The sequence below is a fragment of the Erpetoichthys calabaricus genome, chromosome 4 (assembly GCF_900747795.2).
Source record: "Erpetoichthys calabaricus chromosome 4, fErpCal1.3, whole genome shotgun sequence".
Lineage (NCBI taxonomy): Eukaryota > Metazoa > Chordata > Cladistia > Polypteriformes > Polypteridae > Erpetoichthys > Erpetoichthys calabaricus.
The window spans coordinates 39,294,647-39,438,825 of NC_041397.2; the positions used below are offsets into that span (position 1 = coordinate 39,294,647).

Sequence of the window (144,179 nt, forward strand, 5' to 3'; positions counted from 1 at the left end):
TGCCTGTCTCAATATGGCTGCCGTGTTGTGATTCTTAGAGTGGTCTTCTTCTCAGACCATGGTGTGTGAGATGCTCCTTCATGGTGATGGTATAAGAGAAATAGGGAGGGGTAAAGCAATCAAATTTATACATTCTTTGTCTAAAACTTTACACCAACAGGGTGTCGTGCTACAGAATGGCCTCTGATTCAAACCAATCCCAAACAGCCATACTTCAGACCAATGGGGTACACAATACCTTTCACACCTGCCCCCAAAACCATTTGCTGAGCTGATGATGCCAGCTAGGTAGTCTGGCTTTCCTGTGGTGGTTGATTGGGAGAGTCCTGCAGAGAATCACTTGCCACACTAGTTTTAGGCAATTCCCCCGACCCGGTCATAAAATTACAAAGCCTCAGTCCTAAACAAGGATGGTTAGCCAAATATCAAACACCACTGTTCCTATCAATGATATGACACTAATATTGCATTGCTTTGTCTAAGTTACAAATAAAGACATACAAAATATGTATCAACTTATATACAAAATTTCACACCACAATAGAAAAAAATTTTCTGTTTGGTTGAAGTAACAAGTTGACACTTGTTTTGTATATTACATGCAATGTTACATATTCCATCCAGTTCAAGAAAATAGTTACTGGTTGTTCCAAACATTACAGGAAAATCTCATTGAGACTCATTCTGCTACATTGAACATACAATGCAGGTAAGAAAGTTGTAATTGTGTACATGCCAGTAAACAATTGTGTAAAAGCAACTGGGCAAACATGTTAATGCACGTTTGGTGCTTCGTAATCTGGACAACTTGATGATTACATAATTCATAAGAGAAGTCATGGAGCAACTCATGAAGAAGAAACGAGGTTAGATACGGTAATGCTAAAAATTAAAACAAATGTACCAGATAGTTCTGTCATGAAAACATGCCCTCTAATTACTGTAAAGAGTAATTTTGTTAGTCTTCACTGCCTCCATTGCCCAGAATATGGATGAATAAAGGCACACTTAGCTGGTGCAGAGACTAACAGTAAGTCATGTATGTCTTTTGCATACTTTGATAATATAATAGGTAGCATTATGGATTATATTTTTACCATGTGTGCTGTGCCTTATTTCTGCTTTTTTTAGTCTTTTCTTGCCCCTTTTAAAAGATAGCCTGGCCACAGACAGACACGATGACACCAAATGTCCACAACACACGTAGTGTCCACAAGACACATAATGTGAATTTCCCATTGGGATTAATAAAGTATCTATCTATCTATCTATCTATCTAGTTTATTTACAGTTTCTATTTACACAGTCCAGTTCCACAAACTCACACAACTACTCCACTACTCTCTCGTGTGCTCCATCTTCTCCCTCCCGACTCCAGCTCTCCAAATGGAGTGAGGCGGCCCCTTTTATCCCACTTGGTGTGGTGGAAGTGCTGTCCTCCAGGGCTCAGAAACCATCCAGGCGCCCCCTGGTGGTGGACCCCCATAGAGTTGAGCTTCCCAGCTCCGTATCCGTGGCTCCTGATAGAATCCAGGGGGATGCCCTCTTGCACCCAGGGGAAATATTGCCCCTCTCCCGGTCCTTCTCTGCTCCAGGCGTCCCGGTGGGGCAAAGTCCCTGGTCATCTGCCACACTCTCCAGCCATCTACTATGCTGATACTGTGCTGGACCCTGGCAAGAAAAGGTGCATGGAACTGCCACTCTTGAATCACATTTATGGCATTCTTACAAAATCTTTAAAGCACAGTTTCAGACAACCCATTAGTCTTTTTCTGGTGACAAGTTCTCTGTAAATAATGATTTTTATGATTTCCAAAATACACCCTAGCCATCAGAAGCAGCATTTCTTGAACAACATGTTCATGCTTGGGATACTGGCCTGTGAGAGGACCTCAATTTTGAAAATCCCGTTTGTCATTTAAAATCCAGGGGATAAGAGAGTACAGCATTGTAAACTGTCATCTTGACCTGTGTTGTAAACCTGTCTTTTTCCCACATGCACAAGAAGAGCTAATAAAGGAGGCAGATTGCATTTCTTACACAGTTGTTTGACTCTGTGCATATGGAGAGATTGTGACTTTTTGATCCATGATAGGTGACCTGGTTAATGACATCCAACTTATAGTCAGTGGTAATAGCTGGAGGCACATCAAAAGCCACTTCAAAATCTCTGCAGGCCTGACACAAACAGTCCAGCCGTATCTGCAGATCCTCTGTATTACGAGTTGCACAAACTCTGGTCTTAGCTCTCAGTAAGACTCAATTGCCCTTCGTCTGATCTTTCACACAGGCAGATGCTGTATCCTCAATTGATGACCCTAATGTCCGATTCAGTAGCAGGGAGAAAAAGATTCCAAAAGGGGTGGGTGCAAGTAAGATGACTTTTCTGTAGTCTGTAACCTGATCGATTGACAACATATACACAAGATGAATGTTGTCAAGATGTGTAAGGTGTCACAATAGAGCTATACTAATTTGTAAAGATGAATTTTTCATATGATTTTTACATTTGGTTGGTTTTTGCAATGAGACGTTTGTTGCCTTAACTTCACTGAAATGGCAAGCAGTTTCAGAATAGATTAAAAAACGCAGCAATGTTTTTAATTTCTCACAAACTCCATCCTTTAATTCTGTAGCCATTAATGTGCAAGGCATAAACTATATGGCATAATCCATGATGAAACATAACATGCAAGCTTCAAAAAGCATTATTAACAAAGCTTTATAACAAGGCCATTTAGAGCAGCAGTTTGCTAAGAAACCAAAGACACGCTAATTGCTCTGAGTTAAATTGTACCCGTCTTATAATTAGGCTGAGAATAGTTAATGAGAACTGTGGAAAGCAGCCTCAGTCACGTTGGAGCTTATTAGTTCTATTGTTGTTATTGCTATTAATGGTAATCTGGGACTAACAGAAATGCTGGTAATACTGAGGAGTGATGACTTGAGGTGAACAAGCTGTATACTGTAGAATAAAAACTGATTTATTGTGAACTTTGTCCAATTACATTTTTGGTCTTAAATAGAAATTGCGGCATACTGAAATACAGTATCTTCTCCATGATTTTTGTTGATCAAATATTAGTATTTATGTACAGTAATATATTTACATTATATATTTTGATAAATGTAATATATTATTTCAGTTGGCACAATAGCACCATGAAAATATTGCTTATTAACAGGAAATTAGATCATCGATGTTATCAGAACAGAAAAAAAAAATTAATTTTGTAATTATTGAAACTTGTTTGTTATGCTAGCACAGTACATGAGAGTATTGTCAAGGCTTGTATTGACACTGGTATGCCTTATGTATGGAGTTTGCATGTTTCTCATTTTCTTCATGACTACAAAGGCATGCTTTCCAGTTGACTTATTATTCCAGAGCACCTTAGAAGCACATGTGTGTTATGTGACTAACATTTCACTAAAGCCTGTAATGTCCCATAAGTGCTGGGAAAGACACCAGGTTTTTCCAGTCTCGGAGAGAAAAAGCAGGTCAGAAGATACTATAAATCAATTATTCCATACTGTGGACATTTTCAGATCTACTCATTTAATTTAAGAAAAAAATACATTAATCCTTAGCAAATCTAAATTTATTAAATGAAGACTGAATACCCATTGCTTTATTATAACATACACTTTCGGCAGAGGAACTCAGATGTCTAATGAGTTTATATGGTGGATGCAGCATTCATAAGCATTCTAGCAAACAGCATAATTGTCGGGATTTGTCCCTAAAGGAGACACCCACTAAAGCTACAAACACTTACAATACTATTCATTACCTCCAAGAGGCAACAGACTTTCTTCTGAATCTTACTAAACCTTCAATTAAAAATAAGAGACATCAAAACAATTAGTAAATATCAAACTAGTAAACAAGTGAGTAAAAACACGATTGATTAATAAACCAAAGTTTAAAGAATAAAAACATAATTAGCAAAAGAGACTGTTTTGAGATATTAAAGTGTCTGAAGACTTTTGTGAGAAGAATGAAAGAGCAGTAAATGTTGAACAAAAGCAAAATATGTGGTCAGGAACTGGCAGAGCAAAACAACTTGGTAACAAGTAAAAAAGGGACAGGACAAAACTGAAAGGCTCAGAGTGCCAGTAAGTCACTTAACATTAGTTTCTACTTGAGAAATAAGTTAACTCTGCCGAAAATTCTGGGATGTACATTTAAACAGAAAGAGATAACAGGAGATCCGACCTCCTCTGTATTTACAGTATTGCAGCAGGGGACTTCAGCAATGCAAAAGAGGTGGTCATGTGACACTACATGGAATGTCACATAAACAATAGAAATAAGGTGGAAATCAAGTAAATCTTTGCCAACACAAATCAAAACAAAAAATAAACAACAGAGACAAATCTGAGTAAAAAACCATGAATAACTCAAAATATATGTATAAAAAACATACGCAGTATGTAATATTCCTCACCAAGCACTTTGAGCTGTAACAGAAACCACTGTGTCCTTGTATCTGGTCTCTCTGGTAAATTCAATAGTAAACCACAAACCTGTTTCCATTTTAAAAATCTTATTTACTGCATTTCTTACAGAAAGTGTCCAGCCGTCTGCAGAGTTGAAACAGGGAGACAGCAAGCAGATTTTTTCAGGGATCCCATACAAGCCATTAAAATCAAAGACCTTATAAACCCCATTGCAGAACACATCACATCACTCTGAGCATAGCCAAATGGAGCTCCCTGTTTGTGTTCTTTCACAGGGCTTTAAAGACTCTTTTCAAAGAAATCCAGACTAAGCTGAGATCATTCTCACCCTGGGATTGCATATTATTTCTCCAGGTCTTATTGACCAAGTGACAGCTTAATCTTTCTCTTCATCTTCTCATGGCAGCTTTTTCTCACCTTTTCTCCTTTCATCTGAACACCTGATGAAGACTATACAGCTGAAACAGTGTGTCTTTAACCTTCTTTCCTTTTTTTATTGATTTTATTAAAAGCAAGTAACATTCCATATAATCAAATCAAACTTAACACTAAATTCAATTCAACCCCCACCCAAGAAAGAGAGAGGAAGGCCAAAAGAGTAGAAAGAAGGGAAGAGAATCCATCCATCCATCCATTAACCAACCCGTTATATCCTAACGACAGGGTCATGGGGGTCTGCTGGAGCCAATCCCAGCCAGCACAGGGTGCAAGGCAGGAAACAAACCCTGGGCAGGGCGCCGGCCCACCGCAGGGCACACACACACACACAGGATCACCAATGCACCTAACCTGCATGTCTTTGGACTGTGGGAGGAAACCCACGCAGACACGGGGAGAACATGGGAAGTGAACCCGAGTCTCATAACTGCGACGCAGCAGCACTACCCACTACGCCACCGTGCCGCCCCCGGGAAGAGAATCTTTTTCCCCAAATGTAAGTGCTTATTCTAAAATGTTATTAATTAGATCCTGCCAGGATCTAAGTGAGAATTTTTTTTTTTTCCAGTTTCAAATAGTATATAACATCAGTTATGGGCTAGGATTCTTCCAGTTGATCAAGATACGTCTATGTGCAATAGTGAAGTAAAGACAATTGCAGTTTGTTTGTACTTCACCACTTTAAGTCCATCTGGGAGTCCACCAAACACAGTTGATAACAGATTAGGAGTGATTGTGACATCAAGGCTGTCTGATAGACATTAAAAGATTTTTGTCCAGAATGATGTTAATTTGGTACACGCCAAAAACATGTGACCCTTTGAATCTGGAGCTCAATTGCAAGGTTTGTAGGTTGGATCTTGCCCTGAAAACATTTTGGATGATTGTAAATGGGATAGATGTGCTCGATAAAAGTATTTTAAGTTGAATAATAGCAAGCTTTGCACATATGGAGCTCATGTGAATTCTGTGTGTGGCTGCCTTCCACTCCTTTTCTGAAATGTTGAGCAAGAGGTCCTTTTCCCACTGTACTCTGGGATCTTTGAAAGGAAGTGACTTTACAATGTTTTTATATATTATAGAAATGCCGTCTGAATCTTCAAGAGTGATCATTATTTCTTCTGGAATAGAAATAGGTGGGAGGTGAGGAAAATTGGGCAGATTTAATTTAGCAAAGTTTCTAATTTGGGGATAGTGGAAAAATTGTGTTGATGGAAAGCAAAATTTTGAGTGTAATTGTTCGTAGGATGCAAAAATATTATTATATACAAATCTGTAAATGATTTAACCCTGTACGTTTTCCAAACATGAAAAACTGTACAAGTTTAAGAGGGTGGAAAAGGTAGTTATTGTGTAGAGGTGTCACAGATAAAAGCTTCTCTATCTTGAAGTGCTTCCTACATTGGCTCCATATTCTGAGTGAATGAAGGACAGTTGGGTTGTTAGTATATTGACAATAACTTGTATTGACTGGTGTACAAAGCAAGGAATATAAAGAAGTACTGCGGGATTTTATTTCTATCGCGGACCAAATTTGTGTGTATTCATCTATTTGGGTCAATGTCCAGATTTTTATAACTTGTATATTTGCTGCCCAGCAATAAACCTGAAAGCTGGGAAGAGCCACACAACCATCTGCTTTAGGTCATTGTAGGGTCGCCTTATTGGATGTGTGGATATTTTGAATTACAAATAAATTAGGTTATGATTAAATCTAGTTAAAAATTATATGTTAATGTGATTTGTTAATGTACTGTATATGGGGATGCTTTGAAATTGAAAAAAGCCCAGGAAGGATATTCATCTTGACAGTGTTAGTTCTCCCTGCTAAAGTGAGATGTGGAGTAGACCATCTATGCACATCTTGTTTAAGTTTTTCCATGCATACAGCATAATCTTAATAAAAATGAGCTTCATATGTTCATGTGATGTTTACCACTAGGTATTCAAACTGATCTGCAATGATAAAAGGGAAGGTTTCCAATCTAATGTGTGCTAGATAATTCAATAGAAAAAGGACACTTTTATTCAAATTAATTTTGAGTCCAGGTATCTTTTGAAATTCTTATAGTGCTGCTAGGACTGTACCATAGTACCATATTATCTGCATATAGCGATATTTTCTGTTCTAATCCTTCTCTGATAATCCCCTTTATCTCAAATGCATTTTAAAAGTGAACAGCCAGTGGGTTCAATGGCAATTGCAAATAGTGGTGACCAATGGCATCCTTGTCTAGTACCATGTTCTAGTTTGAAGTAGTCTGAATAAACGTTAATACAAACTGAAGCTTCTGGACTGATACATAGCAATTTGATCCATGCACATATGTTCGGGCCAAACCCAAATTTGTGCAATGTAGTGAATAGGTAGTCCCATTCAATCATAGTGAATGCTTTTTCTGCAACCAAAGATAATAAGATCTCCAGGGTGTCAGACTTTGAGTTAAAATATTACATTAAACAGGAGTCAAAGATTGGAAACTAAGTGTCTGCCTTCAATAAATCCAGTTTGGTCTTGTGATATTACTGGAAGCACTTTCTCAATCCTTCTAGCTAGAACCTTGGAGAGTATCTTATTATTCAGAAGTGAGGTTGGTCTGTATGATCCACATTGTAGTTAGTCCTTATTTTTCTTTGAGGTTGGATTTTATTGTCTCTGTCTTCTATAAATGTTGTTAATAAAAAGGGAGCTAACTTAGTTGATTTTTTTATTTTATAAAATTCGTCAGGGAAGCCATCAGGGGCTGCTGCTTCCCACTCTAAAGTGAGTTCCTAGCATCTAGTAATTCTGAGAGTGGCAGGTTTATCCAGTTCCTCTGCACTGAGTGTATCTAGCTGTGGTATTTGTAATGCATCAAAAACTCATTAGATTGTGCCTTGTCTTCTTTAAACTGAGTAGAAAATAAGGACTTGTAGTCTCTAAATGTGTGCGTTATATTTTTATAGTCAATGCTTTTATGTTGATAATTACTGGTATTGCATTGCAAACTTCCTACTTGTGGATTTGTTGAGCTATAATATTATAAACCTTCTCTCTGTGTTCATAGTAAAGATAGTAAAGATGTCACAATTTAAAAATGAGTTCAGTTTCTTTTGATGTCATGAGTTTGAGTTCTGACTTTTCCTATAAAGTGCCTCTTTTGGAGACCTGGCGTGCTCTTGATCATTCTGATAATTTCACTGATTAACTTTGATGTCTTCTTGGTTTCTGATTTATTTTTGTGGGAGAGATATGAAATAATCTGCCCTCTAAAAATGTCTTCAGAGTTCCCCAGAGTATTCTTGCAGAGACCTCTCAGGATGCATTTGTTTCTAAAAAAATATAAATTTGTGTGGATATAAATTCTATACCGTTCTTGTCAGCTAATAACTGGGGGTTGAGACACAAGTTGTGAGATGATGCCTTCTTTACTTTTTGGTGTTAAAATAACATTTAACTTTATTTTTCCTCCATAAATGTACACAGACACAGCCCCACTCTAACTCCTAAAGACATATTACAGAGAAAAGCCAAAAAAAACATTACAGAAACTAATTAGAAAATTTGACTAATTAGACTAATTAGATTATTACAGAGACTAATTACAAAAGAGAACAAAATGAAATAATTACTAGATTGTTTAGAGATGACAAACGAAAACCCTTTTTGTCAAAAACTTCCTATAAGTAAACCATTATACTAGTCATTATCACACATGTGTGCATTGGGGTCACATTCAAGGTTCTGATGAGGTAAGTTGTTCCACCGTGAGGTAAGAGGGGACATAGTCAGTAATAACCTTTTCGTTTCACCTGCAGCTCCTGACAAGAATGAAGCATGAATGAGCCAGTGTCTGCTTCACAAGTCCCACCTCTTCTGGGAGAGGCTCCATGTAAACAGTGTTTATAACAGAAAGGGTCACCATTTGACCAGGAACACAGAGGGAGAAACACTGCCACCAGTTTAGCATAGAATCCAGAAGGGGATTCTATCCTAGATGGTATGGCAGCAATTCTATGAAGAAGAATGGAAAAATAACAGTAAAGCTAGTATACACTTAGCTTCTTTAAATATCAGCTGACACAATAAAACAATTTTATGGCAAAAGGATGCAGTTGCGGGGTTCCTGCAGTTGGCTCTTGCCACTTCAAGAGTGCAGGAGTCAAGTTCCTAGGTACAGACAAGAGCGATGTCTTCTATCTGTCTGTAAGTGACCTCTCATTTTGCACTGCAATGCCAGAACTTTTATACTTTTCTCATGGTCTTTGACTCCAAAATAAGAACATGCACTTGCCAAACACAGGATTCATTCTTTCAAAAACAGTGAAACTCTAAATAAAGTAGAACTCGAGCATATATTGACAATCACCAAGCAGGAAGCACATTAGCACCTTTCGACAGGCTCCTTAAGCTGCTGCATTTGTTTTCACTTATCTCTGTTTTTGCCTTTTCCCTGTCAGTTTGCCTCAGCTGTGTTTATTCATAGTCCCAGTCACCCATCTTAAGTAAAACAATGTAAGGTGGAATAAAACTTACAGATCACAATGGCACACTTTAAATCTTTGGCTACAAGTGTCCCCTGCTTAATTTACTTTATCAGAAATGGCGATTGCTGATTGTTTATGTTGGCTGATGTATTTTCTGTTATTTCAATGACTAAAAGGGCTTACACCATTAGTTTCCTAACCCTTGAACCCATGCCTGACTGTTAATTTAAATAACACCTTTAAAAAGTCATAAAACTAAACAATAATTCACCAAGAGGGTGAATGAAAAGGTTAAGAATTTTAGGCAACACAGCTATAGAGGAGGACTGCTGCAGAGCAAAGAAACACCCAATGCCTCATCCTAGACTCTAAGGTCCCAGAGCTCTTTAATTGTATATTTTAACTGCCATACTCACAGCTCACTAAAGGAATCAGCAGGGTTGGAGACCCATAGGCTCTATCCTTAATTGAAAAATAAAAGACGCTCTGGAGGGAACATGAAAAGGAGGTCCATTTCTATAAAAATAAAGAGAAAATGAAGAGAAGTTGAAATACGAAAGGAAACATGCAAAAAAAAAAAGTAAGTCTTTTCCCTGTCTCCACAGAAGTATGGTGTTGTACTGTGTTAACCATTATGGATGCAATGAGAAGTCAAAAAAATGACACCTTTTTTTGGCTAACTGCACAGATTACAATATGCAAGCTTTCGACAGAGCATATTTTAATCTGTTCAGTTAGCCAATAAAAGGTGTCATTTTGCTTGACTTCTCACTGTCTCCACGGAAAAAAAAATGCAAAAATGGCTTTGATCTGAAGTTAAGATGTTTTCCAGTGACATGCCATCATCTTAAATAGGCAATACACAATGATGTTACATGTCACAGGACTTCAGTGCCACATGACTGGCTTTAGACATAATGTCTGGAAACAATATGGCAGTAGTATTGTTATAAGAATTGTTATAAACATTGTGATACAATAAACAGAATGTTAAATAGAAATGCCATAATAATGCTAAAAATATTTAAATAAACACAAAATCTAATATAAATAGTCAGAAAATGACTAAATACCACAACATGTACTCTCAGGAGCATTACAATGAAAAATAAAAAAGCAATAGAGAAAAATTCAGGAGCAGTACAGCTTGACCACGACAATAATGATTTTTAAAGATGTTACAGTATTGGACAGGAAGCCAGTGTATACAAGCCATTTGAGGGATAATAGGGAGAAATCATTGTATTTGACTCCAGACTCAGGTTGTAGAATTCTAAAACTGCTGCACCCTGCACCCTGTGTGTGCAGTTGTAATCTGCAGTTTAAAAGAAAGACATAATAGCACTAGTTGGTGTCCACAGAAATACAAAACATGTTGCACAACTGTTTGGTAATGAATTCTGAGGAAAGATTGTTAGAGATTGAATCTTTCCTCTGTTCTGTAACCATGATTAAATGGTGACAAGGCACTTACTGGAGCAAGCAGAGTAGATACAGTAGTAACTGCTGCATTACAATATGCTATTCAACAAAAAAGATCACAAGTCTTATGGAAGCTGGTTGCATGCAAAACACATTTTGATTGTTTGTTTGGAAATAGTTTTTACCATAGAGGACTGTAGATAACAAGATACAAAGTACTGCAATGCAAGAGGCACAATGCAGAAGGCTACATCTTGGAGCTATAAAGAATTAATTTGCTTGTTGTCTATTGTTAGATTTCAAAATTGATCCTTTAATTGAAAACCTAAGACTGCACCTCTTAAATAAACTTACCTCACTTTCAAGAATTGAGGTGGTACTATCATGGTTTAGGGCTACTTTTCTTGCTGTAAATTTAAACAACCTTTCAGTTATCAAAGGGACTATAAATTCAAAGTCATTGAGAAGCATTCTGGAGTAGCTTGTCAGGATCTCTGTGACCTTGGATGTGCTCTCCGGTATAAAAATGGCTACAAATCTATTAAAGGATGAGTTTAAAGCAGGGGTCTCATACTCAGTTCCTGGAGGAATTACAGTGGCTGAAGGTTTTTCATTCAAGCAGTAGTCAGTAACTGCTGCTAATGGAACAATATTTGCTGTCTTGATTTTATTTGACAAAATCTAAATTGCTTATTATTTTCCTTAAACAACTCCAGCTAAAAAATACATTATGAATTGCTCCAGGTCAAAATACATTTGGATAATTTCCTCAGAAAAAGACAATAAAGAATGTTAGAAATGTCTGCCAAGCACTAATGTATGGGTTTAAAACTTTCTGATGTGCCAAATGGCTTTGGTTTTTTGCTGCAAAACAATTTTATAATTAGAAGTTCAGCTAATAATGCATGCTATGTTACTTAATTAAATGGCCTGGCAATATAAAGTATGCTCCATGAGCAGCAGTAATTCAACAGTAATTAAGAAAGTGATTGGAATGGAAACTGTCAACCACTGCAGCCTTCCATTAACTGAATTTGAGACCTCTGGTTTAAAGGAAGGAATTTTCTCTTTTGGAATAGAAGTGCATATTTTGATTCCATAAAAATCCTGCTGCAGACTGAAAAATGTGCATGATAATCTTGAGCATCTGAAGCAATTCTCAAACATAAGCAAAGCCTCACAAAAGTGGATGTGAGTGACTAATCTGCTGAGGGACTACTGGCAATTGAATTGAAAAGTTTTAGCACTTTTGTAATTTTACAGTTTTCAGTTTTGGTTAAATAAAAATATTTTATTCAATAAATACAGATCTTTAAATTTTTGATTTAAAAAAATCTTTAAATCTCTAAATTTTGTAGTTCAGATTAATATCATTTTTGTGTAATTGTTGAAGAATGAAAATTGAAGGTTCATATACTTCTGACAAGTGTTGATTCAAATAAAAATGCCTCCAATTGGCAGCTGTCTCCTCATAACAACAACTTGTTGTGCCTAATATTCATGCACTTATTATGGAACTCATTGAGCACATAACAGCTCACTTAATTTCGTATGATGAATGTTTACAGGAAAAATATTTGTAATACCTACGTGTGCTGGGTTCAACATGGTATCTAATGGAGATTTGGAAAAAATAACAGGTTACATTTTCATGATGGAAGTACATTACTTTATGTGAGTTTTTGATGATGAATGATGGAGCTTTGCAGGTGCAACACTGAAGATTTCATCATTCGATTCACACCAGAAGATTACATATCATTGCATTGAATTGTCTGAGGCTTAGGGTCTGATTCTGAAGTAGCAAAATAATAACTTACTTGAAAACTGCACTCCCTTTTCTTCTATACACACGATCACATTTTCTATAATTTAGTTTCAGCACTCTGTACTTTACATCATCTTCTCCTTTTCCTAATTTCCCCCTGGGGACAAATAAAATTCAATCTATTGTGGCCACCAGGGGGTGCTCCAGCTCCCCAAACACCCAACACAATGGCACAGACGCAAGTGTAAAAAGCACAAAGAGAGGTTTTATTGTGGGAACTCTTCATAGGCAAGTGTTTCCCACCACAGTCACAAGTACAGTTAAGCACAAGCACTACACAGCTACTCTTTGCCTTCTTCTTCTTCTTCTCTCTCTCTGTCTTGGTCACTGCCTCCTGCATACAAGCTTTATCCTCCTTCCTACCGACTCTGGCTCCCAGAACAGTGGCAGGCAACTCCTATTATGTCCCATCCAGAAGCACTTTGAGTGTCCTGAAGTTGTGGTTCAGAAGCACTACCAGGTGAGGTGAGAGCCCAACAATGTAGGTATCACCAGTCCCTGCAGCACCCCCTGGTGGCACCCATGAAACCCAACAGGGCTGAGCCAAAAAACTCCAAGTCCCATGATGTCCTATGAGAAACTGTAGCACTGCTGCAAACCAAGGAGGCTGCTAACTAGAAGTCCGGGTGGCATGCACAGTGCATGTTGTCTCCTCCTGTCCTTCCATCTTGAGGGTGTCCCGGCTGGGTAAGAATGCTGGCCCTTACCTTACATCTATCTGTCTAAATATAGATGTGGACACATCTGTTAGTACCCATTGTGGTATAGTGGGTCCACAGCTCATGTCAAAAGGGCCAGTTTTTAAAATAAATAATCACCGCACTCGCAAACCCAAATCCTCACACCCATCCACCAAAAAAGAAGAACCCACAATTGTATCTGAATTAACTTGAAACTGACCAAAGTCATTGGCACCCATCATTGTTGCATATTCAACAAAAATCAGACTTTGCTTTAGAGTTTTCACTCCACAAAATATTTTAAATAATAAGAAAAATTAAATTGACATGGACAAAAATGATGGGACCCTTAACCTGTGTCAGGTTTGAAGGGGGGCTTTTCCGGAATGCATGCTTCAGTTCTTTCCATAGATGTTCGATAGGATTCAAAACAGGGCTCAAAGAAGACCACTTCAGAATATTCGAATTGTTTTGTTCTTAGCCATTCTTGGGTATTTTTAGCTGTGTGTTTTGGGTCATTTTCCTGTTGGAGGATCCATCACCTGCAACTAAAAGAGAGCTTTCTGATACTGGGCAGTTAGTTTCACTTCAGAATTTCTTGGTAGGATTGAGATCTCATTGTTCCCTACACAGATTCAAGGCACCCCATATCAGGCGCAGCAAATTAGCCCTAAAACATAACCAAGCCTCCTTCATATTTCACAGTAAGTATAGTGTTCTTTTCTTTGATAGTTTCATTTTTGTGTCTGTGGACACAGCTGATTTGACTTGCTAAAAAGCTCTATTTTTGTTTCATCTGTCTAAAGGACACTCTCCCAGAAGCTTTGTGGCTTGTTAATATGTATTATGGGAAATTCCATTCTGGCTTTTTTATGTCTTCCTTTCAACAATGGAATCCTCTTAGGTCTTCATCCACTGATCCCACTACCACTTAAAAAGTGACGGATGATGCAATCAGACACTAGTGGACCTTGACCTTGGAGTTGAGCTTGTATCTCTTTGGCAGTCGTCCTTGGCTTTTTGTCTAACTATTCTCACTATCCTTCTGGGGTCAATGTTCGTCTTGTGGCTGCCTCCAGGGGGGTTGGCTACAATCCCACAGATCTTAAAACTTCTTAATAATATTTGCAACTGTTGTCACATGAACATCAAGCTCTTGAAAATGGTTCTATGGCCTTTGCCTTTAACATGCTAGTCTATAATATTCTTTTTGATCTCTTTGGACAACTCTCTTTTGCATTCTCTGGTCCATATCCAGTGTAGGACTCACAATCATACCAAACAGCAGAGTGATGACTTTTCTCCATTTGAATAGGCTGAATGATTGATTGCACAATTTAAGACATTTGTGATGCTAATTCAAGAAAACTGCTACTTTGAAAAATCACTCAAATCCAATTATTCGTGATCTTTTATTAGAACAATCTACATGAAAACAGACATATTCAGCCCAATAAAGCTTGCCAGGGCCCCTAGAGGTGTCAAAACATGTGTTCATGCCATTTTAGAATAGCTTTGTACAATAAGCAACCCTATCAATTCTGGTACCCAGAATTCTCCTTCCTGCCGCATCAGTTCCTGTTTTGGCCACCCTGACTCCACCTCTTCCTCTCCACCATATTTATAGAGTATATTCACCCTGTTACATCAGTTCAGTTGTGAACTCCATTCTGTAAAGACATTTTTTTTTTTCTCCCAAAACTTTCAGTATACGGGGTGGCCATCCACAAACCTTTTTTCTTGTCTGATGCCTTATTTTTTACCAGACTATCTCTTATACTTCATTTTAAAAATAAAAAAATATTTTCTTATAATCAAAACATTGGAGGCCTTAAATCAATGTGTTCATCATGAAAACATAGGAATATATTTATTCATAATCTTTTCATTTTTCATTACATTTGAACGTTTCAAAAAACGTAACTGCCTAATGTTTGAAAATTCTAATCATGGAATTTCTTACTAAATGTTACTTTTTGTAATATTGATAGATTAAAAAAAGATGTGCACCATATATAAGTATATACTATCTATCTATCTATCTATCTATCTATCTATCTATCTATCTATACAGCAGTTCGATTTATACAGTAATTGCTACAGGAAGGCACCTGTGAATCTAATCTCTGACCATTGGGGGGTAGTATTGGACACAAAAACAAAAAAAAACAGGCGCTTAAGAAGCATATCAATGAATTAGTGTCGATTTTATAATTCATGGAATGTTGCATTAAGGTTTAAACATGTGTCACTGAGTGTTTATGCATCTGTATTGTGTGCCCTTTAAGTATCTGAAACATCTCAAATGTCTTTCAGTGCCTGTTGATATCTGAGAAAGTGTCATGATTACATAATGTTTTTAAATATTATTAACATCATTTAAGGACAATTTTGTTTTTTCTTTACTCCATTAAGGGGTTAGAATATGAGGATTCCATTTATGCTATCAGAATTTTTCTAAGAACAAGATTCAAAGTTGTTAACTTATTTTTACCTGTATCGAGACACTGTTTAAAGAATTACGATTTTCATCAATTATGATTTTCAACAAACCAGTCTAAGGAAGGTACAACAACAACAACAACATTTATTTATATAGCACATTTTCATACAAAAAGTAGCTCAAAGTGCTTTACATAATGAAGAGAAGAAAAATAAAAGACAAAATACGAAATTAAAATAAGACAACATTAGTTAACATAGAAAGGAGTAAGGTCCGATGGCCAGGGTGGACAGAAAAAACAAAAAAAAAACTCCAGAAGGCTGGAGAAAAAAATAAAATCTGTAGGGGTTCCAGGCCATGAGACCGCCCAGTCCCCTCTGGGCATTCTACCTAACATAAATGAAATAGTCCTCTTTGGGTTTGGGTTTTTCACGGAGTCACTTGATGCTGATGGTCATACAGACTTCTGGCTTATAATCCATCCATCTTTGTTGGAACATCATGGTACTTTGGGTAGATGGTGGTGGCGCACGTCACCACCAACAGGACACCGGAAAAGGAAACAGAAGAGAGAGTAGGGGTTAGTACAGATTTTGAATGAATAGTTATTATAATGAATTGGATATACAGAGTATCAGGATTAAATTACAGTGAAGTTATGAGAAGGCCATGTTAAAGTAATGTGTTTTCAGTAGTTTTTTTAAAGTGCTCCACTGTATTAGCCTGTCGAATTCCCACTGGCAGGCTATTCCAGATTTTAGGTGCATAACAGCAGAAGGCCGCCTCACCACTTCTTTTAAGTTTTGCTCTTGGAATTCTAAGGAGACACTCAGTTGAGGATCTGAGGTTACGATTTGGAATATAAGGTGTCAGACAGTCCGATATATAAGCCGGGGCGAGATTATTTAAAGCTTTATAAACCATAAGCAGAATTTTAAAGTCAATTCTGAATGACACAGGTAACCAGTGTAGTGACATCAAAACTGGAGAAATGTGTTCGGATTTTCTTTTCCTGGTAAGGATTCTAGCAGCTGCATTCTGCACTAATTGCAAACGATTGATGTCTTTTTTGGGTAGTCCTGAGAGGAGTGCGTTACAGTAATCTAGCCGACTGAAAACAAACGCATGAACTAATTTCTCTGCATCTTTCGATGATATAAACATTTTTGCTATGTTTCTTAGGTGAAAAAATGCTGTCCTAGTGATCTGATTAATATGCGATTTAAAATTCAGATTACAATCAACGGTTACCCCTAAGCTTTTTACCTCCGATTTGACTTTTAATCCTAATGCATCCAGTTTATTTCTAATAGCCTCATTGTATCCATTATTGCCAATCACTAAGATTTCGGTTTTTTCTTTATTTAATTTGAGAAAGTTACTATTCATCCATTCTGAGATACAGGTTAGACATTGTGTTAGCGAATCAAGAGATTTGGGGTCATCAGGTGCTATTGATAAATACAGCAGTGTGTCATCAGCATATCTGTGGTAGCTCACGTTGTGCTCTGAGATAATCTGACCTAATGGAAGCATGTAGATTGAGAAGAGCAGCGGACCCAGGATAGAGCCTTGTGGAACACCATATAGTATATCGTGTGTCTTTGAGTTATAATTACCACAACTAACAAAGAATTTTCTCCCTGCCAGGTAGGATTCAAACCAATTTAAGACACTGCCAGAGAGGCCCACCCATTGACTAAGGCAATCCTTAAGAATATTATGATCAAAGGTGTCAAATGCGGCACTCAGATCTAAGAGGATGAGAACAGATAAATGGCCTCTGTCTGCATTTACCCACAAGTCATTTACTACTTTAACGAGTGCAGTTTCTGTGCTGTGATTTGTTCTAAAACCTGACTGAAATTTATCAAGAATAGCATGTATATTGAGGTGCTCATTTAACTGTATAAATGACTGCCTTCTCTAGAATTTTACTTAAGAAAGGCAGGTTAGAGATGGGTCTATAATTTTCAAGAGCAGAGGGATCGAGATTATTTTTCTTAAGTAGGGGTTTAACTACCGCAGTCTTAAGACAGTCTGGGAAGACCCCCCGTAACTAATGACGAATTTACTATGTCAAGAACATTATCAATAAGCATGCCCGATACTTCTTTGAAAAAATTAGTTGGTATTGGGTCAAGGGCACAGGTGGAGGGTTTCATTTGAGAAATTATTTTATGTAAATCAGGTAAATCTATCCTAGTGAAAGACTTTAATTTGTTTATTATGGAGTACTGGGGTTTAGGAGGATCCTTAGTGTTGGGGAGATATACTATGTTATTTCTAATATCATTAATTTTTTGATTGAAAAATACAGCGATAGCCTCACAGGTTTTACTGGAAGTACTTAGGAGGCATTCCTTTGAGTTACCTGGGTTTAACAGATGATCAATTGTTGAAAATAAGACTCTGGGATTACTAGCATTGTTATTTATAATCTTAGAGAAATAGCAGCGCCTCTCAAGATGGACTGTGTTATTGTATTCTGTTATTTTAATTTTTAATATTTCATAGTCAATAGTTAGTTTAGTTTTCCTCCATTTACGCTCCGCTCTACGGCATGTTCTCTTTAAATCAGACACTCTTTGGGTCTTCCATGGTATAACAATGCTAGAAGATTTTTTAACTGTCTTTTCAGGTGCAACTAAGTCAACAGCAGCCCTCACTTTAGTATTAAATCTTTCCACCTTACTATTTACATTCTCCTCGCTATTATAGTTGGCACTATAAACGGACTGATTGGTTAGAATGTTTGTAAGTTTTAAAGCTGCTGATGAGTCAAAGAAGCGTTTTTTAACAATATGCTTCTCATGAGTGTTTTCTATCATTATTTCTATATTAAAAAGTAGAAGAAAATGGTCTGATAGACCCGTATCAATGACCTGCTTTATATCAACTTTTAGTCCTTTAGTAATTACTAAGTCTAACGTATGACCTGCTTTATGTGTAGGCTGATTAACGAGCTGTCTCAAATCAAAAGAGTCCAGGAGGTTCATAAATTCTTTTACTTTTTGGTCACATTGATTATCTATATGAAAATTAAAGTCGCCGACTATTAAGAGTGTGTCCATCCATCCATCCATTTTCCAACCCGCTGAATCCGAACACAGGGTCACGGGGGTCTGCTGGAGCCAATCCCAGCCAACACAGGGCAGGAAACAATCCTGGGCAGGGTGCCAACCCACCGCAGGACACACACAAACACACCCACACACACACTAGGGCCAATTTAGAATCGCCAATCCGCCTAACCTGCATGTCTTTGGACTGTGGGAGGAAACCGGAGCGCCCGGAGGAAACCCACGCAGACACGGGGAGAACATGCAAACTCCACGCAGGGAGGACCCGGGAATCGAACCCAGGTCCCCAGATCTCCCAACTGCGAGGCAGCAGCGCTACCCACTGCGCCACCGTGCCGCCTAAGAGTGTGTCATAGTTCGTAATTAAGATTGACATCAAGTCAGAGAATTCCTCAAAGAAAGACGCGTTGAATTTTGGAGGTCTATACACGGATAATACTAGAACATTAGAATCTCCCTGAATAATAATGGCGAGATACTCAAAAGATTTGAATTTACCAAAACTGATATTTTTACATTTTAACCTGCTTGAGTAAATGTTTGCTAGTCCTCCACCTCTCTTTCCTTGGCGATCAGCACGAGTAAAACTGTAATCCGGAGGCGCAGATTCGATTAAAACAGCTGCGCCATCTGAGCTAAGCCACGTTTCACTTAGTGCAATAAAATCTATTTTTTTTTATCACTAATAAGATCGTTGATAAAAAACGTCTTGTTAGTTAAAGCTCTAATATTTAATAGTGCCATATTCAATGTTTCGGAGGAGCAGAGATGAATACTATATAGGTAGCATTTTATTTCATCTTAGCATCAAAATTAAGTCATGTATACTCTTCAGTAAAATAACTGAAAGTCAATAGGGAAAAATATTACTTTGTTTTTACTCAGAATGCCTACAGAGGGTAGAGAAAGGGTTTACTTTGGCAATATCCAAAGAATTGGCTAGGCTTGAAATGAAAGTACAAAGTAGAACAAAACATTCTTCATCGGTTTGTGGGTCCTGAAGTCCTTTTACAAGTAAAGAGAGCACTGCAGGCAATCATCATGATGGGTTTTGAAACCTTGAGCAGTTGATTCTGCAGCTTTCCTAAGGAAAAGAACAGCATCAGAGCTTGCGTTGGGCCAACATCCACAATATTCAATCTCATCATGCATTATGGCTGTTTAAAGCTGCTTCTGGCAAATGATGATCATAAGTGATCATCAAACACTTGTTTCTAATACTGGATTTATTCCTTTCTTGGTATATATAAATAAGATGTTAATTTGCAGTGAACTCCTGATACATCACATTGATAATCATTTGATAGCCCAAGAAAGTCCTTTCTGAAAGGAGAGAATCTCACTTAATCTGCAAAATGCAGAACTAAATGCAGGCTGTCAAACAGAACCTTGGTTTTGGTGAGATGAGATAAGGAATCTAAATTTTAGACTAATTACCTAATAATAAGAACATAAAACGTTTGACAAATGAGAGGATACTATGCAGTCCACCAGGCTTGTTTGTTTAGCCAATACCTAAGCTGTCCCAATATCCAGATACTTCTAAAAGGTTTTCGTGGTTATTGCTTCAACTCCATGTCTCAGTAGTTTGTTCCAGAGTCCCACAACCCTTTGAGTAAAGAAGTGCTTCCTGGTTTCAATCCTAAGTGCACTTCCACTTCATTTTCACTGGTGTTTTTGAGTTCATCATTTGCTGTTAAGTTGAAAGAGGATCCACTTTATTGATACTTTTGGGGATTTTGAAGACCTGGATTAGGTCTAATGTTTAGTGTAAAGGTTAGCTATAATGATATACAGATACCTATTATTTGCTTTAGAAAAAAGGCCCAAAACACACCAAAATATTTTAAACTTTAATATTTAGCATTGGCATCCAGTCACACACTTATTTTCTGGGGTCTGCTCCCACCCTTTTCTCGCAATCCTTTTTGCCTCTAATTTTGCCCCCATTACCAATCATGCTGCAGTCTTTTGATGCAAAAAAAAAAAAAAAAAAATGGGCACCATCCTCAGACAATGTGTGGACATTGTGTTTTTGTGCATTAGAAGCAACAATAAGGAGTTTTATGTGTCTAGTGTTTTGTTTAGAACTGAAGAGAACATTGTTTTTGACCTTTGGTCATGTATTTTTTAACACCTTTCTCTGTTCTTTATGACACCCTTTGTTTTGATCTCTGTCTGTTTTTAATTTGCCTCTACTGTAAATTTTATTAAAATGTATCACTTTAATTTTTATTTTTGGCTTAAAGCTCCTGTTTCTTCATTGCATCTTGCAGTATTTATCATGACAACTCTTCTAAATCTACCCATCAACATGTTTCATGTATCTTTCAATACTCACCCTACAGAAGCCCTGCGCTGAGAGGACAACACACCTAGGAAGCACAGTTGGCCTGCACGAACATGACTCTAAGTTAGACAACACCACTCAGACACAGCACAGACCTCTCCTTGTGTCTTTCACCCAATTAATATAGTTAAGTAATCTTAGGATATGCTGTCTCATCATATGGTCACCCACCATATACGTGTACCGTGTCTTTTCTGAGCAGGTGGCAACTCAATCATGATCTTTTCTCCTATCAATGCAAAACTCTTCAGATTTAAAGAAATATGGTGTCACACATGTGTGACTAGGAGGCAGCTGAAGGGCTTAAAGAATAATGGTAACATATCTGCCCAGGGGGCGGCAGGGTGCACTAACTCTCTTTCTAAGTCCCCTGCAGACCTTTCCTGGGAAATCCCACCAGGGACCACTGCCTCAACTCGGGACACATCACTTCCGGTCCCATCCCTGAGGCCAACATCACTTTCCCAAGACCTCCTATAAAGCCTCACTCCCTTCCTTCCTCTGGAATTCAGTTCTGTTATGGACTCAGTCTTGTAAACTTCTCTGGTCTTACAATTCTTTACTTTTGCAGCCAGGAACATATTATACAGGTGGCTGCCCCAAACCTTTCCCATGTCTGAAGTCTCGTCTTGTTACAGTGGCGTAGTCAGCAGGAAGGTGTCCGCAGAAGAAACCGGGACCGAATCCAAAGTTAACCCAGGTGAGAAAGTACCAGGTCTTGTTACAATGGGAAATATGAGCATCCAAATCCGAATCTTCTCATGAATTCCTTTTAAAAAGAGTACTACAGTTCCCTATAGGTAATTCAGAGATAACCAAATTTAGTTGGCTACATCATAGTGGCCCTTTTACATTTGTTTTTTCACTAATTTTCCATTCACTCTCACTGTCAAAGTGCTTTTGTTGTCTTTTTTGATCACATTCTCCTCTCACTTTCAAATAGGCCTCTAATATCCATTCTAAAAAGGAATGAAAGTAGAGGATCTCCCTGTTATGTTATTATTTCTATACATCATTTTGAAGCTTCCCCATACTACACCCACTTACCTGATATTCTGTCATGAAGAATTACACCTTACAATTCCAGTAGCTCTTCCATTTAATAATAATGTGTTCAATGTACATGTAACTTTACAACATTAACTTAGGTCATTACAAATTCACCAACATAATCAATGGACACTTTGTATTCTAGTAGCCTCTGTTGACCAGTTTGGTTTGCTGCAATAAATGAACAAATGAAAAACACTTCATCAGCAATCCATAAAATCAAGTCGGGGTGCTGCAGTTGTCCATTTTATTGCTTTAATTTCTCTTGTTTTATATTTTGAAGTCCACTTTGGGTCTTATTGTTTCCCTTTCGTGTAAAAATGTATTTTATTTGTAGCCAGTTGTAAACAATAATTACTTTTTAATCATTATTTCACTTTGCAAATGAAAAATGTAGCTATTCAAGAACAAGTTCAGTGATTATATATAATAATCCTTAAACCCTAATTTCTTGGGATTTTTACCTTGCTTCTGTCATTCAGATACTATGCCATTTCATACCTTGAGAGTTCTTCACAGGCAAAATACCATATACATACAAGCAGAGCCCAAGTAAGTTAAACATTTGGTGAAAATATTCCAGATATTCAGTTTAATCAGTAATAAGTCACCTTAGTCCAAATACAGAAGTAGTACAGGAAGATGTTTTAATTTATTAAGGTGTTATATGCATAGCACCCACAGTCCTTTGAGTTTTATTAACTCCTTACAGTTTACCGAGTCAAATTCAACTGCATACAATTGAAATTTTTGGTCACATTCAAATTTGTTTTTGCAAATGAGGTCCAGCATATCATTACTTTGGCACACTTCTAGTTATATTCCTTAATACCAAAGTCTTCTGTCTACCTGGCCCCATCACGACTTGAACTGGGGGCTCTCTCCATGGCCCTCTCTTTTAAGCCTTTCTAGAGTCTTGGTTTAAATATGTTTGGCCAAAGCTTTGCATGAGCTCTGCTCATGACTGCCTTTCTCAGTTTTGGCATTCAAAGCCACTTGAGATAGATAACCTCTATCCTCTGCTCTCAAAGAATGGCCTTCCTGGTCTCTCCCATTTTCAGTCGTGCGTAATTGATTGTAATTGCAGTTCAATTACTTAAACAAGAATCCTGTGATTTAAAATTGAGAGTAATTTGTGTAAGCAATATGGCTGGTAGCCATCTTACAGTGTCAAAGTGCTGAGGCTCCTGGTTGTTAATATTTTGTGACTGATCTGTTCTGATTAACATTTAGTATTTTGGTTTAATTCTTTGATTAAGTATAAACTTTATTTCGGTCTGTGCTTTCCTTAAGTTAAGGGAATTGTTATAATTTTGATTCCAGTCTTGATGGGCTGGTTTTATGTCCCCCCTTTTCATGTTTCTTCAAAGTAGAAGTCTCAAACTTAGATCCTGAGAGGCTTCAATGACAGTAGGCTTTTGCTCCAGCCACTTCTCACTTTGTAACAAATTGCTGCTACTAATGGAGCACACTTCTTTTGCCTTCATTACAATTATTTTTTTAAGATTCATAACCTTTAATTGTTTCTTCTTTAACCACTGTGACCTTAAGGGGGCGCCACAGAACCACCAAACCCTCTCAAAAAAATACTACATAAGTCCTGGGTTCAACTAATAATACATTTTGATGAATACTTTCATGCAGATTATTCTTCTAAGCACTCCCACAAACATAATTGGCTCTTCTTTCTCTTCCTTCCACTCCTCCAGGCATTGTCCTACAGGTCCTATGATATTCTCCAGGTGTCCCAAATGGGAGCCAACCAGAGTATCTCTGCCACCTTTCATATTGGGGGAATAAATCATTACAGCCCATCCACTTCACCCCAACTGTCCCAACTGGGATAGGACTCATTAACCATAATAGATCGTGTAATGGAAGAAGCAAGTAGTAAGTCAGCACTCTCCAACCCAGTCAGGAAACAGGTCCTTCTGAGTTGCCATTCACACCAGCAGCCAAAAAAACAATGAACTGCAAAATAAACCAACAGCTGCCTATGATTTTAGCCTTAAGGGATGTTTGTGCAACAAGTAATTATTAAAGTACAGTCCAGTTTTCACATGAGGGCTCCCCTGATTCCATCTGAAGGATGAGAATGGATTAACCAAAAAGCTGTCAATCCTTACCAGCCCAGGATTAGGAAGGTGAAAATGAAGGAAGGAGTAAGGGTGATGCTCACCTCGAGGTGGCAAATACTGTATGTCCCTCAAGCCATAGTGGTGGTTTTGAGAAAGTGTAGATTAGGAAGGAAATTGTTATGAGAAGGTCTACTGGGATGGAGATTGTTATGAGGAAGTCTACGAGGCAAGGTTATTGATATGATAAAGTCTGGATGATCAGGTGATTGTTATGAGAAAAGGTATGGAGTGAAGTCATTATCATGAGAAGCCATGTGAAACAGATGATAAGAAACGGTGTGAAGCAGGATTGGTTTGAGATAAGAATTGTAATAAATATGAGGCTCACCCTGAGCACAGGGCATACTTACCTCATGAACTGAGACAGCTATATGTGCTCTGCAATGGCTTTCTATGCTGTGCAATAAAGTCTATTCTGACTGCCTATCTGGAGACTCACTTTTTTTTTTTTAAGATGTTTTCTCCACATCATTTCATTTTTATTTGGCTGTCAGTTATGGAAAAGAGAAGCAATTAAGTTTTGTGAATCTTAAAAAGCAAGTCAATTCAAATTAGGGAAAAAAAAAGAAATTCCATTAGCAGTAGTATTTGGTTACCAATTAGTCTAGAGACGAGCAAATAGGCCAATTCCAGGACTACAGAGGATGAGTTATAAGGAAAGATGAAAAGAGCTGAGCCTTTTCAGTTTAAGCAAAAGAAGATTAAGAGCATAATTAAAGGGTTTTAGATTATGAAGGGAATTAGTACAGTGGATTAAGACTGTTACTTTAAAATGAGTTCATCAAGAACACAGGAACAATTGGAAACGTGTTAAGGGTGAATTTCACAAAAAAATTGTTTTTTCTTGGCACAGAGAACCACAGACACGAACAATAAGCTACCAAGTATTGTGGTAGACAGTAAGACTTTAGGGACCTTCAAACTAGACTTGATGTTATTTTAGAAGAATTAAGCGGATAGGCATTGTAATCTTAATTATTTGGCTGTTCCCCTTCTACTGAAATCTGAGGAAATAAATTGTTCTGCAAGTAAACATGGTTTGCTTAACTGTTGCTTCACAAAAACAAAAAAAAAACTTGCATATCGAAGTTCCAAGTGGTGGGATATGGTTATTATTTATAATGAAGAGTTACAAGTTCCACTTGTAAGGCTGAGCAGTGTCGTAAAATCATACATCCACCTTTATAGACAGTCTTAGGCAAGCCAAATGTGACTGCACCCATTGCCCATAACAGATGTACTTTGTTCATTTAAAATCTACACACTGTAAATCAATTATACCCAGTTAATCCACTCTAGGGTCAAAATGATAGCATCTTTCCCTGCAACACCAGGCATAAAGAAGTAGCTATAGATAGATAGATAGATAGATAGATAGATAGATAGATAGATAGATAGATAGATAGATAGATAGATAGATAGATAGATAGATAGATAGATAGATAGATAGATAGATAGATAGATAGATAGATAGATAGATAGATAGATAGATAGATAGATAGATAGATAGATAGAATGATCTTTATTGTCATTGTCACTTTTACAAAGTGACATGTACAGGATGCCAAACCATTGAGGAAATTATAAAACTGAGCTTCACTTTGTTACTGACTCTCTTTTCATAATAGGTGTTGTTTTGAATATAAAGTGTGCAAAAGAGTAGATAAGAGATAAGAAAAAAAGATTTGGGTACCAGCTGGTGAAGCCTGCTAAAAAAATAGGTTACAATAAGAAAAAAAATTAGGAGGAGTCTTTGAAAACACAAGTTGATAAGCTGAATGGTTCCATGATGGCTTCAGTTGACTTTACGAGGCAGAGCTAAGAGGTAGAACCCAGCTGTGACCTCAAGGATCCTCAACATTTGGAGCTTCAGGTCTGTAGATGGAAAGGAACGGGATGTGAATAACAGTGCCCACTCTTGACCTGGTGTGGTATTATTAATGACCAATATGTCCTTTGAATGCATCACAGTCTAATGCATTAGAAAATTGGAACAATTTTGACATCATAAGACCATTTAGCTCAACAAATCTCATCAGTTCTATTCAACTAACTTCTCCAAAATAATATCAAGATGAGTTTTCAAGGTCCCCAGTCTACTACCACACTAGCTGGTAATGTATTCCAAATGTTGATGGTTTGCTTTTTTGAAAGCAAGGATTCTAAAGTTTAAAAGTATTCACTTTCCAATCATTCAATTACTGTAAGTCAGTCTATGGTATGGACCAGCAGCCCATCATTATAGTCATACTTATATCGCATTGATGTTCTAAAATGTATTATTTGCACAATGTGTGTAAAAGAAAACATCGTTTTTGAGTGAAAGGGTTAAAATAACTGAAAAAAATTACAAAGATTAGCCATCACAGATGAACACCATCGTTTTTATTCTGTTTGGGGTAGACATGTTGTAGTCATGTACTGTATATGTGGCAATCTTAAAATGATAACTATAAACAAAATGCAACAAAAATTGTTTTGACCAAATCATACAAAACAATTAAGGAAAACTGACAACTTTCTATTTGACTTGATTTTTATCCCTCACCAAAAGGTCCATAATATACCACAAGATCCAATACACACCACAGCAAGCAGTGTGTAAAGATCTCCTCACTCTTAATAATACAGACTACAACATGACTGTAGAGTACTATAAAAGGTAGCCTACTTTATAGCAACATACTTGCAACTGTGAAACTTTTGCATAAGCTATGTCCTCACTACTATGTTTTTATTTAAATACTGCATTTTTAGGTGAAAATGATTTCTATCCATACTTGTATTTCCACATTGTTTTCAAAATTATCCACACTTAAATGCATATGACGGGGCGGCACGGTGGCGCAGTGGGTAGCGCTGCTGCCTCGCAGTTGGGAGATCTGGGGACCCGGGTTCACTTCCCGGGTCCTCCCTGCGTGGAGTTTGCATGTTCTCCCCGTGTCTGCGTGGGTTTCCTCCAGGCGCTCCGGTTTCTTCCCACAGTCCAAAGACATGCAGGTTAGGTGGATTGGCGATTCTCAATTGGCCCTAGTGTGTGCTTGGTGTGTGGGTGTGTTTGTGTGTGTCCTGCGGTGGGTTGGCACCCTGCCCGGGATTGGTTCCCTGCCTTGTGCCCTGTGTTGGCTGGGATTGGCTCCGGCAGACCCCCGTGACCCTGTGTTCGGATTCAGCGGGTTGGAAAATGGATGGATGGATAAATGCATATGACGTAGAGATTTGCCTACAATTGACATGTGCGCAATGGTGGAAAAAATTATTGAAGTGAGAGCAAAACCACCGGCCATGGGATTTATTGTAAAACTGTAGTGGCAGTCAATCATTTGCCTTTTGAACATGAATGGCGCTTTCAGAGTGTCCTGCCACTTTTCCACCCGGCACCTCTTCCTCCTCTCCGAATTCACTGACAGGTTTTATTAGCATGACATGCTGACCGTTACAGAATAGTAAATCTATGCATGGTTTTTATCTATTAAATGTATTATCACACAATGCTTCAAAGCAATAATTGCTTATGTCTGTATTCCTCTTCATGTGCTCCTCTGTTTGTAGGATTTTCCCAGTTAAAATCTGGGTAGTTAAAGCCACCTATGACTATAATATCCTTCTCTAAAGTCATTTTTTTTGGTAAAAATGCAAATTGACACTTATCTACTCTGTTTCCATAACACACTCCTAACATCAGACCTCAATCCCTGATGCTTTCTAGTCAAATCCAAATATCCTCACTAAGATATGGCTCATCACTCGCTTGAAGTAGACACCTACTCAGATTCTTTCTGTGATGGTAAATGACAGCTGCCACACCCCTTCAATTTTGTGTATTTTTCCTAAATAATGTGGGCTGTGAAACATCTAAGGTTAAAGTAAGCAATTTTAACGTTTTGCTAATATTATTTTGGCTTATTGCCGCCTTCTTCTTTCGGCTGCTTTCCGTTAGGGGTTGCCACAGCGGATCATCTTCTTCCATGTCTTTCTGTCCTTTGCATCTTGTTCTGTTACACCCATCACCTGCATGTCCTCTCTCACCTCATCCATAAACCTTCGCTTAGGCCTTCCTCTTTTCCTCCTACCTGGCAGCTCTATCCTTAGCATCCTTTTCCCAATATTCCCAGCATCTCTCCTCTGCACATGTCCAAACCAACACACTCTCGCCTCTCTGATTTTGTCTCCCAACCATCCAACTTGAGCTGACCCTCTAATGTACTCATTTCTAATCCTATCCATCCTCGTCACACCCAGTGCAAATCTTAGCATCTTTAACTCTGCTACCTCCAACTCTGTCTCCTGCTTTCTGGTCAGTGCCACCGTCTCCAACCATATAACATAGCTGGTCTTACTACCGTCCTGTAGACCTTCCCTTTCACTCTTGCTGATACTCCTGACACTCTTCTCCAACCATTCCACCCTGCCCTCACTCTCTTTTTCACCTCTCTTCCACAATCCCCATTACTCTGTACTATTGATCCCAAGTATTTAAACTCATCCACCTTCGCCAACTCTACTCCCTGCATCCTCACCATTCCACTAACCTCCCTCTCATTTACACACATGTATTCTGTCTTGTTCCTACTGACCTTCATTCCTCTCCTCTCTAGAGCATATCTCCACCTCTCCAGGGTCTCCTCAACCTGCTCCCTACTATCGCTACAGATCACAATGTCATCAACAAACATCATAGTCCACAGGGACTCCTGTCTAATCTCGTCTGTCAACCTGTCCATCACCATTGCAAATAAGAAAGGGCTCAGAGCCCGATTCCTGATGTAATCCCCACCTCCACCTTGAATGCATCCGTCACTTCTACATTGCCCGTAGACCAGCAAATTCAAGCTTACTTTGTATATTTGTATTTATGCCACTGTGCAGTCCTTTATGTCCAGTTTTAACCCTGTCCTGTTCTAAACTCCCTAACCTATCATTCCCTAAAATATCAAGTGTTTCATACCCTATCCTTTTTTTTAGACTTTGTATTCCTGCATTTTAATAATATCAAAGGCAGAATATTTTGCATTAACTGTATCAACATAAGCTGATTATGCAATGCATGATTCATTCTCTTTAACCAGTCCAAAAACATCCTCACATTATGCCAGGATATTTTTTTTCAGCCTAATTAATGGGCACACTCTATGGATTCTCAGTAGTTTAAAGGTTAATAAGGCTTTAATGTACACTCTAACCTTTAAACAACTGGCATTTTATCTCTCTTATCTTGCATGTCATTAGCTACAAGATTCTTTTCATATCAGATCATATTAATATAACCATGACATGGATAAATACGACATGAAAGAAAACTAAAATGCTGTCCTGTAAAGTGTAATTACCTTAAAATAAATTTACATTTTGCAGAAAGGGTTTGTTAGTTGAGCTTTCACATACATCTCTGAACCCACTGTTCCAGGAGGCTAGTGGCTGTCGTTGTAGCAGAACTTTTATTACAAGACCACCAACACAATCTATTGAATATGGAATACAATGTATAATTTATGAAATAGTTAAGTTTTATTTGGTTTGGTAAATATCTGATTAAAGACAATCATTTCCAACTGTTCAATCACTGAAATCTAAATTACCCCCTTGTGAGTTTGTGTTAGTGAGCCTTGCAGTGGATTGGCTTTGGCTCTCCAGGGTTGTGTTCTTGCTTTAGGCCCAAATGGACCATGGCCCCCTGAGATCTGCTGAATGATGAGTGGTCACAGTGTAAGCCACTAGGGGGCGTACTGCCATCCTAACCCCCGACACAGACAGACAGGACACAGCTTCAAGTCACCACTCGCATTTATTTACAATCAAAAGCGCACACCCCATCAACACCATACCAACATACAGTCCATTCCTTTCCTTGCCAGCAGTCCATCCGCCTCCACTCTTCCTTAGGCTTAGTCCACTACTTCCTCCCAACTCTGGCCCTCAATGGAGTGAGGCGGCTCCTGTTCCAGGTGGCTCATCACTATTACCTGGAAATCACTCCCAGGTGCGCTGGAAGTCATCTACAGGGCTCTGCAGCTGCCCCTGGTGGCCCCCACAGAACCCAGCTGGGCTTCACCAAACTCCAGTTCCTGACATGCTCTGTGGGAATCCGTGCTGCCACAGCCACCCAGGAAGGCTGACCTCTAGTATCCCAGGGGAGGTATTGCCTAATCAATGCCCTCTCCCCTGGTCCTTCCACTCTGCTGGCGTCCCGGGCAGGTAGTGGCCATGGCCACCCATCACAACAGTTAATGAAAGTTATCAGTAGTTTATTGTACGCAAACAAATCAATCTTCATGCACATCCAAACCCTGCTTAATACCTCCCCTCTTACTTTATTTTTTAAAACTACTACATATGCACATAACATCTTTATTCAGTAATTACAGTGGGTGTCAAGGTACAGCAACAACATAACAGTCACTGTTCTACAAGACCCTCATTTTAATTAATGAACTGGAGAATTTAACTGAACTACATTTGTTTCAGTTGTATGTTATTCTATTGTTTTGAATGTGTAGGAGTTCCGATCGTATGTTTTTATACCCAGAGGTGGAAATACTTTTTTTGAATTTTTTTCATCTTAGTAATATTGCAAAAGTCCAATTTGTTCTCTCTTTCAGTGACCATGAAATATTAAAACATGCATTTGTTTTTTTGTCTGGTCTTCCTAGTTGTGCTACTAAAAGTCTTCAACTTGTTCAGAATGCTACTGCTAGAATCTTGACAAAAACAAGAAAAATTGAACATATAACACCCACTGTAGCTTCTCTTTACTGGTTAGCAGTACAAGTTAGAGCTAATTTCAAAATTCTTCTTTAAACATAAAAGGCCTGGCATGGACTTGCACCCCATGATTTAGCTGAGCTATTTACACCATACACTCTGGTACGTCCTCTTCTCTCTCTTTTAATGCTGGCCTTTTGGTCATTCCCCCAATTAAGAAAAAATCAGTTGGTCACAAAGCACATGTCTATCATGCACCTTATCTTCATGCTACTATAATACATAAGAGAAGGCCATTTCGTTCAATTGACATTTTTAAATTAAGACTAAAAACCTACATTTACTCTATTCGTTATAATCTGCCTTATAACGGAGTTAGATTTATTATTTTTGAAATATTTTCTTAAATGCTATTTTTTTTTATTACTTCTTGATATTCATTAACATAAGTTTTAGTGTTGTTTTAGATAAATCAATATATTTACCTGTGTTTTATTTAATTTTTACTCTTGTCTATTGTATTATAGGTTTTCTTTTTACTTGTACAGTGTTTTGGGACCATGCTGAATATTGATTATGCCCTTTAAATAAAGCTGATGCGGTTAATGGAAATCCATTTAGTATGAGTTTCAGCTCTTTCCTTTAAGTTACAGTTTGCTAATTAAATAGTGATACTAATACCGTGGCAATGTTCAGAAATAAACACTTCAGTTTTTGTGAAATGAGACATGGTAAAAAGAATTTGACACGAGTAATAAGCAGCCAGAGAGAGTTAGATAGATAAATAGATAGATAGATACTTTGAGCCATCACAGTAACAGATGAAAACATTATTCACACCCATGCGCACGTACACTCACCCAACTACCACCACCCGTATGTCCACACTACTACATTTAACATTTAAAAGTGGCACTTAAAAAAAGGGATCTCTGTCCAAAATAGTGTTTTAACATCATTTACTAAAGGATTTCAGTCCATATTAAAACAACCAAGAATGTATCACAATTTAGATGCAAAATCACAATTTAGATGCATACAGATAACACAACAAGTGCCAAGTCTTCTGTGCACATTATGTTGGAATTTGGGAATGAGATGTTGTAGTGAGTAGGGTCCATTAAAGATTTTCTACACAATAAGCATGAACAAATCATCAGGCACATAGGGTGTGTGTTTTCAAAAAATCTGCCTTTTCCCCCCATTGTATTATTGTGGAATGGTGTCTTAATGTAGCTGGTTTATAGCGCCCTATATGTAGATTCTAATTTGCACATTGACAGTTGCTTTAAGCAAAGATTCTTACAAACTCGGCCTAAGCAGACCAAACAGTAAAGCTACACCTGTGCCAATCACCAAAGCAGGTGCCCGCTCACCGTGCTGCTTTCAATTCAGCTGCTAATCCCTCTTTGAAAATGGCAATCACCCTCACCAGGTTCTCCCATCAATTCACCTTGAATATATTATTACAAAGATTCCTGGGTTTGTGATTTTGATTTGCCTGCGCTACAATTACTGTTCACTATATTGCTTATTAGTGTTAGGTATCTGCTTTATAGCACCCCACGTGTACAGCTGCTTCAAGCAAAGAGACTTACTAGCTCTGCACAGGCAGACCAAACGGTGGTCTTCAGACTTGAGCTAAACCTGTGCCAATCACCAAAGCAGGTGCCCGCTCACCGTGCTGCTTTGTATTGACGTCTCTCCTCAGCTGCTAACCCCTGTAGGAATATGGCAATCTCCCACACCAGGTGCTCTTAAACAATATATGTTGACCCAATCAAACAGTATAAAATTAATATTATTAAGCAACAGTAATAAAAAACAAATTAAAACTGATGGTACCAAATGTAGGGAATCTATTTGAAAAAGTCTTATTAAAGATGCTCATGAAGAAAATAATAGTGATGGAAGATGAATCTCTTAAAGTCTGGGTGCAGTGTTGCTCCAGATTGGTGTTCATTCCACAGAGGTCCTCGTCAATTTCTTTGGGCTCTTCTCCTTCTCAGCTCTCTAGATTTTCTCATTCCTACTCCTCCTACTCTGTCTGCCTTCCTTCCTTCCTTCCTTTCAGCATACACCCCAAACGTAAAGGCCTTTCAAATTAACAAGAATAATCACTGTTTGCCTTTCACAGGCTGTTCGTCCATTCCTATCCTAAGTACCCCAGGTCTAAAAAATGAACAATCTGTTTAAGATTCTAAAGGAATGATCTAAAAGACACAAGGTTCAAGTTAGTAAAGATACAGAATTTAAAATCAATCTATAGCAAGTGTTTGGAGAAATGCAGAGAGAGTGTTTAAAATAAGATTAAAGAGTCCAGAGTTTAAAAAAGTTTCAGGAGACTCTATTAAAATAAACATCAAAAGGTGCGGATTTTCTAACTGCTGGCTTTTTCCTCAGGTGTCCTTATTGCTGGCATGTTAATAAGTGTTAGCTCACAAAGTTCACATTTTCACAGTCCTTTTTCTTAATTTACATATTGATTAAAGGACAGTTTAGTATTGTGAGTTTTGAACATTAATTTCTTCACACACCTTATTTTCATACCCCATGCACCCATAAACATTTCTACACTGAAGCTGCGTTTTCAAAGGTTTGTGGCTTTGGAGAGCATTTTTAGAAGTCTCTGTTTTCAGGAGTGGAAAACAGCAGGGTAGGGTGGACGACAAATGAATGACTAATGTTTGCGCTTTTAAAAAGAAACATAGTAGTGTGAGCAAGGTCTAAGGCAATTCGGAGTCTCCAGTTGTTTAATTTTTGCTAATGTGTTATGATTTTAGGAGAAAATTTGATTACACAAACACAGTGACGATATTCAAAACTTCATACAGAAATTTCTCCAACAATAAACCAAATCAGGTTCAAAATACTATGAGTATTGTATTGCAAAACCACACGTTAGCAGTGGGCTGTTACATTCTGAAACTTGTCTAATTAAATTTCTATGTCATATCAATAAAACTTAAAATTTCAACATTTCTAACAAAACTGCAAGACATGTCCAGGTCTGAAGTCCATTTCTTGTGCTTGTGATTCCTGCTGTTGATGTGATATCTTGCTTGGTTGCCCTTCTTGCTTTCATGTTTCTTCTCTTATATTGTGCTCTGAAACATCTGACAAGTGTGGATTGAGGTTGGGTGACTGCAAACACTCTAAGAACAATTAGATTTTTATTTAAATAACTAAGCTCACAAATATTAGGTAAAATGACCGAAACTACATAAAGTGTTTATAAAGAATGTAAGTAATATATTCTATTACATACTTTATTATACATCTTTAAATTCATATATATTTTTCAAAACAAACTATCAAACTATCATCAACAAATTATTTATATTTAACAGCTTGAAAAATAATGCATGTGTTCTGCCACAAGGTGAAACTGGCAGGATTTTTCAAATAAGTGACCAGAAGATGAAGCATGACTCAAAATGGGAATCAAATTTAAAACTGGGCAGTCAAAACTATCAGACATTAAGTCTAAAATCACAATCTTAAACCAATGTAAAAATTCCAAGCTCTACATTTCTGGATCTAGAAATCATAAACAAATAAACCACTTCTTAAGCTCTTTGAGTTCCTCTCTATAAACTGAAACACCAGGAAGTGAACCGTGCTGACTTATAAACTTTCACACCAGTGAGTCACGGGTCATGACCCCCAAAACAACACCCCCTAACAACGGATCACTGCATCACGGCAATGAAGCCTCAAAATGGCTGCCTCTGAGAAGAAAACAAAATGGTGTCTGGAAAGAACGTTATTTCAAAAGAAAAAATAAATGCAATATTGAAATTCCTTGAGTATGAAAACTCTATAATTGATGTATAACATTTATTGTAAACCTCAAAAGACACTAAATTTTCTAAAACTTCTGATCATAACAGAATATCTTAATATGGTAATATGTACTAAATGTTATAAGTCTTTTAACATGATGTAACTCTATGCAAAAAAAAAATCAACATTTCAAAAGTCATATTATTGGTATTGATTTATGATTGCTTATATCATAATTAATAAAACATGCATAGATTGTTAATAGTTGTTTATAATCGATATCTAAAGTTTTAACTATATTGTATATTTAACATCTGTTTAAAGCAGTCTTCAACAACATTAACACCACTGACAGGTGAACTGAATAACACTAAATATCTCCTTGCAAGGGGCGGCACGGTGGCGCAGTGGGTAGCGCTGCTGCCTTGCAGTTGGGACACCTGGGGACCTGGGTTCGATTCCCAGGTCCTCCCTGCATGGAGTTTGCATGTTCTCCCCGTGTCTGCGTGGGTTTCCTCCGGGCGCTCCGGTTTCCTCCCACAGTCCAAAGACATGCAGGTTAGGTGGATTGGCGTTTCTAAATTGTCCCTAGTGTGTGCTTGGTGTGTGGGTGTGTTTGTGTGTGACCTGCGGTGGGTTGGCACCCTGCCCGGGATTGGTTCCTGCCTTGTGCCCTGTGTTGGCTGGGATTGGCTCCAGCAGACCCCCGTGACCCTGTGTTCGGATTCAGCGGGTTGGAAAATGGATGGATGGATGGATCTCCTTGCAATGGCACCTTTCAGGGTGGGATATGTTAGGCAACAAGTGACCAGTCAATTATTAAAGGTGATGCATTGGAAGCTGAAAAAATAAGAATGTGTAAGAATCTGAGCTACTTTGATGATGAGGGCCCACTTGTGATGGCTAGATGGCTGGGTCAGGGCATCTCTAAAATGGAGGGTCTTGTAGGGGTTCCTGGTATGCAGTGGTTAGTACCAAAAGGGGTTCAAAGAGGTACAAAAAGTGAACCGGCAACCGGATCATGGGCATCCAAAGCTCATTGATGTGCATGGGGAGTGAAGGCTAGCTTGTCTGGCCTGTCCCCACAGAAGACCTACTGTAGCACATTTTACTAAAAAACGTAATGCTGGCCATGACAGAAAGGTGTCTGAACACACAGCTGGCTGTGTAGCCGCAGATCGGTCAGAGTGCCTATGCTGACCCCTGTCCACCACCAAAAGCACCTACAATGGTCACATGAGCATTAGAACTGGACTATGAAAGAAATAATAATGAAAAAAGGTGGCCTGGTCTGATGAATTACATTTTCTTTTAGAACATGTAGATGGCCAGGTGCATGTGTGTCAGAGACAAACGCAGGATGCATTATGGAAAGAAGAAAAGCTGGCAGAGACATTGTGAGGCACTAGGCAACATACTACTGGAACACCTTGTGTCGTAGCATTCATGTGGATATTACTTTGACAAATATCACCTGCCTAAAGATTGTTGCAGACCACATACAACCTTTATGGCAACAGCGTTTCCCGATGACAGTGACCTCTTTCAGCAGGATAATGCACCTTGCCACACTGTCAGGAATGATTCAAGGGACATGACAGACAGTTCAATGTGTTGATTTGGCCTCCAAATTTCCCAGGTCTACATCTGATCAAGCATCTGTGGGATGTTCTGGAGAAACAAGTCAGATCCATAGAGGTCCATTAAAACCTCACCTCGCAACTTACAGGACTTAAAGAATCTGCTGCTAATGTCTTGATGCCAAATACGACAACACACCTTCAGAGGTCTAGTGAAGTCCATACCTTGATCGGTCAGAGCCATTTTTTGCCGTCTGAATGGGACCAAGAGAATATTAAGCAGGTGGTTTTAATGTTGTGGCTGATCGACGTATTTAAAAATATATTACATCTTAACATGTTTATGTTATTATTTCATTAAAACCAAAGGTGTGATTCATTGGCCCAGACTATGAGAAGTACTGGATTTAAACAAATGGTCAATTGATTCCTCAGAAGTTCCTTTCTTTCATGGTTCAGAAGCCTAATTCTCCCTTAAACTCCCTGAAAGTTTTGCTTGCCCAAAGCGAAGTCTCACATTGCATGGCACTGTCATCTGCAGACTTTCAGCATCAAGGACTTACTGATTTTCTGTTCTAGATTATATAATATAATCAAATAAAAGCTAATGTAAATTTGCAAATCAACCTACTTCATTGCATAACTCCACTTTGCTCAATGATTTTCTGTTATCCCCATTTGACAGCTTCCAGTTGCTCAATAGTCCAGCAGTTCAATGTCAAGACTGTAAGGCTACCAGAAATGGAGGTTTCATGTGAAAAATATCATCAAAAAGTTTTGAACTTCATTGCATGACATAATTAAACAAATACCAATGTCTGTTACGATCCGTTCATTTTTAACAGTCACAAATTAGTTTTATAAGTGTTATGAAGACCAGAAGAAGCCTTTGTTAAGGTCTAGTTATATACGAGTAAATGACTAAGAGATGTATTTTTGCAGTACCTAAACTAAAGTGTTACCAACAAATCTTTCTATTTTGGGTAATAATTTAGTTATACTGTTTCTCTAGAAGCTTCACATAATATTCCATGTAAGATTCTCCACATAAGGGCTCACTATCATCAGCCCTAACAAACAAGTGGGAGTCATTGCTACACACATAAAAACACAACAAGTCTTCTGGTTAAATGTCACTTACTAAGCAAACTATGTTTTATTTACTGCAGGTGTTCTAATCATTGAAAAGCAATCTCAATGGCCTGGATAAACCTTTTGGGCAAGAAAGTGGCCATTTTACCCGCACTTGGTGCCCTCTTATTATTTCAATCACTCTAGATAAAAGACAAAGTATAAAAAATATAAAAGCAATGTGGTATTTACTAACATATAACAATACCAAATAGAAGAAAATATAATAGAAAATAAAATAGATAGCAAAGTCTAGCTATAAACAGTCTTAGAAAAGTTTACTGAAAATCAGAAATGTCAAGGGGTGGATGTTGTCCTGGGCAGCTTTTGATTTAGTAATTGGTATTATTCATAGGTTACTTTTCTGACATCTAGATGAAATGGTCACATGTGTCTCAATTTTTGACGTCACTTCCTCTGTTGTGGTTCTCTCCTCTTCTTTTCTTTGGTCCCTTGGACGAGCCATTTTTATGTTAAAATGTACATGTGGGGTTTCAGGACATGTGACATTGCACACATTTGATTGGCTATGTAGTTCTGATGACGAATGACTTTGATCAGAGTGTTTGATCTTTGACATACCTCTTTACTACTCCCTTTCTCAAGCTGTAAACTAATTCTATAATACCCATTCCTACGGTGTCCATCCATTCCTACCTAATAGATTCATCAAGCAGGTTCCCTGGCTCTGTGGTATGTCCTTGCCTTCTTTTTAAACTGGTACAACACTTGAAGAATATACAAGAAAGGCTTGCAGTGCCTGTAATTAAAGTCACTGTAAATTCAGTTCATCCTGGTTTGAGTAAAGTACAGTAATTAAAACTTAATACAAACAGTCTGCAAATTGAAGATTTTCCACTCCAGATGTATGTCAAGGTACTGTTACAATATATGTACTGTATATAAATTCATGTACTTTAATAGTACACCAGTTTGGCAAAACAATGCAAAGGTCAGAAGAGTTCAGAGACACAGCATTAACAGAATAAGTGCCAGGTATGGCCAGAATGTTATTAGGAGGATGCCTTGTAGTGATATCATGGCTTGGCAGCTGCCAGAGGGTTGTCCAACTCTTAAGAAAGGAAACTGTATGGAGAGTCCTGGAAGTAACTTTAATAACATAAAAGATACAAAATAGGCAGCAGGCTGTGAGAGTTCCCACAAACCACTAAGTGGCAGTTGAAGGAACCTATAGGTAACCAATGGGTTCTTGATGAAGATTACAAAAGGCAGGCAGCACCTGTGCCTTCAAACATTGTGCCTTTGTAAGTCAGGGATGCAGGGAGACTTATTGCTAGAAGGAGATACTCAGGGCGGTGAGATAAAGGATCACTGGGGCTTTCTGCTCCCCCAACTGGTTTGTTAAATTGCGCATTAAGTAGCCCCAGGCTAGAGTATAAGATTGCCTCAGCCACGTTATCTCTCAAATAAGTTTGGGCAAGTGCTCAAAGTCAAAGCAAGGGAGTGAAGCCAGAGCTTGAGGTAAGAGTGAGAGTTTGGGAGTTATGAAGTCTTTATGGGTTTTGCTCAGTAAGGAATCATTGTTTTTGATAAAGGGCTTTGTTTTTGTTTCTGGCAATGGTTGCATACAGTGATATTCTTTATCAAAGGACACAAGCATCACCTATCCACTTTCAAAGTAACCATAGATAGGGTATCAGTATATCAGAGGGCACTCACCCCGACCAGGATAATTTAAAGTGACTTGTTAAACTAAAATGGTGTCTTTGGAATAAAAATGGAGTATATGGAGAAAGACCAGTGCAGACATGGGACTATTACTACATAGGAAGAACATTCAAAAATTGTACAGGCAGTGTTTGGCCGTAACTTAAACCTGCTGTAGCTGAGAGGCATCAGCGCTAGCTGCTGTGTACATATATTTTGATGCACATGTTGCATGATTTTTTTTTTACTCTTTTGCAGTGTGTTTTTGCTTTTTTTTAATAACTACTAGCCACGGGTACCTGTTGAAGACAGGTTATAGAATAATTTTAAAAATATTTGCTCTCTCTTGCCCTGCATGTGCGTGAGTGTGAACACTTCTTCACCTCCGCTCCCTCTCTTGAGCACATTTCCATAAAGCCTGCTTCTCAGACTCTGTCAGTAGTTTCAAGGTACCTTTCTCACTTCCTCTCTGGTTTTATACTTGCCGTCTTTAAAGATGACTCTCTCAGCATGCCTCATATGCCTTTACTCCTCTTCGTGTGCCTCACACTCACACTTCCTCTTTCATCACATCACCAAAGCCAAATGACCAATCAGATTGCTCATGGGGGCTGGACACCCAGAACTTAGTGTTTTATTATATAGCAGATGATTTTGAGGTTCTTTAAACAAATATTAGATTTTTAAATATATAACGTGCTCTGAGCTCATCAATGGAATAAGCACAAAATAAAGTAAATTGCATTTAATTTAAATTAATGTTTACTATCCAGTTAAATTCATTTTCATTATTGTTTTTAAAAGACATTGAGTAAAAATTCTATTCCGATATTGATAGTCATATATTTCTGCAAAAATAAGTTGTCTACCAAGGGGATAGGGGGGGATTTTGTGATCTGTCGAGACTGCAAGGATCTAAGATAAAGGTAAAATGTTGATAAACAAGGCTTGAAAGCATTTGACCTTATCAAATCCTGGTTGGCAGTGTGGCATACGAAGAGCATGGATTATTACCTGGGTGAGAGGCCCAAGAGAAACATTATTGGCCAGCTGGGCAGAAAGATCATATCATGCCCAGCCGGTATAAAATAATGGAGGGACCAAAGGAAGCCGGAGCTTGGGAGTTGGTCCATCCCCAATACGCTAGGTGGCAGTGGTCCTCGTGTAAGAGCCCAGTTTGGACACCTGCAGGGGTGATAGGGAAATGGAGTCCGGAGGTGCAGCCCTGTAGGGGCTCTAAGTAATGAAGAAGAAGAGGCATAAATAAATAGGGAATTTAAACATCAGAAGTTTTTTGGGGTTAGCTATTCCACATATCCAAAAGAAGGCAAATAGAGCTGGCAAGGCTTTTAATTGTTTATTGATGTGTGGCTCATTCCCACAGATCTATACTACAAACCTCAGAGCATATCATTAAAACAGGGGAAGGTAATTGAGTAATACAAACAAGCGGGCAGTATGTGTGCTTTCAAATTGAATGTGGATATTTACAGCCAGAACAGATAATGACTTCACAGATTTACAATGCACTTACTCAGCACTATTTCTTGCACAGGTTCCCAGATTAATGTGTTCAGTAGGCCTATAGGTGCTTGCTCCTTGATCATTACAAACATGGCAATAAATCAGATCAGTGTGCTGTAGCTACAAGGGCACAAAATGAAAAGCCAGCAATGCCATACATTAATGTTTTATCCTAAAGTTGTACTGAGGGAACTTCATTTAGAATAAATGTTATATTAAATATACTTTATGATTTTTTTAAATAGGATTAATAAAATATATATGTACATCTATTTTGAACAGTACATAAAGAGTAGCTGTAGCTGTAAAATTCACTAAATTAATCTAAATATTATAAGGTTAAAGGTAGGAACCAAACCTGGACAAGGCACTAGTCAATCACAAGGGCACTCCTACAAAGAGAGATACGATCAACTTAACACAAACATCTTTGACAGGTACAGTACATGTCAAGTTAATTGTAACTAAGAGGAAAACTAAAGTAATATAAAATAATGTCCTCACACCCATTTAATCTGATTCAAGGTACATGTCAGGGATCAGTATTTCATTCCAAAGGTAATAATGAGACACAATGAATGGGAGTTTTAATCCACCAGGGAATTAATTTTATAGCTCCAAAGACAATAGCAGATTCTCAAGGGTGCTAACTTATGGTGATGAGGAAATTAAATGAAACTAAAATAGGTCTGGTTGACATATATGTACCAAACTCAGGCGATAAAGAATCTACCTTACTAAAAAAGGATAAGTGTGTCTGTGTCTGTCTCTGTGTCTGTCCGGTTGCTATGTCTTTGTCATTTCAAAAGATCAAACATTTTTAGGAATAAAATGCATTGCATTTGTCATACCATAAGAATTCTGTACTCAACTTGCATATAACAGAGATGTGTGCATTGCATGATGCACTGCAAATGTTAATGTTGGGGTCTACATTGATTACTTAAATTTCAGACTTTTTTAGATGGGGAGCACAAATAGTTTATGATAAATGTTTTAGAAGAAATTCCTAATATGAACTTGCATAAACATGTAATAGCGGTGGATTTTAACAGTCTACTAGACTCATCTTTATATCAGTCAACACTGATTTGGTAGTGCTTTATTCAAAACTACCGCAATAATTTTAAACTTCATAAAGGGTCATAGCAAATTGGACCCATGGAAATTTCTTTACCCTTATTCAAGACAATAGTCCTTCTTTTCTACAGTACATCATAGTTATTCATGAAATGACTATTTCTTTCTTGGCAACAACCTTTTGCTCTTAGTTTTTGAAAATACAATGCAATCATTATCTGTAATCATGGTCCCCATATTTTGGAGATTTAATTACTAGTTTCCATTACTGAATAATGATGTCAAGGTATTGGCCACAATTGGCCATAATTCTAGCAAAATGAACTGAGAATAATATCACAGGATCAAACTGGATTCATTAAGGCAGGCAACTATTGTCAAATGCTCACCATTTGTTGGATGTACTGTACACTCCCTCAACAACCAGGCACCCTGAAGTTTTAGTGCCCCTATTTGTAGACAAAGCTTTTGATAGAGTATGGATGAGGATATCACTTTACTGTTTTATGCAAATTTGGGTTTGGGCCACATATGGATAATGGATGGATGGATGGATTAAATTAGTTTGCTCAAGCCCAGAAGCCTTTCTGAAAGTAAACATTATAAACTCAGAATACTTTGAACTAGGACATTGAACTTGACAAGACGGTACAATATGTCCAAAGCTATTTGTAATCGCTATTGAATCACTGCCTAGTCATCTTCAGCAAAACTCAGAAGTAAAGGGTATTATAAGGAAAAGTATGTTACAAAAAATACAATTATTTTAGGGTAATGTCTAAATCAATAATGTTAACAGTGAGAATTTAATATAAAGTTTTGTAAAAAAAAAAAAAAAAAAAGCTTATATAAAACACCACAATAAATAGATAAATCCAAATAAATGAAAAAGTAAATAAAGTGCAAATAAACATAAGGTAAAAAATAAAAAGAAATTGCACATATAATATTTAAAAATAAATACACAAAAAATAAAAATGTATTTTACACATTAAAAAGTGGCTTATAAACATATTTCTGTAACTTTCAAAATCATGCAGGCATTATGTCCTCCAGGTCCAAACACCTTCAAACACTGTACTGCACTGAAGTTAGAGCTCAGACTGAATGGTAGATCTCATATAAGATTTAATCAGCTTTAAGGATTTAAAGATGAAAAACTTCTCTTTCCAGAGGCAACAATGACATCTTGACATCTTAGACCCCTTCTCACTGTTATCCATTCACTCTGTGGCTGAATTGGTGCTGCTGAATTTGGCCTCTTACTGACTGCAGTGGGACCTGGAATAACAGAAGACAGAATCAGAAAGGGCCAAATTGTCCAAACAAACTGTGTCACTCCAATTTTTGTTTCGAGACATGTGAATCATGATTTACAAAAGTCACTCTGATTACATGTAACATTACTAAAAAAAACTAATGTTCATAACAAACACTCTCGTAGCATAGACTCGGGCCCCATCCTTAGGAGTGTTTTGACTGTGTCATTGTAGTATGTTGAAGCTATGCTTCAATTAAAGTCCTAGCAGATCTGACGTTCCACGGAGTACCTATATAAGTGAATGCCTGGGGGGAAGCCTATCAGTTCAGGGGCCCTCCCAGTTTGGGGGCCCCAGACAATTTCCTACATTGCCTATCTGGGCCACACAGAATAAAATCCAATAAAGATTGTTCTCTGAACATTTAGAATTGTAAAATTTATGTTAATCTATGATTTTCATGATGAAATGCATTGAAGCATTTATTTTGTTAGATTTTATAGATAACTTGTTAAATTAATTTAAATAAATTACACTATTAATAATTACAAATCCATAAGTTGATGACATTTCTGTGGTCTTTAAAAGTCTTGAAGAATCAGTGTTGTAAGGTTGCAGCTATCTTTACTTTTACAGAGATGTTTAATGCAGTTGTTTATGCGGAGAAGCGAGAAGAAAGAAAAAGGAAGGATAAGAACTGAGTTTGAATAGAAAGTATGGCTGCAATAAAGAAAGCCCACCCAGAATAATATCCTATGTTTGTGTCTTCGACTGCCACCTCACAAACTCAGCACTTCCACATTATTAAAAATAAACCAATAGGCTGTAGCTGATACCCATTCATGCATCAGACTCTTGGAGCCTTGATTCACCTGTCATAATGTTTCGGTTTTGAATGTACAGCTGATTTTACAGCCACAATGGACTTTTTACAGATATAGAGGCAAAGTAGCCTGGGAGTACCAAGAAAGCCTTCTTCTGAGACAATTCAACAATGTGAAAAGGGAAGAATTAGAGTGTTTCTTGTTAGATGGCTACTAGGTGTTAGGGAGTATCCCCTCCATGCTTGCCTGTTGATATTCCTAAATAACCATCAGGCCGAGGCCGAAGAAAAATGCAGTACAGTACAGCATGGCTGTGAACCCACAACCTGGTAGAATGCAAGTTTAGAGGCTTAGCTACTGGGTATAGAAAATGCGCTGCCACTGTCTTTATAAAATACAAATTTGTTTTTTTTTTGTTTTTTTTGCATTCCATTATACTCATGCAATTCCATATATTTTTCAGAAATAAACACACCATGCATTGTCCAAGGCAGTGTGGGAATTTTTAATAAATAATGGAATTTATTTATTTCATTTAAGGATACTCGAATAATTTATACATTTCCACCAAGCTATCTGAGTGGCTACTATGTGTCCAAAAAAGAGTAAAAATAGGTTGTGTTGTGGAGGCTTATTATTTTCTTTGTTTGATTTGTATTCATCCATCCATCTGAGGAAGCTTGAGCCTACCTCAGCAAACATCAGGAGTAGGCAGGAAGAGGACAAAGAGCCAGTCCATTGTAGGTTACACACACTCACACACACAGAGAAGAGGGCCAATTGAACAACACTAATTCAACTAACCTGCATGTTTTTGGAATGTGGAAGGAAACCAAGCACCCAAAGGAAGCTCTTGTTGGGAGAACATGCAAACACCTCGCAGGGAACACCCCAGTCTCCTTGTATCACCTCACTCAGTGAGTGCATTTAGATGGGCTTTAATAGCCTAGTTATTCATAGAAACATGGTTTCTATAATGCCATGTAAACCCTAAACTAGGTTATTGGTCTCAGAGAAACCTGGGTTTTGCCTAAGATTTCTGCAGTTATTTGGCCATGTACAGTAAGCCCTTAACTGAATTACATTTAAGGATTTAGTAGTCTGCACAGGTCTTTTGCACTCTGTTCACCTATGCATGTGTTAGCTATTCCTTCTTCTAGGAACACTTTAATCAAAGCACGCACATAAATTAACTTTAATTAAAACATGCACATGAATAGTAATCAGTTCTCATGATTTATAAGTTTTTTTCTACCCATGTCCTCTCTGGGGCTCTGTATTATTCCGCAGCTACAGGTGGAAGCCTCCACAAAGATATATTTCCTTAATGTTCCCTAATGTTTCCTAATGTTCATATCAATGGTGGCTCAGGTTGAGAATGTAGAAAGGGGTTGGATGTTATTTACTTCAGAGCATGAAGGACTAAAGGTATTTATGAAACACAACAAAACTATCACAGGCTTCATACTTGTTTTCAGATTCAAGGGGCCAGTGATGACATTTAACTCTTTTATGTGCAGTTTAATGATGTCTAATCGTTTAGCCAAAGAGGAACTCCAGTAGCATGCTTGCACATGTAAACAGAGATTGTAAAGAAATTAGGTTTCTGCCTTAAACAGGTTACTCAGGAATGATTGAATCATTCAAATAAAGAGTGCCAATAATTGTGTAGTAACAATTTTTTCAGTTTTCATGCCAATTCTAGCCATTTTCTTTTGTACTTTTCATTCTTTGATCCTGTGCTGCTCTGTATTACACAAATAAGTGCTTATAGACCAAAGCTGTTTCACTGCCCACTAATTTTTTAAATCTCCATGTTTTACACAGTGAAATAATTGTGACAGTTTCAAAAATGTTTTTCTTATTAATGTATTCAGACTTTTATAATGTGAGGTGGATATATACTGTACGTACATGAAAATGATCATCGCATATACACACATATGTTGAGATTGTCATAGTATCTGGTGAGCAATTGTAAATAAAGTGAAACCTGAAAGACATGAGGGAGGCCATTTCACCCTGATGCTCATCTGTCAATCTGTCACAATTATTAATGACATTTGTCATGACTTATTGGGAGATTTTGTATTAGTGTATTGATACCATTTTGATTTTTGCCCAGATTTAGAGGTCCATTTTGTACATGTGAAGGAGGTTCTGTCACAACTCCAAGGACACAAATTTGCCAAAATAAAGAGATTTGAATTTCATCTGTCATCTGTATTATTTTTTGACCATCATATTAGTCACTCAGGTTTACTAACAGAACATGAGAAAAGTATCTTAGAATATAAATTTGAAACCATCTGTTTGTATGAAGCATGTTCAAAAGTTAGTGGGGTTTTCTAATCAATACAGAGGATTTATTAAGAATTTTACTTTTTTGATTGCTGCTATTATAAATCTTACAAAAAAAATGGAAGAAAGATTTGTGTGTTGGTGGAGGATTCTCAGAATAACTGTATTATACATAAAGAAACATGTACCTTTGCCCTAATCCTTCGCCACCTAAATATTTTTCTACCCTTTCAAGAGAACAAAGATACTTCCAGTGTAGGAGCTAAAGCCATGTTGTCTCAGCCTACTGTGCCTGTTTTTTCAGAAACGTCCTCATCTAAGCAGAATTATGATGTGGGCAACTGGGAGATGGTGCCCATCAAGCTTGCTTTAGAGAGACAACATTTCTGCTTGAAGGGTGCTACACAACTTTTTGTTATTTACACTGATCATAAAAATGTAAAATATATGAAATCAGCAAACAAATGAAATGCTTTTCAAACTCATTGGGCTCTTTGTTTAAATTGTTTGTTTTTCCCTTACCTATCATCCTGGCAAATGTAATTTAAAAGCTTATGCTTTACATAGAATGTTAGAGTATAATAATGCCACTTCTGAACCAGAAAATATAATCCCACTGGACAAATTCATATGGGCAGGTTTGAACTTCATGATTACCTTAAAAACTTCCTGATCTCCCCCCCAACCCCCTCCTTCTACAACCCCCAAAGGGAGATTAATGCTTTCTACCTGACGAGAGAAGAATAGCCTTGAACTTAGTCATTCTTTAAGTTTTCTGGGTCATCCTGTCAACTCTAAGTCTCTACGTCTCTAGAATTCTTCAAGTGAAACAATTGGTTGCTAAATATGTATAGGGATGTAAAGGATTTTGTTAAAGCTTGCAAGGTGTTTAATTAGTCTAAGTTTCAGTCTGGAATTCAGTTGGGTTTATTTTGGCCTATCCTCCCAAAATCCCTCCAGCACCTGGAAAGACGTTACAATTGATTTAATTAGAGCTTACCTTTTTTACTTACTATTCTGAAAGTAATGGATTGAAATTTTTCATTCCAACTGATATATATTACTTCTTATATTCATACTACGATGTCACCAAACTATTAGTTGCAGAAAACTAAGGGATGACATACAGTACAAAGTGATGCAGCTTTAGGTGGAAGAGATGCATTCATAAACATAGGCATAAAAGTTCAGCAAAATTATTTTTATATAAGTTCATTTGTCCAGAGAGCTTCCATTTTTCACATTTACATTGGCCGCAAATACTGTAAACAACACACACAAACTAATAAGGATGTTCAAGAAGCATTTCTATTCTAATCTTCTTGGCAATGTTTATCACATTGTTCTAAAAGTGAGCATTAGCTTTGGACTTTCTTGCCTTTTATTGAATTTATTAAAAGCATGTAACATTCCATGCAATCAAGTCAGGCTTAACAAAACTAAATTCATCTGCAAATAGTGATGTTTTCTGTTCAAGTCCTTCTCTGAAAATCCCCTTTATCTCTGATGCATTTTAAAATTGAACAGCCAGTGGCGATTGTAAACAGAAGTGGTGACAAGGGGTGTCCTTGTCTAGTACCATGTTCTAGTTTGAAGTAGTCTACAATAATGTTGTTAATACAAGCTGAAGCTTCTGGACTGGTGTACAGTAATTTGATCAATGCACATATGTTCTGGCCAAACCCAAATTTATGGAAAGTGGTGAACAGGTAATCCCATTCAGCCATGTCAAATGGTTTTTCTGCATCTAAAGATAATAAGAGCTCCGGAGTGTTAGACTTTATGAGTAAAAATGTTATATTAAATAGACATCAAAGATTGGAAGCCAAATGTCTACCTTTATTAAATCTGGTTTGGTCTTGTGAAATTACCAAAGGGAGCACTTTCTCAATCCTTCGTAGCTAGGACTTTGGAGAGTATCTTAACATCATTATTGAGAAGTGAGATTGGTCTATATGATGCACATTGTAATAAGTCCTTATTTTTCTTAGGAAAAATGATAATGCTTGGCGAAAACTTTGAGGTAGAATTATTGTTTCTGGCTTCTATAAATGATGCTAATGTAAGGGAAGCCAACTTAATTGAAACATTTTTTTATAAAATTCAGCAGGGTGGCATTCAGGACTTGGTGCTTTCCCACTCTGAAGTGAGTTTGTAGCGTCTAGTAATTCTGATAGTGTCAAAAGTTTATCCGATTCTTCTGCACTGAGAGTATCTAGGTGTGGTATCCATAATGTATCTAAAAAAAGACATTAGATTGTGTCTTGTATTCTTTAAACTGAGTAGAATATAAGGACTTATACTATTCTCTAAATGTGTGCATTATATTGTTATGGCCAATGATTCTATCTCTGTCTGTATTGGTGATTACTGATATTGCATTGCAAACTTTCTTCTTGTGGATTGGTTGAGCTAATATCTTAATAGCCTTTTCTCTGTGTATACAGTAATGATGTAACAATTTAAAAATGAGTTGTTCTGTTTCTTTTGTGGTCAAAAGTTTGAGTTCTGATTGCAAAGCCTGTCTTTTCCTAAAACGCCCTTCATTTGGAGACTTAGGGCCTCATGTAAGCTACGCACATTTTCACACCAGGTCAAACCATAGCGTACGCAAGTTTTTGGCTCGGTTTTGAAAACTGACGGCACCCAGCAACAAAGCAGTGCTACTGTTCCTGTGTGGTTTCCCTTTATTTATTCGATTCACATCCATGAAGTGGCTTTATCAAATACACTGAAATTAATCGCATATTGTTTTTTAGTTTAAGACATCTGATTGTAATCAACCTGTAACAATATAATGATGCACAGAATGGCCAAACTATTCCAAATACCATAGCTGCTTTAGCATTGTTACTCTCCGTGCACCAGTATTTTAACCCATTGTATCTGAGTGGGGAATCACAGCTATACAGCAGCTGATTGGAAAGCTCTACAGCAGATTGTGTCAAGTACAGAGAGAATGGGGTACGGCATCTAGCACACACTGCCTCAGTCATGTGCACGGTCAATTTGAACTTCTCCTATTTGGCAAATGCTTCAGAGCCTTTTCTGTACGAACCTCGCAGTTCAGAAACAGTTTCATCCCAAGAGCTCTAAACGCACTCAATCAGTCCATCAAGTGCTCCTGGTAGAATTGTTTATACTTTTAAGTACAATTTATTGTTGTTTTTGTTGTTATTTTACCATTTTATAGGAAAATAAGTTTATAGAGGATTTGCATATTGAATCTCATTGTACCATACAATAATAATAAAGGAATTCAGTTCAATTCAACAGAAGAGAGCATGTATTTACAGATGATGACGACTGGCATGATTTAAAAGTTGATTTAGATTTCCAGGCGCTATCTTCTTGGAGCTCTTGATATCATTTTTCAGATGAAATTCAGTAAAGTATGTATATTACATTATACAGATACATTTTTAACTTAATTTTAATAATGTATACTGTTATTAATTAAGCGTCTGAACACAGTGGACAGTGCTAGTGATGAACTGGCGCCCCGTTCAGGGATTGTTCCTGCCTCACACTGTATGCTTTCTTGGACTGGCGCAACCCTGGATGGAGAGATAGATGGAATAATTAAACATGTACAGCGAAGATATTAATGTTCCTTAGAAGTTTTGAAGAATCTGTGTTCTGACTTTTATTAAAGAGCGATTATGTGGCGATTAGTTACTTGGAGAAAGAAAAAGAAGGACAGGAATTGGGGGTTAGTATACTTGAAAGAGACAGTACTGCTGCAATAAAGTATTTCATTAAGGGTCACGCATGGTGCAGCAAGAATCTTGCAGGAGGCAGGAACAATCTCTGAACAGAATGCCAGCTCATCAATACCCCTGCGCCACTGTGGCCCTATGTTTAATACATGCTTTAATTCATTTCATCATGAAAATGATAACAAGCATACATCTTAGTATTTAAATTGTTCAGAGAGCTGTAATATCACGAATGTAATGTATTCTGTGTCCTGTCAGCGTAAGAGAAAGCCCGTTAAATAACAAGCAAGTAGTGATTCACACACATAGCCAATGCCCTCTTCTACATGGTGGTGTGCTGGGGAGGCAGCATTAAGAAGAAGGACACCTCACGCCTGGACGAACTGGTGAGGAATGCAGGCTCTAATGTAGGCATGGAGCTGGACATTTTGACATTTTTGGCCGAGCAACTGGCGCTCAGCAGGCTCCTATCAATTATGGAGAATCCACTGCATCCACTAAACAGTGTCATCTCCAGACAGAGGAGCAGCTTCAGCGACTCCTGCTCCACTGACAGACTGAGGAGATCGTTCCTCCCCCAAACTATGCGACTCTTCAATTCCACCCGGGGGGGTAAACATTAATATTATTCAAAGTTATTGTCTGTTTTTACCTGCATTGTTATCACTCGTTAATCTAATATTGTATTTTGTATCAGTATGCTGCTGCTGGAGTATGTGAATTTCCCCTTGGGATTAATAAAGTATTTATCTATCTATCTATCTATCTATCTATCTATCTATCTATCTATCTACATAGAGTACATAGAAGAACACATAGAATACAAAGCATTTAATCTGCTACTTTAGTTATGATTGGATTTGAGAAACTAGTAAATCAAATGATTTTAAAATGAAGTTTATGACGTTTTTCTTTAATGACAAAATAAACTACATGATTAAAGTGGAAATTTTGAGATTAAAGTTGACATTCCAAGCTTTTTTTTCCACTGTGTCCGTATTTTTTTTTCTTTTCTCTGTACCCTAATAAGCTTCCATTTGACACTCAGACAGTAGGCTACGACACGCCTTTTCACAGCAGCTTTGATATCTTTGATAACTTTGATATTTATTTCAGGCACTATGCAACTTTCTGACCTTGAACTTTCAATCAGCTTCCTTTTGTTGGTTATAGAACTGCTTAAACCAACAAATAGAACATTTTTCATTACTTCCACTTGGCATTTGCTGAAATTCTTTTTTCCCTGTGCTTTTGTGATTGTCTTTTGTACAATGCTGTACTTAAGGGAATATTTATATTGATTTGTATATGCAAAGAGGCGTAATTCTGGGAGGAGTCTGGGAGGGGCGGCAGGTGTGTGCACGAGTGTTATTTTTCACGCTGACCGGTATTTATGTAGTGGAAGAATATGGAAGTTGGCTTACGCACAGTTTTGTGCATCTGAATTTTTTTGTGCATACGCACATTTCGACTTTTGTCCGTACACCATGTTTTAGTGTGATATTCTATGCACGCCGTTATGCATGAGGCCCCTGGTGTGTTCTTGATCTCTTCTGGTAATTTCACTGATTAACTCTGAGGCCTTCTTGGTTTCCAATTTATTTTTGTGGGAGATATAAGAGATATCATGTCCTCTTAAAAATGCCTTCAGAGTTTCCTAGAGTATTCCTGCAGAAGCCTCTGAGGATGTATTTGTCTTTAAAAAATCAACTTGCTTGGATATAAATTTGGCATGGTTCTTGTTAGCTAATAAAAGGGGGTTAAGATGCTGGCTGCGAGATGAGTACGTGGGGCATATGTGATGTGAGCTCAATTATCAGAGGGTCATGGTCGGAGATAACAATTGTGTCATCTTTGCAAGATTTGATCATGGGCAAGAAATTGTTATCTGAAGGAATATGCTCTTAAGTATGGATTTAGAAATCTCCATAGGTCTGATAAGTTAGTATCAATTAAAAACTGTATGATTATTTTTACAGTGTTACTGTAGATGTTGTCGCCAATGTAGCTGAAAATCTATCCAGGTCTGGATTTAAAATACAGCTAAAGTCTCCAGCCATTATAATTTTGTGAGTGTTCGTTAGGAATGGATGCAAATATGTTTTGGATAAAGTCTCTATCATCCACATTGGGTGCGTAGATATTTATAAAAATCACTTTACAATTAAATAAATTACCCATAACCATCACATATCGCCCTTTAGGATCTCATACATCATCTGATACTGCAAATGAAATTGTTCTATGAATTAAGATTCCCATACCTCTAGATGTCTTTGTATAGCTGGAGTGGAATATTTGGCTAGTCCAGTCTCTATGCAACCGAAACTGATCCTTGCTGAATACGTGAGTCTCCTGTAAAAATACTATCTTGGTGTTTAGACCTGTTAGGTGAGAGAACACTTTCTTTCTGTTTAATTCATGATTGAGGCCTTTGACATTCCAAGTTCACGGTTTGATCTTAGAGACATTACTGCTGAACTTTTGTTGTAATTTTATAATCTTAAATTAAGGCTGTACATTGTTACATATGATAGCTTTAACCTTAATTTCCAATATTGCCAGGAGTTATGGCTATGAAGCCTATTGTTGTGTTGGCACTTATAATTGAAGGGATGAAAAGGATAGATCAGAAATAGCTTGCTGTCTTTCTCTCTTCCCTCAGACCCCCTGCCCCTATTGTGCCTTCCCAAGTGAAGCTAGACCACACTTCACAAAGACCCAGTCTTCTGACACGCCTAGAGACAGAGCATGTCCAGAACAAAACAAGCTCCCAAGCAGAGGTGTAGAAGGAATAGAGATATCAATTAGCAATACAGTCCAAATACTATAAACCTAGAATATAATCTTGAACAGGTTCGAAAGAATAAACCCAGGGTATGATGTTCAACAGTACTCATGGAGATGCAGATAATGTATGATAGTACAATCCATCCAAGCTAATACAATAAACCAAGGGTGTGATGTTAAACAGTTCTTTTTGGAGAAAAAAAAGTATACATGTATATAATGTACACACACACACACACATATATATTATTTGAGAAAATAATGAATTTCACTGGGTTTGGGCTTTCACGGTTTTCAGGAAGACCTTCAATTCTGATATTATTTCTTATATATCCAACTTCCAGCATAGCTAGTCTGTCTCCAAGCACTTTGAATTTAGATTTAGTAGCCGTTCCTTTTTCGTCAGCAGCAGAAGCCAATTGTTCAACTGTTTCAATACAAGTCTTAAACATTTGCTTAACATCTTCAAGCTGATCATCCAGTGCTCTAAATTTATTTTCTAACTTACTCATATTTTCCTGTATTTTTTCCTCATTTTTTATAGCTTACCTTTAAAAGTTGCCTCAAAGCGATTACTTAAACATATCTACAAGTGTTTAATATCCTGAAACAGCTTCTCATTTGTCATGTTTATGTCCTTTATATCTTTCCTTATATCCTTTGTGATCTTCTTTATGCTGCTCTGTATCTCATGTATGTCCTCTACGAATGTGGTAGTTATTGCGGTAATCATTGCGGCGATCATTACCTGGCTTGGACTGTTCATTTTGGTCTTCTCCGAGCTGGCTCGCAGTGGATAGTTGACAGCACGGAAAGTAAGGCCATTTTCAGTTTCAATGAACCCTCTCTAATCAACGAGGTCTCCTGGGCCAACTCACTTTCACTTTCGCTCCCACTTTCACTCTTAGCTGGAGGTGATGCTGCAGTGTCAGGTCCCGGGAGATCTATTCTTTCGCCTATCTGTTCCAGGTCAGTCTCTGCCAGGCCTTATCTTGAACTTGAACTTGAGGCCTGTTTAGACTTGAATGAAGCTTTCTGAGCCTTTATCTGCCAGTCCTGCTTATAAATACGTGCATATGCTGTAACTGAACCCCCTCTGATTGAATAAATACAGGATATGTCAGGATGATGAAAAAAGGAAAAATAACACTACTGCTAACAAAGTTCCATCTCAGATGTCTATCTCCCAAAACGGGCAAGACTAAAATTGTGCACTTAAATTTTAACATTCAGTATTTAATTTAATCACGTAACATTACATTGGGAGAAGGATGCTAAGGATAGAGCTACCAGGGAAGAGGAAAAGAGGAAGCCCTAAGAGAAGGTTTATGGATGTGGTGAGAGAGGACATGCAGGTGATGGGTGTAACAGAGCAAGATGTAGAGGAGAGAAAGATATGGAAGAATATAATCTGCTGTGGCAACCCCTAACAGGAGCAGCTGAAAAAAGAAGTATGTAACAAGTATGTTTTAAAAGATTAAATGTAGATGATGATGAAGTTGTTTGTATTGAAGAGGATGAATAGGAATAATGTAGAATCTTCAAACCTGCTTAATCTAATTAAGAATTGCCAGGGTCCAGAGCCTAATCCCACAGCACCATCGTTTGCAAGTTTTTTTTTAGTCATTATTTTGATATCACTTTAATCTTTTCATCCTTAAAAGGTAAACTAAAGTATTTCCAAAACTGTTAAGACTTACATCTAAAAATGACATCATGAATTATAATCTGCCATTATGATATATTCATCCCAATTTACACTCGTGCAACTTCTGTGTTGCTGAGGGGAGAGAGACACAAAAAAATCAAAGAGTATGAGGAGGTACTCATGTCCCACTCTCTTCACACAAAGTGGGTTCTAGGTGGGTTGCTTTCTTTTCTGAGTGTACTGAACAATATCTCAAAAGAGCAGCAACTAGCTTTGGGAATTCATAATTTCATGCACTACTGTTATTGACCATTAAAGATAGGATGACCTACAAAGAAACAACCACTTTCTTATGTTGCTAAAGAACACTTAAAAACAAGTTTTCACAAAAACATTTTTCAGGTTGCTACAGTTGAAAACAATTTACTAACCCCTGAAAAATATAAGCTGTGTGCTGATTCTCACCTGTTCATTTCCATAATTCTCCCTCTCTAATTACACACAAAGACTCAAAACGTAGAAACCATTCTGGATGTTGCATCATTGTTGTACCGAAAATAAAAGGGTTCTGTAGACATAAAATTGTTTGTTTTTCTGTTCTTAATTCAAAATCTCTGAGAAAGGAAAAATTTCAGCAAAATCTTTAACTATAGTTAGAACTTTACTCAAACTCATATTTTCTACTAGAGGTGCCTGTACAGTACACCCCCAAAATTCGTGGGGGTTACATTCCTAGAGGACCCGTGAATTGTGAAAAACTGCAAATTTTGGATGTGGTTAAAAAAAATGCCTATTTTCATAGTTTAAACCCTAAATATTCCCCCCAAAACACTTTAAATTAATTTCAAACTCCACTTAATACATTACCTAAAAATAAATGTAAAGGTAAACCTGTATACTGTACTGCTATGTCTCCCGCAGTGCTAGAATGTAAAATACAGATGTTACCGCTATATGTACTGTAATTCATGCACGCGTGTTTTCATTGTCAGAAGCCTTAGACGGTGCAGCTCGTTTCGGCGGCATCTTGGGGCTTTAACCCTTAAACTGCCACATACTTGAGGGTTAATGCATCCCTGGATGCCAAATACTTTTTTTGCTGCACTTTAAGTAAACGTCACAATTAACAAAGAAAAGGTGAAATTTTAATGGAACACTTTTTTTCATGCAAAGAGCATGACAATTACTGCAACACTGATCATATTACACACTGCTAATGAACTGTAAAAACTATTTAAAAAACTACTGGAACAATATGTACAAAGTGAATCTGACGCCATGTATGTAAATCACTGAGCCAACTGCGCTTTAAGTGGCTGCACGCAAGCACACAGAGGTAAGCGCTGACGCTGGCAGGCTAGTTTTAGTCCGGCTTGCAGCAGGGTGTCAAGCTTCGGTCACAGAAACACAGGAGATTGTAGAGACAGGAACTTTATTTAAACACTTCAAATAAACATGTCTCTTTCAGGAGAGCTCAGTATGCAGTTAGTTATTGATTAAACAATAGACAAACATCATGTCTGGGGAAGGAGGGAGAGAGAGAAACAAAGCAATCAGCCAAACAGGACAGGAACAAGAACACTCAGCTGGAGATGCATCACAGTCAATCATCAGAGAGGAGAACTGAATAACTCTATAGCGGTCTGGTGCCGCTAAGATTCACACTGTTGACAAGACGGTGATTTATGTATTTTTATGGTGGAGATTCCACCCAGCCTTGACCGGACCAGCGCGCACTCACAAACAAAGACAAAAACAAAGCAAACCAGTAATCAAACAGCAAATAAAGAATGTAATGAAAACAAATGAAATAAAAAAACAACGATACCACCCCTGTTCCCTTTACGGCGATTACACATTAAATACAACAAAGCACAAACAAAACACACACAGTAAATCATGAAAAAGTTCATGAAAAACAGCAACGGATGAAATGTAATGATGAAAATAGATAGTCCAGAGATCCGCACGTTGAATGGGAATGTAAAGATAGTCCTACCGCTAGTTCCTAAAATGGTGAAGATGGGTGGACAGGTTCAGGATCGCTCCTTTCTTTGCAGGATGGCCATGAATCCACTTACACTCCTCATGTACACAGGCAGACGGCAGACAGTCCGGACGCACGAAATGATCCAGGACAAAATGAATAAGTACAGGTAACCCAACAGAAGGCAGACAGACAGGAACTTGAAACACAAATTACAAAACCTTTTTTTTGCTTTTGGTCACTGGCCCCCTTTTTAAAAGCCACGCTGACACCCTCTGACCTCAACAGCCCCAGCACCCTCAGCAGAAGACCAATCAGAGCCACTGCAGGGACTGCTGGGAGTTGCAGTTTCAAATTCTATTGGCTACTTTCACCATCCGAAGCCACGGTTCTCTCTACAGTACAGTATTGCCACGAAAAAGCCATAAAAATTGTGGAGGATATTTGCGGTTTCCACTAACAATTATTAGTTAGGTTCTAAGGAAAAATCTGCAAATGAATGAGGCCGTGAACTCTGAACCGCAACTTCGCGGGGGTCTACTGTATTACGTATTTTATAAACATAAACTCTTTAAAAATAAACTCAACTCCTTACATCAAATCACTGTAAAATGTTTAACTCTAAATGCCATCTTTTGGAAGGCATACGTATTGTTTAAGTACAAAGCAGACCCTGTGTCTAATTACTGAACACTGGCTACGAGATACAGACACCCTCAACTTACCTGGTTCAATTTACACATAATGCTAAGTTATGAGAATAAGAAGATCCTGCTATGATTGGTATTATTTTTTTATTTTTGTGCACATTTGAAACCTATTTTTTTTCCTTTATATGCTAATAAAGGTTTCAGAGGTCACAACATTTAATTCTGTGGTTACTGTCATTCTAGAAGACAATACTGTAATGTTTATTATTATTTTGAGCCCTTTTTTAGTTGTAATTTTGAATTCTGTTTTGCTGCCATTTTGTGATGGGTTTGCTAAGCAATTGACCCAAAAGCACTTGAGGTTCACTTCTAGGGAAAGGTATAAAGTTCTTCCCAAACACTTCCTTCCTAACTGAGTATGTGTTCATAAAAAGAGCCTGTGTTTATCCAGGTAGTGCTCCTGGTAAACAACTTATAATGTCGATATTATTGACTAAGATTTTGTATTTTTGATTTTGGCATTATAATAGTGTTTATATGACTTCTCAGTTAGGAGTCTTTGATTGTTTATCTGACTTGTATCTCTTCTTCCAGTCCTTCATATGAAAATTTCCCTGTCACCTTCATGGTGCCAGAACAGATACCTAGAGTTGAACCTGAAAAGAATACAACTGTGAGCCTCATATGTAGCAAATAAAGTTTAATGTACATAAATAAAGTTATACATATACAAAGAAAAACATTACATAATATGTAGTGAGGGTGCTAATAGATCTTATGAGAATCACTTGAAGGTCAAAGTTGGAGACATCCATGTTATAAAGCCTTGCCAAGAGAGTAAACTATTTTACATGCAAGAAAATTGGGAGGTTGTGGAGAATGAAATGGGTGCAAAATTGTTACATAAGATATCGGTCTAACCCAAAACTCTTCAAAAAGCATATTTTCAAAACATTTAAAGGACAGGTTAATTAATGGTTCTGGAAAATGGTCTAAAACCATAAATCCTCTATCTCTGATCACCCACTTTGTTGAGTTCAAAGGTGTCATAGGTGCAGCATCTCACCCTGGACAGGATGTCAGTCCACTTAAAGGCACACAGTAGGTCGATGTAGAACCAGCAATTACCCAACCATGCACATCTTTAAAATGCAGGGCAGAAAACAGAGGAGCCAGACAAAAACTCAGACAGATACTGGAAGACCTGCAGCCTCCAAATAGACAGTGGCTGAGACTAGAATTTGATCCCAGTCTCTTGGAGTGGGGAAGCAGTAGCACTAACTACTGCACCACCATAAACTACTAATTAAATATTTAGGCTGAGCTACCTAATAAACAGTTCTCAGCATAAAACGGCAGTTCTTTATAATTAATACAAATGACACCACCAAATTTTAGCAAACAAAGCAGATAGAGAAACTATTTTGTTGGATGCGCTGTTTAGACCTTAATTCATTTCAATACATATACTCCGTATGGAAACATAGATACTGTGCATGAGAATACTTGCTCCATATACTGACATGCATGCACTATATACTCGGATATTATCTCATATATGTCACACTAAAATGCATACAATATACAGTGAAAGGTATCTAATTAAATACTGAAACACATACATACAGCATAAGTCAAGATTTTGTCTTATGCGTTAATAGGGTGATTATTGCCACGTGTACAGAGTACAGTGAAATCCTTATTTGTATGTGCTTCACAACATTCAACACATCGCCCCCTCTGGTGTCATGATTAGTGTGTATACTACCTTACCTCAAAACATCTATCTTCTTATTATACTAAGTGCCAAAATGCGTACACAATATGGTAAAACAAATACATACACTGTACTCTGCAACTGTGTTGTAAATACTGTATATGCATATAGTATATTTAAGTAAACTTTTATTGCATTTGCTGTAACAGACCTGTGACATGTTTTAAGATTATTTTTGCAATTTACATGGCTAATGTAAGTATTTCAATATACAGTATGCTTTTTAGTGCAGCACATGTAGTTCAGTGTATAGTATGTGCTATTCACCATGGAGTGGTGTGCCACATTGAAGGTTCCAAACATCACACAGCCCTCCATAATACATAAATGGAAGAAGTTTGGAACAACCACGACTCCCTCTAAAGGTATCCACCTGGCCAAACTGAGCAATAGTGAATAAAGGGCAATGATTTAGAGGTGACCAAGAACCCAATGGTCACTTTAGTTGAGATTAAGAGAACTTGTGTGGAGATGAGAGAAACTTTTAGAAAGACAACCATCACTGCAACACTCCACTGATCTGGGATTTACTGTACGGCATATTGGCCAGACAGAAGTTTCTTCTCTGTAAGAGATATGTGGAAGCCTGTTAGGAGTTTGCAAAAATGCACCTAAAGAACATTCAGACTATGAGAAGCAAGATTCTCTGGTGTGATGAAACCAAGATTAGTGTCATGTCTGGAGGAAACCTGGCAATGCTTAAGACCTGTGCAATAAACAAACTTCAACAGTGAAGCATTATGCCGAGGATTTTTTTTTAGTGGCAGGGACTTAGAAACTAGACAGGGTTGATGAAAAACTGAACAGGGCAATGTAACAAGATATCCTTAATTAAAACATGCTCCAGAGTACTTTGGACCCTAGACTGGGCCAAAGGTTCACCTACCAACAGGACAATGACCCCAAGCACAAAGCAAAGACAATAAAGAATGACTTTAACCTAATCGAACATGTTTGGAGAGACCTGAAAAGTAGCTGTCCACTGATTGTCTCCATCTAACCTGACAGAGCTTGAGAGGACCAGCAGAAAACAATGGCAGAAAATCCCCAAATCCAGATTTGCGACACTTGTCCATTTAAACTGATGAAGACTCCAAGCTGAAATCGTTGCCAAAGGAGCTTCAATTATGTACTGAGTGAAAAGTCTCAATCCTTGTATCAGTGTGATTTTTCAGTTTTTTAATTTAATAAATATGCAAAAATGTTTTAAAATTCTGTTTTCACTTTGCCATTCTGAGGTATTGAGCGTTGCTTCATGTGGGAAAAAATAATGTTAATGATTTTAGCAAAAGGCTGCAACATAGCAAAATGTGTAGAAAGTGAAGGGGTCTGCATATGTTCTAAAGAATATGTTGTCAACACTGTAAATATAACACCTTCAGCTTTCCTCTACTTGACAGTTCTATCAATGGATCTATAAGGTTCAAGAAGTACATCACAAAAAGAAGTGAAAAGAAGCTTTCAGCTTTTGTACATTGTGTTTTTGTTTACATCCAGACACGTAATGAAACCTGAAGAGCAAACCTAAAGACAAACAGACAGCATTACTATTTGTTTAATTTAAACCCTTGGGTATTCATTGTTTATTGTGATTACATTTTTTGGGAAGGGTAATGAAACTTTGGCTGCAGTGATTTTCAAAACCTTCCAGCATTTCTTTCAAATTTAAGGAGCAGGCATGCATCCTCTTAATTACTGAGAATTGGCTTTTGTTTAAACCGCTTTTCCCATGATCAGCAGACTCATGAAAAAAACCATGATGAAGAAGATCCACATAAAGAAGCGATCCATTACCTTGGCCACCTTCTTCCATTCTGTAGTTCTTCTCTGGGTGGCTTTCTGATCTCGATAGCAGTTGGCGATATACTCAGTGTTCTTCAGTAGGTCGTGATGGTGGCACACACACTGCACCTTACAAAACGTGTCTTTATTTTTACCTCCACCACCACAGTCTCCTCGGTCCAAACTGACATACTTTCCTTCTTCTTTCCATGGAGTGTAGCAATTGGTAGGTGTGTTTGCCATCGATGCAGCAGGAGTCCCACGTTGATCAAGCTCCTCCTGAATTTCTTGAAGCTTCTGTGCCAGACCATCCTGACTCTTTTTAATTTTTAACACAAAGTCATCTTTCTTGGCCTGACCATTCATTGTGTTAGTCTTCGCTGGTGGTGCAGCATCGGGTTTGTCAGGCTTAGGACTCATGCAGTTCTCACCCACTTCATACACAAAGAAAATTTTGGCCATATATTGCAGAACAATTGTTTTTGCCCACTTTGGAACAGGCTTGGCATCTGGTCCACAGTGATGGATGTTCATGATAAAAATTGTCAAGGCAGTTGATGCCGTTATCAGGGTCATTGTGGCAATATAATATTTTCCTGAAAATGAAGAATTAAGAGTTACTGTTAGAAAAAAACACTCTAATTGAAAATAAATACTTGTCACTCAGAGTAAGCAGGTTTCTTGTTCATTCATCGTGATAAAGTTAGTGCATTACAAATTATAAGAAATGTATGAAATCCCTGAGGAACAAAGTGGCATTTTAGGCTTAAACTAAAACATATTTCCATAAGAGCAATTCAAATGCATTACCCAAATTCACTGGCAGTCTTATAGGATGATGGTCATTACAAGAAGCACTCATCTGTCATTACAGAATATGTTCCTATTATGCATTAATGGTTTCCATATTTGGTCAGAGGTTCCAGTGCTGAATTACAGTGTGTAACAGCAGTTGTCACATTATTCTCAGGACAATGCCCACTGCCTGAATGTAGTTCTTCTCTTCCACATGCTACTCTTGGCTGCAGAAATGATTTGCCATGGGCTTTCTTCCTGAAAATATTCTTGTCCATCACATGCTGCTTTTGACATCAGTTCAGAGCTCCTTCATTGAGTTGTACAAATCAATACTGTATCTGCTTATGGATTTATTTTGATCAACACTTTCATAATTTCACTTTTGTCCTGTTTCACAGTTTTCCCCAATAGTTTTGATCTTCTTCTCATTTTTCACTTTTATTTTACTCACTTGTATTTTTGCTTTGCCTTCTAACAAAATCTGATTGTAATGATTTTGTGCTTTTTGATATTTTAGCTTCTATTATATATTTCTACGCAAATTTTGATTATTTTCTTGTTAATGCTATTTTACCAATTTACTCCTTTTTATTTTTGCTGATATTGCATTTATTGCAGATGTCACCAATTAGATGTATTTTCTGGTTGGGCGGCACACTACTCACTACGTCCAAGATTTTGGATTATACTTCAAAAGAATTCAGTGATACTGTTTTTTGTCTAAACTTTAGGAAAACAATTTTGAGCATGTTGTTTCGGTTGGACATTGGTGTTTTGATATCATTTTTCCATCTGGCTTTGACCACAGACCATTGCAGACATTTTTTGGTCTATTCATTTCCTGATCATTTGCTTCTAGACTGCCAGTTCCAACACAGCAAAACACTGGCCAATGAGTCATGTCATTTTGTTTTTTTGATTCTCTCATGTCCTAACATACAGTAGCCATAACAAAGGGCCTCAGACTCAAAAGGGGAGTTAAGCCATATTTCCCAGGTTGTCCTGGCTTTTTCCTCTTTGTCTATTTTAACTTTCACACTGCCTGCTTTGAACTGAAACTTAGCTTGCTTGTCAAGCATACAGTATTTGTAGTCTTGCCTCAGTATTCAGGTCTCCCTCCCTTGTCCCTTCTCCATGTGAATATGAGTCAATGTTGGAGGCAGCAAGGGGCCCCACAAAAGTGACAACAAAAGTATGTTTAACAACATTCTAGTATATCCTAATATAAAACCTCATATATATTACAGAATGCAGTTTTGAAGTTTAAAAAGGGCATGTTGATTGCATAAACACATCACATCACTACAATGTTACACCCTAATATGCTATCCTGCTAGAAAATGAGTAAGCACACCACAGAAACAGCAATAAAATAGGGTTTTACTATAAGTCTGTAAGCATTATGGTTTAGTTTTTATTCTGGGATATGTGAATGATGTACAAATGCAGTCTGAATCTGAGTAATGACAGTTTGTCAGTAATGTACTATAAGGGAAATTCAGAAGATACATCATATTAAAAAGTCAAATGAGGTTGTCTTTAACATTAAAGCCATACTCCTCTAATTCGTACCTTTAATTTGTGCACTATGTTTCCTTGATTTGTTCATTCATCTGAATTAATCTAATCAAGTACAGGAATTAATCAAAATATGAACGGCAAAATATGCTGCACCGCAACAAATAATAAGTTATCGTGAAACTAATATACACTTCGTCTGAAATTTTAGAAAAGATTTACTAAGTATGTAAACTCACCAATAAGAGGAACATTTTCTGAAGGCGGCATACTCTCTGCTACAAGCAGCTGGAAGACCGTCAGTGCTAAAAGCACAGTGACACCAAGGGAAACTTTTTCTCCTGAGTCAGCAGGCAGATAGAACCCCAATGGAGCAAGAAAGGAGATCATAATACATGGAATTAGCAAGTTGAAAATGTAAAAGGAGGCTCTTCTCTTAAGTTTAAGAGTGTAGGTGACATCTGGATAAGGATCTGAGCAGCAACCGTAAAGAATAACATTCTTCTTGGCGGGCATGCCTAAGACCTCCCATTCCACATTTTCCACAAAATCTGTCAGGTCCCCACTGTCAAGGCCATTTAAAATATCAATTTGATTTCCATTGTATGTCCAAGAACCGAAGGTAAGTCTGCACTGTTGTCCATCAAATGGAAAAAAGGAAACATCCACCTTGCAAGAGCTTTTGGTGATAGCTGGTGAGTCCCACATTATTTGACCATCATGTCTAATAACAACATTGGTCTCCATAGAGCCAGTGAATTGGTCATCAGCACTGAAAAACATAATCAGTTAATGAATTCAGATGATTTATTTAGTCTTTCTTTTTATTATCTTCAAAAACACACTCTGTTATGTGTTAACAATGTATATACGTTTATATCCATATAATATTCTCAAACCTGATTAATCTTTTATATGGTTGATTGAAAACTGTTCCTGTTCCAGCAGCACTGGATACAAGGCAGAAAATAGCCCTGGAGAGAATGACAGTACATCACTGGGCCCGATTACACACACATCAATACTCACACTCATTTGCAGCTAATATGGAAGTGGCAATTACCTTAACATGAATGTCTTTGTGGATGTGGGAGGAGAGCACAGACAGATACTGTGATAATGTGCAAACTCTAAACCAAGGATGCTATGCTGAATCCATGACCATCGTGTCAACCTATACAAACCCTATTTTGAAATGATTATAAATTGCTACTTCGTCTGCTTTCTTTTCTGTTTTTCTGTGGTTGTGTTTTGTGCCACCACTTGATCAAAGTACTGTGCAGCCACTTGTGATGCTGGAATAAAAGTCGGTTCCCTGACTATCTGTGAGACTAACTGGATCAAATCTTCTAGCATGAAGCTTAAAAACAATAAGGAACTACTTAAGTACATTTATGTTGGGTATCATGTCTACAGGAAGCTGAGTGGTCTTTTGGCAGATTTGTTTTTTCTTCATCAACTTGCACCTGGAGGTCTTTTAAATTGTTTTTCTGTCCTCCCCAGCCATCTGACCATAGTATCAGACTTATCATTATCATGAATCTATATAAGGATTCTACTTTATATATTACTTGAATATCTGTGTTATGTAAGTGCATACTGATTAATTATTACCTAATACTTTTGCCATTTATTAATTGTTATTCTTATCTGTTTCTCATTTGTTTTCTTCTTTGACACTTATTAAGGCATTTTGAGCTACATCTTTGATATGTTTTAGAAATGTTATAAAAATAAATATTGTTATGCCACAAAGCCTGAAATAATGAAGTCTTTTTTCATTATATTTAGGCTTTACCACTAAAAATGCAAATGAATGTTTTTTTTTTTTTTTTATGCTATCAATGTATATGATATGACGCATATAATTTTGTAAATGTCTAATGTGAATGCTGGGACATAGTTCACATAGGTCTGGATGAAGCCAAGCACTGTATTTGCATGTGAAAAGCGCTGATAGTTTGTTTACTTCAATCTGCATTTGAGCAAATCTAGTCAGTAAAGCAAGTTTGATCTGCTGGCAGAACAAAAGTGGAGCACAGATGAGGTATTCCACTCTTTCCTGTTTTAATATGTTTGCTACCTCTTGCTACCTCTTGTCCTTTAAAGAAATATATAGATATTTCTGTGTCCAATCAGAAATATATAGATATTTCTGTGTCCAATCAGAATAAATACAGTATGTGTGCCCTTTCATTCATTTTTGACCATTCACAATCAATGTTGTTTGGCATTTACCTGTGATAGTTTGAGTATCCCTTTAATATGTGAAACTGCAAAGATTATTAAAATACGGAAAAGTTACAAAACATTGCTCTATTAAATATGAACCAAGTAGACAATTTCCAAATACAAATTATCATCTGCCAATACACTAATTTGAAATAAAATCCAGTCAGATAAATGTCCTGTTTGTACCTTGGCTGTGCACATGAAATGAATGAACAAGGAGGAAGGTGATCTAAAAGGATGGAGATCAAACTGATGAAACTTAATACCATTCCAACCTACTTGTTATATAGGACTATATCAGGTCTCCATACATAACTACTAGGTATGCGGATGGTATCAAGCCCATCATAATCATCCTTATTCCACCTCAGGTACGCATCAGTCCACACCTGTCGAATCCACAGGTACGCTGTAAGGATTTGATTTCTTTCATCCTGCAACAAAAAGCAGAGATTACCCACTCAGGATTCCTCCTTCCCATCAGGTTTGGCATTATGGAACACAAGATGTTTTGTTTCATTATTGTTTTAATTTTTATCATCAGTTCAGCATTAGTTTCTTATGATAAACCATTATTTCAGGCATATTAATAATGTATTATTTCTTTGTTACCACTTACTATTCTTAATACAATAATTCCACTATATTTACCATTACATAAGGTTAAATATTAAATTGCAGCCATGGGGAAGGTAACAAAAACTTGCAAGTTTATCAAAGACTTAAAAGACAGAAACATAAGAGTATTTTACCTAAAATAACAAGCATATTAATTTTACCATTAAATAAAAATATGAACATATTAATCAAATCAATGTAGCATTTTTTATTTCTCTTCTTTACAACTGGAACATTGCTGCACCATTCTAGATGTATGAAGATCCTTTTGTGGTAGAACTCTGTTCTAGAAGTGACTAAACATTTGACTGTTTCCTCAACAACATGGTGCTACTTCTCTGATTGTGACATATTAATTCTCCTTGATAATCTCAGCATTTTTTTTCTTTATTCTTGATCAAAAAATGAGAATAAATTCACAACAAGCCAACCCAGAACAGAAGTTGTGTTAAGACAATTGAGTGAACTTTTGCTAAGAAATGGCAAACCAGAAATCATAGTCATGAATGTATAGTAAAAAACATGTAATTCTTAAACAAAAACTTTGTGTTGAATTCTTTTTTAAGAGAGTATTTATTTGATTTGTTACGTAAACTTCCATCAGAGTCTGCTATACAGCTCTAAAATAGGTCCCTTTCTTACGAGGATGTTCAAAAAGTTTCCGCACTTTTATATTTCCATTGGAAACAGTGAAGGTGAGAGGAGTAGTAATTGAGCATTAAAAAGTTGGTATGACGCCGGGAAAATTGCATTGCACATGAAGGCGACTATGTAGAAAAGTGATTTGTTTTTCAATTTCTTAATAAATAGAATTTAAAAAGGTTGGAAACTTTTTGAACGTCCCTCATACACATGGCCAAATTAATGCATACAACAACAACATATTGCAATAAGAGTGTGTCCTCAGATGCAAAACCCAACATGAAATACAAATGGACTTGCCACTTTCAAGGTAATGACAGGCAAATAAATGGAATCCATGAATAAATATAATTTTAAAGCCTCAAAATATAGAAACATTCCCAAAAGAGCACATACGTAAATATATTTAACTGGTTTCATCTTCCATAATTAACAGAGGTATATGTTTGGTATGATAACAAAAAACTAAATGTGGATCTTTTGAAGGAACACTTTGTCTAACAATCCATAAATTACCATTGGATAGGAAGTAATTGCATCAGTGTGTAACATAAACCGACTAAAGTACATTATAATAGACGTGGCCTCTGAGACACAGAAGCTCAGCATCAAGACAAAAATAATTTGGCAAATTAGGAATAACCGAAAAAGAAAATGCTCTTTTAAATGACAGGAGCATTCCCTGAACCACATCTGAATTCAGAATGAAAGCCAAGGAGGTTACATTTATAAAACCTGATCACTTTTATCAGAAATAAAGCATACCAATGAGGGACTGAACAAAAAATAAGTATGCCTCTCTGAGTTTTCACTCTTCCTGTCTGTTAGAAGGGTTGGATCATCATCTCTGTGCCAAGCCAAATGCTTTTCTCTTTTTGTCTGCCACTTCCTTTGCCTCTTTTTGTATTTTTCTGGCCTTAGTTTTTCCTACCAGCCCCTTGTTTTTATCACAAGTTTTAACTTCAAGCTCACCTGTGTTCCTAGTGGAAGAAACTTACATCCCAACCAGGGTTCACTTCAGAGGTCATCCTGAGGCAGGAGTGCCTTCTGTAACCTCTGGGGCATTCATCCTAGTACCTACCCTACCAGCCCCCAGCCCTCAAAGGGAACAATGTTATTGTGAGCAGCAGAAATCTTTAAGGGCTTTCTTTTAAGAAATAGGTCAGAAAATTATTAGGGTCAGAAAAGAGAGTAGATATGCAGAAATCATTACAAATCATTCAACATGCTACTAAGACAATACCAGAATCAAAACATAAAACAAGGAACTGTAATTAAAACCATCAGTTATTTCCCTAACTGGTTTTGTATTTATGTTATAAGGTCTCTCTTTGACTAACTGGCATTGTGTTTGCTACAAAGTTGAGGGAGGCGCTCACTGCTGCGTAAGAAACTCCTTCACAGCATGTAGATACAGTATACCGGTTTCTTGTTAGCTACACGTGACCTTTGAGCCGAATGGAAGAAGTTTGTGGTTGTAACTCCGGTGAAGTATTTAGAATCTCCACTGCTGCTGTCTCAGACAGGATAGTGGCTGGGAGGAGGGGGTGACACTCTGAGTGAATATCTCAGGAGAGACAAACAGAAAGCAAACAAAGGCACTGAAACAACTGAGATCTTCTGAAGCTGTTCTTGTTCCTAAACAAAACTCTCAACAAATGATCACTGAACTTTGTTGCTCTTGCTCAATGCATCATTTAGTGTGTATTCAGCATTTACTGTATGAAAGTTCCAACTACAGTATGAAAGCTTTCCTCCCTTTAAAACCACAATTCTTCATTTTGTTTTACTAACTCTAAAGTGACAAAATGTGCTAATATAGACTTCATTATGTTTTCTATGAAGTCTTCACAGTACACTTAATTCAGTCTGGCATACTGTACAGCCAGTGCCTTGTTTCATACCACGACTGGAGAGAAGGACACTGACAGACTCCACCCAGAGCATCTACGGGTTTGCTCCTTATTTATCTTCCATGTTTGTTATCATTACTACATCAGAATAGTGTGAGTTGTATCATTACTTTCTAATGTGATAGTGTTTGAAAGGGTTCAAAATAAAAGCAATGCAAGAATGGAAGGAAGGAAAGAATGTTTGTTGTGGAAGATGGATATATTTAATCTCTGAGTGACTGAATATGTTTGGGAATGATTGATGGATGAACTAACTGATTGAAAGATGAATAGATGAATCATGAACGGATGGATGAATTGGTGAATGTTTTTGCGTGACTGATTGTATTAATTAATTAACTTGATTATTAGAATGGATTGTATGTTAAATTGATTGACTGACTGATTGACTTTCTAAAATGTAACCCACTCCTTGAAAGTAATTTAAACTTTTAATATGAGCTCATACTGATGGGGATTTACTACAATATACTTGAAATAAGGGACATTGTCCTATTAGCATTTAATTTAAATGTCACCTAAGTTCTTTAAGTAGTGCAAAAGCTAACAAAAAGCCACAGAAGCTTGTCTTACCATGTCAATGATCTGGGATAAAGTGATGCGCAGGGTGACATTCAAAGCTTTATCTGTGTCCTCCACTGGCCGCAGTGCACTTGTGTAGTTGGCAAAGAGATCATTCAACAATTTGTGAGCATATTTCCCATGAGCACCACAGCAACCTGTAAGAGACATATATTTATATGATTATACATCTACGTTTTTGGCATCTTTGTTTAAAATTTCTCATTCAATACAAAGCCAAGTTTGTACAATTTATTTTTCATACGAGCATTAATTATACGGCAAATCACAGCAGCATCAGGCAAAGTAGGAAATAGTAGATTATCATTTGACAGTTTGTGTATATTACAAAGTTGTGGAAATATTTTTCAGGTTTTACAGCAACATATATAAGTGAACTGTAAACTATAGTCAATCATTTCAAGATCTGAATTGTAAATATTAACAGCACTCCTTCAAGCTCACGTTTATCTTTTAAGCAGGTTTCCTTAAAGGTGGTACCAATAGAGCACAGTAGCTCTGAGTTTATCAGTCAAAGTGCAGCTAGGCTTTTTGTAAAATCTTATGTAATTAAAAATGTCTTTTTTCCCCAGATTCCTCTGTGGATGGCTATATTCTGCCACCTGTTTCCTGTCTTTCCTGCTGGCCTCTGTCTCACATGTCCTCTAGTTGCCCATAAGAGTATTGCATGTTTCCACTCAGGCCACCTCTCACTTCTTCCTGCTCTAGTGAACCTGCCTCTGTCATTCAGTGACACCTAGAACATATGCAACTCCCTAGCATCCATTCTGTTCCCACACTAGTTTATCACCCTGTTCTAGACCTGCCAATTTCAACCATTTACTTTTGGAGGCTTCCAATGGGGCTTCCCTTTGCCCTCTGCCAACCTAATGGTGCTCCTGCTCTAAAGTGCTAAATGTGCCTTTAGACCACAAACAACCACTCTACCAGGGCCCACCCTTCTCGTAACTTGGAGACCTAGGAGACAGACACCTAAGTATATTGATATTTGTTTAAAAGGATTTTCATATGAATGCCTGTAGCCTTTACAGAAAAGCTTGTGAAAGACATGAGGAACATAACAAGTCCATCAAGGTGAATATCTAAGTTGTCCTACTATCTCAACCTGTAACTTTTTAAAATTTATCAAAATATTTTATTTTGCTTTATAATGATAATCTATTTTTAGGCCTACTTGCCTTTCCCATATAATGACCAATCATCATATGGTACATGAAACAACAGATTATGTCCCTCTGAAACTCACAGGGCTGATGAGAATGGTAAAGAGTAAAGCAGATGCCACATTTCATTCTATGAGTAAATCCAGGAAGTGCAGTCCTGCTGTAAAGTTTAAGCACAATGGCCTCAAAGGTAGTCATGATCAGTGTTAAGCAGAGGTGTGAGAAGATATTCTAAGTAAGGGGTGCTGTATTTACAGAAAAGAATTTCATTACAACATTACATGTTTAAATAAATAGGAAACATTTTTTTGCTCCATCACCCACAGAATTATGCACCATACTGTGCACACATAACGGAACTGCCTGTTCAGTTCCAGTGTTTTATTTTATACAAATCAAACAGGGCGGCACGGTGACACAGTGGTAGCGCTGCTGCTTTGCAGTAAGAAGACCTGCGTGGAGTTTGCACATTCTCCCCGTGTCTGCGTGGGTTTTCTCCGGGTGCTCCGGTTTCCTCTCACAGTCCAAAGACATGCAGATTAGGTTAGGTTAGGTGCATTGGCGATCCTAAATTGTCCCTAGTGTGTGCTTGGTGGGTGTGTGTGCGTGCGTGTGGGTGTGTGTGTATGTGTGTGTGTGTGTGCCCTGCGGTGGGCTGGCACCCTGCCCGGGGATTTGTTCCTGCCTTGTGCCCTGTGTTGGCTGGGATTGGCTCCAGCAGACTCCCCCATGACCCTGTGTTAGGATATAGTGGGTTGGAAAATGACTGACTGAGAAACCGAACAACTGAAATAAGTGAATTAAAAAATGCAAATCCATTACAAGTTCAAGTAAATTGAAAAATACCAATATTAAATTCATATTACTTCACAACAGGACTTACATTTTCTCCCCAACAACAGATGATCAAATTAAAGAACTTAATAACTGCCCTCTTTATAGATGAATGTTATGCCTGCAACTGTTAACAGCATTATAAAATGAGAAGCTTGAAAGCATAACACACAATAAAACAGCCTGTGAAAACCTTGGCAAAACAAAAAGATATCTTCATTAAAATGAGTCCTTGAACTCATTTGTAGAAGCCTGGCCCCCACAGATGTGCTAGCAACCTAGTGTTTTCTCAAAATACTGGCTTCTACAAAGGTTGCTTAATCCTTGAGGATGCCAAGGCTGTGATTTTCTGTATTATTATTTGCCTATTCCAACAGCCATCCCAAAATAAGGAAATTTCACAAAATTGCAAAGGCTCAATTAAAGGGCAGGCTGATTGTGCCGCAACAACAAACTTACATAGTAATGTATATACTATACGTGCCTCACTAATTGTAAAACAGAGACTTCATAGTGCTTAAATTTTAAAGAAAATCCAACAAAGTAGGAGTTAAACAACAATCCCTATTTTTTTTTCATATCACACTGTTACTTACTTGCACTCTCTATCAAGCCTCACCCAATAACCCTTCAAAAGTGTGCAGTATTCTTTATGTCAAATAGCCCACCGATGAGAACACATTACACGGTTTAAACTGCCCCAGTTCCCTATACTCAAAACTTCTGAGTGTACGACACTGCACCTTTCCGCTCACTTTTTAAATTTGTTTAAAAGAGTAAATAATTAATTTGTTCTATAAATTCTACCATTTAGAGTAACAGCCCCCAAGCTTACTATACTGTATGGGGATATTGTAGCTTTTTTTTGCGACCTTCTAAAAGTATTAGTGTTTTTTGAGAGCTAAAATTATTTATGCCAAGGGTTGACTAATGCCTTGTACGCAGTATTACAAAGTCATGCTCCAGACTCCATACTTACATCTGGATGAATAACATATTGTGTAAAGCACTCGGAAATATGCTTCTAGCTGATACCAATTTTTATAGGTTCAATATACCTGTATGACAAGGTAATCACTTTGATGCCCACAGACACCGAAGCTTAGACCTACATATTCTTTCAACAATTTGTACAACAAAAAATTCTCTTACCAATTCTCTCAACAATTCTCTATTTTAGCCAATATCAGTTAATAGCGGTTTTAAACAACCAATCACCTATTGTAAAATTACCAATCACGCACTTCAAGCACCCTCAGCACCCCCACAAACCCCCCCCCACCACACCAATGGTCTTGCGGTCAGAAACAGACCACTGATAAAAAACATGGACCAAAGTAGAGTAGGACACAGCTTTTCCATGGTAACTGCCATAAAGGAGTATCAGGACACACCACTAACCAGCATTCAAAATGTGATCCACTGTTGTCATAAAAAAATAACAAAACAATTTTCCCCAGTGCTCAGTGACATTCTAAAAATATGCATGAAAAATATGACCCATCTGAACCATACATTTTGGATTCAAGAGGAAACAACAATAGCTGCGTGCCACAATGAACTGTTTCAAATGCACCTTACAAAGGCATTTGTCAGGAAAGGTGCTATACAATATAAAGATATCGTTTTTTTCCAAAGCAATGGATGGCAGCCCATGCCACCCCCCCCCCTCCCTGTCAGGAATGATTATCCAGACGTGCAATGTTCATTATTAATATGGCAGTAAGAAGAATTAAAAGGTGGAAAGATCTTTATAACAGCTCCCTTCTTTCTTACCAATTTGTTCTTTGTGCTGCTTGACAATTGCCAGCAGTCGAAAGTCACAAAGCCATAGGTTACAGTAATTAATGGTATCATATGCTAAACAACACCAATGAATCTTTCATGTGGAAAATGTCTTACTCATCAGGCAGCTAAACAACCCGGTGCTGCTGAAATGTTGGGTTAATAATCAATGCCAGCCATGTTTTTTGCCAGACTCCTCCTCACTACCACTGAGCTTTAGCACCCCATCCACACTAAAATAACAGATTGGTGGGAATCTAGGGGCGACCTTCAGCAGTGTGTCACTCACGGTGTTCGAACTGCACTTACTTAATCCTGTCAAAGGACTGGGCATCTTGAATTTCATGCCTGTCAATCTCCTCCGCTTGCTTAGCAGTAAACCAAGCAGGAACGCTGATACGCCTAACGTCCGGTGAGTGTAGAATTTGCTGTCAGACAATGTCGTGTAAAACGATCAGGCCTCCCAAAGGACTGCTGCTAAGTGACAGTACAAGAGAGAGGACAGTGCGCTCAAGTGAAGGCCCTCATAAAGTGGACCGGGGGAGGCTGTGAGTTTGGAACAACAATCTATCACAACGTGCATTGTGACAAAGCTGCTGGGTGGAGAGAAGAATTGATTATTGTTTATTGTTGATTTATTATTGTTTATTGTTTGTGGAGGTGGAGGTGCTTTGTGCACATTATAAAGAAATTAAATTAATTTCTTATACTTTTACCTGGTGTTTACTGTCAGACAATGTCGTGTAAAACGATCGGGCCTCCTAAAGGACTGCTGCTAAGTGACAGTACAAGAGAGAGGTCTGCGGGTTTGGAGGTGCAACAGCGCCCCCTACTGTCACAATGGCGTAGTCAGCAGGATTCTCTGTTTGGCAGAGAACCTGAAAAAGAAAAAATTTCTGTGCACAGAACCCAAAAGACAGCGTGACACAGGAAAACGGCAAGCCCATTCACCAGACCGTCATGGGGAAGAAGAGGACAAAGCAGAGCGGCAGCACAAGTGGAGGTCAAGCGCTCGATGTTGCCTGCACTCAGGCCGAGACTCAGAGCGGCTACGCATATCGGAAGAAGCTTCCGGATGATGACGACTACAACGAGGTATGTGCCAGGGATGAGTTTGAGAACATTTTTAAAATAACGCATTTTGTCCCATGCTCATACCTCATAGAAAATTGTCCGGAGGTTATGCGGGAGGCCGGAGATAATCCCGAAGATGGTAGTGTGCTCACACCCAAGCATACGAGCAAAGAGGACTTCCGCATGCAGTATGCCGACAGGGGACACGTGACCTACCCCGAGGGATTCTGGGAAGGAGAAGGTCAGCGTTTTGCTTCGCCCAAGAAATTACGGATTTGGACTTTCCGAAGGGGAAGGGGGAGGCGAGCGAAGCATCGTTTACCCTATGTAAAGGAAAGGGGGTCCTGGAAATGACTGATTGGTCCGCCGATAAATTGAAACAGGCGGATCGCAGTCAGCCGAAGTCGGCACCGCGGACCTACAGAGAAAACTCCAAATCCCAGCCGCCTTTGTGAAACCCCACAGAGCATGTGCCAGAAGCAGGCGTGCCCATTGGCTCATGGCCAGGAGGTAGGGCTGATGATGACTTGAGCCTACCTCCAGCCGATTTAAATAATAATATGGACGTGTGGGAGCTGGAAAAATTACTTCAGCCCATACAAAGTTTCTTACAGGTAGTGATGACCATTAAGAAGATCGTCGAGGAGCTGGGAGCAGCGGCCGAAGCGCCTTTTAAAAGGCTGGATGATTACCTGCGGCGGTTTGGTCGGGAGCCTCCCATATTGATTAATTCGGCGGTACAGGTAAGGATTACCGGTACCGTAAATGAAAGAGGAACACAAAGTGAAACGGGCCTGCCATTAATCAATAGCGGGTGCCAAGTAACCTCGAGCCCTACAAAACAGTTTGGAATGATGACCGAGTGTTCAGGGGAAGGATCGATCGGTCCAGAGCAGCTGAATAGTGCTGCCTCCTGGAGCGATGCGATCCTAAAGACACCGACACCGGTCATCTGTAAATCAAAAGGGGTTCAAACAGCAAAACGTCTCTCTCTTGTACATAGAGAGACTCAGACTATAGACAAGCCCCAGATTAAAAATGAGATCCCAAAAGAGAAACGGGGGTCTCCTGGTAAAATAGAGCGTGGAGCTGTGAGCTCATGTGCGGCGGTGGACCCCTCCTTAGCGGATAAAGGGGCGGAGCAAGAGTTTCCGAACTGTTTTCAGTCTCACAGGGGGAGATTAGCAGGAGGACGGCAGCTGTGCTATGAATGCCGCTGGCCGGGCCATATGTGGCAAAATTGTCCCAGGAGAACTGGGGAAGAAGGAAAGCATTTGTATAGTGTCTCCCCACGGTTCTCCTATAATTGTTTTACAGGACGGAGTCATGGACCGACCACAGCAAATACCTCCTGGAGGAAGACTACCCTCACGGGGCTGGACGCTACACCCCACCATGCTTCACTGGGGGGGGGGGGGGGGGACTGTGAGGGATGGCTGGCAGTTTATCCCAGCCAGCACCCCCAGGCCACTAGAGGGAAGCCTCGCTGCAACATGGAGGTGCCCCGAATTCCCTCAGGGCATTATGGACAATGGAGTTCGGCTGCACAGCCCTGCTGGATACCGTGGGGGCCGCTGCAGGGAGACACGAGTGTTTCTATTATAGCCCGGAAGTACTACCTCGTCACAGGGACAGAAGAAGTGAAGTACTTCCGGGCTGAAGAAAAAGAACAGTTTTCATCTGACCCAGAAGTGCTATGGAAGCACATAGACTGAAGGACAGAAGCACTTCCTGGTCCAGGACTATAAAAGGACTGTGGGAAACCCAGCAGACGGAGCCGGAGTTGGGAGAGAGTGTGACAGAGCTGCTGGGTGGAGAGAAGGATTGATTATTGTTTATTGTTGATTTATTATTGTTTATTGGATATTGTGGAGATGGAGGTGCTTTGTGCACATTATAAAGAAATTAAATTCATTTCTTATACTTTTACCTGGTATTTGGACTTATTGTCTGCGGGTTTGGAGGTATGACAGCGTCCCCTACTGTCACAGCATATAGGTTGGAATTACAACTAACTAAAAGGATTAGAGAACTGGGTTCAGTTCCCACCCATTAGCACTGCTACCATACACTTCCCAGGCACAGTAACAAGGAGGTTGCCATTGCTAATGTACACCTGCAGATTGGATATGGATTCAATTCCTGCAGTTCCTGTCTGAGTGGAGTATGTCGTGGGTGTAGAAGAAGGCATGGTGTCACAGTAGTTAGCACTGCCGCCTCATACTGTTTGACATTGGCTCAGTTCCTGCCCACTTGTGTGCAATTTTGACATATAGTAGATATGGTGGCACAGTGGTTAGTATTATTGCATCATATCTGCAGGGACACAGCTTTGATTTCCATCTAGTCACTGTTATTGTGGAGTTTGGCTTGGGCCTAAAATCATGCATGGTGGCACAGTTGTTAGGCCTACTACCTCACAAATCCAAGGATCTGGATTCATTTCCCACCAAGTTACTCTCATTGAGGATAACAACATGCAAGGAAAAATAGTGGCACAGCGGTTAGAGATTTGTTTGTCAAATTTTGGCATCCAGCTTCTACTCCTACCTAGTCAGCTTTTGTGGATTTTGACATGGGCATATGAGGGGGCACGATGATGCAGTGGCTAGCACTGCTATTTCATGCCTATGTCAGCCTTGGTTCAGCTCCGGCCCACACAGGTCTAGTATGGACTTTGACTTGCGTATAGTGGCACAGTGGTTAGCATTGCTGTATCACACTTCCATTAAACCATCCAGTCATTTTTTTTTATGAAGCTTGGCTAGGGTAGTTAAGTAGGCATAGTAATACAGTGGTTCGGACTGCTGCCTCACAATTTCAGGGATCTGGGTTTCATTCCAATCCACTCATTATTTGTGTGGCGTTGGATATAGCAATATAGGTGTCTGATCCCACAGTAGTTAGTGCTGCAGCCTCACACATCCTTAAACTTTGCTTCATTTCCTGACTGGTCATTCAGCATGTGGTGTTTAGAGTAGGTATAATGGCACAGTGGTTAATGTCATTGCCTTACACCCTGATTAACCGGAGTTAATTTCCAACCAGCTTACTCTCATTGTAATTCTAGCAGAGGTATATAAGAAGTGGCCTTTGTTCATTTCTTACTCAGTTACTGTTTTTATGGAGTTTAGCACAGGCATGGTGGCACAGTTGTTGCTACTACTACTACACCCCTGCAGGGACCAGAATTTAAGTTATGCCAAGTTATTGTTATTGTGACATTTGGTGTAACCATATGGGCAGCACAGTCATATGGTGATATGTGCTGACTCTTATCTGTACCTGGGTTTGATACTCTTCCAGTCACGCTTTTTATGGGGTTTGGTGTAGGTACAGAGGTACGTATAGCATCATGGTGGTCAGCACTTCTACCCCACACCTAAAGAGATGTGGGCATTGGCATGTAGTAAGGCAGAGTCAGGTGGCAGTTGGCATTGCTGCCTCACAATTACCTGCACCCAGGTGTAATACCTGCCCAGTGAGTCTTGTTTGTAGACACTGACATTTGCCTACAGGCAGACATAGTGGCATAGTGGGTACTGTTTTCTCACAGTTCGAAAACCAGGGTTCAATTCCTTCCTTTAACTTTTGGTGCAGATTTTGGTGTACATGGTATGCTGTATATGACTGAGGGTGGGTGGTGTGTAAATGGACCCTTTAATGCACTGGGATCCCTCTCAGTGTTGATACTTGCCTTAAACCTAGTGCTGTCAAAACCTCCCTGCAAATCTGTATGGAAAACCACACTCAGTATGTAGAAGGATGGGTATTTGATATGTCCTAAAGTGTTATGACCTGGCAAGATGCCACGTCGCCTCCAAAGACAATTTGTAGATCTGTAGTATTTGCCCCAGTCTGAGGTGGCATGCACTCTGGAGCAGGTTTTCTTCAAGGGCCTCTTTGTATTTGGCTCTTTGGACTTCACAGATTGATGTTTGTCCAATTTGAATTGTGGGACCTCATATACAAGGGTGTATGCCTTTATAAATGATGTCCTATTAATTCAGTTTACCACACAGTTTACCACCATGAAGTTTTAGGCACATTTCAGGGATAATTAAAGCAATAGGATGCACCTGACCACAATTTGTAGTGCTACAGCAAAGGATACAATACAATACAATATAATTTATTTTTGTATAGCCCAAAATCACACAAGAAGTGCCGCAATGGGCTTTAACAGACCCTGCCTCTTGACAGCCCCCCAGCCTTGACTCTTTAAGAAGACAAGGAAAAACTCCCAAAAAAAAAAAAACCTTGTAGGGAAAAATGGAAGAAACCTTGGGAAAGGCAGTTCAAAGAGAGACCCCTTTCCAGGTAGGTTGGGCGTGCAGTGGGTGTCAAAAGAAGGGGGTCAATACAATACAATACACAAAACAAATCCTCAATCTGGATCTGAATACTTATATAAATGAGAGATTTCAGTTGTTGATTTTTACTAAATTTGCCAATCTTCATGAAAACATGTTTTCACTTTGTCATTTTGGGTTATTGAGTGTAGACTGATGGGCAAAATGGCAAAATTAAATCTAAGGGGCCTGAATCCACTGTAAAAACGGGCAGAGCAGACACTGTTTTCTTGGGAGACTGCATTCCTTCAATGCTGGTAGAGACATCCTTTACACATTCTTTAACTCTGTGATGGCCAGTGTGATTTTCTATGCTGTGGTGTTCATCACTTCAAGAGAGTCCCGCCAAATTAAGAAGGCAGGCTCAGTTTTGGAGTTATGGGATGCCAGCTGTACCTACTAGAGGTAGCAACGAAGGAAAGAGTGAAGACAAAACTGACAGGATTTATGAAAAATGCTGCACATCCTCTATCTGACACACTAGCATCGAGTATTTTCAGCATAACAATTTTATTCAACATAAGCATGTCAAGAAACATTACAGGGATTTCTTAATACCTATAGCAATAATCAAAAGTCAGAAGTTTTCTTCTTTTTGTAGTTCTTGTGTGTATTTGACGGGGACTGTTAATATTGTTTGTTATAATATTTCTGGAGCTTCCATTAAAAGTTAAATTTCCTCCTTAGAACAAATAAAGTCTATCTATCTATCTATCTATCTATCTATCTATCTATCTATCTATCTATCTATCTATCTATCTATCTATCAAGAAGGCAAATAGGAAGTTGTTTTATGGGGCATAATGTGTTGAGTATAAATGGAGGGGTTATTCTTAAAATAAATTACACATTTGCCAGGTCTCATGTGCAATATCAGGTGCACTTCTTGGTGTCCATATTACAAATAAGATGCAAATAAGACAAAGAAAGACTATACTAATTCCAAGGCTGCCGAGTCAGAATAATGAGGAAAAGACTGGAGATGTTAAAAAATCTCAAGTTAAATGAACAGACAATTTGATAGAGGTGTTTTAAATTATGACAGGAAAAACAAATTTAAAGCTTTTATTTTAAAATGATTTCTTCACCGAATCTCAGATACATACAGTAGATAAAAGGAGGGGAAAGATAAGGCAGTAAGGAGAAAACAGACAATGTAACGTGTGACCTTGGTACCTTGTAGTCAATATTTATGTCAAGCATTCTACAACTGAAAAGTAAAAAACTGTTTTTTTGCCTGTCTTCTGCAGCAATAGTCATTATTTCCCAAAACCATATGAAAATTTGAACATTTATTACTTGGGAAGAGAAAATTAAATATATGATGAACACTGATTTACAGAAATATTACCATACCATACCATTGTCTAAGCCTGTGCAATGCTGAGCACAGTATCGGGGGTCTGGAACTTATCCCAGCAAGTATAAGGTGCAACGCAAGATCAATCAATGGAAAGCGTGCCAGTCTAATGCAGGGTCAACACACTGACATACACATCAGGAACAAGTTAGTGACAACAATCCACCTAACCAATGCAAACAAGGGGAAAACACACAAACTTTTCACAGGGATGACCTGGGATGTGAACCTTCGTCTCCTTACATCGAGGCAGCAGCACTACCACTGCACCACTGTGTCACACCAGAAATTAAAAGAGATTGAAAAGTATATATATTAAAAAAGATGCCTCCTACCCAGAACAGATCGAATTTATGAATAATGAAAGTGTCTCATCTGCCTCAGTATTACATTAGGATAGAGTACTCCAATTCGGCCTCAGCAGGATCTGCTTTCTGAACCTCAGTTGGTATTTACTCCAAACCGCATATATAATTAGTGGAGTGGGAACACAAATGCCTAATTAAAATGTTAATGTTTAAATAAACCACAGCCAAAGATATCTAAAATAAATAGCAGAGAATAAGAGCAAGAAAATCTCACTGATGTCTCTGAACTTTTGAGTAACTCATGGCCAGACTACGTGCTATCAGTCTCTGCCTAGCCAACTCTTCAGATTTTTATGTCCTAATGTTGCTTCTTCCGTTATGCACAGTCTGTGTCTGTCCTATCGTTCAGGCTCAATTTATGCTGAGCTCATGTTTATATCTTTTTTTCCCTACAAGGGTTTTTTTGGGAGTTCTTCCTTGTCTTCTGAGAGAGTCAAGGCTGTCAAGAGGCAGGGCCTGTTAAAGCCCATTGCAGAACTTCTTGTGTGATTTTGGGCTATACAAAAATAAATTGTTTTGTATCTATATCAGCTAAACCTTCACACATCAGTCTACCCCTAAACTCTAATATCCTCCTTTGATTCCCCAAACCTCAGTCAACATCTGTCCAATAAGTACCCTTTTGAATTACTCCAAACTTGATTTTGACCATAAAGTAACACTCCACAAAAACTGTGATGATGTTTACCATTCTGCACTACTCCTCTTCATTTCACTGTTTCTTTTGCTACAATTGTTCTAAAAATATATTACAAGAAAGACTTTCCATTCTAAACATTTTTATTGCTTTCATTCACTCATATCCAAATTCTGTTTATTCCAACACTGGTAAACCATATCTCAGCAGTATTGGGTCCAGCATAGGAAAAAGGGCCCACTCACTTCAAAATACCCCTCAGTAACACACACACCAGGGTAATTCCACTTCACTAATTAACCTAAACTGTGTGTCTTTGAGACATGGGAGAAAACTGCAATGTCCAGGAAAACCTACACAGAGAAGGGGTGAATTTACAAACTCTACAAAGGCAGGATATGAACCCTGGATTCTGGAAGTGGTAGGTAGCAGGACCCTTGTCAAAACAAATTCTTATTTAAATGAAAAACAACTTACAAAATAAAATTGGAGCTCAAAGACCAGAAGAAGAAGCATTAAATGTTTTATTTAGAAGAGGTTTTCATCCCGTTTTTCTAAGATTAAGTCGCTAACTAATATGATCAAAAGGACAACTGGCATGTCTGAGGTGGAGTGGAGTTAAAGTCAAAGTGGAATGGCAAAGATTTTAAAAGGTGTTCCCTTTTGTTGCAAGGTAAAAGAATTGTCAAATTATTGGCAGAGTCATTGCATAGAATTTCTCTTTTATCTTTCACCATATCCATATTACTAACCAAGAATGGTAAACCGGATATGGACGCAGGGACCTGCCCGTGGACGCAGGAGACATAGTGCGCAGGCGCCACACCAAGCCCCCCCGCCCCAGAGCGAAATGGGAGAGACTACAAACCGTCTGACATGCCGCAAGCAGGATGAAGCGAGGTCAGAAATAAAAGACAGAGTAGGAAACAAAGTTAAACGTCATAAAGAAGTTAAAGAACGGGGCCAAACACATGGAGAGCAGGTTACCGATGATGAAAACTGGAATGCAACAGCTTCAAAAAAACCTAGGCACGAAACACATGCACAGCGAGATACAGAATATAAAAGCAGAAAAAACGACAGTTAAACGTCCACACCACACAGCGGAGGCAGACCCGGAAGGTGCAGGCGCCTACATCGCGCGTCGGAAGGCGCGGGAAAGTACGAAAGGCAAAGGCGCCTACACAGCATGGTAAAACGCGACATAATACGGAAGGCGCAGGCGTTGCCGCCATATTGTGAGTGGCACTACTGCGTAGTGAAGGCGCAGGTGTCACCGCCATATTGTGCGTGGCACTACTGCGGAGTGAAGTTAGGAATAATGTACTGCTTGGGATCGTACAAAACGCCGAATGCGACCCACCGTCTGAAACTGCGGAGGCAAAGCAGGCACGGGTTCAAACCGAACGAGCTCGACTGACGGATATACGCCTACAACGCGCGTCTCAAACCACAGAAGCAGGGCAAGCACGGGTTCAAAACAACGCAAGCTCCTACAACGCGCATCTGAAACTACGGCTGCCCAACGGGCACGGGTTCAAAACGCCGGGGGTAGGCGAGCGAAGCGAGCAGGGGGCGAAGCTCCCTTGTTACTAGGACTAAACCAAACTATCTAACTATACAAATCTATTAATATTTTCACTACAACTTTAATTCCTTTATATGATCAAGTGCTACATCTTTCATGTACAGTAGGTCTGGGTTGCTTAGTCAAAACTGTCATTTCTTGCAACATGTGCGGCCTTCTTATATAGTTGGAATCATGCCAACATCATGAACCACACTGCATACTGGGAGGCCAAGGCAAAACAAATACTCGAAAATTGTGTTGTGATGCCATTAGAAATTAGAACAACTAAATGAGTAACAAAACACAACTAAGTCATCAAAAAAAATTCCATAATGAGTTCCTGACACTAAGACTTTGAGATCACAGATCTGTATAGGTATGATCATCAAGAAGTGTGCCAGTTTCTGGTGTTAAATTCCCTCCATGGATATACACTAGTACAGTTAAATTTTCCACCACGTCATTTGGGATGGGGGTGCTGGGGATTGGTTGGGTGATGAGTCCCCCATGGAGTCTTCAGTGCATCAGAGAGCAAAAGAATGAAGAGCTGAGCACAAGATCTTTTAAAGCTACTTTTTAATTCCGGTACCGAAAGTACTAAACTGCTAGTACCACACCATTTTAAAAATTGTTTTTTATATATATTTTTGGTAATGGTATACCGTGTTACCCTAGGCAACACAATTATCACCTTTTCAGAATGGCATCATTAACTTGTGACCCACAGTTGTAAAAAAAGTACATAAAGTTAAACATAGTTAATATAATAATTGTTCAATCTCATAGCAAAAAAATACAAAACTAATCTTTGGGTTATGGATAAGCATTCCAAGAGTTGCTCTTGTTATACCAGAATCTGACATGTAGGACTACCAAGAACCTGATACAAACAGATGTATAAAGTAGGTCTAATGGTGAATCCACTTCTATATTTTGTGTAACCTTGTATTTCCCTCAATGTCCTTTGCTTGGTGTGCTGCTCTTCAGGATCTCCATGCTTCCACTGAGCTATTTTTGCTGAATACTACCTTAATTCCTTCCAAAATGAACATTAGAAGATTAGACATTTTTGGAAAAGAACAAGCTATTCCAACCAACAAAGCTCACTAATTCTATTCTCCAAATTTCTCTAAAACATTAAGCTGGATTTTAAACATCCCTACTCTGATACATTATTCTGCTCTCTACTACAATACTTGGAAATTTATTTCATGTGTCTATGGTTTTCTGTGTGAAGAAAGACTTATAATGCTTATACAAAGTTTACCTTTAAGAGGTTTATAACTGTGCCCCTGTGTTCATGTTGAACTCCTTTTAACGTAATAGCTTGGATCCACTAAACTACTTCCTTTCATAACATCCCTCCATTTAATGCTTATAAGTCAGAATTGCTTGGCATTGTTCTGCTTTTGCCAAACAACAGTATATGTTGTAACAAACAGCTTCTATCCATCCATCCATTATCCAACCTGCTATATCCTAACTACAGGGTCATGGGGGTCTGCTGGAGCCAATCCCAGCCAGCACAGGGCGCATGGCAGGGAACAAATCCCAGGCAGGGAGCCAGCCCACCGCAGGACACACACACACACACATACACCAAGCATACACTAGGGACAATACAGAATCACCAATGCACCTAACCTGCATGTCTTTGGACTGTGGGAGGAAACCGGAGTACCCGGAGGAAACGCACGCAGACACGGGGAGAACATGCAAACTCCATGTAACTCCATGTAAACCGTGAAATGAACCCAGGTCTCCTAACTGCGAGGCAGCAGCGCTACCACTGCGCCACTGTGCCGCCCTAAAGAGCTGCTATCTTTGCTTAATTTAGTTGTTGTGATGGTAGTTGTTTAAAAAGAAACAAAAATGTTCAAACCCAAAACAAAACATAAAATGATATTATTAAACCAGTTAACGTCAGGTTACAGGGTGGCTGGTGCACTAGTGCTGGAAACAAATGTAAATCAGAATTAATTTATCAGAGTACCTAATACCATAGACAAGACTGACATCTTTGCATTATGTTTAATAAAAAGAGGCTGACTACCTCTTTTTTAAAGATGGAAATGAAGGCAAAGCCCAAACATGGCAAATGGAAAGGAGAACTTTTTACACAGGTTAGGGGTCTAAGACCAGAGAAATAAAAATATTGATTGCAAAAACCAAAATGCAAACCAAGAATCAAAGTGAAAACTGGGTCCCTAAACAATGTGCTTACCATGTCTAAATTATTTGGAGTAAATAGACAGGTTTCTTTTATAATTTTTTAATCCAAACCATGGATATTTGAGCAAGACTGCCACCATCTTAAATAGTGATGATGTTGCTCGTAACACTGCTAACAGTCACAGGGCAACAACAGGACATTACTGTCTATGACAATATAGCAGCAAAAATGAGAAGACAGTGCAAAGTGGTAGACTGATAGAAAAATAAACAAATAAAAAATAGCATAACAATGATGTAAAAATCAACTTATATAAATTAATTAGGAAGTCATAAACAAAATAATAATGCAAAATCAAACATCAAAGCAAGTATATGCAAAGAATATTAATAACACTTTAGAATAAAAATCATTATACCAAGAGAAAAACCCTCAGAGTCATGACAGTGGCACCTAACCTACGAGCATTGTGTGCAAGGAAGGAATCAACCCTAAATAGGGCACCAATCAATCAAAGTGCATATTCATAATTTAGAATCCCCAGTAGCCTAACTGCACATTTTCTGGAATACAGAAAGAAAAGCACACATGGGAAAAGCATTAAAATTTCACAAAGGTAACAAGCAGGCATGGAAACCATTAAGAAACTGCACTAACCACTGAATAAAGCAGTTTAACTTTTCAGACAACTTGTGGAACTGGAAAATTATTAATAATAGGTGTGGCTGAGCCTTGGGTGGTACATCTGAATCGAGAGACTTGGACTTAAAATGTGTCTAAAATGTAACGTTCAGACAAAATACTTAAAAACAATACTGTGTTATAATTTGAGGACTACCACGGGTCTGAACTTGCAATGATACACCCGTGAAGTACTTTGCCTCCTGTACCATATTATGCAGGAGCTCTGTAGATCAGGCTTCACGATGGTATCAGATTTACACACATTTAAGAAAAAGAGACACTGTACCAAGTGAGACGCATACAGAATTAATTCAAGTTCAAGCACAGTTCAGTATTTCATTGATGTGACTTATATTAAACATTGTGTTGTAAGTTCTGACTTTTTGAACAATCAGCTCTTTAGATGCACTTTTAGACTGCCACTCTAGAAATTAGTTACTTATGTAAATTTACCTAGGGGTTCATGAGCACTCCATTCATTCATTTACTGGTGTGATGCCTATTTCAGTAGCAGACACGCACATGGTATAGGAAAGTGTGGGTGAGAAGAGGGACTGATTGATGTGAATCAATCGATTAATTATTTTATTAGCCAATAATTAATTAGAAAAATTGGCAAGGCTCCTACTTATATTTTCCTCACTTTCTGGTCATTATATCAAAGTGACAAAATCACTCTTATTTAAAAAAAACAATTTATTGATAAATACAAGCATTAAATAAAATATGATAAGTGCTTACACATCGACATAAAAGACAAGGATGTAAAACAGATGAGGCAGAAAAACATACAACACAAGAGTCTGGCTTGTACAGTAGAGTTTATTGGCATACAGTTAGGTCCATAAATATTTGGACAGAGACAACTTTTTTCTAATTTTTGTTCTGTACATTACCACAATGAATTGTAAATGAAACAACTCAGATGCAGTTGAAGTGCAGACTTTCAGCTTTAATTCAGTAGGGTGAACAAAATGATTGCATAAAAACGTGAGGCAATTAAACCATTTTTTTAACACAATCCCTTGATTTCAGGGGCTCAAAAGTAATTGGACAATTGACTCAAAGGCTATTTCATGGACAGGTGTGGGCAAGTCCGTCATTATGTCATTATCAATTAAGCAGATCAAAGGCCTGGAGTTGATTTGAGGTGTAGTGCTTGCATGTGGAAGATTTTGCTGTGAACAGACAACATGCGGTCAAAGGAGCTCTCCATGCAGGTGAAAGAAGCCATCCTTAAGCTGCGAAAACAGAAAAAACGAGTGGCAAAATCTACAGTTTGGTACATCCTGAGAAAGAAAGCAAGCACTGGTGAACTCAGCAACGCAAAAAGACCTGGACGTCCACGGAAGACAACAGTGGTGGATGATCGCAGAATCATTTCCATGGTGAAGAGAAACCCCTTCACAACAGCCATCCAAGTGAAAAACATTCTCCAGGGGGTAGGCGTATCAATATCCAAGTCTACCATAAAGAGAAGACTGAATGAAGCTTCTGAATGAATTCTGAGGTGTTCAGAGACATACTGTCTGCTCAAATCCAGCTAAATGCAGTCAAATTGATTGGGCGGCGTTTCATGATAAAGATGGACAATGACCCAAAACATACAGCCAAAGCAACCCAGGAGTTTATTAAAGCAAAGAAGTGGAAAATTCTTGAATGGCCAAGTCAGTCACCTGATCTTAACCCAATTGAGCATGCATTTCACTCGTTGAAGACTAAACTTCAGACAGAAAGGCCCACAAACAAACAGCAACTGAAAGCCGCTGCAGTAAAGGCCTGGCAGAGCATTAAAAAGGAGGAAACCCAGCATCTGGTGATGTCCATGAGTTCAAGACTTCAGGCTGTCATTGCCAGCAAAGGGTTTTCAACCAAGTATTAGAAATTAACATTTTATTTCCAGTTATTTAATTTGTCCAATTACTTTTGAGCCCCTGAAATGAAGGGATTGTGTTAAAAAAATGCTTTATTTGCCTCACATTTTTATTCAGTCGTTTTGTTCACCCCACTGAATTAAAGCTGAAAGTCTGCACTTTAAATTGCATCTGAGTTGTTTCATTTACAATTCATTGTGGTAATGTACAGAACCAAAATTAGAAAAAAGTTGTCTCTGTCCAAATATTTATGGACCTAACTGTAGATGTGCAGCTTTATAATACCTTAAAAGATGATGTATGTGTCTTTGCTCCAAGTGTTACTGGAGAAATTTACATACTGCAGAGTACACTCTGTCTTTGCTGTGTGGTCCTTTGTGTGTGGTGTGGTGTTGTCCTCCTCAGTTCACTTTTAGGCTTTTTGCCACGTCCTCTGCAACTTCACTGGAAAAAGCGTTACTCTTTATAGAATGAGAGTTTAAACATTTAAATTCTCTTCTTGAAGTAAGGTTGCTTGACACCAGATTGGGCTCAATCACTTGGACCAAGTTTGGCTCAAAACACATGGATCAAGCTCAAGCTTAGAAGGGCAGATCTTAAAGCTTGTGCAGGGCATCCAACTCAAATGATATACAGAGTGTAGTTACCAGGCCCATAGAAAGTGCTTTATTTCTCCCTAGTAAGAGGGACAGCTTCCTGCTCCAATAAAGCATAACAGATTCATGCACCTACAGTTGAGTCCATAAGTATTTGGACAATGACACAATTTTCATAATTTTGGCTCTGTACACCACTACAATGGATTTGAAACAAAGCAATCATGATGTGATTGAATTAGAGATGTTTAGCTTTAATTATTGTATGAGCTATTTAGAAAAGACAGACATTTTACACATGCCCCCCTGTTTTGAGGGGCTCAAAAGTATTTGGACAAACTAACATAATCATAAATATAATTTATCATTTTCAATATTTGGTTGAAAATCCTTTATAGCCAATGACTGCCTGAAATCTGGAACCCATGGCCATCTCCAACAGCTGAATTTCCACTCTAGTGACGTACCAGTCCTTTACTCCACCTGTCTTCAGTTGCTGCTTGTTTGCTGGACTTTCTGTCATCAGTTTTGTCTTCAGCAAGTGTATCTCCAATTGGACTGAGGTCAGTTGATTGACTTAGCCATTGAAGAATATTCCACTTCTTTGTATTGAACAGTTCTTGGTTTACATTCACAGTATGTTTTGGCTCATTGACCATCAATACTGTGAAGCGTCATCCTATCAGTTTTGCAAGATTTGGCTGAATGTGAGTAGATAGTATAACCCTATATGTTTCAGAACTTATCCTGCTACTTCTGCCAGCAGTCATATCATCAATAAACAATAGTGACTGTGTTTATCGGTCATGCCATAAAACTGCCTCCACCATGTTTCACAGATGTGGTATTCATCATATCGTGAGCCATTTCTTCTCTTCTCCATACTTTTCACTTTCCAACATTCTAGTATATATTGATCTTAGTTTCCATTGTCCAAAGAAAACTTTTGCAGAACTGGACAGTCTTTTAAAAATGTTTTCTGGAAAAGTCTAATCTATCCTTCCTATGCTTGAGGTTTACCAGTGGTTTGCATCTTGTGGTAAACCTTCTGTCTTTACTTTCATGAAGTCTTTTCTTGATTGTAGACTATGGCTATGGTAGGTCAGGTCTACCATATAACAGAGTGTATGTGGTTTGGCTAAATGTTGTGAAGGGGTTCTTTTTCACCAAGGGCAGAATTCTGCAATCATCTAGCACAGTTGTCTTCATGTTTCTGCTATCTCTCTAAAGGGTTAGTTTTGTTTTCACAGCCTAATGATGGACTCTCTGGACCTTATATTGAAAGTTTACATTGACAGCTTCCAAATGTAAATTCCACACTTAGAATCAATTCCAGACCATTTACCTGCTTGTAGTTAATTAAATAATGAGGGATCTGCTCCCACCTGGCTATGGAACAGCTTATCAGTCAAATGTCCCTATACTTTTGAGCCCCTGGAAATAGGGAGGGGGGAGCTATGCAGAAAAATAGCTGTCATTCCTAAACACTTCATGCGATATTTTTGGTAAACCCCTTGAATTAAAGCTGAAAGTCTACATTTCAGTCACATGATTGCGTTATTTCAATTCCATTGTGGTGGCGTACGAACCTGGATGTACTTTTAAAGGAAGGTTTACACACTGGTGATTCAAACACCGTTCCTCCCAGTTACAAATCTAGTCCCTGGTTATAGGTACATTTTTTTGCCCATCAGAGTGGGAAAGGTTAGGTTTGCTGTCACAAGGTTAATGTGAATTGTTGCTTTAAGCACTGTTTTGTCTGAAAGGATGCCTGTAGACAAGCCAGCTCATCTTTGATTAAAAATTCTTGTTACCATGTTAAACTCAGAAAGCATACTGATCAAGGGTTGGTAGAGGAGCTATTTACCCGTTGTCACACACGTGCTATTAGGGGGCAGAAAAAGGGCCCAAAGGAGTGTGAAGGAACAAAGGATAGACGATTTGAACAGAAAGCCCGAAGATTAACAAATACCTTCCTACCTCTGAACACACGCAAATAACAACGCTTCCTGCTTCCTTGAAAAATCCTACCTGGGTCCCCTTCAGATGACTTCACTTCCAGCCCCAGAACAATGACATCACTTCCATCTCTCAACACTGACATATTTCCTCTACCATTGTAATTTGTAATTGTAATTTCCTATCAGTCTAATATAAAAGACCCACCAGCATCCCTCTCTCTGTAAAATGTATTTACTTGAGAATTTTGACCATCGTATCAGTCTGTTAAGACTACTCAGGACCACCGTCATCGTACGGGGAATTCTCCCAACACTTTAACTGTTTTTTTGTTGTTTATTCTGTTACACTGTTCATTTTAGTGTTCTTTCTAGAATGCAAATGTGAGGATTGATGCTGATTTTTAGCATCACTGCTGAGTGTGCTCTCTTAGCAGGCCTTGTGTAAAACTGAAAATCTAATAAAGTGGCGCAATGTCCACTTTGTCTGACAATCACCGAAAAAGACTTTGGTTTCAAGGATGCAAAAGCTTTATCATCCAGTTTTGTTTCAATATCCTTGTCAACTTATAGCTGTTATCTCTTTTCTGCTTGCAGCTGCAGTTTACCCTGCATTTTTCTATAGACACCAGTTCATGTCAGCTCTTTGATAAAAGGGAGTACAAATTAAAGACTCCAAGTCAGATTCTAAAGTCAGCTCTGACTGAGCGCAGGAGACTGAATAACCAGCTGAAATGGCACAACAATCATATACAGTATATTTAAACATTGTTCTCTATTTGCAGCTGTACCTCCATTTTAAAAAGAAATTCTGCCTGCCACGGTGGAGCAGTGGTAGCGCTGCTGCCTCGCAGTTAGGAGACCTGGGTATGCTTACCCGGGTCCTCTCTGTGTGGAGTTTGCATGTTCTCTCCATGTCTGCATGGGTTTCCTCCGGGTGCTCCGGTTTCCTTCCACAGTCCAAAGACATGCAGGTTAGGTGCATTGGCGATTCTAAATTGTACCTAGTGTGTGCATGGTGTGTGGGTGTGTGTGTGTGCGTGTGCTCTGCCTGGGGTTTCTTTCCTGCCTTGCACCCTGTGTTGGCTGGGGTTGGCTAAAGCAGACCCCCGTGACCCTGTAGTTAGGATATAGCGGGTTGGATAATGGATGGATGGATAATGGATGGATAATGGATGGATGGATGGAATTCTGCCTGCCCTCTTCAACAACTCTACCCTTTTTGGAAAATTACTGTGATTACTGTGTTCTGTTCTGTGCATTTTATTGTATTTATCCCCTTTTTATGACACCCACTGCATGCCCAGCCTACCTGGATAGGGGTCTCTTTCTGAATGGTTTCCCTTTTTTTTCTATACAGGTTTTTTTATTTTAGGAGTTTTTTCTTGTCTTCTTAGAGAGTCAAGGCTGGGGTCTGTCAAAAGACAGGACCTGTTAAAACCCATTGTGGCACTCCTTGTGTGATTTTGAGCTAAACAAAAATAAATTGTATTGCATTGCATTGTATTAGGTGATATTAAAAAAATCCTAGGGATCCATCATTTCCTTTGAACTACCAGCGTTACTGTCAAGGTTGAACCCAGCACTTTTTAGATGTGTAGCTCATACCAGTCTTTCATGAAAAAGGATTTACAAAATGAACAGTTGCTTATGCACTTCCCTTCTTTGTCCTGTGACAGGAAGACCACAGCTTGGAAAAAGAAACACTCCATTCCAGTTCTGTAGCTTTATAAACCCACTAAAAGCAGAAAGTCATATCAGTCATTGATCAACACTTAATGTAAAAAAAGATGCTTCTCTGCACATAAACTCTGTTTTCTCATCTTATTTTGTAGGCAACAACCACCATGAAACCATACTTACCAGGAATGTGGTATGTTTTTTTATGTGTCTATCTAGTGCGGGGCGGTATGACCAAAATTCTATATCACGGTATTTTTCAAAATTATACCAGTTTCACAGTATTCGACGGTATTTTTTACCAATGCATGAGTGGATGTTAACCACATTTTCCACTGCAATTGCTGCAGTAGACTGGCTAAGAATAACCTGTTAGACTGTTATGAGAATTGTACATTGTACAAGAAAACATTTTAATGTGCACACAAGTATTAATACAGGTTTGCATGGCCCCATAAAATGATTGTTTTCAAGGGGGTGGCACTAATGAAGAGAAGTAATCACATTGCATTACAGTTGCAGTCAAAGTATAGAACCATTTTATTGAACAAATTTTGCAAACAACTTAAACTAACTTAAATTTTGACAACATATTTTCAACCATCCAAAGAGGGATTTAGACTTGTCAAACATTGTATTGCACTGAACATGTCTTAGAAAAGGAAAAAAGAGTAAATATTTTTTGTAAACCAACTACACTTTCTGTTAATGTTAACAATCTCTGTCCACTGACACGTTAGCTATATGGATGGTAATGACGTTGGTTATCTCGATCCACCGCTTGCTTTTTTTGTCATAGGCAGTACCTCTTAGTAAATGTGTCTACAAGTGATGTCTGAATCAAGTGTCCTTTAGCATTTTCAGTTTTGCCTGAGGACATGGAGGGTGCCAATCTTAGTTTCATATATTCATGGTACTCCAAAGCATGTTTGTGGCTAAGGTGGTACAGCAAATTGCTTGTGTTACCGCCTCTGGCGACAACTTTAGCTCTTCAGGATTTGCAGTAAATAGTTGTTTGGTCCACATCCGACCTTTTAAAACCAAAATCTCCAGACAACAGATGTTTCAGAATGTTCTCTGTCAATTTTCACCGCTCAATACCTCTACTAACACATGTACTCCGTTGCATGCGTGTTTAGTGGTGTAGCAGTGAAAAAATTCCCCCCTTAAACAGTTTCCTGCTGTGCCACATTCTGAACGTTGTTTAGGCAATTTAAACCAGTATTGCGGTATAAGAAAAATCCATATCATAACAAAAATAAAATCTGGTTTTCGGTATTAACCGGTATACCTCCCAGCACTATGTCTATCTGCTGAACACTCCGGACACTGCAACAATCTCTAACAGGACCTGCTCATGTACACATTTCACTTACAGTATATGGGGCAGTACAGAGTTGCCCATTAGCCTATACACAACTTTGGCATATGCAAGGAAGACTAGAGTACTAAGAGAAAGCTTTACATATATGTGGTGATAACAGCTTCGTACAGATTGTAAATAGGATGGTTTTGAATGAAGGTAACCACCACAACAGCCCAGCCACTGAAAACTAATAACTTCAATACCTATTTCATAAAACCACTGCCTGGCCACATGCTTTATGAATACAGACATCATCTCTCAGAAAGACACCTCAACCAGCTCGTAGGAATGAAATGCTCTAGGGTGAGTGTGCACAAATCATGCCAGGAAACGTAAACCTACAGCATTACTGAACAGACAGAATGCTTCAGTGTTGGAGCCAAACACTCAGACCTGCAAAACATCATTCAGTTGTGTAATCTGGAGAGAACAATGTTAGAAATGATTCATCTGACCATATCACATTCATGATAGTGCAAAACATGCATTGCATTGCATAGGTGTAATCATTGGATTTTGTACTGCAGTCTAGCTGTAGACAGGACTTGGAAGACCATTGATTAATCTACTAGACTACTCCATCAATTAAAAGGTGCAATCAGTTCAGCTTTGAATCTTGAACTAACGCAAAGACTTCACAAGCCAGGGGTGTGCACTTACAACTGTGGTAGTGCTGGTTTGATGATGCCCTGGTTGACATCACCTTAAACTTATGAAACTTAAGCAATCCAAGCTGTATTCATCACTAAAGATCCAATTATTGCAAGATTTACACTATGTGCTTTTCAGCCCAGATTTTCCATTTGCAGACACGTTTTTGAGATTGGCCACAAAATCCCCAGATCAGAGCTAAATCACGATGCACACCTATCACTGGCACACATTAAGTATGAATAGTTCAGTGGCATGTCTGAGTACAATTGTAAGCCATCACAGATTTTATGAATTTTTCAAGCATATTTAAAATGATTATTAAAAAATCTTATATTGTGAGAATATTTATGACAAGTTTTAAGAACAGTGATGAGCAATAACCAATGACAGCGCGAGAAGAAATAAGTTGGGTGACGCGTTAACCAGAACCAACTTCAAAATTATGTCAACTTAAGCCTCTAAACAATATATGTGGACCCAGGAAATGAACTCTGGCAAGATGATGCCTTTATCTCCACAAACATTTTCTCCTCCATAATTTCTTCTTTCTTCTATCTGAACACATGAGAGCACAGATAATTTGTACTTATGGCTTCTCTTCCAGCTCCATTTTGGAAAAAGAAAATGTTGCATCTCAAGCATGAGACGAGGATTAGAATCAGACATTCCTTGCAGGGAGAAATGTCTTGTAATTCATCAGTCTTATCTGTGCTTGACTATGTAGTGTGCAAACCACTATAACAGCTGATTACAAGAAACAAAGTCATGCGGTGTCCACATTTCAGAAGTTTTGGAAAGTTGAAAGTCATGTAATGCGAGTTCTGCATATGTACTGTAGGTCCCAATAATAGCTATTCTTTCTAAGTCACTGTGGTCATGTCTGCAAGCTAGATACTATGCTCTGTCCACCATTTTTATACATCACCATAAGAATGCTGGAATGTTAGTTGCTTAATTTGATCAGGAAGCAGACGCATACAAGCAGAGACTTCACTCAGTATACTTGTGTCCCACATTTACCACTGAGCTTTTGTCCATTATGTAAATATTGTCTTATCAAATGTCCCTGGCATGTTAAATTGTGTCAGTTTGTTAAGCACGATAACTAAAGTTTAGAGATCAGGAAAGAAGAACAAAACGTATAGAAAATATTATTTTAGAAAAAAATGACATGTTTCTCTTATGTAATACTAAAACCTAATATATAAAAAGATTGATCTCTGTCAAAGTATAAATCTAAATGAAGTACTAGGGTGTTGTACCGTGTTAGCCATTATGAATGTAGAGAAAAGCCAAGCAAAATGACACCTTTTATTGGCTAACTAGAAAGATTACAATATGCAAGCTTTCGAGGCAACTCAGGCCCCTTCTTCAGGCAAGATGTAATCATGATTACATCTTGCCTGAAGAAGGGGCCTGAGTTGCCTCGAAAGCTTGCATATTGTAATCTTTCTAGTTAGCCAATAAAAGGTGTCATTTTGCTTGGCTTTTCTCTACAATCTAAATGAAGGAAGACACAAAGCCTGGCCAAGGTTGTTGTGGTGTACATGGCAGGATTAAGCAGAGCCAGATGTTGCTACTGTCCTCCATACTAATTCCAATTTATTAAAAAACAAAGGAAATGCATGCTACTGGATTTGAAAAATAATAGCGGCAGCTGCGAAGATCAAAATAAAAGCTGGCTTAAACCATTCAGTTTAATCACCCAAAGAACAGCTTTGAGACATAATGCCATCATTCATGAAGCCAGTGGCCCTGTATTATGGACAAAGAAAATGAAGTTATTCAATGGAGTACTGAGATCTCAAATTTATAAATTTCTTGCACAATTATACAGGTGACAGACTGATTCTGCATTTCACAGTTATTAAGCTAAATGATTAAAATGGAGTAAGTACAGGATGAAGATCAATTAATAGAATTGTCAGCGATTTGGAGAACTTTTTCTTTTACGTTGAGAGACTGAGTTGCATTTATTTAATGTCCCCAAAGCCCAGCATTTGATGCCCACTGCTATATTGCATCCATATCCACATGAAACTTCAATGTTGTTCATTCACACTGTAATCTGCAGCCAATAACCTTTGAGTAATGGCATTGCTGGTTCAGTTTCAATTTTGATGTACTGTGTAACTTTAAACAAGTTACTTAACCTTCTTCTATTCTATAGAAAGGCTCCTTAACATGAAGCTTGTTTGAACTTTTCATGCACTCTCACTTGCACAGTCCCTTGGTAACACTACCTTGCCACAGATGTTCAAGTTAATTACATTGGAAGAGCAGGTAAGCAAGAAAATTTATTTATAAAGCACATTTTAAAACAGCATTGTGTTTACAAATGTTCTGTACATATTAATAGTAAATAAGGTGAGGAAAGGTACAACAAAAGTCACAAACCATGTGATCATTGGTAAAGAGAAATTAAGACATAAAACAAAAGCAAAGTATGTAGAAAGACTCACAGGCTAATGGCACAAGTGTGCTTTAAGTCTTTATTTCCGGTGGATTCAAAAAACATTCAGACCCCTTCATTTCGGTACATGTTATCACGTTATAGATTTCGTTTTACAATAAATACACTTGCCACTTTTGCCCATCAATCTACACTCAATAACTCATAATGACAAGGTGAAAACATGTTTTCAGAAACTGAAACCTCTCATTCATGTAAAGTATTCAGACCCTGAATTCAGTACTTTGTAGAAGCTCAGCTCTTCTTGGGTATACACTACAAGCTTTGCAAACCTGGATTTGGGCAGTTTATCCTATTCTTGCTGGCAGAGATCCATGAGACTGGATAAGAAGCATCCGTAAACTGCCATCTTCAGGTCTCTCCACAGATGTTCTATGGGTTTAAGTCTGGGCTTTGGCCAGAGATTCCCCAAAGCCAGTGTTGTCTTGGCTGTATGCTTGGGGTCATTGTCATGCCAAAAGGTGAACATTCGCCCCAGTCAGAAGGTTGCATGCAAGTTTTCTTCAAGGACTCATCTGTATTTGGATGCATTCATCCTCCCCTCAATTCTGACCAGTTTCCCTGTCCCTGCTGCTAAGAAGCACCCTCATAGCATGATGCCACCACCACCATACTTTACCATAGGGATGATTTTAGGCAGGTGATGAGCAGCTCCTGTTTTTTCACCAGACACAGTGCTTGAAGTTCTTCCCAAAGAGGTCAATTTTTGTCTCATCGGACCAAAGAATTTTAATTCCTCATTTTCTCAGAGCCCTTGAAATGCCATCTTATGGCTTTTACTCAAGAACTACTCTATCAAAAATGCCTGATTGATGGATAGCTGATGAGAGGGATGTCTTTCCAGCAGGTTTACCCATCCCAGCCAGGGATTTCAGAAGCTCTGTTAAAATGATGATAAGACTCTTGGTCGCCTCCCTGACCAAGGTTGCAATCCTTTCTGAAAATATGTTTTCACTTATGGGTTATTCAGTGTAGACTGAATGGCAAGATTGGTAAATTTATCCATTCAAAATTATTTCTATAACATGTTGAAGAGTGCAGGAAGTGAAGGGATCTGAATACTTTGAATCCTCTGTAAAAATAGTAATGATAGGAACAGCTATAAAAGTGAAGGACAGACTGTTCCACAATCTCACAGCAGCTACGGTGGATGCGCAGTCTCCCTTCAGTTTTAATCAGGATCAAGGTGCATCTAACAGTTGTTGCCATGATGATCTTAAAGACCTAGTGGTGGAGAGAGGGGCCAAACCATATAACAAAGAGCAGGTAAAATTGCTATAGGAATGGATGAAACTTAATTTTGAGGCGCTCCCACATCAGCAGAAACAAATTATATGGAGACAATGGTGATCATTGCATAACCAGATCATTTGCTCTGCCCAGCATTTTTATGAATATCTCTAATGTTTCTGGACTTTTTAATCCAAAAAACACTTACAGATATTCATCAGACAACTGTAGAAAGCCCTGCATTATTTAGCAACCGATCATTAAACTGACAATATTTCTTTCTTCTCATTTTCAAATTAGAAAGTGCTGTAAGCATCATGGTTGACAATGTGTTGCTGTAACGACACAGGTACCACTTCCTTAAACAGAATTGTTACAAGACGCCACTGAGAGAAACTGACTTTAATAACTAATTAATCAAGGTGTCAAAATACAGCCTTTGAGAAATGTAAAATACTAGAGCTCAGATTTATAAAAGTGGCAAGCAAAAAACAGTAATTGCACAGAGTGTAATAAGACTGCATTAAACCTTGAAAAAGAAGTCATAAAAAATACTACTTACAAAAACGGCTACTCACCTGCTCTGCTCAATTGTAATGTTCATTAAGAACGATGCAAATTTTTCATCCATGAAATTCCAGAACCCAATTCATGAACCTCAGAGTCGCCTTGAGCTGGCACAAGGCAAGAATCTGCCCTAGAGAGGGTGCCAATCCTGTCTCTTTCTGGGCACACACGCTCACAACTGAGCCAAATTAGGCTCACCTGTCAACTTCATGCACAAATCCTTGGGATGTGGGAAGTAACTGGAGCTCCCAGAGGAGAACTCACATGGACATGGGAAACAGGCAAACTCCACACCAACAGCGAGTGGAGTGGTGTGGGAAACACACTCAGCATCATCTTTATGTTAGACCTACAAGGGCCATTTTCTGAATAATAAGACAATGCTGTGAAAGATTAGAAGTTAATGGCAAGGCAGATAGCAGGATACTTTTAAAACAACACAAACGGTTTAATGAGGTGTTGTTAACATTAGAACATTAGAACAATTGTGACAAGAAAAGACCATTCAACCCAACAAGCTCAGCCATTATATTCACCTAACGATTGCTCAAAATAAGATGAAGTTGAGATTTGAAGGTCCCTTCAAGGTCCTGCTGTCCATCATAATACTTGGTAATTTATTCCATGTGTCTCCAATTCTTTGCGTGAAGAAAACCCTTGTAATATCTGTGAGGTCTGCCCTTAATAAGTAACACATTGACTTACTGAATTCAAAAATGTACATTTTTGAGAATATTTCATTCATTCATTACATTTGCATAACACTTTCTTGCTATTCAAATGCTTTACATAGATGAAGGGGAACCAATTGAACCACCACCAATGTGTAGCACCCACCCGGATAATGGGACGGCAGCCGTTATTACACCAGCACACTCACCACAGATTAGCTGTTAGGTGGTGAAGGGGTGAGTAAGATAGTCAATTGATTAGGAGGCCAAACTGGATGAGGCTGTGAGGGGCAATTTAGTCAGAATATCGAGATAGACTTTACTCCTTTAGAAAGATGCCCAGGGGTCAAAGAGTCTGGACCTCAGTTTTATGTCTCATCCGAGAGATGGCACCACATTAACAGCACAGTGTCCCCATCACTACACAAGGTAAGCACCCCGGCCTGGCCCAAACATGCTTAGCTTCAGGTGAATGGCTTCTTCTGAAGCGCAGGCAGTATGGCTGAGAACAAAAGATTTTATAACAATGTATCACATAAAATTCATAGTTTTCAGTTTTAATAGAGACATGGTTTTTTTCTTAGATATGCTGTGATTTCAACAGCAGCTAGAGTGGGATTACAGTTAATCTCTAAAATTATAACGCTTCTTTATGAATCTGTGCTCTAAGAGCAGTATTCAGAATGACAGTGTTGTTGTATAAACTCACTTTAATGTTTAGTTACTCATAATCTGAAAGAACATTGTTGCCAAAAATGTAATTGCTGATAAAGCACTCACTAAACTTGTAATTGTCTGCACTGTCACCCCTATCTGCATTATATTTTGTTGTATATTTTGCTGTGGGCTTAACAAGCACATGTTGGTGTGTTTTTAGCCCCATTGCCAGTCTGTTAAATATTTTTCTGTAGTGTTGTCTCTCTTTAGCTAGAAATTACTGCATTTAAGGTGTTTTAATAGTTATTTCAGCATTTAGAATTAAGAATTTCAAGCTCCTGTCAATGTTTGGCTCGAGTAATCACTCTTTTCTTGATTGGTGTCTTTTTCATTTGAATGTTAATTTTGTTTATTGTTTTTAACTCCTGTAAGATGTTTGACACGCAGACATCTAGCCCCTGCCCAGCCTGTTCAGAGGTGCCCACCAGGTGCCGTGATGCTTCAGCTCAAACCCAGTAATGAGTACTGAGTGATTTATAATGTATTTGAAAATTGTATTTTAGTGACCCCCCCCCCCCACAGAATTTTGATTTTCATTATTTTAGGAGCAATAAATGATCAAATAAAAGGTTCTAGACCCCCACCCGCACCAGACCCTAAATATTCAGCAAAATATTATATTTTTAATGTGACCCTGTTGTGAAAGTGTTTATATTATAAGCTTCATTTTGAAAAACTAAATGAGAGAGATGATGTTAATGAAGATGATCTGATTTCAGAAAGTGTATACTTTAAAAGATGTCCCTGTACCTTTGTCACCCTCCCATGCAGCACTGAAAGGAGGAGGCAGCCTGCAGAGGTGAAAGAAACTTCTGAGCCTGGCTCTGATATCATAACACCACTTCTTAAAGGTCTGTCAGTCAGTCATTGTCCAACCCGCTATATCTGTCCTCACAGGTGGCACAGTGGTGGTGCTGCTGCTTTGCAGTAAGGAGACAGTGGGTTCGCTTACGGGTTCTCCCTGTGTGGAGAATGCTTTGAGTAGTGAGAAAAGCGCTATATAAATGTAAAGAATTATTATATCCTAACACAGGGTCATGGGAGTCTGCTGGAGCCAATCCCAGCCAACACAGGGCAGGAACAAACCCCGGGCATGGCGCCAGCCCACCGCAGGGCACACAAACACACACACCAAGCACAATTTAGGATCGCCAATGCACCTAACCTGCATGTCTTTGGACTGTGGAAGGAAACCAGAGCACCCAGAGGAAACACACACAGACATGGGGAAAGCATGCAATCTCCATGCAGGGAGGACCTGGGAAGCGAACCCAGGTCTCCTAACTGCAAAGCAGCAGCACTACCACTGCGCCAATGTGCTGCCCATCTTCTTAAAGGTTCAATGTAATAATTAAAAAGGGTAAATAGCTTTAAAATCAAGTACTTAGGTTGCTGATACTCAGATGAATAAATTCAGTGATGGAATAAGTAAAGAAAAAGTAAAACAGATATTGAGGAGGCAGGCAGTATGGATGGGTAAATACAGTATAAGATCAGCGTAGCTTTAATAGTTTAAGAGCACCAGCTTCATGGAACAGAGTAAGTGAGTTAGCAAATCAATAATAATAATCCTTTACATTTATATAGCATTTTTCTCACTACTCAAAGCACTATCCACAAGCGGGGGTCCCAGGAAGCAAACCCACAGTCTCCTTACTGGAAAGCAACACCGCTACCACTGCACCACCAGCATGGATTGATGGATAGAAGTTTGTCCTCTATAGATTTTACTGTGGATTTGTTAAATAAAATTGGTTTTATACAGCACTTCTCAACACAAGGATCTTTGTAATCAGTCATAAAATGCAATAGAGTTCTCATTGGATCTCAGTGTGAAAGGACAAAGGACAGTAAAACAAAAATCTCTTTAGGGAAATCACATAGGTAGCAACATAGAAACTTTTAGTGAATGTTTTGATACAATCACTTTTATTACCACAGCATAACTGAAAATTAACGTAATATTCCATTCTCAAAGCCCCTTAATCCAGTTCAGAAAATGGGGGGGGGGGGGGTGCCAGAAATTATCCAGACAGAACTGGGCACCTTGCAGGAAACCACCCTAGGAAGACAGCATCTACTTATTGTTTACGCACACATCCATGCTCACCGCTCTCATTGGTGCAAACTTGGAATCACCAACTCACCAAACCTGCATACCTTTGGGGATGGGAGGAAGAAGACCAGCATGTATGGAGGAAAACCAATGCAAACAGAAAGAACATACAAACTCTAAATAAATAATGAAAACACGCAGGTTTAAAACCTACAAAGCTGGATACGTAGAACTATGAGACAGTACACATCCCAGACAGGATATCATTACCTGGCCTGGATACCACGTCAGGAGGTCTTCAGCTGGGAATGCATGTGGAAGATAGGAAGGAAAGCTGAAGTACTCACCACCACTACCCCACTTCACTTTTTTGACACTAATCAACATAAAAAGACTCTTTAAAATAGAGTGAAAATAGATTTCTGCAAAGTGGGCTAAATGTATTATAAACTAAGGGGCTTCGCCCTCTGCTCACTTCGCTTGCCAACCCCCCGGCCTGTGCTATGTGCTAGCCTCTTTGCAGTTCTGCTGCTCACGTATGGGGATGCAGATGTACAATTTAAACAGATTGTTATTTTCATGGGAATTGTTACATATGCATCAACTCAACGTATAACTGCCAGTGATTGAATTTCATTTCTTTCTCTCTATTAAATAAAATGACTTTTTCGAATGTTTGGCTCTGAGATTTGTTAATTGTCTTTGCAAAAGCTATTCTAACCAGAAACTGTTAACGTTTTAATATGAATGGCATATCAAGATCTCCTTTGTTGTCTAATGTTATCCGCAGAAGATGTGCTACATTACCTTTCTTAGATACATCCTTCTTTCTACAGTAATTCATGTGTTGTAAGACGGGACGTTGTTAATGGTTGTAGATATTCTTCATGATATTGTAAGTTGTTGTTTTCATCTTTTATACAATCACCACCAACTGTTCCAGCATAGTCTATTGATATGCATCTAACCAATTTGCCATGTAACCGTTCAACATTTTCGTCGTTAATTCGTTTGACTTCCTCATTTCTTGGTGCTAGGATTGCACGTGTACAGTAGATCCCCGCGAAGTCGCAGTTCAGAGTTCATGGCCTCAGTCATTTGCGGATTTTTCCATAGAACCTATCTAATAATTGTTAGTGGAAACTGCAAAAATCCTCAGCAATTTTTATGGCTTTTTTCATGGTAAAACTGCACTGTAGAGAGAACAAGAAGCAACTGTAGAGGAAAATGCAGCTTGGGATGGTGAAAGCAGCCAATAGAATTTGAAACTGCAACTCCCAGCAGTCCCTGCAGTGGCTCTGATTGGTCTTCTGCTGAGGGTGCTGGGGCTGTTGGGGTCAAAGGATGTCAGCGTGGCTTTTAAAATGGGGCCGGTGACCAAAAGCAAAAAAAAAAAAGTTTTTGTAAATTGTGTTTCAAGTTCCTGTCTCTCTGCCTTCTGTTGGGTTACCTGTACTTATTCATTTTGTTCTGGATCGTTTCGTGCGTCTGGATTGTCTGCCGTCTGCCTGTGTACATGAGGACTGTAAGTGGATTCATGGCCATCCTGCAAAGAAAGGAGCGCTCCTGAACCCGTCCACCCGTCTTCACCATTTCAGGAACTAGCGGTAGGACTATCTTTACATTCCCATTCAAAGTGCGGATCTCTGGACTATCTATTTTCATCATTACATTTCATCTGTTGCCGTTTTTCATGAACGTTTTTCATGGTTTACTGCGTGTGTTTTGTTTGTGCTTTGTTGTATTTAATTTGTAATTGCCATAAGGGGAACAGGGGTGATATCGTTGTTTTCATTTATTTCATTTGTTTTCATTACATTCTTTATTTTCTGTTTGACTGGTTTGCTTTGTTTTTGTGTCTGTTTGTGAGTGCGTGGGGGTTGAACCAAGGCTGGGTGCATTCCTGGAATCTCCACCACAAAAATAAATAAATCACCGTCTTCTCAACAGTGTGAATCTTAGCAGCACTGGACCACTACAGTGTTATTCATTTCTCCTTGCTGCTGATTGACTGTGATACATCCCCAGCCGAGTGTTCTTGTGTTTTCCATTTTGTTCCTCTGAACCCTTAAACCGCCACAACCGGCTATAGTCGTTTCTCAGTGCCATTCTCAAGCACACAGGAGCTGATCAGTCAGTGCTGTACATTTGTTGAGCAGCCAGCTCATGACCACTGCCAGCCCCTTGTGAGCAGGGGGGCTGAACGGACCCCTGAAAGACATGGACACTCCTCAAAAAACCCTCTTAAAAAACGCTGATAAGACTACCTTCACATTGCTTCCTTACTTGCTGGGCTTACTTGCGGCTGCTCTGTGATATGCTTCTCGTGCAACACTACACCTACTTAAAAGCCTGAACAGCACCTGTCCTTTTTGGCTGATTGCTTTGTTCTCTTTCCTCCCCCAGACACCATCTGCTCCTGTTGGGGGTCCCGCTCCCGTTGTGCTCCCCTATGATGTTTGTCTATTCTTTAATTAAGAACTAACTGCATACTGAGCTCGTTTTACTTCTGAAAGAGACATGTTTGTGTGAAGTGTTTGAATAAAGATCCTGTCTCTACAATCTCCTGTGTTTCTGTGCAATTCTGTGACCCAAGCATGACACCCTGCAGCCTCACTATCTCTGGGATTGAGCCGCTGCACTAGACTAGCCTGCAAGCATCAGCGCTTACCTCTGTGTGCTTGAGTGCAGCCAGTTCAAGCACCGTCGGCTCAGTGATTTACTGAATTTCATCCATTGCGTCAGTTGCACCTTGTACATATTGTTCCAGTAGTTTTTTAAACAGTTTTTACAGTTCATTAGCAGTGTGTAAAATGATCAGTGTTGCAGTAATTGTGATGCTCTTTGCATGAAAAAAATGTGTTCCATTAAAATTTCACTTTTTCCTTTGTGAATTGTAACGTTTACTTAAAGTGCAGCAAAAAAGTATTTGGCGTCCAGGGATGCATCAACCCCTAAGTATGTGGCAGTTTAAGGGTTAAAGCCCCAAGATGCCACCGAAACGCCCTGCACCTTCTAAGGCTTCTGGCAATGAAAACGCGCTTGCATGAACTACAGTACATATACAATAGCGGTAACATCTGTATGTTACATTCTAGTACGATGGGAGACATAGCAGTACAGTATACAGGTTTACCTTTACATTTTTTTAGGTAATGTATTAAGCTGAGTTTGAAATTAAATTAGTGTTTTGGGGGCATATTTAGGGTTTAAACTATAAAAATAGGCTTTTTTTTTTTTAACCACATCCAAAATTTGCAGTTTTTCACAATTCGCGGGTGCTCTAGGAACATAACCCCCACAAATTTTGGGCGTGTACTGTACTAATTTTGTATGTTGATAACCCTTTGTGATTAAATTCTTCAATAAGATTTGGATATAATACACCTTCTTTAATTGGGAACTTAAAGTGAGGAAAATGTTAAAATGTATAAGAGCTGAGAGCGCAGGAAGTGTGTCTGACAAAAGCATTCAAACGAATGAGAGTTGAGAGGACCGTGGTCTTGTTTGAAAATGTTTAAGAGGAGGGCATGACTTGAAAAAATGTCAAGGCAAAAGTCTTGTCTCGCGGGACTCTCTTCCAAAAAGTCTTGTTGTTTCAAAGGATTTATTTACATACAGTAATAGAGAGATATAAAATACAAAATGATTGTTTGTATAAATATTCAACCCCTTTAAAATAATACACCTAAATCATTACAAGTCACACAAGTGGTTCAATGGAGATCACCTGTCTAAAATTTAAAGACTGTAGTCTACATGGGCCTTATATTAAAGGTTCAGTTTGAGGCAAGTCAGTATGATGGTCTAACTTACACAATAAAGACAAAAGAACACTCCAAGTAACTCCATGAATAGGTCAATGAAGAGAACATGCAGGAGACAGAGACAAGAAAACATCCAAGTCACCAAGTATGATTTAGCACACACCTTTACTCAAGGCAACACTCAATGGGTACACTCTTCTTATTTTTTAATTGGAGCACAGGCAGGAGAAGTGACTTGCCTATAGACACACCTTGCCAGTGGGATTATAAATCATGTCCTCCAGATTTGAAGTCCAAAGCCTTTACCACTACACCACACTTCCTTGACAGCTTAGACCCCAAATAAAACAGATAATAAGAAATTGAAACAGAATGGCACAGCTGTAAATCTGCTTAGACCAGGCTGTCCACAAAAACTGAGTGATAGTGCAAGAAGACGACTAGTGAGGGAGCCAACCAAGAGACCTGTGAGAATTCTGAAGGAGTTACAAGCTACAGTAAACAAGACTGAACAGACTCTGCAGACAACTGTTACCCAAATGCTTCACAAGTTGTAGCTTTATGGGAGAGTGGAAAAGTGACAGCCACTGGTTAAAAAAAAGGGACATCTCTCCTAGTGATTGTCAGCTTATACATGGAGACCCTGAATTTAGCCAGAAGACAGTTCTATGGTATAATGAGACCAAGACTGAGCTTTGTGGTCATCAGACTAAATGTCATGTTTGGTGTAACCCTAACACTGCACATTATTAATAGCGCACTATCCCCACCATGAAGGATGGTGGTGGCATCATCATGATGTGGAGTTGCATCTCTGTGCCGAGGCCTGTAAGACTTTTGAGGGTAGAGAGTAACATGAACGCAACAAAATACAGGGAAATCCTGAAAGAAGACATATTACAGTCTGCAAGAAACCTGCTCCTGGGGAGACAATTTGCTTTCCAGGAAGACCACAGCTGCACAGAAATGACTTTAAAAACAACAATGTTAATATCCTACAGTATCCAATTTAGAGTTCACATCTCAATCTAATTGCTAACTTGTGACTGGACTTGAAAAAGGCTCTTCACTCGTGATCCCCATGTAACCCCACAGAGCTTGAGCTGTTTTGCAAAGACCAATGGGGGCAAAATGGTATTGTCCAGATGTGCAAAACTGGTAGAGACTTCTGCACATGAATTGAAGGCTGTTATGGCACATCTAGTAAATACTGACTTGAAGGTTTGAACACTTATGCAATCATTTATTCTGTGTTTTATGTCTGTAATTAGGGGTGCCACGGTGGCACAGAGGTAGCACTCCTGTCTTGCAGTAAAGAGACCGGGGCAGTCCATGCCAATAGAGATCCTACTTTGCTGGGCCCTTGACCTGTAATTGCTCCAGGGGCGCTGTACAATGACTGACCCTGTGCTCTTGTATGCAAAAACTAACAATTTCCTAATACAAGAAGTAGTACAAGGTGAAATAAAGAACAAACACAAATTGGCCCCTGATGTGTGTGTGTTCACCCTGCAATGGACTGGCACGCTATAACAACTATCAGCCCATAGCACTGACTTCCACCATCATGAAATGCTTTGAGCGGCTGGTTGTGCGGAGCATTAAGTCCATTCTACCCCCCCCCCCCCCCCATGACCCATTTCAGTTTGCATATAGGTCAAACAGGTCCATAGAGGATGCCATTTCTGCTGCTCTCCATCCAGCCCTCACCCACCTGGACTCAAAGAACTCCTGTGTGTGAATGTTGTTCTTAGATTTTAGTTCAGCATTCAACACAATCATTCTCCAGCAGCTCATACAAAAACCCAGCCATTTGGGACTCAAGACCTCTCTCTGCAACTGGGTGTTGGACTTTCTTACAGGGAGGCCACAAAATGTGCGGGTCAGCAATAACACCTCAAAGACCATGACGTTGAGCATAGGGGCCCTACAAGGGTGTGTGCTCAGCCCGTTGCTCTTTGCCCTGCTGACCCACGACTGTGTACCAATCTACAGTTCCAATCACATTGTCAAGTGTGCGGACGATACAACCATGGTCAGCCTCATCACCAACACTGACAAAGACAACTACAGGAACGAGGTGAGCTAAGTGGTCCAGTGGTGTAAAGACAACAATCTCTTCCTGAACGTGGGAAAGACCAAAGAGATTGTGGTCGATTTCAGGAGAGGTCATTCACATCACCCCCCACTGACCATCAATGGTGCAGCTGTGGAAAGGGTGAGTAGCACCAAGTTCCTGGGGACGTACATCTCCGAGGACCTCTCCTAGTTAGATAACACCACATCACTGGCCAAGAAAGCTCATTCCCGCCTCTACTTTCTACGCAAACTGAGGAGAGCACAAGTTCCACCCCCCCATCATGTGTTCTTTCTACTGGATCACAATCAAGAGCATCCTCACCAGCTGCATCTCTGTGTGGTATGGAAGCTGCACTGCCTCCTGTAGATGTCCCTGCAATGCATAGTGGATGTGGCCAGTAAGATCACTGGTGCCCCACTGCCCTCCCTCATGGACATTTTCCACACCCGTCTCACCCGTAAAGCCATCAGCATTGCTGGTGACTCCTCCCACCCCTTTCACTCCCTTTTTAGCCTCCTCCCCTCAGGGAAAAGGTACCGGAGCCTCTGGGCCCGCTCCACAAGACTGTCTAACAGCTTCATGCACCAAGCTGTCAGGATACTGAACTCTGTCCACTACCTTCTCCCCTTGCCCCTGGACCGTAACAAGAGTCACTATCTACCAAGTACCCTACCTCAGCTGGCATTATATAAAGACTCAATATTACATCTGCAGCTAACTGTTTGTCTTTTTGTACATCTCATAAGCTACTCTATAATGCACCTTCTCATTTTTTACTGTAATTAGCTTTTGCACTAATGACTATTGCACATTGTACACAAGTCTGCTTTACAAGTTCTAATGTTATTTATCTTATATGTTATACTTTTTATATTTTATTGTACTATGAAGATGAGAGAGAAACAGTATTTTTGATTCTCCTGTATGTCCTGCACAAATAGTGAATTGACAATAAACGGCCATTTGATTTGATTTGAGAAAATGGATGGATGGATATTTGAAATTAATTTAGACATAGCAGAGATCTGTTTCCACTTTTGAAGGATTTCTCCTGATCAATGCCAAAAGAGTCAAATGAAATGTACTGTGATTTAATGCTGTATAACAATAAAATGTGAAAACTTTCATGAGGTAGAATGATTCTTATAGGAAATGCAAATAGATGTCAGAAAACGACATTAAGTTACAGGTACAAACATAATGGTGACTCTTCTGGAAGATCACACGAAATACACAAATTACATAAAAATCGACGTTTTTCAAAACAACACACCAAAAAATGGTAACAACTAGGCTTTTCAGGTTTTTTCCAAAAAGCGTGTGATAGCGGTAAGGAATCCAATAGCTGAGTGACGGCCACCAGCACTTAACAATCCGTAAGATGAGACAACCCTTTGAAACAAAGTCGCAGTTGGAATAAAATTCAACCCTGTGGATAACTGTATTCTTTGCCGAGTAATATTTGATCTGTTTTACACATTAAACATTTTACACTTCAAGTAGATCAAAGCTATCATTTTAGGTCTGGCAAGTAAATAATAATTTTATGAAATTCCAGAACAATAAAAACGACAAGGCTGATAATCTTTCCGATGAGCGCGCTATTATCGTCCTACCTTGCACAAGGCTTACGAACACAAGGTACTTCAGGTATGTTTTTCCACCCCATAGTTTCATCTTGCTGCGGAGGTTCAGGCAGTTGTCACAAATGAAGTTCAGGCGAAGCTTCTGATTTTTGCCCAGAAGTGAAGCTTGGAGTCCGATCAGCCAGACACGCAGCGTTCGTCCACCTGTCACAAGTGGCGCGCCCCGTGTGAGCTCTGGCAGTGCGCAGGACACCCCCGGCGGGTCCCGTAATCCACACGGAGCTGTGCACAATGCGGCCACTCACCCAGCCCGCGGATTAGCCCCTAGCTCTCGGGCCATGCCCTCTGTCAGCAGCATACCTCCACGGACGGCCAGGTGACGTATGCACCTGCTCGAAGGGAATTACAGGGTGGTGTGAGCCATCGCAGTGCACGCGAGACTAACCCATCAGAGCTGAATTGGCGCGGACACGATCGGCTCGCAAACTTGCCCACTGAACCAAGGGCTGGATTTGTTCCAGACGAAGGGACTGCAGTGAGGTTAGGAAAAGAAAGTTTACGGAAAGGATTGAAATTAATAAATGTTCAGTGTTATTTGTTGAAGGGGCTCAAGCTAAATATTTTAAACGCCCCGTCATTGAGAAACAAGCCACCAGGACTGACGGGTGTCGAGGCTATTCTTTCAAGGCTGTAAATAATGGACACTGGAGAAGGGTCATTTGAATAATTTAGCAAGAGAACGTACTGGTGTCCGAAAAGTCTAACTTGACCCAAAAAATCTACATAAAAGACAATGAAATTAGGACATTCATTAAAAACAAACTCTTAAGTGATTAAAATATACAAAACTTGCGAAATGCTCTACTGTAATGTGAGTTTTTGTTAACAGGGTGCTGTTTCTACAGCATTACGAAAAATCCGCGTTCTCGAAGTAATCGGCAGCTTGAATTTTCGCCTTCTTAGCCTCTTTGTGTGAACTTGAAAGGTGAATGGATCCGCATTAGGCGACAACGAGAAAGTCGAGGATTCCTTACTAAAGAAAATAAACCGAAGAAATGCATTTTGATGTAGAAGGGACTTTCTTAAAGGGAGATCGCATCGCCGTGGACACTAAACAGTATCAATATCAAGATGCAACGAGTTAATTAAAAAGCAAATATGTTTATTTTTTCACCCCACGATGTTACAATAATAAGCGTTTTAAATTAAAATGTCATCACATCGGTACAATTATCGATAATGCTTAAGGCAAATTTTTCTCATAAAAGCAAAGGATGGTGTGGAGTCTCCGTTGTCATCTGAGATTTCCAAATGGCAGATGATAGAATGACACCCGACCCTGACTAAGACGGATAGACAATAAGGCTTGATAAAATCTATCTTGTATTCTGTTGCTTTCAATTGAAACGCACTACGTGATGCTGATCTTTGTAAAATAGCCTATTAAATATTAAAGATTTATTTCACAGATTGATAAAGAGGGGCGGCCCCCCAGCTCCAGAATCCCTTCTGGCGTTTACTTGTGCTCCCTGTCCGTGTGTTGGCATCTTAAAACTGCAAGATCGAGGCTCGGTAGATCGACAACTCTTAAACTGGTATCGTGTGCGATGTTTATTTCGCCAGAATTAATTTGAGGCCATTCTGAAATAAATATTGTTCCTCGTTTATCGCTGGCCTTTAGTTCAGCCCTCTGTAAGGCATTTATAGTTATAGTGCATCTCTTGTGCCTACCCTGTAATGAACTGACGCCCCGTTAACGTTTTGCGCCAACTGACCCTGAAGGAATCGGTTCCGACCTATCACGAACCTCGATTGTAATTGGGCGGATTCAAAAAACAATAAACGGAAGTATTATTATTGTAACAACCTCAACGTGACAGATTCGAAAAGGAAAAAAAACAAACACTCAACTGGACAAAGAAGGGAACCTCCGGTTTCACATCCGTAACCCACCTCACGTGTCTAGTTCAACTCCCCCTCTCTCTCCCTCTACACCATTTCAGCTGTTCTTCGAACCTGCATCAGTCCCCGCCCCTCCCATCAGGGTGCCGCCCCTTTTCTTCTATTTACTGTCAATCATACCCCATGACGTCAGGCCTCCGCGCCGTTCTCCGCCCTTTCCGCTCGACCCAACAGTCAGTCACTTTCCCTCTGGGCTTCACCCCGGGCGGGACGCTACGTTATTATTATTCGTGGCTTAGAATGTTATGTGATTATGAGGTAGCATGATGGCGCGGAGGGTAAGCCCTGCTGCTTCATGGATCACGTCCTGAGATTTACCAGCAGTGGCATCCAATCCACGGTTTCAGCCAAGGAAGACTACATCTCCGGTCGATAAGCGACAGAGTAGGCGTGGAAGATGGGTGCACACTTTAAAACAACTCTTTTTCCAAATGACATTTTACTGGGTTTTGCGGTTCCTTACCATTCCTTAGCAAAGAACCAGTTAATTCTGAGAAGAGTTCTTTGCATATGAAATGGGTTCTTCAGGCTTTAAAATGGTTCCTAATATGCAGACAAAACAAAAAATCTTTAATGTATAGTAGGCTACCTAATATGCTACTAATACAGTTAGGTTCATAAATATTTGGACAGAGACAACTTTTTTTCTAATTTTGGTTCTGTACATTACCACAATGAATTTTAAATGAAACAACTCAGATGCAGTTGAAGTGCAGACTTTCAGCTTTAATTCAGTGGGGTGAACAAAACGATTGCATAAAAATGTGAGGCAACTAAAGCATTTTTTTAACACAACCCCTTCATTTCAAGGGCTCAAAAGTAATTGGACAATTGACTCAAAGGCTATTTCATGGGCAGGTGTGGGCAAGTCTGTTGTTATGTCATTATCAATTAAGCAGATAAAAGGCCTGGAGTTGATTTGAGGTGTGATGCTTGCACGTGGAAGATTTTGCTGTGAACAGACAACATGCAGTCAAAGGAGCTCTCCATGCAGGTGAAAGAAGCAATCCTTAAGCTGCGAAAACAGAAAAAACCCATCCGAGAAATTGCTACAATATTACGAGTGGCAAAATCTACAGTTTGGTACATCCTGAGAAAGAAAGAAAGCACTGGTGAACTCAGCAACACAAAAAGATCTGGACGTCCACGGAAGACAACAGTGGTGGATGATCGCAGAATCATTTCCATGGTGAAGAGAAACCCCTTCACAACAGCCAACCAAGTGAACAACACTCTCCAGGGGGTAGGCGTATCGATATCCAAGTCTACCATAAAGAGAAGACTGCATGAAAGTAAATACAGAGGGTGCACTGCAAGGTGCAAGCCACTCATAAGCCTCAAGAATAGAAAGGCTAGATTGGACTTTGCTAAAGAACATCTAAAAAAGCCAGCACAGTTCTGGAAAAACATTCTTTGGACAGATGAAACCAAGATCAACCTCTACCAGAATGATGGCAAGAAAAAAGTATGGAGAAGGCGTGGAACAGCTCATTATCCAAAGCATACCACATCATCTGTAAAACACGGTGGAGGCAGTGTGATGGCTTGGGCGTGCATGGCTGCCAGTGGCACTGGGACACTAGTGTTTATTGATGATGTGACACAGGACAGAAGCAGCCGAATGAATTCTGAGGTGTTCAGAGACATACTGTCTGCTCAGATCCAGCTAAATGCAGTCAAATTGATTGGGCGGCGTTTCATGATACAGATGGACAATGACCTAAAACATACAGCCAAAGCAACCCAGGAGTTTATTAAAGCAAAGAAGTGGAAAATTCTTGAATGGCCAAGTCAGTCACCTGATCTTAACCCAATTGAGCATGTATTTCACTTGTTGAAGACTAAACTTCGGACAAAAATGCCCACAAACAAACAGCAACTGAAAGCCGCTGCAGTAAAGGCCTGGCAGAGCATTAAAAAGGAGGAAACCCAGCATCTGGTGATGTCCATGAGTTCAAGACTTCAGGCTGTCATTGCCAGCAAAGGGTTTTCAACCAAGTATTAGAAATTAACATTTTATTTCCAGTTATTTAATTTGTCCAATTACTTTTGAGCCCCTGAAATGAAGGGATTGTGTTAAAAAATGTGCTTTAGTTGCCTCACATTTTTATGCAATCGTTTTGTTCACCCCATTGAATTAAAGCTGAAAGTCTGCACTTCAACTGCTTCTGAGTTGTTTCATTTAAAATTCATTGTGGTAATGTACAGAACCAAAATTAGAAGAAAGTTCTCTCTGTCCAAATATTTATGGACCTAACTGTAGATCAAGAAAATCTGAATTTAGCCAATGCTGTTGTATGCAGCAAGAGTCCTTTTAACATCAGAAATCCGTCACTGTCTGTTGTCTTCTGTTCATGGTTTTTTTCTGGAGCCTTTTACAATCTGAATAAGCAAAGGTTCTTTCTGGAACCTTCATGTGGATGGTTCTTTTGGATTCCTCAATGGCTCACCCTGAAGAAACAGTCTCAGAGCTTTATTTTTAAGAGGTGGCTAAATGGTTATAAGATATGAACTTAGGGCCATGTGAAAGGGTGGGCAGGGTGGGACTGGACGGGATTTGTGTGTGGAGGGCTGCCAGCTGGAAGTAGCACTGAGGTAAAGAAATGGTTGCAGTGGATTCAGAACTATGCTGACCCCTTCCTTTTCTGCACACGTATTCTTAAAAACAATGGGCCTTTAATGGCGCTTTATGGTTCTTTACTGGGTTGTATGGTTCCTCAAAGAACTGTTGCTTGACAAAGCACCATTTCATTCTGAGAAGGGTTCTTTGCATATAAAGGTGGTTCTTTGTGCTTTGAAAAACTTCCTAATATGTGAAAAATCTGAAATCTTTAATGTATGGTAGGCTACCTAGCAGGACACTAACAGATTAAGAAAATTTGGACTCAGCCTGTGGTATTTTATGTAGTTAATGTCCTTTTGAAATCAGGATCCTTTGGTATTTCACAAATCTGTCACCATCTGTTCATGTTTATTTACTGTATGGAGTCCGTTACGGACCTAAATAAGTAAAGGTTGATCTCTGGAACCTTCATCTGGATGGGGCTTTTGGGAACCAAAAATGGTTTTCCTATGGAATCACTCTGAAAAACCACTCTGGACCTTTATTTGTAGATGTTTATTGTGTTGTCGATTTATTTTTAAAATGGATAAATCTGCAATAAATACCTATACCAATCTATACTCGGTAACCCATAATGAAAAGTTAAAAAATGTTTTCAGAAAGGTTTGCAACTGTATTAAAAATCAAAAATTGAAATATCTCATTCATAGAAGTATTCAGACCCTTGATTCAGTACTTCATTGTAGCCCCTTTGGCGGCACATCTTCAAGTCCTTTTGGCTAAATCCCTACAAGCTTTGCACACCTGGATTTGGGCAGTTTACTCCATTCTTCTCAGCAGATCCTCTCACGCTCCATTACACTGGACATGAACCATCTGTAAACTGCCATCTTCAGGTCTTTCCACAGACGTTCTTTAGGGTTCATGTCTGGGCTACTCAAGGACACTTGGAGCCTGGTCCCAAAGCCACTTCATCTTTGTCTTGGCTGCATGCTTTGTCTTACCAAAAGGTGAACGTTCACCCCACTGCACAGTCACAGCAGCATGTTTTCTTCAAGGTCCTCTCTGTATTTGGATGTATCTGTCCTTCCATCAATTCTGACCTGTCTCCCTGTCCCCTGCCGCTTTGAAGCACCCCATGGCATGATGCTACCTCCTCTGTGCTTCACCATAGGGGTGATATTAGGCTGGTGATGAGCTGTGCCTGGTTGTCACAATACAGTAGTACTTGACGTTCTACCCAAAGAGTTCATTTTTTATTTCATCACACCAGAGAATCTTTTTCTTCATGGTCTCCCTTAAAGTCCCTTAAATGCCATTTGGCAAACTCCAGGTGGGAGTTTTCCACACAATCATGAACATCTGATTCATGGAGTGCTGCTGATACAGTCGTTCTTCTGAAAGGTTCTCCCATCTCAGCAGAAGATTTCTGAAGCTCTGTTAGAGTGACCATTGGGTCCCTGGTCACCTCTCTGATCAAGGCCCTTCTTGTGCAGTTACTGAGTCTTGCCAGAAGGCCAACTCTATGGAGAGTCCTGGTGGTTCCAGACTTCTTCCACTTCACAATTATTGAAGCTACTGTGCTCCTGGGAACAATTTAAGCTTTAGAAATGTTTTATCTCCTTGTCTCGATCTATACCTAATAACAATTTATCACAGAGCTCCTTACAGTGGCGTAGCTAGCTTGCTGAAGGCCCCTGTGCAGCACCCTGAAGTGGACCCTCCTGTCCAGCATAACTGTTAGTCATTTATTGGCAGATCCTAGGGGCGGGCTGGGCAGTGGTGTCCACAACGAGATCACACACTGGTGACACACAAACAGGCTCTCTAAATGGAATTTGTAATAACTTTTTAAATCGCTTTATTAGGGCAGCTGTAAGTTAGTAAAAATAAAATAAATTGTGGGAATGGAATGTGAGAGTAATCCATCCATATTCCAACCCGCTGAATCCGAACACAGGGTCACGGGGGTCTGCTGGAGCCAATCCCAGCCAACAAGGCAGGAAGCCAACCCACCGCAGGACACACCCACACGGGCCAATTTAGAATCGCCAATCCACCAAACCTGCACGTCTTTGGACTGTGGGAGGAAACCCACGCAGACACGGGGAGAACATGCAAACTCCACGCAGGGAGGACCCGGGAAGCGAACCCGGGTCTCATAACTGCGAGGCAGCAGCGCTACCCACTGCGCCACCATGCCGCCCGTGTGGGTAATGTGGATGTGGACCCGTGGCAATGGTCCCAAGAAATTTGCCTTGTCGGTAGGAGATTGCTTGGTCATGTATATTGTTTGTTTGTCTTTAGTAGTTTATCCATTTTTAACGGTTTTAGCAGATAGTTGCAACCATTTTCTTTCACTGCACTGTCTGCATAACCGTCGCGACGATTTACCAGCATCGGCATTCTCAGTTACCACCGCTGGCTCGTGCTCAGTTTTGAGAAAACTAGAAATATTGGTAAGCTTAGTGTTCTTCAATTCCTGTTGCACGTTAGCCTTACGTGTAGCAGCGCCACTCTTATAATGTTTACTAGTTCCGCTGCTACTGGCCGACATGGTGTCGTTTGGCGAGAGTATAAAAAGCGTCAAATGGTTCTAATATTCTGCCGACTAACGGAGACCATAACTTAATAACAGAATTGCTATGATTTACCGTTTACGAGTTCGAATTTCGAAAACTGTTGACATCAAATCAAAGTACAACAGTAACAATTATTTACGATAATAATGTATTTTTACATTCTTCATGTGACGTCCGTCAAAACTTCTACCGTTCATATCCGCTATGGCACGCCAAAGTTCGCCAAAGTTGGGAATGTGCACCTGTCTGTGAGGCGGACTCGTGTTGTGCCTCCGAACTCCCGAAGTCTAAATTCGTGTAAACTGTAGGCCTGCCGAATACGTAATATCATCATGGACTGGATTGGACTTGCAAACATGTCACTGAAACTGGGAATTATTAACGCAATGAACTGTGCAAGTGATTTAAGTTATTCATTTTTTTTAATGTACACGGCCCCCCAAGCTCGTAGGTCCTTGTGCTTTGCACAATCCATTGCTATATGCTACAGGCTCCTTGGACTTGGCTTGCTTTTTGTCTTGACCTGCAGTGTGAATTGTTGGACGTCATATACACAGCAGTTTGCCACAGGCGGACTCCAGTCAAGTTCTTGACACACCTTCAAGGATAATTACATTAATCAGGATGTAACTGTAATGTATATACATTACAATTTGGAGTGCAACAGCTAAAGATCTAAATACTTATATGAATATTTCAATTTTTGATTTTTAATCAATTTGCAAACCTTTCTGAAAGCATGTTTTCACTTTGTCATTATGGGTTATTGGGCAGAAATCACAACAACAACATTTATTTATTTAGCACATTTTCATACAGACAATGTAGCTCAAAGTGCTTTATAAAATAAAATCAAAAGAAGTTAATATAAAACAAGCAAACGAGATTAGGCAATAATAACATACCGTATGTAACAAAGAAACATGTAAGCTCAAATGGCCAGGAGGACAAAAAAAAACTCCAGTTAGACTGGGGAAAAAAAACAAACACAACAACAAAATAGCAAATGAATCAATTTAGAATTAAATTTACAAAACAACAAAATGCAGAAAGTGAAGTCTGACTACTTTCTGAATCCACTGTACCTAACTGCTCGGCGCAATAATCGCCATCCTTGTTGTCGAGATCAGCACCCGTGTCACTTAACTCTTCGCTTTTACAACGGAGCCTTCAAAGGACGCTTTTAATACCATATTTGCATTCCCTCTTGCTTTCTCTTTACTCGGAACCTCTGTAGTACTTGTCCCCCTCTCCGATATTCAACCGAAGTTTTTCCGGCCTAGTTTAGTTATGCCGCATTTCGCAAAATCTTTTAGTTTGCACCTGAGCAAGGGACTGACGTAACACCCTTTTTGAAAAATCTATGTGTTCGCAAACTAATTTGAGATTTAACATAAGTTAAATGCGTGCCGTTTTATAAAAAAATATTTAAATGTGTTTATATTTCATGAGTGAGTAAGGAAGAATTGCGAAATGTGGAGTGGAGGGGGACCCTGGGCGGCCACCTGCTTCAACCCATGACATGGCTCTATCTGCATGCGCTGTACAGCTATAAAGGGTCAAAAAACTGAATATAAAAATTGAAAACTTTTATTTTGTCGCAAACCGAAATGTGCTGTGTGTGCGAAAAATAATGTAATAAATCCTCCTTTTGTTGTGCTCGTTACGTCTGTATGGAAGTTATTGCTAGCGAGTGGCGAAGAATAAAGATATTTCAGCACTTTGGACAGAAGCCAACGGTAAACGCGCGGCAGAGCGAATTGTGCGTCTGTCTGCGCATGTCCTGATCCGAGCAGACAAATCACACGAGCCTCTAAACTTCGCTCGGAGTCCTGATTGGAATAAAACAGGAAAACAGCGGGAGACCGTGGAGAGACGAGCGGCAGGCAGTTGTATAATGAAAATCTCGTCTGGTTGATTGCGAAAAGCCACAAGAGTCGCACTTGCTGCGGGAAGGAGCGGAGTAGCGAGGACTTTCTCTTTTCAAACGCCAGTCACAAAGAACACAGATATTCAATGTTTTATTGTGCAGATTATTGGGTTGTTCCTGCCTTGCGTCCGATGATTGCTGGGAAAGGCTCCAAGTACCTAGGACAAGCAGATTAAGAAAACAGATAGATGGTCGGATGGTGGAATATGACATTTATAACTTTCAGCCCATGAGATTGTCACAAAACGTACGTGCGAGTGTGCGGAATGATTATTGCCAATTTTAAGTATCCGGATGTATTGCGGAGTCTCTGACAAACGTTTGATAAACCTTTACTTTTTCTAAAACCATAAACTGTGTGGCGTATTGGCGCACTCTGGAGAGTCTCTCAGTAAAATCATACGGTTTTAGTTCGATGAATTTGACAAGTTAAAACTGTTAGTAATCCGTGTGAAAAGGCAAAATGTAATTTACTTATACATTACAATTACACCTGCGGTGGGTTGGCACCCTGCCCGGGATTGGTTCCTGCCTTGTGCCCTGTGTTGGCTGGGATTGGCTACAGCAGACCCCCGTGACCCTGTGTTCGGATTCAGCGGGTTGGAAAATGGATGGATGGATTACAATTACACAGATTAGAATATCTGCCAATGTAAGTAATTGTAACAGCATGTCAGCAAGAATAGCAAGATGAATTTGGAAAAATCTTTATACACATACTAGAAGGTACAAGTTCACAATTACCCAATCTTCACATTTATTAGAGGTTATATTTGACAATTGAGATCAGGTATAACTTCTTAGCTTCAGGGTATTATATAATACCAGTAACGCCGGACTGCATGATGACGTGCAGTGAACACACTTGACTTGAGCATTCCTAGAGTTCATCCTCTTTCTCTGTACGTTTACCATTCATTTGCTCAGAGGTTGATCGCCTGCTGCTGCCTGAACAGCTCTTCTTTACTCCACCCTAGCGGCCCGCTTCTTCTCTTCTTTCGTCGGCATCTTTTCACGTTAAAACTGATTAAGTCAGAGTTTGTGTTGCAATTACTTAGTAGGTTTTCTTCAATTTTTCACTTAAGCTGGCACATAAGTCTTCAATCTGCCTCAAAAATGATTTAAGATATGAAGGGGAAGTGACGGTGAAGGTGGTAGGGATGAGAATGGCGGCCGTCCTGCTGGCCACTGCCGAGAGTTGATTCTACAATAAAATGAAATAAAAATAAAAAGAGAAATAACCTTGGAAGTCAATCATCACCCCAAAATAGTAGACGTCACGTAGTAGATGTGTACCATATTTCAGGTCAATAGATCAAACAGTTTGCGAGCTACAGGTGATTTAAAACCCGGGACAGACAAATGGACAGCCACGGTAGCGTATTATATATAAAGATATGGCCAAAGGTTCATGGGCACCAGACCACCACACCCATATGAGCTTATTTGACATCCCAAACCCCAGCCCCCCAGAACAAACTTTGTGGCTCCAACAGCCTCTGTTCTTCTCAGTTGGCTTTCCACAAGATTTTGGAATGTGTCTGTGGGAATTTGTGCCCATTCAGCCCAAACAGCATTTGTGAGGACAGATACTGATGTTGAATGAGAAGACCTGCCTTGCAATCAGCATTCTAGTTCATGCCAAAGGTGCTCGTAGTTTAGAGGTCCAGGCTCTGTGCAGTCCACTTGAGTTCCCCCTTGTCTTTATAGACCTCGTTGTCTGTACAGGACCACAGTCGTGTTGGAACAGAAAACGGCCTTCCTCAAACTGTTGCCACAAAGCTGGAAGTATACAATTATCTAAAATGTCTTTGTGTGGTGTGGCATTAACAGTACCCTTCACTGGAACCAAATGGGCCTAGTCCAAACCCTATAAAACAGCCCCAGACCATTACCCCCAAACCACCAAACTTTACAGTATGCACTGTGCAGTCCAGGAGTTAGCGTTCTACTGGCACCAACCAAACCCAGATTCATCCGTCAGACGGCCAGTTAATGAAGTGTGATTCATCACTCCAGAGAACACGCGTCCACTGCTACCTGACTCTTTACACCACTCCATTCGACGTTGGCGTTATGCGCAGTGATCTTAGGTTTGTGTGTAGCTGCTCAGCATTGGAAGACCATTTCATGAAGCTCCTGATGCACATGGTCTTGTATTGATGTTGCTTGCAGAGATAGTTTGGAACTCTGCTGTGAGTAATGCAAAAGACAGGCAGTTTTTTACCCACAACAGGACTCAACGGCCCCTCCTCTGTGAATTTATGTGGTCTTCCACTTCGTGGTTGATCTGTTGTTACTCCTGGACACTTACTTCACAACAATAGCACTTACAGTATACCAGTACATATCATGTACTGACTTGAGGCAAAGGTGACATCCTATGACAATGCCACATGTAAAGTCACTGAGCTCTATCCATTCAACTGGTGGCGCTTGTCAGCACTATGTATGACAGTGGTGGGGCTGAAACACCTGAACTCAATGATATGGAGAGACGTAAACACACTTTTACCCATATAGTCAAAATATCTAAAACCAGTAAAGTCATAACATCTTACCCTGAGAGCTGATATCTCCCATTGTCCATTAAAGCCGGCATGTTTCTGGACTACTGCTCTTCATACTACTTCTCAGGACTTCAGGACTACTGCTTGATAAACTGGGGCCAAAACATGAATAAAGGACTTCTGTCTCATTAATGCCTTTACATTATATACTGTATATAAACATATACTCAGGATCGGGTGAGTATATGGAAGCCCTTGTGCTCAAGTAAACAGTTTGTTCAGCTTAAAACATTCACATCCCAACCCACCGCTGTTACTTCAGGTGGGCTCTGTCCTGGGACCCCTCCTTTTCATTATTTACCTCCTTCCCCTTGGTAATATCTTTCGTACATATAACATTAGCTTCCACTGTTATGCTGATGACATCCAGCTCTATCTCACTAGCAAACCTACTGCTTCCTTTCCACCCTCCTCACTTATTGATTGCATAGCAGAAATCAAATCCTGGTTTTCTTCAAATTTTCTGAAATTAAATAGTGTCAAAACTGAGGTTCTCCTCATTGGTACAAAATCAACATTATCCAAAACTGATCGTTTTTCCTTACTTATTGATAATTCCTCAGTGTCCCCTTCCCCACAGGTTAAGAGTCTGGGTGTCATCCCTGACAGTACTTTATCCTTTCAGTCCCACATCAGTAACATCTCCCGGTCTGCTTATTTCCACTTGTGTAAGATTAATCGTATTCGCCGCTCCCTCACTCCCCACACCACTGCTATCCTTGTTCATTGCCTTGTCAATTCTCGTCTGGATTATTGCAATTCCCTTTTCTTTGGTCTTTCTCACAAATCTCTTTATAAGCTTCAACTGGTCCAGAATTCAGCTGCCCGCATCATTACTAGAACCCCCTCTAGTCACCATATCACTCCCGTTTTTCAGCAGCTTGATTGGCTTCCAGTTAAGTTCCGAATTCAATTCAAAATTCTTCTGTTAACTTTTAAGGCTCCCAACAACCTCACCCCTCCATATCTGTCTGATCTCCTCCATGTTGCCATCTTCCTCCATCCACTTGACTGTCCCCTTCGTCCGTCTTTCCACTATGGGGAGCAGAACATTCAGTTGCTCTCCTCCCCAAATCTGGAACTCACTACCATCTGAGTTTAGAAATATTGAATCATTTTCACTTTTCAAATCGAAACTTAAAACTCATTTGTTTAAGACTGCTTTTTCTCTTTGATTACAATTGCTCTGTCTGATTTTAATTTTTGTATTTTAGTTTTGTTTATAATCTGTGTTTTATCTATTGTTCGGTGTCCTTGAGTGTTTAGAAAGGCGCTTACAAATAAATAAAATGTATTGTTATTATTATTTTTATAAAGTGGAGTTTGGGTAATTGTGACCTTGTCATTTGTAATATGTGATCAAAGAGTTTTCTAAATTAAACTTGCTGTTCCTTGCTTTGAATTTATGTATGGTGGTATGATGTGCATGTTGGCAGGGAGTGGCATAGCTTGTAGGCTGAAATCCCACTACTGACACTGAGTGACAAGTCAATTCATCTCCTTGTGCAACGAAAAGACAAAAAAAAAAAACAGAAATGTAACCAATTGTGTCACAAGTGCTGCAAGCTGCCTTGGATAAAGGTGTGAGTGTAATCTCACTATTATAAAAAAAAAACTTGGGACCAGACAAGACTTTTTGGGCAACGAGACGTGATCTTTTAAAGAGACACAGAGAGACACTTCAGGGAGACATCCCGCGACACACGCAACACGGTCAAGTCACGTCATACTGACATCCACGTCAGACAGATCTGACGAGAAACAGAGAGGCACTTCAGAGAGACACTTTCACGTCCCACGACACGAAAAAGCGTAGAACAAAGAGCAGCCTAACAAAAATGATAAGTTAAAGATGACACGTTCACGATTAAGCGAAGTAGAAAGAGCGGTGCGACGAAAAGAAACACAAAAGCGATGGAGAGAAAAACAATGCAAATTCAGAAAAAAAGGAATGTAAGCAAAGACTTATTTTATCCCAAAGGATTACCAACAGAACAAATGAGTACACGGGCAATCCTAGCAGCGAGAAACGATGAAGTCAAACGAATTAACGTGAAACCAGTCGATCAGTTGCACGGCAAATTGGTTCAAAGCGCATCAGTAGAGTCTGCTGAAACAGTTGGTGGTGATGGTGCGGGAGATGAAAACATCAACTTACAATATCCCGAGGAACAGTGGTCCCCAACCTTTTTGACAGCAAGGACCACTTTACTAGAAGCATTTTTTTCTAGGAACCGTTTATGGGAAAGGATGGGGTTGGGGGGATTGAATTGGGGGGGCGGGGGTTTGAGGATTCAGGGTGGGTTTGTAGGGCAGTTTTATACACAATTTACATTGCATTTCTATTATTATTAAGTTATTAAGCAGTTTGCATACGTTTGCAACCCGAGATTTTTCTTCTTTTTTTGCATATAACAAAGACATGTCCATTGCATTTGTCATTCCAACAGATTGCACATCACAAACATTAACACTGTTATCGTTTTTTTTCGTGTCTGCCATTTCTATAGGAGGGTGACAATGAGTTAAATTCCAATGGATGTTTTTCAAATGTTGACAAGCAATAAGCAAAAGGTATCACTGAAAACCACTGAAAACAAAAACAGCAAAACAAACAAAAAAAACAGTACGAGGAAAGTTCGAAAAAAGAATTTTTTTTTTACATTTTTTTTGTTTGGGGATCATTGTGCAAATGTGCACAACTGAGCTGCGGCCACAGATCTAACTGCTCTGCGGATGATTCATTCAAGAATTTCAAGGTCACCTCGTTGTAATGAAAGCATCTGCTGAATGTACTTCGTAGTAACGAGATTTCTATTGACTCGTGTCATATGGGGAAAGTGTCAGGACCATCAAAATACTTTGTTGTAATCAGGGCCGGATTTATATGAAAAGAGGCCCTAGGCTATTCCACTTATGAGGTCCTTTCACCTTCCATTTTTAAGTTTGTAAATTACATGAGAGATAATAAAATTTTGCTAACAATTTGAATGTAGGCCCCTCTTGATCTTGAGGCCCTAGGCTGAAGCCTGGTTAGCCTATAGGAAAATCCGGCCCTGGTTGTAATACTCTCTCACCTCGGTCTCTCTCCTCTTTCTGCGCCGCTGCAAAGCCCCGCCCACCAAGCATTCTGAAAAGTCTGAGTGAGTCTCCGTTGCCGGCAGTTCTCTCGCGGCTTGGCTGTCAGATGGCTGCGGCCCGGTAGTGGGCCGCGGACCGGGGTTTGGGGACCCCTGCCGAAGAATATCTACAACCGTTAATACCGTCTGGTCTCCCACCAGCCAAATTACTGTTGAAAGAAGGATGTATCGTGATGTTATTGCGTAATTGATGTATGAGCGATGGGCTATGCAATGGGACAAGATTAGTTGTAATGTAGTACATCTTCCACGAATAACATTAGACACCAAAGGAGATGCCATTCGTATTAAAACGTTTACAGTTTCCTGTGAGAACAGCTTTTGCAATGACAATTAACAAATCACAGGGACAAACATTCGACAAAAAGTCGGTTTATTTATAAGAGAGAAAGAAACGATATTCACTCACGGCCAAAGTTATACGTTGCACTATCACGATGTAAGACCAAACAAGGAATCAAAATTCAATGAGATCTTGAAGAAAAGTTAATTCCAAAAAGTGTGTTTACTGAAGTTTTGAAGTAAAAGTGAACATAATGCATACAGTATGTAACAATTACAAGAAAAAAAAGAATCTCTTTTAAATGTATTTCGGGTTAACCAAAACCGGGGTTTGGCGAGCGAAGCCCCCTAGTAATATTAATGATAATAATTGCCGCTGGTTTGGTATGACTGGCATGGCTTATTATTACTTGAAAAAATAACACAGTGGCATACCAAAGTAGTTTGCTTCATTATTAAATTCTAAGGAAGGCCACACAAAATACTGACTTTTTACTATTTACTGTGCCAATGTTTACTTTTATTTATATTTATGTTATATAGCAGGGGTCCCCAACCCTGGTCCTGGAGGACCACCTTAGCTGCAGGTTTTCATTCTAACCCTTTTCTTAATTAGTGACCTGTTTTTGCTGCTAATTAAGTTCTTTTGAATTATTTTGTAGTTGACTTTTTTTTAAGATTTGTTCGACTGAATTTCTTCCTTGTTCCTGTGCTTCATTTCTTTCCTTAAATGGCACCCAAACGGAAATGAAATGTGAAGTGAGGGAGCCAACAGAAGACCAACTAAGTCAGGGCCAATTTGGCTCATTTTGTATCTCGTTATTGTTTGGCAGCGAATTAAATAAAAATAAACAATTAAGGGACCTGAGTCTTCATGAGCAAGTCAATTGAAATTAATTTTTAAAAAAGTTAATTAGCAGCACAAACAGGTCACTTATTAAGAAAAGGCTTGGAATGAAAACCTGCAACCACTGCAGTCCTCCAGGACCGGAGTTGGGGATCCCTGTTACATCGTATTTTCACTAGTGCATAAAGGTGTACTTTTCTGAATACCAGCTTTAAAATTAATTTTCCTGGGTGGGTGAGACTTTTGCACAGCACTATACAAAATGACAATACAGAAAACAAGGAAGATTTGGTATTACCGAAATAATGTCGAAATCTAATGTGATTATGACTATCATACATGATGAAGTTGTAATCAAAAAGTTAAATAAATGACTATTCACTTGAGTGTGTGCGACTGTCGCAGCTTACTGTATGCCACACTGCTGTGCTTTCTGGTGTAAACCATCTTTATGATGCAAGCACTCAGTACCTAAAAAAGAGTGAGTCATGTTTAGCAGTGTCTTCATGGTGATTTTAATTAGAGACACTTATCAGTTTTCAGTCTGACAGATGGTGTGTGTCCATCTGTGTGACAGCTGCTTTGAGACAGCTGTTGTAGGTCTCTATTTATCATCCAGCTTAATAAAAGGAAAAATATGTGTGTGTGTGTGTGTGTGTCTGTGTGTCCGTCTGGTTGCCATGTCCCTGTTATCTGCCATTCGGTTTGGGATTTGAAAAAGCAGTGCTAATGTTTTTATGATGTACCATCTGTTGGAATTAACTCATTCATTACTGGCCCTAGTGTGTGCTTGGTGTGTGGGTGTGGGTGTGTTTGTGTGTGTCCTGCGGTGGGTTGGCACCCTGCCCAGGATTGGTTCCCTGCCTTGTGCCCTGTGTTGGCTGGGATTGGCTCCAGCAGACCCCCGTGACCCTGTGTTCGGATTCAGCGGGTTGGAAAATGGATGGATGGATGGATTACAAAACACATTCCAATAATAGGTGCACTGCAAGCGTTAGCTCTGAATATGCTGAGCTCTTCATTGCTTATTTAGATTTCAAGCCATCTTAGGCAGGTGGCACAGCTAGACTAATCATAAATAAACTGTGGGTGCATCATGGCAGGCTAATTAGTGCTGCAGCCACACTTCTCCACAGCTCTGGTTATAAGTGAGTTTTTCTCCACGCATGATATTGTCCTCTCTACATCCTAAAGGTTAACTGGCAACTTTTAAGTTGGCCCTATGTGAGTGTTGGCATTGTGTGTGCCCTGCGATGGCAGTGAGGCTGTGGGAGGCTTTGGACCCTGCAGTCAAAAACTGGGGAAGGTGGGCTCAGTTATGGATGCATGGCTTTCTTTACATTATCCTTTAAAACCTCAACTACATGTATCATATACAGTGCTCTCCACAATATTTGGATCAAAGACACATTTTCCTTGATTGTACCCCTCTGCTCAGCAATTTCAAATTATAAATCAAACAATTCAGACATTGTGATTAAAGTGCACAATGCAGACTTTCATTTAAGAATATTTGCATACATTTCAGTCACACCACGTTGAAATGACAACACATCTTCTACACGGTCCCACCTTTTTAGGGCTCCATAATGTTTGGGACAATTGGCATCACAGGGGTTTGTGATTCATGGCTTCATTAGACACCTCGGCTTGCTTCTACCTTTTGGGTCTGTAGTTGCCATTGTTCAAAGTGAGGACAAGAGCTGCGCTAATCAAAGTGAAAGAGGCCATTATGAGGCTGAAAAACAAGAATAAAACCATTTGAAACATCACATAAACTTTAGGATTATCTAAATCAACTGTCTGGAATGTCATCAAGGAGAAAGAACTGACTGGTGAGCTCAGTAATCACAAAGGGACTGGTAGGCCAAGGAAGACCTCCACTCTGGTAAAAGAAAAAGCCCCAAAGGCCTGCCCAACAGATCAGAAACAGACATCAGAAGGCCGATGTGGATGTGTCAGAGACGACTATCAGCAGACGACTTCATGAACAGAAACACAGAGGCCACAGTGCAAGATGCAATCCACGAGAGAGCCACAAAAACAGGATGGCCAGATTAGAGTTTGTGAAGAAGTTCTTAAAAGAGCCTGCAGAATTCTGGAAGAAGGTCATGTGAACAGATGAGACAAACAATGAACCTTCATCAGAGTGAAGTGAAGAGCACAGTGTGGAGATCCAAAGCAGACCACCTCATCTGTTCAACATGGTGGTGGGGGTGTTATGGATTGGGCATATATGGCTGCCACAGGTACTGGCACACTTCTCTTCATTGATGATAGAACTGCTGACGGCAATCACACAATAAATTCTGAGGTGTAGAGAAACATCTTATCTGCTCAGGTTCAAGTAAATGCCTCCAAACTCATTCTACAAGATAAATATCCCAAACATACTACTGAGGAGTTTTTCAAAGGTAAAAAATAGAAAATTCTTGAATGGCCCAGCCAGTCTCCATCCATATGCTGAAGAGAACACAAAGGGGACAAGCTCCCAAAACAAGGAGGACCTGAAGATGGCTGCATTACAGTCTTGGTAGAGCATCAGCAGTGAAGATTCTCAGCACTTGGTGATGTTCATGAATCACAGACTTCAAGCAGTCATTCCATGCAAGAGATATGCGACAAAGTCCTAAATATGATGGCTTTAAGAGACCTACCATTGCTGTGTCCCAAACATTATGGTGCCCAGAAAGGAGGGGACCATGTAGAAGAAGTGTTGTCATTTGTACATGGTGTGCCCGAAAGGTAGGCAGATACCCTTAAATAAAAGTCTGCAATGTGCACCAACATCTGAATTGTTTGATTTGTAATTTTAAACTGTGGAACGGAGGGGTAAATCAAGGAAAATGTGTCTTTGTCCCAAACATTATGGAGGGCACTGTAATAACATGTAATTCTGTTTATATTTAATAGTTGCATTGCATTTTTATAATTAATCATATGGAAATTTGTTTTAGTAAAACAAGATTCCAGTTTACCTCTGCTTATTGGGACTACTTCTTCTGTCACTGCCTTTTTGTTTATTTATGCCATATAAGGTACTTTTGGATTTTTGTGCTGTTCCTGCATCATTGACTGGAGCACCTCTAGAAACAACCATTTCCTTTTCTCTTCACACCTCTGATTACAAATATAACACCAGGGGCCTCATGTATAACGGCATGCGTAGAACTCACACTATAACATGGCGTAAGCACAAAAGCGGGAATGTTCGTACGCACAAAAAAATCCAGGTGCATAAATCTGTGCATTCGCCAACTTCCACGTTCTTCCGCTACATAAATCCCAGTCAGCGTGAAATGTAACACACGTGCACGCACCTGCTGCCACTCCCCAACTCCTCCCAGAATTACGCCTCTTTGAATATGCAAATCAGTATAAATAGACCTTAAGCTCAGCGTTATGTGAATAGACAATGGCAAAAGCACAGGGGGAAACAGAATAATTTCAGCAAATACCAAGTGGAGGCAAAGAAAAACTTACTATTTGTTGGTTTAAACAGTGGTATAAACAACAAAAGGAAGTTGATCGAGTGACATAGCGTGTCGGAGAAACTCGAAAGCTCACGTTCACAAAGTCGCACAGTGCCCGAAATAAAAAAGAAATTGTCAGATATCAAAGTCGCCGTGAAAAGGCGAGTCGTAGCCCACTGTCTGAGTGTCATATGAAAGCTTATTAGGGTACAGAGAAAAAAAAATAGGCAAACAGTAGGAAAAAAAGCACGAAATGTCAACTTTAATCTCTAAATTTCCACTTTAATCATGTAGTTTATTTTGTCATTAAAGTAGAACATCATAAACGTTGTCTTAAAATCATTTAATTTACTAGTTTCTCAAATCCCATCGTAACTAAAGTAGCACATTAAATGCTTTGTTTTGTATTTGATCTTCTATGTGCTCCTATCTATGTGATCTTTTATCTGCTCTATATGACAGGACACAGAATCCATTACATTTGTGATATTACAGCTCTCTGAATAATTAAAATACTGAGATGTATACTTGATATCATTTTCATGATGGTAAGAGTTAAAGCATGTTATTAAACATGGGAACACGGTGGCGCTGTGATTGTTCATGTCTCACGCAAGATGCTTGCTGCGCTGTGCGTGACCTTCGATGAAATACTTTATTGCAGCAGTACTGTCTCTTTCAAAAAAAACCCCCAATTCCTGTCCTTACTTTTCTTTCTCCAAATACCCAATCACCACACAATCAGCTTTGTAACAGACGTGAAGCCATCTGTAAGCTTAGAACGTCGATTCTTCAAAACTTTTAAGGAACATTGAAATATCTTCATAGTACATTTTAAATTATTCTATCCTTCCAATGTCACGCCAGTCCCAGCAAGAATACAGCGCGAGGCAGGAACAATCTGTGAACGGAACGCCAGCTCCTTGCTAGCACTGCGACACCATGTCCTCACATGTTTATTTATTAACAATATAGGTTATTTAAATTAAGTTAAAGTTTTATCTGTATAATATAATAAACATATAATAAACATATTATCATCATATGTAAATATGCACTTTATTAAGTGGCTCAGGTTGTGCAATATTATAACTGTATTGCAAGTTTACAGTGAGGTAATTGTACTTATAAGTACAAACAGTTTACAAGGAGCACTTGATGGACTGATTGAGTATGTTTATAGTTCTTGGGATGAAACTGTTTCTGAACCGTGAGGAAAGGCTCTGAAGCGTTTGTCGTATGAGAGCAGTTCAATAGACAGCATGGCTGAGGCAGCGTGTGCTTGATGCTGTATACTGATAATTCTCTGCTGTAGATCTGTGATTCACACTCAGATACAGTGATATAAATACTCCAAGTGGTGCAGTGAGAGTAATATGGAAAAAGATGATCCGCTGTGGCAACCCCTAATAGGAGTAGCTGAAAGGAGAAGAAGGTGCAGTGAGAGTAACAACGCTAAAGCAGCTATTGTATTTAGAATACTGTAGTTTGACCATTCTATGGACCATTATATTGTTACAAGTTAATTACAATCTGACAGTTCTATGGACCATTATATTGTTACAAGTTAATTACAATCAGATGCCTTAAACTAATAAACAATATGCAGTTTATTTGTGTATTTATAAAGTCGCGTCAGGGATGTGGATCTACAAAAGAAAGGGAAACCACACTGGAACAGTAGCACTGCATTGACGCTGGGTGCTGCCAGTCTGCAAAACAGAGAGGAGAACTCGCGTATGCCAGGGTATGAGCTACAGTGGAAATGTGTGTGGCTTTACGACAAGTTTAGGTTTTATACATTGTGATTTGAATGTGGAAACGTTCATATGCAACATTTTTGTGCGTACGCACCATTTATGCATGAGGCCTCCGGTCAGGTCACTTGCAGAAATTCTCAGATGGCTCTGCACATATGGGGGGTATTGATAAAGGGGATGAGACAGTGGAGAGGAGGCAGGTAGAGAAGTTATTTTCATGGTGCAGGAAGAATCATCTGCAACTTAACATTAGCAAGACCAAAGAACTGGTTATTGACTTTCACCACACCAAAGAGCTTCTATGTCAGGTCACTATTCAAGGAATAGATGTAGAAGTGGTCCACATCAGTGGCAGGTTGCTTGTAGTGTAGCACAGAAGAACTATATGAAAAATACCAGAACAGAATGTTTTGGGTTTTTTTTTTTCTCCTTAAGAGACTGCATTCCTTTAATGTGATTACTGACATCCATCGCATCTTCTACAACAATGTGATTGCAAATTCAATTTTCTACAGTATATGCTGTGGGGTGCTGGGCTGGTAATATCACTTCAAGAGAGGTGCACAGGATCAACAAAATAAAAGGGCAAGCTCAGCTATAGGATACACTGTGGACCCCCCTGGTGGTCGTAACGAAGGAAAGAAGGAAAACAAAACTGAGTGCCATAATGAACACTGCTGCACATCCTCTCTGACAGCTCCTGTCTCTTCCAAACCAAGTCATTGCTAGGACGATCCTAGCAAGGATTAAAACAACCACTGACACTAAGCTAAGAGAGGAATGGATGGGTTCCGAGTTGGGTGATCTTCTCTGGATCAGGTAAGTAATCCTTCGCATCATCATAGAACAGTTGCTGGAGTGGCAGTCATCACTTTACATCGTCTTCCTCGATTTTGAGATGATCACTATCCAATCCACCATATTGAATGTCATCTGTAGAGTGCTTAGTCATTATGGCACCCCTCAGAAGATCATCAATGTGATACCTCTACAAACACACGAGTAGTTTAGTAATCTACAATGCTGATCTGTCAGGACCCTTCAGTGTAAACACTGGAGCCAAGCAAGTCTGACTCCCATTATCAACCACCATCATCACCTCATGATTTATTTGATAATGAGGACAACGATGGATTAGCCTAGGGGCAGATAGTGGACCTTGACCCGGTTAAGCACAAGGACCTGGACTTTGCTGATGACATCAAAATATCGTTACATGCCCATCAGCACAAGGCAAAGACAAACTCACTCTATGGTGTTACCCGAGCCACAGAACTGAAGCTCCGCATCACAAAAACCCAAGAGCCTGCAATTAAACCCCACCCATCACCAATGGGCAGACCGTTGACAATGTGGATTGCTTTTACATACTTGGGAAGTATAGTCCGCAAAACAAAAGGGACAGACAAAGATGTGAGCACCCAGCTCACTAAAGCACACCACTTTGTTGCTCTGAGACCACTATCGAGGAATAAGATCCTCAGTCTTCATAACAAGTTAAAGGTGTTCGTGCTCCTATGTTGGGCAGAGACCTGGAGCCATACAAAGCATTTTGACCACAAGCTGCAAGTGTTCATTAACACCAGCCTATGACACATTTAACGCATTAGGTGGTCACAGCAGATTTTCAACTAGGAGGTCTGGCAGCAAAGCTGGCAGCAGTTCATCGTCGATGCCATCTGAACAAGGAAATGGAAGTGGAATGGGCAGACCTCATGCAGAGAGCAGACAAGGATCCCATACCATACCTTGGAATGGAACTATCCGGGGGAAAAATGTAAAGAAAACGGTCACTCCTGACATGAAGAATCCTACAGTCAGAACTCAAAGCCATCAGTATATCCTGGGAACAGATAAAGCAAGACAGCCCAAGATAGGGAGAAATGGAAACTTATAGTGAGGGCCCTACTTCTCCAACAGGAATGAAGAGGAATAACTCTCTTACAAGACTACCACGATTTACTGAAATTCAATATGAAGAAAAAAAAAAAAAAAAAAAAACCATACAATGGCACACCTTCTTACACATAGCCCAAACATTTTCCCCCAACAACAGCTTTTTTCTAAAGCAGAACAAAGAGATATTTCTTTGTGAGGCAATAAAATGCTAACAAGCAAAGTCATTGGGCTTCACTTATTGGTCCTCCGAGGCTCTATGTTGCTCATGTTCCCAACAAAGAGCATGTACAAAAATGACTGGAGAGTATCACTGATTGGAAGTGTGCTCTTCAATTAGCTTTTCCTGGACTATGAGTGTTTAAACACATTAACTATCAGTAACTATTCATACAGTTGTTTGCATTTTTCAATTATTATGATTTAATGTTAAGTCAGACACACCACATCATCATCACATGTACTCGTGCAGAAAAATGAGTAATTTCAAAGGGCTTACCAATTACTTCTCACAACTGTATGTTTCTCTCATAGGCTTGCTCTTCTGTTTGGACAATGCAAAAAAAGTATTTCAACAGTGCTATATTTGGTAAAATGGTTTACTTGCTGTATGCTACTTTCAAATGTAACTGAAGTATGCAAGAATTCATACATGCTTGTTGAAAACAAGCAAAGCAAACAGTAAAAACACAGTGAAAACTTCCTGGGTGCATGGATTTCTCCGGGACAAATGACAACTGTCACATGTGCCGAGAACTCCTTGGTGATGTTGGTTAATGCAAGTCAGACATGACTTCAAGTGAAAGATCTCTGCTTTTCAGATTGTTCTGCATTTACTATAAACATTGTAAAACTGTTTCTCAGGAAGCCAAACATTTGGCCACCTTTCTTTCTTCCCCCATTTTCTTTCCATTTGAGGAATTAAGGATTAAAATTAATTTAGGAACAAAAGTTTTACTAACCATGAGTCCAACTAGTATGCAAGGACACAAATGGAAATGCATTTAAGACCCACACTAGCATGTTTTCATTTAAAAACACAGATGTATCTCAGTCTTCTCATTTCCTCCACACTACCCTGGCATTTTCAACTGACAAAATTTAGTACTTTTGAAAATGGCAGTGAGGAGTTTCAGAGGACTCCATCACAAACTGGTTGGTTCAACTTATTGTGTGGTTCTTCCTGTATTGGATTCTTCTCATTACAACATCTCATTCCCTGATAGATTTATGGAGCTTGTTGTGTTGCTTACCTAAATGCATCTAAATTATGTTTTATGCAGTTTTTGGAAGTTGCCAGTTGTATAAGTGTTCAAACTGCTTGAGCACATTGAATCCAACTGACATGTCATGACATGGATGTTCTGGCTATATATGGAAAATTTGTTTTGAGACACCAGAAAACTGGCCTGTGAGATGGCTCGCAGTACAAGACAGCAGACTGAAATTTATGACAGAAATTCTTCACGTGAGGCGCAATTGGGTATTTGCATCCACTCTCATACTGCACAAGAATTGAGTGCCGATTAAGATGAAATTGGGGCTGACTGAGGGTTGAACACTGGTGACTTCATATCTGACTGTAAAGCATTGCAAAAATTGCACAGTGAATGCTTGGTTTAAGATGTCTATGCTGCACACATGCCCAGTGTATGCAGACAATTATGTTAAATGCATTTTTGGTTGTTTGGATGAAAATACTTTCAATGTGAAAATGCAAGCATGGGAATTGATTACTTTCACCATGTTTTAATAACATAGTAGTATGGGTGTAGCCTAACACTGAAGCCAGGAAACACCACTCTAGTTGTGGAAATCTGGAACAAACTACTAAGACATGTACTTGAAGCAGAAAATTGATAACTTTTAAAAAGTATCTGGATGAGATTTTGGGACAACTTAGGTATCAGCTAACCAAACAAGCTTTATGTATTGAGAGTCTCTTCTATAATAATAACAACATTTATTTGTATAGCACATTTTCATACAAAAAAGTAGCTCAAAGTGCTTTACATAATGAACAGTAAATAAATAAATAAATATATTTTTTATATATATCTATCTCAACATAAGAAATTAAAATAAGACAAATTCTACTGTTAAACTTCGCATGTTCTAAAACACACATTCAATAATTATTTTATATGCAATTCCTCAACAGGCAATGCTATATACACTTCAACACTGGACTCAAAAACTAATTCCAAAAGAATTTAGTACACTACACAAATAATAAAAGATCCAGGCCAAGCTGCCAAAAAAGACAACTTTCACATTTCCTCTCCTCCAACATTCTGGAAAGCCAACCGTCTCAGAACAGTTACATATATTGCAGGTGAGGAAATCTCATGGAAGAAGAGGTAAACAGGAACAATCCATGCACCAAGATGTTTATTGGTAAATACTTGAGTGCTATATGCAACAGGCTGGCACAAATAAATGGCCATTTTGAACAACATAAGATGAAGATTAAAAAAAAAAAAAAAAAAAATCAATTAAATGTTTTGGGTCACAAAATATAAAACACACTGCCTGCAACTCAAAAATAAAATATCCATAAAATCGGGCTCACCGAATACTTTACTGTGAAGTTTGGTAATAAAATCAAAATTTTACATCCATCCATTTTCTGACACCACTTATTCCAATCCATGGATACAAGGAGCTCAAGACTTTCCTTGCAAATTGAGGCTGTAGTGCAGTTATATTAACATTCTAGAATTAACAAATTTCAAATATGAGTTTTTGTGCTTAATGGGAAGCGAATACATCTCATGTGTATTATCTTATATGGAGGTCTGAGACGACTGTTTGTTTTGCTACAGAATGACACTGCTGTCACCAGTTATCGATTTGTTTATATAAATGTACCACTTTTTTTTTTTTAGGTAGAAAATGACAGAAGCCTTTGGCCATGCAGATGAATTTTGTTAAGGAAGGAAAAACATGCAATGATCTGTGTTTGATTTGGCAAGAAATTAAGATTTTTCCAGTCAAAAGTATGTTTAATACTCAAGAGAAAAAAAATAACTCTTAAAAATTGAAGTTATTACAGAAGATTTAAGCATAGTACAAGGAAGAATTTTAGAGTAAATAAAAAAAACAAAAAAAAAACCAGAAGACACTCAGTCATTTATTCCAAAATGCATTCATAGTAAAACATCAAAACAATCATGCACACAGCAGACAATACTCCCAAAATAACAGCACCAGACCCTTCTCCTAGAAGGCACAAAAACAAGAGGATACTCCTCTAGTGACAGATTAGGGCAACAAACTTAAATACAATATGTACAGTTGGAAATATCTAACAATGCTTTTCTAGGAGTCAACTTTCAAGTCAGGGACTTGGGGTCATGGGATGCAAAGACTGTGCTCCTTTAAAGGATGCATTTTATAGTATAATTTACTTAAAAATACATAAACAACTTATGTTTACACCAGACAGCTGTTTCAACATAACTGAATCAGTGCCATAACATACATAAACTGTGACAGAACATAAATGAAAAATTTACAATTTGGAAAGCTTAATTTGCATCAAAAATATTGCATCACAGTGGAGGCAAAAAGAAACAAAAAGTTTGAGTAAAAAAGTTGTTCACTCAAACATAAAAGGTGCACCTGAATAGATTTTATTGATAATTACATACTACTTTTAGAATTACAGGCATCTACTGACAAACTGTTAAAAATATTTATGTTGTTGTAGTTCTTGGTGAGGTGAGCTACTTTTGTGCATGTGGGAGTACAGACTAGTATCAAGCATATTTTGCAAGATCATGACGTTAAGTGTAAATGTACTTGCAAATGAAAAAAGGTAACATTACTTAAGAAAAACTCTTAGAAACTCCAATTTAATAAGCTCTTTTATAAAACTTCCAAAATCTTAAGGATTTGCTAGTAGAAAATATGAACATTTATATGCTTTTTGCTTCAATTTAAGTTGACAAGACTTGCTTTTCTGTATGCTATAGGAAATAAGGCGAAATTACAAAAGAATAAAAAATGTCTACAAAATGCTATGACATACTTGCCTCTTTACAGAAAGAAAAACTGTCAAAATCCTATTAATATGTTCTTTTTCACATCACAAAATATTAATATTGTTTAAGTTCAAAAAGCATCTCAGTCTTCTTTAATTAAAAATGAAGGGCACCAACATACACTGTAAACCAATAATAATGGGAAGTAAAAAAAAAAAAAAAAAATCCAATGCTGTCACATTAGTTGGCTAATGATAATGACTTAAGAATTTAAACTTCCAGCATTACCAAAATATAAACAGTTACAGAAGATGGTAAATAACATACCATTTTTTTCAAGAATGGTAACTAACATAGGTGTAACTACTAATGAATGGATTAAAGAATAAAAATGTTTGCTTTTTAAGATATCAAACCATTATACTAAAGGAAGACATAAATCATGTGTGTGCCCCTCACTGCATGCAATTGTATCCATCTTTCAAACATCTTTACATTACAAAATGGCATCTGAGTGAATAATTAAAATTATAACTTAACGGGGTAACAGGAAAAATAGTTATATTTTAAAAACCAAGAGGGACAGAATTTTGATTTTAGGACTTTGTAACAGTTTGATGGGGAATGGAAGCCTCACTGACTGCAACCAGAGGTTATGGTACATGTTTCTGGAATGAGTAAATAACCCTCGCATAACTTGTGCAGGTTAAATTCATGTTGCACTTTCTTTTAAAGAAAATTAGCAACAAAACCCCTTTTACACAGGGAAATTCTTAAGTGTCTGTAATAGTTTAATTATTAAACATCTGAAATTATCAGCACAGCCATATTCTCATTCTAGAATGTCTTGCTGCAAAAGCAGTTTCTAAAGTATCTTTCTTCTTTGACACCAGATAGCTTCTTACTGGATGACAAGCTCTTGCAGGTATGATCTTGTGAGGTTGCGAAGTTCTTCCAATGCATAATCCTCAGGCATCGGTAAGCGGCCGATATGTGGTGCAAGGTGGTGAAGGGGTATGTGCAGAGAGTCTGGAGAACCCTCACCTCCTCGCTGAAGACTCAAAACAATACGCAAAATATTCGCCACTCGCTTTGCCATATCTGTCAAAAAAATACATAAAATTATATCAGTAACACAAAAAAATGAGTACAAAGTAATCACTGTTTTTAAATGTGAAGGGTCACACGCATAAATTAAAAATTAAACATGTAATGTAGGCAACTTGTTTTCCAAAACAAGCTATTTCAAAATGTAGTAATTGCACTCTCCTAAACAGAAGCTGGCTAGTAACGAACAAAGTATTATCATATTTCCAAACTGTTATTTTTGTAATCTAAGGAGGTGTTACAAAATACTCACTTATTAGGGGTTCCAAAATGTTTTATGCATTTTTATTTTTTTTAGTTCAAATGAACTATAACTGTAGGTATAAATTATAATTGTAACATTATTATTAAAATGCAACTGTTTTAGTTTGTTTACTCTCAAAGTTGTATTTAATTCAAATGTTGATCAACAATATATGTAATTTGGCCAAGGGTCTCCAAACTGTTGCATGGAACAGTTGTAGCCATGGGGTATTTTTTTTTTCTAAAGTCATGTTTTATTTCCTGATGCATTAGGCTGCAACAATGATAAAATTGGTGGGTGAAAAAAATATTGAACAAGTAGAGAGTGAATTGATTACAGGTGGATCTATGTTAGCAATAACGTCTTAAACTCCAATCAGCTTCCAGTTAAATGCAATTAATAAGGAACACTTTAGGACACTGCTGTACTGCATAGCTTTAAATGTAGAAAGTTATAGTGTAGGTAATGTGTTCATATAAAAATCAATTTTCTTCTATAGCATCAAGTATAGTAATTGGTCTGCTTAAATTGAAATAAAAGGCTTGTTTCCGAATCATGCCCATTTTTATCTGATGCGATTTTCCGGAGATCTGGCAACATGCTCAGTATTAACACAGGCTGGCACAAAAGCTATGTTTAAGTTCTTTCGATATATTTTATATACTATTACAGGTGAATACCAGTTTCTTAGCAGCTGCCACACAATTTATTCAGTGACAAGCATAATGCAGACAAAGTTGACTTTTGACTCTAGGTGTGAACAAAGGTATCAAGCTGATCTTCTAGAAGGAAGTGGGTCAGAGTTTCATATTTATTGCATCTGTAGAACAGTTTTGTATTCATATTAACCACTGTCCATTTTTTTCATCTAATTTTAGAAGGAGCCTAAAAATACAGCAGTCAGCACACCAAATAAAAGGGACATCTCACTACAACCACAGTGTATTGGAGTAATCTGTAATCATATATATTTTGATCTGCACACATCATTTTATCTACATAATTATAAATAAGGCTTTGCATGCATTTTAAATCAGACAGAGCTGTAGCTTACAATGCTGATCAAAGTATTTAACTATGTCATAAATAAAGGATTGATCAAATAGTCTTAGTCAATTACATAATGACACTTTAAAGTTGTTAACTTTGACAGCACTTGGGAAATAAAAGTCTAATAAATTATAATCTGATCTTCATCCTAAAACAGTATGACTGAACTAACAGCACACAAACCATTACAAACTGACATGGACCATACTGACAATTGGAGAGCTCACCAGTTTCTAACTCTGAACGTCTACATACATTTCCCCAACCTTGAACTTTAATATTTAAACAATATGCTCAATAAATATCAACATTTTAAAAATGATGTCCTCTCTGTTTAAACCACCAGTCTTTACAAGTTAAGAGACCAGATCACAATTTAGGAACGATTCATTCAGGAACTCAGAAAATTAAAGTGGTTGGAAACCTTTTATCTAAAAACAATTTGACATGTGATGTACATTTATTGTTAAGCACTTTCTGCAGATTGTGTATGTGCTGGTGAATTTTAAAACCATGTAGAAAAAGCACAATGCACTGTTGCAACCGGCAATACAAACATCCATTTCAAACAGCTGCAAAATATATACAACAAACCTGATTGTGCAAGTCTATCTTTTGCTGTAAAGCACTGAATAAGCTGTATCCTTCCACAAAGGGATGTCACTTCAGTATGAAGTTGTTCAAGCTCATAACCTTGACTGTCCAGCTACAAAAACAAAATTTTATTAGAAATTTAAAGAATAATAAGATTGAAAAACGAAACAAGATATTAAGCTACAAAAAAACAAAGCCAAAATGACCCCAACTACTCAATTTTAACATGTACAGTGCATCTGGTATAGGAATCTCTGCAGCAGTTCTAACATTTTTTTGTGTACCATCTGTTTGAACTTCTTATGCATGTACCAATAACACGTATTGCAAGTTATACACTACATAAAGAATAAAAGTACCTGCTCCATTCTTTGTAGTGTCTGTAATACTCTTATATAATCAAGAAAAACTTTTCCTGAGGAATCCCAGTCTTGGATGAGGACACTTCTTTCAGGGGGTGCAAGACCTTCCAAGAAACTCAAAAGGTAGTCATGGTTCTCATTGATGATTGCATCTATTTAAAAAGATTAAAAAAATAGAAACAGTAATAGAAATAAAACACAAGACAAAATACACAAGGCTTCAAATTACCATAGCAACACAAAGATCACAACTTTAGGAGTGCTTCTACAAACTTGTTTCATCAATCAGGTTGGGGAAGTAGATTTAATAATAAAATGGGCAGTCAAGTTTGTCTTTTAAGTAACTAATACTAACATATCGATGCTGTAAAACCAAGTGCATATTAAATTGTTTTTAGTCACTCAAAGTAATGGATTACTATTCTAATCAGGGCGGATTTTTTATCTTAAATGTGACGTTGCCAGGATAGAGTCAGACGATTCATGGCCCTTCTTTTTTTTTCGCATTAATGATTGTCACAGCCTGGGATTTTGAACAATTAAACAGGGACAATTTAATTGTAAAATCAAACAAACACTCTCTTCCACAGTGCTGCTCAACAAAGGAAGAATTTTTTTTTTAGTGGCGTAGAATTTAATTTTCAAAAACGAACATGTTAATTTGTGTTTACTTCCTCCATTCAGTACTTGCACAAACCATCTCTCTCAGCTATTACGGCAAGTAGTCTTTTTGGATAAATCTTTTGCTCCATCACATTGTGTAAAAGTACTAGAAACTATACCAAGTTAGTTGAGGAGAGGTGGTGAACATCACTTTTTGGATCTCACCATAGATATTCAATGGGTTAATGTCAGGATTCTAACTTTATTTTAAGGCAGTGTTTCCCAACATCAGTCCTGTGTCCCCCACTGTGACTGCAGGTTTTTGTTCCAACCAGATTCCTAATCAGTGACAACACCTGATAACTCCTCTCATTTAATTAGCTGGGATTATTTTTCTCTTATTCTACATTCAGAAAAGCATAGCAGCATGATTTTTACATTTATAAGACATTTAAAAATATTTCTGCTTTTGCTATAGATTTAAATGCTTAACTCTCTTTGTTGATTTCATTATATTTTGCCCTTTGTCTGTGCAGTTTTTCACATTCCCCTTAATGACAATTAAAAATGACCAGAGCAGACACGCTAGCAAACAACACTGAATAGTCAAAGGCTGCAAGTACTTTAGCATCAGACTCCCCTAAATAGTAAATAATTGATTAAACAATTAGAACACCTAGTAGAAAAGTAGAATGAAAATCAAGATGAAAATATTATTGAAAAAAAAAAAAACAACACACATTATTCCCATATAACTGCCTGGTACATTTTAAAATACATATACATATACTACACACACACTGTATATATTATACAGTGGGGCAAAAAAGTATTTAGTCAGCCACCAATTGTGCAAGTTCTCCCACTTAAAAAGATGAGAGGCCTGTAATTTTCATCATAGGTATACCTCAACTATGAGAGACAAAATGAGAAAAAAAAATCCAGAAAATCACGTCCGATTTTAAAGAATTTATTTGCAAATTATGGTGGAAAATAAGTATTTGGTCACCTACAAACAAGCAAGATTTCTGGCTCTCACAGACCTGTAACTTCTTCTGTAACTTCTCTGTCCTCCACTCATTACCTGTATTAATGGCACCTGTTTGAACTCGTTATCAATATAAAAGACACCTGTCCACAACCTCAAACAGTCACACTCCAAACTCCACTATGGCCAAGACCAAAGACCTGTCAAAGGATACCAGAAACAAAATTGCAGACCTGCACCAGGCTGGGAAGACTGAATCTGCAATAGGTAAGCAGCTTGGTGTGAAGAAATCAACAGTGGGAGCAATTATTAGAAAAGGGAAGACATACAAGACCACTGATAATCTCCCTCGATCTGGGGCTCCACCCCGTGGGGTCAAGATCTCACCCCGTGGGGTCAAAATGATCACAAGAACGGTGAACAAAAATCCCAGAACCACACGGGGGGACCTAGTGAATGACCTGCAGAGAGCTGGGACCAAAGTATCAAAGGCTACCATCAGTAACACACTACGCCGCCAGGGACTCAAATCCTGCAGTGCCAGACGTGTCCCCCTGCTTAAGCCAGTGCAGGCCCATCTGAAGTTTGCTAGAGAGCACTTAGATGATCCAGAAGAGGATTGGGAGAATGTCATATGGTCAGATGAAACCAAAATAGAACTTTTTGGTAAAAACTCTACTCGTCGTGTTTGGAGGAGAAAGAATGCTGAGTTGTATCCAAAGAACACCATACCTACTGTAAAGCATGGGGGTGGAAACATCATGCTTTGGGGATGTTTTTCTGCAAAGGGACCAGGACGACTGATCCGTGTAAAGGAAAGAATGAATGGGGCCATGTATCATCAGATTTTGAGTGAAAACCTCCTTTCATCAGCAAGGGCATTGAAGATGAAACGTGGCTGGGTCTTTCATGACAATGATCCCAAACACACCACCTGGGTAACGAAGGAGTGGCTTTGTAAGAAGCATTTCAAGGTCCTGGAGTGGCCTAGCCAGTCTCCAGATCTCAACCCCATAGAAAAATCTTTGGAGGGAGTTGAAAGTCCGTGTTGCCCAGCGACAGCCCCAAAACATCACTGCTCTAGAGGAGATCTGCATGGAGGATTTCTGCAGAAAACGTTTCACCTCTGTCATTGCCAACAAAGGGTATATAACAAAGTATTGAGATGAACTTTTGTTATTGACCAAATACTTTTTTTCCCACCATAATTTGCAAATAAATTCTTCAAAAATCAGACAATGATTTTCTGGATTTTTTGTTTCTCATTTTGAATCTCATAGTTGAGGTATACCTATGATGAAAATTACAGGCCTCTCTCATCTTTTTAAGTGGGAGAACTTGCACAATTGGTGGCTGACTAAATACTTTTTTGCCCCACTGTATAATATTTTTACCAAACTTAGTTTCTAATTTCTATATTATTCCCAAAACACAGAACTTGGGGAAATAACACACCACTTAATTAGCCCAGTAGTCCAATTAAAAACAGAAGCTGGTTGGAACGAAAACTTGCAGCTACAATGTGCCCCCAGGATCGAGGTTGGAAAACACGGTTTTAAGCCATTCCGTGATTGCTGTGGCAGTATGCCTTGGGTCATTGTCCCTTTGAAAGAGAAACTTTCTCACTGTTTAAACTGTTCTGGCAAGTTTTCTTACAGGTTCTGTCTGTGTTCTGCACCATTCATCTTCCCATCAATTCAGACAAGACTGCCAGTCCCTGCTGCTGAAAAGTATACCCAAAAACATGATGCTGCCACCACAAAATTTTCAAGTGGGGATGATGGTACCTGGTTGTAATAAGTTTATATGTTTAACATGTCACTAGATTTTATAATTCTACTTTTCTTTCTACTCACATGTACAGCTAACACAAAGCAAGAGTTAGCACATAGGAGCTCACCATATAAGAACTGCTAGGCAAGCATTTTAAGACAAGACAAGTTAAGGACAACTGTGGAATGGGCAACGTGCACTATTTCTGTGTGTCAAACTCAGCATAAAACTGTATCCCCTCTTTGCCTTGTTTGGAATTATTCACCTAAGTGGGGGTCTGCACAAGGAGAAAGAGTATAAAGCCTTGGAACATTGCCCAGCACACCTTTGAAGCCGACGGATGGATAGGAGATAACGTCATCCAATCCGGAAAATCCTTCCAATGTAGCGACAAAAATGGCAAACTCTATACATTGGGCTCCCGCTCCCGAACTGGGTTTTTGTCATGGCTTCCTCGTCTGTTATGCAGCGTAAACCGTCATTAAAGAAAGCCAAGTTATTTCTCCTATGTGATTTCTTACCACAGTATCACTAAGGGAGGGGTATCGCCTTTTTATATTATATCTATATAGTTTCGGGTTATGTAACATGCCACAATTACAAAAGAACTTACTCCAACAAGAGAGCGAGTGCCCCCTGCTGGATACACTGGTTGATGTACAGTGTTAGATTTATTCCATGCATTAAACTTAACATTCAAGCCAAAAAGTTCCACTTTAGGGTGAGAGAATGGGTGACCCGTCTATTTCGTGCATAGGCGGAGGCCATTAACTAACTGGGCAATTTGGTAAGGTAATACACTGCACTTGAGGAAAGCAAGCCTTATAATTATAGAGAGTAATTTTTTTTTTTTAAATCTCACAAATTTAATTTTCCTTTCAGAAATTTGTTGAAAGGTTTTCAGTAAAACAGTTTAGAACAACTGTGACGAGAAGAGGCCATATCGGCCTAGTTTTCTACTTAGATTTGTCATGATATACACTACTTTAGAGAATGTATTACCTTAAATATACTATAGTCCAAAATCTGAGACAATAACATGTACAGATAGTTTTGGAGTGAAATTCTTTCAGGGCATCGTAAATTTACACATAAGACTTGCTTTACGTACTCTGAAACTGCTTCGTCAAGTGCTTTGTAAACTTTAGTTCAAATAGAATTTATATGTACAGTTATAATTTAATTGTAACATTGTTATTAAAATACCATTGTTTTAGTTTGTTTACTCTCAAAAGTTGTACTTACTAATCTTTTAATTCAAATGTTAATCAACAAAATATGTAATTTGGCCAAGGGTCTCCAAACTTTTGCATGGAACAGATGCAGGTGTGGGGTATTTTTTCTAAAGTCATGTTTTATTTGCTGATACATTAGGCTGGAGCAATGACAAAATTGGTGGATGAAAATATTATTGAACAAGTAGAGAGTGAATTGATTACAGGTGGAATTGTGAATGAATGTGAATTTGTGAAATGTGAATTTCCCCTTGGGATTAATAAAGTATCTATCTATGTTAACAATAATTTCTTAAACTCCAGTTAAATGCAATTATTAAGGAGTACTATAGGACACTGCTGTACTGCATAGCTTTAAATGCAGAATGTTACAGTGTGTGTAATGTCTTCATATAAAAAAAATCAAGAGATTTCTTCAATAGCATTCAATATAGTAATTTGTCCGAAATAGAATTAGGGGACTTCAAACTGGGCAGCTGTCAAGTTGTATTCTCTTTTTCATCATTTGTACACAGAGGTAATCACAAACATTCTTATAAATTGTTTAAAGGTGTATACCTCTCTGAGTACAAGATGTTTGAAGTATTTGGGATTAGTTATTTGAATTGTAAATGTCCAGTAGGAAAAACTCTGAAAGCTTTTCATAAAGGGTGAGGGGTCACTTGGGGGCAAAATCACTAGGTGGGGGTCTAGCTTAAAACCAGCAATTTTTGGAGAAACTCTAAATAAAAATTTCTGCATGGTGTTTTAAACCTGTGAAACCAGTTATCCTTGTGCAAGGGCAGCAGATTTGGCATGACGTTTTGTATGAATAAGGTAGCTTATAGTGTATTTACAATTAAAATTAGAGAAAATACAATTGTTCTCATGTTTTGTGTTTGTTTTTTTTTTTTTTTTTTTTAAATGCCAAGGCAGGTTAAGAATCACATACTATTGTATATTAATATAATACAGGGCGAGCCAAAATGAAGTACCCACATTTTGCAAGGTCAATGCGTGAGGTAGAAGCAGCTGAGTGGGTTGGGGTGGATGTCTTTTGATAGGCGATCTGTCGAAGTTTTCAGTCGGTAACATGCCTTGGTC

The 144,179-nt window shown here is 38.8% G+C and overlaps 2 protein-coding genes across 2 annotated transcripts in view; both read right to left on the reverse strand.

The window, feature by feature from the left end:
* Positions 1-58,978: 58,978 nt before the first annotated feature.
* chrna10a (cholinergic receptor, nicotinic, alpha 10a) lies at positions 58,979-108,579 on the reverse strand. Its single transcript, XM_028800986.2, has 5 exons — positions 108,180-108,579; positions 68,866-69,011; positions 65,399-65,553; positions 63,127-63,659; positions 58,979-61,167 (listed from the first exon to the last, which is right to left on the reverse strand). Exons 1-5 carry the CDS (start codon positions 108,238-108,240, stop codon positions 60,503-60,505), a joined length of 1,560 nt encoding a protein of 519 aa, XP_028656819.1. The 5' UTR covers positions 108,241-108,579; the 3' UTR covers positions 58,979-60,502.
* Positions 108,580-134,270: 25,691 nt separating this feature from the next.
* nup98 (nucleoporin 98 and 96 precursor) overlaps positions 134,271-144,179 on the reverse strand; it is a 160,998-nt gene continuing 151,089 nt past the window's right edge. The window contains 3 exon segments of the mRNA XM_051926475.1: positions 134,271-136,241; positions 138,136-138,247; positions 138,495-138,649. Of these exon segments, the coding sequence (XP_051782435.1) occupies positions 136,042-136,241; positions 138,136-138,247; positions 138,495-138,649 (467 nt within the window). The 3' untranslated portion in view covers positions 134,271-136,041.

Coding starts and splice junctions, on each gene's coding strand:
- chrna10a (XM_028800986.2), bottom strand. CDS start 108,240: ATGAAACTATGGGGTGGAAAAACATACCTGAAGTACCTTGTGTTCGTA. Junction 65,554..68,865: donor TATCCCAGATCATTGACATG/GTAAGACAAGCT, acceptor TTTTTGTTGCAG/GATGAAAGAAATCAAATCCT. Junction 61,168..63,126: donor AGAAAATGTTCCTCTTATTG/GTGAGTTTACAT, acceptor CTTCATTTTCAG/GAAAATATTATATTGCCACA.